Raw genomic sequence first — 122,112 nt, 5'->3', positions numbered from 1 at the left:
GAGCAATGGAGGGTGAGAGATATGGGGGGGGCACCGCTCTGGGGGTATCAAGTGGGTAGGAATGTCCCCCTGAGAACTGCCCGCAACTGGTATGGGATAAGGGTGGCTACTTTCTGCCCCCCAGGACCCGTCGGGGGCAGATCAGGGGCGTGGCCAGGGCTCACTGTAGTGTGGCTATCTCTGCCCCGCCCCCAGGGTTCCCCTTGTGGTCTCTTGTTTAAAGCTGACCCCCCCCCCCCCCCTCCGGGGCACCGAAGAAGGGATAGAAAGAGGAGACCCTGCGGTGCCAGGATGGGAACCTGCCTGGCTCCCACCCGCCGGGCAAGCCGGACTCTGACTGTTAACACTCAGCCTCGTGGGACCCGGGGGCTCTGCGTGGTCCTCGAAACCTCGGCTTCCCTGAACCCCTCACGTCGCTTTGGGCTCAGGGGTCAGCCCTGCCTGCCTCCCAAGGGGTCATTTTCACCAGCAGCCAGACGCGCTCCGTCCATGGGGCCCGGAGGGAGGCCCGGAGGTGGAGGGGAGATGGCAGGAGGCAGCCGCAGGAAAGCGAGGGGCAGGGCGCCTGCCCTGGGGGGCGATCAGCTGGAGAAGGTACAGCTGACTTTTCCCCGGCTGGCTTGGCTGACGAGGTCAAGGCCCAGGGCTCTGTGCGTCTGTCCCACCTGGGCTTTCCCACTCCCGTCGGCCCGGTGGGGGGGTGCGGGCGCCGGATCCCGCCTCGGCGAAGGGGGCCGCTGAGTTCCCCCTGCAGACCAGGGGAGTGAGGTGTGATCCCTGCTGGGCTATAGACAGGAACCCAGCCTCTCCTGGCCCGGGATGTGACCGAGGGAAGGCCTGCAGCCCCAGAGGTCACTCACACACAGCTCATCACTGTCTCTTGGCACGCACGAAGGCTGGGCTGACCCAAACGTCCCCCCAGCCGTCCGGCCTTTAGAGCCTGGAGACTTCTTGGGGCGTCAGAGAGGAGACAGGACGTGTTCGACCCCAGAATTGTCTGTAAGGGTCTGCTCTGGCCCCCGCAGAGTAGAGCCCACGCGGCAGGAACCCACCTCCTGCCGCCCCGTAAGTACAGGCCTTTGCCGCGGGAGCTTGGCAGGCTGCAGTCGTGTGTGTGTACACACACACACACACACACAGCCCCCAGTGCAGGGGTAACACAAAGCAGTGGTTACATTCCCTAGCGAGATCCCTCGGACCTGGCCCCTCCGGCGGCCCCCATCCTCCCAATCCTGGTCTCTCGGGCTTTTCACTTGGGGTTTTTTGCTGATTTCTCTCTCCCCTCCCACCCCCCGTTCAAGCCAGAGGACTCCCTTCCCCCGGCATCTTCCCCATAGGCTGCGAGCGCGTCTCTTGCTGAAGCTATGTAGCTACTTGGTGGCCTGGTCTATCAGGTGTTGGGGTTTGGGGGGGTTTGTTTGGTTTTTTTTAAATCCCTGTCCTTGTGTAGCCAGCTCTGTGGAACAATAAAGCACAGTGAAAACCAGCCTACAACCCGCCAGCCCTCCTTCGTGTCGTGTCAATTTCAATGCCGGGGCTTTCACAGGCGCCTGCTTCGATCATGCGAATGGGAGGGAGCGGCACGTAAAGTTTCAAGGCGGGACAGTGGCAGAACGAGGGTTAAAACAGCCGCTGGAGATGTGGGTTCACGACCCTGCTCTCCCCACAAACTCCCGTATGCCAGGCTGCCCCCTGCCTCGGGTTCCCCAGCAGTACAGTGGAGATACAAACCTTCCCCGGCCTCAGCAGGAAGTTGGCAGGATAAGTACATTGAGGATGGGGAGTTACGCAGATACTGTGTGATGGGGATACCTAAGCTCTGCTTTGGCCACAGGCTTCTTGTGTGACCTTGGACAAGTCCTGGCAGCCCGCGGGGCCTTGGTGTCTGCATCTGTAAAATGGGCATAATGATCCTGCCTTTGTCTATAAGGATTGTGAGTTCTTTGGGACAAGGGCTTGTTTCTTACTGTGCCTCTGAAGTACCCAGGACAACAGCGGCCCTGATCTCGGTCACATTCTGGGCAGCACCCGGCACGACGGGGCCCTGATCTCCATCGGGGTCTGTGCAGCGCCCGGCGCGACGGGACCCTGATCTCGGTCGGGGTCTGGGCAGCGCCTGGCACAATAAGGCCCTGATCTTGGTTGGCACCTCGTTACCATGATATAAATAATAATTAAAAGTATCCCAGGGGGACATTAAGAAAATCAGAGCCCCACGGAGCTGCTTAATTAACTGATTGAGCAAGTGACCTAATGCACGCTGTACACTGGAATCTCTGGCTTCACCACTTCCTCCAGCTGGCTATGGTATGGCAAAGTAACCAACAGCACACCAGGAAGGAGGTGGAGCCTAAAATGATGTCTAATTTACATAATTTATGCATGCAAATGAGAGAAATTAGAGGTGAAATTTGCATGATTTCTCCTCACCTGCACAGCCCTCTCCTCCATACTCCTCCATCCTGGCTATTTTTCATAGCTCCCCCTTTCCACTACTGAGACCCACCAGACAAGGATAGACATTTACTACCCCCTCAAAATAATAATCTCTGCTTTTATTCCCATACGTTATCATATCAAAATGTAGCCATCAAGATTTACTGGGGCAGTGAGGAGCCTGGAAACTTACAAGCACATGTATATTTCAGTGGGGGCGGAGACAAGGGACTTCAAATTTCGAAGGGGTCCCTGGGATCCGCCACTGATGCAGCCCGTCCCAAAGAGATCGGAGTGAATAACCGATTTTTCAGTTTGCCGACAATTCCAAATCAATGGTAAAAAAAAATCATTTTGGGTTAAAAACAAACAATTTTTTTCAAAACTTTGGGCAAATTCAAAAGCTGAAAAATGTCATTTCGGGATGAAGGAAACGTTTCAATTTGGAACTTTTTTTAATGTTTTGGATTTCCGTTCCTTTTATGTTCAAAACAAGGCTGAGAGGAAAAAAATTGTTCTGACTAAAAAACTGAGAGGTTTTGTGTCAAAATGACACATTTCAAATTTTTTTCAGCTTTTTTACATTTCTTTTTAGGGTTTTTTCCCAACCAAAACAGCTTGGCAAAAAAATGTTCTGGAGTTACTGAAGCTGCATTTTTCGCCGGAAATACGTTTTTGGTTGAAATTTTTTTACCCACCACTAGTTTCAAGACAAGGCGAGGTTCTCCGCTGGGCACAGAACTGCTGAGGCATGGGAATCACACCCAGAGATCTTTATGTCTCCCCTGGCTGGATACACAACAGATAGACCTCGACCGATCTTCTCTGATACGGTGGCACTCGGTTGCTGGGCTACACGTGAAAGTTATTCCAGATGCAGAGATGGTGTGAATTTAAAGTGGATTGACTATTCCCGATTATTTCCATCCACACTCTTCATCCAGAGTAAGAATACCTTGTTCCAGTTTAGTTTAATCCACTTCCAAAGTGGATCAAGCTAATTCAGAGCAAGGTGCTTTGCGATGGAGGGGAAGACCTGGAGAGTCAGGAATGAGGAAAAGAGAGTTGAGTGGCCAGATGGGCTGTCAATCGCCCAGAGAGACTAGGGCGGGGCTGTCTTCCCTGCAAAGGATTCTGGGTAGGGAATCCCTCTATAAAACTCCCTGGCTTCTGGCTGGGAGTCAGAGCTGCAGGAAGAAAGGTATCTGGGAGGGACCTCTGGCTGATATGGAAGCTCTGTTGTTTTTTTTAAATAAATCTTAGTATTATTTTTTTAAAAGCCCTGTGTCTTGCTACTTCACCGGACAGCCTTCCTCCTGCCCTCTGTCTCCCCTCCCCCTTCAGAGTCTGCAATGAAACTTTCCACACGCGGTGTTTGCCCTTTCAGATCCCGCTCTGTGGGTTGCGGAGGCTGAGAGCATCCCGTGGCAAAGGGACAGGCCAGGAAACCCACGGGGGGTTGGAAAACGGAGGCAGCCAGTCCCCTGCCTTAATTCAGTGCTGAGACTCCTTTCAAGGAAGGAGAATCTAATAAGCGGGGACTCAATCTTCCCCCCCACACACACACCCACCCCTAGGCCCCAGCATGCAGTACAACCTAGCACCACAAGTCCTTTGGCTGGGACGTGAGTGCGATTTATTCTCCACAGCTCCCATGTTGTCTGCATTTCTGCCATCACCCCCCGGGAGGCAGGAGTGGCTCGGCCACCCCTTTGAGTTTTTGGAACATGCAGCCCCCTTGCTGGTGGATTTGGAACAGTCCAGGGGGAGTCAGTCCTTATCTGTGATGCGGTGCATTATGAGGGTATGGTTTACTGAGTGCTGGAGGCGAAGAGCCTGGGCTATACAGACCCGTAGTGTCTGGTCTGGTCGGGTCCAAGCAGGGAGGTGCAGTACTGCACTATACGGACCGGTGACCTGAGCTGGATTGGGCCTAGGGCTCTGGTTTGATCCAGACAGGGAGGTAAGAGACTGCACTATATGGAACACTGCGCTGATCCAAGCAGGGAGGTGCAGTACTGGACTATATGGACCAGTGAGCTGAGCTGGTCCATGCAGGAAGGGAGGTGCAATACTGGACTATATGGACCTCTGATCTGATCTGGCCCAAGCAGGGAGGTTCACTGCTGCACTTATAGGGACCGGTGATCTGAGCTGGTCCATACAGAAAGGGAGGTGCAATACTGGACTGTATGGACTGGTGGTCTGGTCTGGTCCAAGCAGGGAGGTGCAGTTCTGCACTATATGGACTGATGGGCTGGTCCATACTGCAAGAGATGAGGATGCCACAGTATAAGGCCCAGTGCTCTGATCTCCCAGGGCGAGCCAGGGGAAGGCTCCAGCTGCTGGCTGTTTGGGAATTTTCCCCGCTGGGATAGGTACAACGTCGCTTCTGCTCTCTTTGGACACCCAGCGCTTCCCTGCTCCCTCGGAGAGGCCAGCCGAGTGCAGCACCCCCGTCAGTGCTGGGAGAGCATGGCTGGCAGGACGGCGAAGGTGAAGAAGCTGCTCTCGGCTGGTGCCGACTTGGGCGTCTCGAGGGAATTGGCCAGCCAAGGGGCTCTCGGGTCGGTGTCGTGGGTGCTCTCCTGGGCCGTGTGCATGGGTGGCGCCCGCTGGTGCAGGGAATACTCAGCCACAAGCACCCTGGCCCGTGCCGCCTGCTCATGGCTCTCCAACAGCGTCTCAATGTGGTTCAGGAGGGCGGAGAAGAACTCCGGGACACCTTCGTAACCTGCGGAGGCCACCGAAGAGTCATCCAGGCTGTACCAGGGCATCCCAGAGCCCCTTACAAACACTGCATGTTAAACAGCTGCCCCGCCCCGCCCCAGAGGTGGCTGCATCTTGGTGCTGGGTGAGGGATCCCTGTATAAACAGCTGCCCCGCCCCAACCTAGAGGTGGCTGCACTTCAATGCTGAGTAAGAGATCTCGGCAGCAAGAGCAGCCGCGCCCTGCCCGTTTCTGCTCCCTGCAGCGCAGCGCCCCCTAGTGCTACACCAGGGCATAGGGGCCAGCACTGACTGTGAGGGGAAAAGCGCCCCCTGCTGAGCCCCCGTTCCCCCCGCCAGGCTCTCACCTGGGAAGGCGTTGACGTCTATGGCCACACACCGCCCCGTCTGTTTCTCCACAATCAGATCCACCCCAAACAGAGAGAGCCCCAGGGCGGAGCGCAGGCCCCGCACGGCTCGGCAGACGACGCCGTCGGAGGGCGGGGGGGGCTCCAGCGTAGCCTCATCCAGCTGGCAAAAGAGCAGAGAGCACCATGGGCTTGGGGGGGGGTCGCTGGGAGGGACGCCCGGCGGGGTGTCTCCGGGAATGAAGCCGAGGGAGTAAGGCTAATAGCTCTGGGAGATGGACAAACCCCCTCCGCTAGGACAGAACTCGGGGGGGGGGGGGGGAAAGCAGCCTCTATTGAGCGCCCTGCAGCACAGCGCCCCCTAGCGCCACACTGGGGCATGGGGGACAGCGCCCCCTAGAGAGCCCCTCCCCCCACTCCCTGAGGGACAGCGCCTCCTAGCGCCGCTCTGGGGCATGGGGGACAGCGCCCCCCCAGTGAGCCCCTCCCCCCACTCCCTGAGGCACAGTGCCCCCTAGCGCCACACTGGGGCATGGGGGACAGTGCCCCCTAGTGAGCCCCTCCCCCCACTCCCTGAGGGACAGCGCCCCCTAGCGCCACACTAGGGCATGGGGGACAGCGCCTCCCAGTGAGCCCCTCACCCCACTCCCTGAGGAACAGCGCCCCCTAGCGCCACACTAGGGCATGGGGGACAGCGCCCCCCCAGTGAGCCCCTCCCCCCACTCCCTGAAGCACAGCGCCCCCTCCGCTCAGAGCCGCTCCTCTCTGACTCTGGCACCGCGCCCCATCCTGCGGCCTCCCCGTGCCCGTGCTCACCTCGGTCAGGCGGGAGCAGGACTCCGGCTTGGAGACGCTGTGGCTGTTGAAGAAGATGCTTTTCCTGGCTGTAAGGAACAGAGCGAGGTCACAAGCCCAGCTCACCTGGGCTCAGGCAGCGTGCGCCCGGGAGATTCTCCGGCACGGGGCTCCAGAGAGACTCTGGGCTCAGTGGTCACCAGCTCAGAGCCATGCAGTCTGCCCCCGCTGGGGATCTGGCCCCCATTGACCCCAGTGGGGCAATGGATGGTTGACCCCGGCTGGGGATCTGGCCCTTTCTATGAGGGACGAGGGCACGTGAACGCTTTTTCACCCCAGGTTGCCCGGCTTGACTCCAACTCAGTACAGAGCAAACCTGATGGTCATCCGTGCAATGAGCTTGCTGGGCCTCCGCCCTGTTTCTCCAGTAGGGCAGGAATCCGTGGCACCGAACCGCCCTCCAAGGACTGGCGCTAACTGCTCCCCCGGCCCGCCCCGGGCAGCCTCAGCAGGGAGACCGAGGGCTGGAGGGACCACAGAGTCTCAGTTCCAGCCCCCACAGGAGGAGATGGCCCAGGTGCCACCTCTCCCCCATCCACACACACACCTGATTCCCCCCGCGGGAAGTTCTTCAGGGATGGCCGGCGCACCACAAAGTGGGAGGAGCCTACCACGAAGACCTTGAAGAGGACGGCGTCGTGGTTGACGAAGCTCTGTAGCAAGCAGGGGGCGCTCACCTCCCCCAGCCCCTCCTCGTTGAAGATCAGCGCCATCTATGGGGGGGGCGGGGAGAGCGGAGAAGAGCAGGGTAATGGACGGAGGGGCCTCCATAGGGTGGGGACGGGTCTATAGGGGCCCTCTCTCGAGGGATGGGGAAAGGGGAGGGGCTTCCTTAGCCCCACCCCCTGCTGGCATCCCGCTAGCCCTGGTTGCCATGGCAACTTGCCAGCAGCCAATTGCAGCTGGAGCCAGAGGTGTGGCCTGTGAGTGGGGCGCAGCTCCCAGCATGCAATGCTCTCTGTTGGGCCTACTCGTTGCATGTGGGGAGTTCCATGCAATGCCCTATACTGAGCCACTGCCCGGCCCCACAGCATGCTGGGAGGCATGGTCTCGTCCAGACACACCTCGGTGGCTGCATAACGAAGACTAGGAGGGTCAGAGAATGGGTGGCAGGGAGGGAAGGGCTCAGAAATACAGTCCTGGTGCCTCATGGGAATTGTAGTTCAGGTGCCTTATACCTCAATAGGTGGGGCTTCCTAGCTGGACTACATCTCCCATGATGAACCAAGCTTTCCCCTCCTGAGCCACAGCGGTGCATCATGGGAGATGCAGTCCGCCTGGGCAGCTAGTCTGTAGGACAGAGCGGAGGCATAAAGCAGCTGAACTACAGCTCCCATGATGCACTGTGGGGGCTGAGGAAGAGGAGAATACCTTGGTGCATCATGGGAGATTGAATTCAGTGCCTAGAGCATGAAGAAATAAAGGTCCCAGACTACAACTCCCACAAAGTACCCCAGCAACATTTCCAAATAGAAATTTTGGGTGTTTGGCCAAATTTGGGGTGGGGGGGTTTCTGTGTTCTTTTTTTTCTGAGGAAAAGTCGGATTTTGCCGGTGGGCAGCAGACGCTTTCTGTGTAGTCGAAAATCTGATTTTTCCATCAAAAACTATTTAAATGCAAAAACTTCCCAGTGGCCCCACTGCTGACCCACCCTGATCTCTGGCATTGCCTCTTGGTGTGTTGAGAGGGCACTTGCCCCTCCTTTCTGACCCACCCACCCCAAAGTCTCCTAGTGCTTTTATACCCCCCCCCCAATGGGTCAGCAGAGGGATTTGAACCCACAACCTCTCACGCAGCCACCCAGGCCTCCGTGGCTTGAGCTAAAAGAATAATTCAGTTAGCGAGCCACGGTAGTAGGCTGTTATCCTCCACAAGGGCTAGCCGCTGGAGGAGGAGCTGTGGCCGACCCGTTACGAGCAGGTTCTGGGACATGATGCTACTGACCTCGTGGGAGCTGGGTCCGTGAGCCACCCGGGTTTTGCAAACTGAAGGAGGAAGAGGAGGAGTCGGTGGAGAGTGAGATGACTTAGCCCCACCCCCTTGTTCCACCCTGGACTCTGACTCATCCAACAAGAGACAATGATAGGGTTACCATATCTATGAAATAAAAAAGAGGACCCTCCACGGGCCCTGGCCCCGCCCATTTCCCCACCCCCAGCCCCGCCCCAACTCCGCCCCTTCCCCGCCCTATCTCCGCCCCCTCCTCCCTCCCACTCCCAGCCACGGGGAAAGGGCTGCCCGAGCGCTACCGGCTTCACGGTTTGCCGGGCAGCCCCCAGACCCTGCGCCCCCGGCCGGCGCTTGCCCAGCGCAGCTGGAGCCCGGGAGGGGAAGTGCCCGGCCGGCGGCGCAGGGTCTGGAGGCTGCCCGGCAAACCGTGAAGCCGGTAGCGCTTGGGCTTCGGGCAGCCCCCTTGCCTCCGGATCCTGCGCCCCCGGCCGGGCACTTCCCCTCCCGGGCTCCGGCGGCGCAGGGTCCGGAGGCATGGGGGCTGCCTGAAGCCCATAGCGCTCGGGCAGCTCGGCTCTTAAACAGAGCCGAAGAGTCAGGGGAGGAGCAGAGCCGCCATTTTCCCGGACATGTTCGGCTTTTTGGCAATTCCCCCCGGACGGGGGTTTGAGTGCCGAAAAGCCGGACATGTCCGGGAAAAAGAGGACGTATGGTAACCCTAGCCAATGGGGCTCCTGGACCTGGAACTTTCTACCCCAAATCCCTCCCCTCCGAGCTGTTGGGGGTGTGACCAAAGCCAGGCCCCCCCCAGCACGTCCCCCAATCAGAGGCTGGGGGGCTGCAGCAGCTCCCACCTCCTCCCCCAGGGGGCTGTGCCCTGCCCATGCCCCCTCCAGCCCTGCCCCATCTCCGCTCTGGCTCAGAATCCTGCTGTGCCAGTGCACCTGCCCTGTAGCCCCCTTTGCCCCACAGTCAATAAGGCCCCGAGTCGGCAGTTTATTTGGCCAGCGTTCCCTTCGGTGGGAATGTAAGAACCAGCCCCACCCAGGCGCCCAGCAGGATTCGAACCCGGGTCCCCCTTGAGCACGAGCCGCTACTACTTGCGCCAAAGGAGCAACTCCACAGGCCAGCAGCAGCAGCAGGCTGTTATCCCCCCCCACTGCAGCCCACGCTTTGCCCACGGCTCAGCATTGCAGGGCGAGCCGGGGAGCACCGAGGCCTGGAAACTCATTGCACTGGTGGGATTGCAAGACCAGCATGGCGGGATGCACAGGTGTCAGGGCAGGTGGGGGGAGGGGAGGTATTTTGATTGGCTTCAGGTGCTCTGGTTCATCATCAGCACCTATCGCCATGAGGCTGGTTCTCCTCCCCCCCCCCAGGTATAAAGGCCCCACGGATTAAGGAGGTGCTGGGCTCACTCACTTAAGGGGAAGGTGAGGCCCTGCTCCCGGATCCGCGCCGCCGCCTCGCTCCCGGTCCCGCTGTTCAGCTCCACGTAGGGCGGGGAGAAGATGCAGCTGTCTGCAGAGCGGGGTGGGCAGAAATAAGGGGGGAGCAGGTGGTTTGCATAGGTGTGAGCTGTCCCCCCTCCCCGCCCCGCTGTGAGGCTCCACCACCCATCCCTCGCCCATGGGCACGGCGCTGCCTCTGCCCCCACGCCCGGCCCCCAACACACACAGACCCAGACACATGCCCCACCCCACTCAGCTCCTGCCTTCCTTGCTTTCTTAGCTGTTCACAGAACTGGGTCTCTCTCCCCCCCATGTTGGGATTGAACCCCTAACTCCCACACATGGCTGCTGCCTGAGCCAAAAGCCAAGCTCTTAGCCACGCCTGTAGCAGGAACTCTATGGGGCCCAGCCCCCATTAGCGGGCCGTGAGTCACCGCATTCACACTGGCCACCTCCTCTCTAACCTTGCCCTGCAGGGAATACGGTTCAGAGCAGAGAATGCTGGATTCTGAAGGCCTACGCTAATGCTTTGATCACCGGGCCAGCCTTCCTCTCTGGTCCGACAGCGTCCCCCTCTGGTGTGGGATTCAAATGAGGGGACTGCTTCAGTCAGTTCTGGGGGAAGATCGCAACTGGATACTGGCCACCCAGGCTTTACCAGGACACCCCAGAATCGCACACCTTGATCCTGAAGTTCCTGGAGGAGGCGACAGGATTCGAAGCGGTCCAGGAGCAGCCTTACAGCTGGAAATGGGTCAAGGAGGATGATGCTGGAATAGGTTTCCACATAGGTCTGAAGAACCAAAGCACTTGTGTAATTAGTCCTGGGGGCGGGGGAGGTTTAAAGCCGCAAAGCCAATTAGTGGGTTTGTGTTGATCACCTCGCTGCAAACGATGCACCTGAGGTGCTGTCTAGACTCAGATGCATCCGAGTGCTTCGTTACGCATTCTGGGTAGTGGAATCCAAAAGTCACTTCCTGTACTAAGGAGCACTATAACCAGAGCTACCACTAGTGGGAGACAAAGACACCACGTGCACCTAAGCAGGGGACACGCGAGTATCTGTCAAGAGGTTAGTTCCCCTCCATATTTGGCACTGCTGCTGGAACCCTGTGTCCAGTCCTGGTGTCCACAATTCAAAAAGGCCGTTGATAAATTGGAGAAGGGTCAGAGAAGAGCTGGGGGAATAAGGACTGTCTTATAGGGAGAGTCTCAAAGAGCTCCATCTATTTCGCTTAGCAAAGAGAAGATGGCTTGATCCCACTCTATAAGGACCTACGTGGGGAACAGAAATTTGATCACGGGCTTTCCAGTCTAGCAGAGGAAGATCTAACAAAATCCAATGGCTGGAAGTTGAAGCTGGAAAAATTCAAACTGGAAATAAGCCGTCCATTTTTAACAGGGTAATTAGCCATTGGAAGAACTTACCAGTGGTTGTGGTGGATTCTCCCCGGCTGGCCATTTGCTGAATCAAGAGGGGATTTTTTTCTTTTCTTTAAAGATCTGCTCCCGTTCAAGCAGGAATTATTGCAGGGAAGGTGGGGATGGCCTTGGCGATCCTAGTGGAATCTACTAACCTGCCCCCAGTCCTTACCTGGAAGTCGCGGATGAGCTGGTGAGACTGGCTGTCGTAGCCGGACTCGAGGATCAGGTCGGAGAGTTTGTGGATGATGACGTCAAAGGGGCCCTGCTCACAGAGGGGTTTGGCCAAGTCAATCTGGGACGGGAGGAGAAGCGGAGATTAAAAACCCTTCTTTGCTGGGAGCCGGAGCTAGGCCGGGAACCCGTCCCACGAGAATATTCAAGATCTCCCAACATTTCCCAGCCCTTATCAGGACGAATCCAAGACCTTAGGAACTGTTTGGCCAAAAAAAAAACCCAGAGGAAGAGCGCGCCAGGGGGTCACCACGCTTACCCGGGCTGGGAGACACCCAGGGGTCCACCCCTGCTCTGGAAAAGACACTTAGGATAAGAAGTGGTGAGATTTCATTCCAAAGGTTGTATTTCCCCCTTCTGTTCTTTCATTATAACCAGCTGTCAGTTATCTTGCGGAGTCCACCTTCTCCAGTGAGACACCGAGGGGCCTTATTTTAGATTTTAACTCCTTTATAAAGGCCAAGCAAAGTGGCCTACGAGAGCTCGAAAAGACTTGCTTTAAGCCATCACTTTTACTATTCGAACCTTGTCCCTGGTGGGCCACCATAGTCAAAGAGAAGTAGCCCCGCTCCTCAAATTGCCCAGAAGACAAGCGCACCCTTGGAAGGGTGACGAATGTGTTAGGTACTAAAGGATTAATAAATGGTTGGTTGGTTACGAATAAGCAGGTGTCCTGATCTGAGAAACGCTGTTCAAGTTAAAAGCTGATCTGAAAAGAAAAGTGTTAAACAAGTAAGCTAACAGTCCCTGGACTCAACAACAAGGGGGTAGCTGTTCGATCCAATTATATATCAGCAAACCTGCTTCGGTAGATTTCAGCTTTAAGAGCTAACTGACGCTCAGGCAAATTCACGTGTGCATAATTTGGTCTTCCCCATCCTAGTGGAGGATTCTGATCTTGAGGCTATTAGCTCTTCTCGGGGGTGGGGGTGGGGGATTTCTCAATCTTTCCTGTCCCCGACTCCAGCAGGCCGAGCAGCCCCTGTGACGGCTGGAAGGTGAAGCTAGATGAATTCAGATGGGATCGAAAGCGAGCGTTTTTAACGGGGAGGGTCGCGAATCTTTGGAACGATTGGCTGGGTGTCCTGGAAGGTTCTCGGTCGCTGGCAATTTGTAAATCAAGCTGGGACGGGCTTTTTTTTTTAAAGATCTGCTGAAATTCAAACGGGGATTAGTGCGTGTGTGATGCAGGTCAGAAGAATGACAGCGGTGCCTTCAGGCCCGCGAATGCCAGGTGCAAGCCCCTATTTGCCACGCTAGTGACATTCTTGCTGACTCTTGTTTTGAGGGAAATTCCAGGCCTGAGGCCCCCTTCCCCAGGAGACGTTTCGGTTTGGACAACTCAGCATTTTTTGGCGAGAAAACTGCCACTGAAAACTTCCCGCCCCGCTCTTCCGACAACGGCCTTTGACTTTCCACCCCGCTGTGCCTTACGCCTTTGGTCCCACCACCCACGGCACCGCTAGGAACCCGGTTGTCTCCAGTGAACACAGACATTCTAGTACCTGCTGAGCCGCTGCAAATAGCGGGCAAAGCAAGCAGTGCGTCCCTCCCCAGAAGTGGATGCAGTTTAGTGGGGGGAAGTGATCTCTTTATAATCAGCTGCCTTGCCCTGCCCCAGAGGTGGATGCCTTCAGTGGCGGGGCGGGGGTGGGGGATCCTAAATTGATCTGATCCTTCACGCTATCTGAACGCTGTGATGATTCATCACCCGAGGGAGAGAGGGGAATGACCACACTCCAGCGAACAAAGCATCAGTCTCTTTCACACCCACCTGGGTTAACGCCTTATTGGCTCCGCGCCATATTGGTCATCCTCAGCCGGTGCCACCCAGAAACGGCTCTAGCTTTATCTCTGTGGACTTTGCCAGCCGCTGTCAGTTTAAACCAGTTCTTATTGACAGACGGGGCCGATCCCAGCGCAGGCAAACAAAGACAGGCACTTAAACCCTCAGCCCCTCTGCAGAGGGAGGCGATGGGTTCTGGCACGCGCCATCTTGGGTGCCCATCACCCTGGTATCCAGGCGGCTGGGTCATTGACCTATGCTCCCGCCCCGCTTGATTTTTATCCCCGGTCCTCCAGCCAGCTCCGCGTTGCTCTGAGCAGGGCCAAGAAGACCCAGGGTGGGGAGGTCAGTGCTGACCCCAATGCGGCACTAGGGGGCGCTGTAGGGAGCAGAGCTCGGTAGGGGGCGCACTCCCCTCTGAGTCCCAGCGTGGTGCATGAAGACCACAGTAATTCCCCTATAGATATCCATACCCCTAGCACAGCGGTTCCCAGACTTTTGAGGGTCACGCCCCCCCCTTACCCCATCTGCACACACACCCACTGCAGCCAGGGCCAGGAGCGGGGCTGTAGCTTGGGGGGGGAGGGATGCGGACAGGGATTAAGGGGGCCAAGCTGGGGGCTGGCGCAGGGCCGGGAGCAGAGCCATGCTGAGGCTGGGTTGGGAGCCAGGGCTGGGGGCAGGACCAGAGCAGAGCTGGGGGCAGGGAGGGGCAGGGAGGGGCTGGGTGGTGCCCCCTCCTGGGTCAGCCCCATCCTGCCCTGTGGCACCACCCTCTCCCCGGCACTGGGAACAGCACTGACTCATCCGCGAGTCACCCACGCCCCTCCCTATAACATCACGGTGTGCCAAAGTCTCCCAGTCAACCAGGCCAGACCCTGCTTAGCCTGCTGGCACGTGGCCAAAAGTTCCCAGTAGCAAACCTCAGGGGTGGCAGCTTCCCATATAAGACCCGCTCCTCCAGCATCCCCTGCCCCCCCCCTACCCCGCACACCTCTGCTCCCAGGCGACCCACGGCTCGGACTCACCTCTATGACTTCATAGCCTCGTTTCCTGGGCAAACAAAATAAAGAAAAACGGAGTCAGGGGTTTGCACCAGAGCATCCTGCTGAGAGAGGCAGTGTGGCCCAGTGGTTAGCCTACAGAACTGGGGTCTAGGGGTCACGGGATCAACCCCCCTCCCTTTGCCACAGACTCCCTGTGCAGACTTGAGCCAATCACTTCTAATCGCTCCCTGCCTCAGTTTCCCCACCTGTGAAACGGGGATAATAATCCTGTCCTTGCCTACTTAGATCTAGAGGTGAATGTGACATTCTTTTATCCTAAGGGGTGTCGTACTGAAAGGTCCTAATGCCTTTGATCCAAAGCCAACCACAGGCCTCGCTGGGCTGAGCTCCTTGCTTCAGGTTCAATGGGAGGAGCAATGAAGCCGTTCTCTGGGCTCAAGAAGGCTGCAGACACCGGGGGCTTACCGCCCAAAGCATGGCAGGTCAGAGCTAAGCCACGCCCAGTGTGGTGTTTTCCCTGGGCTGCAGGCTGTGGGATATCTGCCAATGGAGGCCGCAGAGGGACGCTGTTTCTTGCGCACAGGACCTGCTGGAGAGGCAGACGTGGGCATTTCGGTGCAAGGAAGCTGCCGTGCTCACGAGACCAGGACTGTGCGTACGTTTCTTGTGAATAAACAGGACTGCGCCAAAGAACACACCTGCTTTGTAGCATCAATTTCTCCTCCTAACGGAAGCAACTTTGCAAAGGCTGGGAACACTGGCAAAACCGCGTAACTTTAAACTGGCGCGAACCCCTGTGTTGAGACCTATTTTTGTTTAAACCCGTCTTCTTTCACGTCAGCTTAAATCGGAACAGGTGGAAGCTAAACCGAACCTATGCGGCTCTTAAACAGAAACCGGGGCTTTCGCACTGGGGTTTGGGCTGCTTTCCTTGGAGAAGCTTGGAAGCCGATTTAAGGTAACCCTTTCCCATGAGGACAAGGCCCACACGCTCTGGGGCAAGGTTTTGGTGGGCGTCTGCAAGGAATTTGGAATAAAACTGTCCTCATTCGAGTTGGTTGGGCTATCAAACTAGGAAACTTCTATGCTGACATCAATGGCCAAACAGACTTGCATGCAATTGACAAAAGGTGTGAGTTACAACTGATTTTGTTATTTCAGTGCAAGTTTGCATGTACTATGTGTCTGTGCAGCGCCTGGCGCATCGGGACCCTGATCTCGGTCGGAGTCTGGGCAGCGCCCGGCACGGGGGGGGGGGGGCCCTGATCTCAGTCGGGGTCTGGGCAGTGCCCTGATGTCTTCTGTGGCATCTAGGCAGTGTCTTGCTACAAATAATAAAGAAGGACTTTCATTCCTTCTCTGTGCAAACGTCACAAGTCGATGCCCGAGAACCTGCTGAGACAGTGAGGGAGAACAGGGGAGGAAGAAAGGAGAGGCGGGAAAGCCAGAGATAAGGGAAGTGGAGAGATAAGATAAGGAGCAAGGGAGGGAGAAAGCAGATCTATTATGCATCCGAAGAAGTGGGTTGTAGCCCACGAAAGCTTATGCTCTAATAAATTTGTTAGTCTCTAAGGTGCCACAAGTACTCCTGTTATTTTTGCGGATACAGACTAACACGGCTGCTACTCTGAAACAGATCTATTATGTGGGCCTTTAGTGTGCCAACCCTGAGAGGCTTTAACCAATACACACAAGGGGGGGTGCCCCTTAGGGTGAATGATCCTGTGATTCATGCTGTGAGCATGGGATCACGCATGTCGCTCCGTGCCTCGGTTTCCCCATCTGTAAAATGGGGTTGATAATCCTCCCTTTGCCTATTTAGATAGTGAGTGCTTTGGGGCGGGGATTATGTCTCACTTTGTGGCTGGGCAGTGCCCGGCGTGATGGGACTCTGATCTAGGCTGGGATCTGGGCAGCGCCCGGCGCGACGGGACCCTGATCTCGGTCGGGGTCTGGGCAGCGCCCAGCGCGACGGGGCCCTGATCTCGGCCGGGGTCTGGGCAGCACCTGGCACGACGGGGCCCTGATCTCGGTCGGGGTCTGGGCAGCGCCCAGCGCGACGGGGCCCTGATCTCGGCCGGGGTCTGGGCAGCGCCCAGCGCGACGGGGCCCTGATCTCGGCCGGGGTCTAGGCAGCACCTGGCACGACGGGGCCCTGATCTCGGCCGGGGTCTGGGCAGCGCCCAGCGCGACGGGGCCCTGATCTCGGCCGGGGTCTAGGCAGCACCTGGCACGACGGGGCCCTGATCTCGGCCGGGGTCTGGGCAGCACCTGGCACGACGGGGCCCTGATCTCAGTCAGGGTCTGGGCAGCACCTGGCACGACGGGGCCCTGATCTCGGCCGGGGTCTGGGCAGCACCTGGCATGACAGGGCCCTGTTCTCGGTTGGCGTCTGTGCAGCGCCCGGCACAATCTCATTTGGTGCCTCTAGACTTTGCTGCAAGTCACAGAATGAATAAGGCTCCTGAAGTGCTTTACAAACCATGGTCCTGATCCGATGTCCATGGAAAGGGATCCCAGCGGCTCTGGATCAGACCCACCCACCCCGACATCAGCTGAGGGCAGCTCGTTTCCCCTAACCAAGGCTGTCGGGGGGGGGGGGGGGGGGGAAACCTGGCTCTTTAAGAGGGCGTGGCTCCAGGTAGCCTGCCTCCCAGGTGAAGGGAATGAGCCCAGGAGTGGAGGGGAAGGTGTTGCATAAGGTGGGAGGGGACCTGCTGGGGGAATATAAGGGCAGCCTCCTGGGTGGGGGTTGAGGTTTTTAGATCTCAGGGGCAGGGCTCGGAGTCTGGGGATGCTAGCTCGTGGTGGATGGACAGAGAGAGTTGTGTTGTTTTGAGCTGTCTGTTAATACATCACAGTAGCTGGGAAAACAGCCCCTTCCCCCGGGGAATCTGATTAACTAGGGAAGGAAGGGTAATGGAGGCCTTAGTTGGGTCCCGAGGCCAGACCACAGCCTGCCCCTTTGAGCCCCCCCCACACAAAACATTTGTCACAGCTGGCCAGAAAGTCCCTTTGCTTCTTAGGGTATAGGAACCAGAGGCAGCGTGGCCTAGTGGATGGAGTACTAGACTGGGCGACAGGAACCCTGGGTATGCCTGGCTCTGTGACTGGGGGCAAGTCCCTTCCTGCCCCTTCCTGTGCCTTAGTTTCCCCCAGCTGCAAAATGAGGATGATGATACTAACTTCCTTGGTAATTTGCCTTGAGATGGCAGGGGTGGCTGGGACTCGGAGCAGAATGCGCTGGCCAGTTCCAGATTTCTGCCTCAGTACCGCAAAGGACCGTCTGATGTTGCAAAAACACAAGCCCTGAGCTGGCCTGAACCAACAGGAAGCAGCTCAACCCCGCGGAGCCAGGCGGTGTTAGGTGAGAGCCTCTGGGCCCAGAGCCCGTGTCCTCTGTTGTGCAAAACAGACCTGGGGCTAATTTAATTCTGGCAGCTGGAATGGGGGCAGGAGGTGAAAACACAAAGAAAAGTCAGAGTGAAATTCACCCCGGTGCTGGGAGCCTAAATCCATCCCAGGACTCCTGGGTTCTTTCCCCAGCTCTGCGTGGGAAGTGAGATCTATGTAGGGCAGGCTGGATTAAAGCAGGGAGCTGGGAGGCGTCGTGCAGTTTTATGAGGCGCGTGTTATCAAATGGCCAGGACTCCTGGGTTCTTTCCCCAGCTGCCAGTAGGGAGTGTGATCTATGGGTTAGAGCAGGGGGCTGGCAGTCAGGACTCCTGGGTTCTATTCCCAGCTCTGGGAGGGGAGGGGAGTCTAGTGGTAAGAGCAGAGAGAGGCTGGTAGTCAGGACTCCTGGGTTCTCTCTCCAGTTTAGGAGGGGGACTGTGGTCTAGTGGCTAGAATCAAGATTCCTGGGTCTTATCCCCAGCTCTGCTACTGACTCGCTGTGTCCTCTAGGGGGGCAAAGGGGCCCTTGCTGCTCCGTGCCTCAGTTTCCCCATCTGTAAAATGGGGATAACGATACTGACCCAGCTCAGAGACCCTCGGATGAAAGGCGCTACGTAAGCACCAAGTATTGTATGTGATCTTAGCGACTGAGCTTCCGTCTGCTCTGTGTTGCTATTACAGATCCCTGTGGGGCGTAGTTATTGACTAGAGATTTACCCTTGGCCCCTCAGCCAACATGTCCAATCTTCTCCCCCCAGCTAATACAGTAATTAATGCTTAGCTCTTAGGGGTCAAGGAGGATGTGGGCGCTAGTTCCCCTATAAAGGTCCGGGGATTGTTACACTCAGCCATGTGCGGTGCTCCCCTCCAGAGGTGGCTGCATTTCGGTGGTGCCATGCGTATGCTGCTTGGGGGCTCATTTGGGACAAAATGCAACCGGGGGGTGAGGTTAAAATCTATGGAGCGGGTACAGACCCTGTAACTAGCATGGCTTGGGGAGGCAGCGGCTGTGGTACTAACCTCAGATGTGGGAAACTTGGTTTCAAGTCCCCTGCTTGGCCCACATCCTCAAATGCATGGAGACTGTGTGGGTAGGACTGGAAGGGAGGAATATCAGTACCTTTGAGGATCTGGGCCTTAGCCGTTCTGTGCCTCAGTTTCCCCAGCGGTACAGTGGGGATAACAGTCCTGCCTCCCAGGGATAAATACATGAAAGAGGGTGTGGCGCTCAGACCCCGCAGTGATGGGGGCGGTCAGTTCACCCCACAGCTAGAGGAAAGCTTGAGATGCAGAGCGAGAGGTTCAGAAGCAGAAAGCCAGTCAGATCGGTAGCTGGTGCAGCAATTTTCACCAGTCCCTCGTGCACGCCCTGGGCTACCCGCCCCTCTTTTTGCCCTGTTCCCAAGGATCTCCCAAGGCGCTGAGCACCAGAGACTCTGTCCCTTACCTGCAGAGATCCTCAAAGCCCTGGAAATTCAGTTTCTTTTTCTTCTTGTCGTTCAGGCAGTAGCCGATGCGTTTCCCTTTCCTCCAGCTTGGCATCTTTTTGCATCCGTCTCTTTATTGAAAAAATAAATAAACCAAGCCCCACACCTCTCGGTGTGGAAATCTCCCGCTGGGTGAAATGTGAAAATATTGTCTCCGCTGCCTCCGGGCCTCTGCCCTCTTCGATCCGAAAGCGCCGGCCCCTCCCCGAGTGGCAAAGTCCTTTGCGAGCAGGAACTGGGCAGGGTGCACGCAAGGTGGCAAATTCTATCTTCCTCCGATCAGCTGATGTGCCGTAAATATCGATCCGTGTTGCTTAATAACTCACGGCCGGGAGCCTGTTACCTGAGCCTGGGCTGGGGCTGATTGTCAGCCGTGATAAACGCCGCGAAACGCACGCGGAGCACCAGACCTCTGGCCTGTGATGCCGTCGGGTTGGTTACACCCCGTCCAATTTAGTGCCTTGCAAATGCTGAAGCAGAGATTTCTGCTGAACCTCCCCCAGAAAGCATCCCTCAGACTTGGGCCATCAACCACCTGATCCCTGGTACCTGCAGAAAATAGGGGTCTCCCCCTTTCTGTGCGTCAGCCGGGCCGGTGCTCAGATCGTATTACACCAGCAGCCTGGGAAGAAGCCTAGTGATTGATTCCCCTCCACACACAGGTGGAAATTGGAGCAAAAGGATATGCGTGGGAGCGCCAATCTCTTCTGCATTTAGATGCAGGAAGATCAAAGGCTGCTTAGATTGGTGCAGGGGAAAATCTCACAGCCCACCTCACCTCCCCAGGGGCTGAATGTGTGAAAATCTCTCCCCTCCCATGGCTGTCTGCTGCTCCATGTCAGAATCAGACTGGTTCACAACCCCGCTGTCTGGCTTGCCGGGGTCTCCAGGGATAACGTCCTGCCTGAGGTTCTAGTCCTGGTTCTGCTAGTGGCTAGTTGGGTGACCTTGGCCAAGGCATGTTCCTGCTTTGTGCCTCAGTTTCCCCCTCTAAAAGCGGGAGGGGCTTTGGGATCTACTGATGGAAACAGAGGTTGGACAATTATAATCAATCTCATTACTTTCCCTGCCCTCCCAGGTCTCTCTCCCCCCGCCCCCCAATTCTGTGATGCCTGAATTTGACAAGAGCCCTCCCACACTCCACCCACACCTTCCCAGTGGGGTTGGGGGTATGACCCGCAGTGCCTTCTTCTCTTGGCCGGGGCTGGCTGTCCAGTAGAGATCCCCCCTCAGCCTGCAAATTGGCAGGCCTGCCCCTAAGCTCAAGATGCGGTTGCACCTGGCTAACGTTGATCGTCGTCTGGCTGAGTATCACAGGTCCCTCTGCAGGAAGAGAGGCCTTCGCCTTGGATTTGCCATTATTAAATTTGTAAAATCCCCCCCACACCCCAGGGTTAGAACTCATCCTCCCGCTCCAAGACCCCAAGCAGCTGTGGCTTGAGCTGAAAGGGAGATCTCCCCATTAGCTCTCTAAGGGGCTATGACACATGGAGGTGCAGTTCTGCGCTCAGCCAGCAGAGGGCAGAGGTGCATGCCCCCGTCCATTGCCCCGCCTGGCTCCTTGCAGCCAGGGATCACTTTATCAACATCCTGCTGTGTCTTTAAAGCTGCCAGGGGCTCCCTTTGCGCCGCACAGAACAGCTCCGGCCCCCCTCTCTGCCCCGTTATCTCGCCGCGCCCTCTGCATCTCCAGCCCGATATTTCCCCGCGTCTGTGCGGCCGGTCCGGATGCGGACACGCAGCCTCAGGTCTAATGCTGAGTTGAGGTTTTGGGGACCTGTGACAGCCTAGGCCTGTCTCGGGGAGATCTCCCTGTCTTAGGTTTCTGTATCGTTGCGGGGCCAGGGAATTGTGGGTAATGCCATGGGAGAAGGTGACAGCCCGCTAAGGACTATGGGGAGGGGGGAAATCAGGCAGATTCACTCCAGAGAGAGACTCCCCACTGGGGAGGCTGGCCTAGACTGGTTCAAACTGGGTTCCCCAGAGAGCAGCAGACAAAGAAAGGATTCTTGGCTAAATTGCCTGGGTTTAAACTGGCCTGGGATCTTCTTTCTGATCCTGCAACGCACCGGATATAGGTGCAGTTTGCCCAGAAATGTGACAGATGCCAGGGCAGGAAGGTGACCCCCCCACCCCCCGCTGCTTCCCTGCCACCCCAAACTGAACCCACTGGGATGCTTTCATCCCAGTGAACCCCCAACCTGACTGTCCTGCACCCCCCAACTCCAGTGATCAACCCCCCCCTATTTTCCCAGCACCCCCTCTGCAGGATACAGATCTGCCCAATTAACGCAGCCTTTCCCGGCAGGTACTTTCCACGGGTGAACTGAAAGTGAAAGGGAAAGAGGCGAGTGGCCGTGTCTCTGCAGAGGGCCCTGTCTGCCTGTCTCCCTCCCACGGCCCCCGGACGGACGGCGAAATGTCGCGTGGGTCCAGCGCCGGCTTCGATCGCCACATCACCATCTTCTCCCCCGAGGGGCGTCTCTACCAAGTGGGTCAGTCTGTGGGGCGCCGTCCGGGGGTGGGGGGTTTGCACGTTTTTCATCCCTCGGGACTGAGGCCAGAGCGGGATTGGCGCCCTTGCTCCCAAGCTTGGGGCCTGAAATAATCAATTGGGGGGGGGGGGGGGGTTTGCTGCTGGAGATCAGGACTCCTGGGTTCTGTCTCCGGCTCTGGGAGGGGAGCGGGGTCTAGTGGTTAGAGCAGGGGGGCTGGGAGCCAGGACTCCTGGGTTCTCTCCCTGGCTCTGGGAGGCCACGAAGTCCAGCAGCTAGAGGACACGGTTGGTGTCAGAAATCATGGGTTCTGGTCCTGGTTCTGAGAGGCAGCAGGGTCTAGTGTAGGGGTGGGCAAACTGCGGCCCGTCAGCCGTTTTAAGCCGGCCCTCGAGCTCCCACTGGGGAGTGGGGTCTGGGGCTTGCCCCGCTCTGGAACTCCAGCCAGGGAGCAGGATCAGGGGCTGCTCCACGCGGCTCCCGGAAGCGGCGGTATGGCCCCCCTCCGGCTCCTACGCGCTCCAATGGGAGCTGCAGGGGGGGCGCGCCTGTGGACAGAGCAGTGCGCCACCCAGAGCCTGCACCCCTGAGCCTCTCCCCACACCCCTGCCCCAGCCCTGATCTCCCTCCTGCCCACCAAACCCCTCAGTCCCAGCCCAGAGCCCTCATCCCCCCCCCCCGCACCCTACTTCCCCGCCCAGAGCCCCCTCCTACATCCCAAACTCCTCATCCCCAGTCCCACCCCAGAGCCCTCATCCCCCCCCCGCACCCTACTTCCCCTCCCAGAGCCCCCTCCTACATCCCAAACTCCTCATCCCCAGTCCCACCCCAGAGCCCTCATCTCCCCCCCCCGCACCCTACTTCCCCGCCCAGAGCCCCCTCCCGCACCCCAACCCCAATTCTGTGAGCATTCATGGCCCGCCATACAAATCCTATTCCCAGATGTGGCCCTCAGGCTAAAAAGTTTGCCCACCCCTGGCCTAGTGGTTAGAGCTGGGGAATTAGGAGTCAGGACGCCTGGGTTCGATGCCTGGGTCTGGGAGGGGAGTGGATCTAGAGTGGGTTAGGACAGGGGCGGGACTGGGAATCAGGACACCTGGGTCCTATTCCCAACAGCATACTGATTTGCAGCATGGCCTCAGGCAAGTCCCTCCCCTCCGCTGCGTGCCTCAGTTTCCCCATTCATAAGAGGCGGCCGCCCTGCAGCAGCATGTAGGTTTTTGTCTATGAAGCCCCGATGGAAAGCCCTTGAGCAGTGCCACACCCCCCCCCCCACACACACACCTCCCTCTCTCTTCTTGCATTTACCGATTGCTGTCTCTGGTTGCAGAATACGCCTTCAAAGCCATCAGCCAGGGGGGGCTGACCACCGTGGCCGTGAGGGGGGAGGACTCTGTGGCCGTGGTCACCCAGAAAAAAGTGCCGGTAGGAGCCCAGTGTGTGGGGGAGAGGCCGGAGATCGGGGGTGGGGCCCTGCCTTAACGAGCCCTGCCTTGGCTCTTTGCTGGCATAGATCACGGCCCCGATCCTTGTGCCAGCTGAACCCGCCGTCTGGGGCGCCTTGGGGGAGAAAGGACACGGGCGCCGGAGCTGGAGTTGGGCCAGGACCCCAAGGCTAATGCCTGGGCTCTCGCGCATCATGTGCCACAACCAGCTGGGGTGGTGCTGTGAGCGCTGTGCGGGGAGAGTGCCCCCTACTGAGCCCCCTGCCCCGTTCCCTGGAGCACAGCGCCCCCTAGTGCCACACTGGGGTCAGCACAGACTGTGTGGGGAGAGCGCCCCCTACTGAGCCCCCCGCCCTGCTCCCTGCAGCACAGCGCCCCCTAGTGCTACACTGGGGTCAGCACAGACACTGTGGGGAGAGCGCCCCCTACTGAGCCCCCCGCCCTGCTCCCTGCAGCACAGCGCCCCCTAGTGCCACACTGGGGTCAGCACTGACTGTGTGGGGAGAGCGCCCCCTGCTGAGCCTCCTGCCCTGTTCCCTGCAGCACAGCGCCCCCTAGTGCCACACTGGGGTCAGCACAGACACTGTGGGGAGAGCACCCCCCTACTGAGCCCCTCCCACCCCGTTCCTTGCAGCACAGCGCCCCCTAGGCCACACTGGGGCATTGGGGCCAGCACTGACTGCCCCTCCCCCCACTCCCTGCCTGAGGTTCCCCACCCTGCTCGGCGCATAAAACCGAGGGATGAGCAGGTCCAGCCGTAGGGTGCAGGGGCGATTTCCACCTGGGCCCCGTGGCAACCCCCCTCCAGCCTGACCCCTGAAGGCAGGACCCATCGGGGCGGCACGTGACAGGCCGGGGCGTCCCGCACTGCAGAGGGAAGGGAAATCACCTGGCGTTGGTGCCTTCACTCCCACCCCTAGGATAAGCTCCTGGATCCCGGCACCGTCACCAACCTGTATCGCTTGACGGAGACCATCGGCTGCGCCATGACCGGCATGAGCGGTGAGCGGGGGGCGGGCTCCGGTTCCCTCCCGGGGGATGAATCCTGACCTGGCGTTAGCAATTCCTGGTGACGCCCGCTCTGTGCCCGTCCAGGTGGGGAACGAGTCTGGGCCAGCTCCAGGAACAGGGCCTGGGCCCTACTCCTCCACCTTCTCGCTCTGGAGTTCGCTGGTTCAATCCCCGCCACCCCCATCCCCCGTGTGGCGGCCGGAAAGCAGATCCAGATCTGACCCTGAGACGCTTACGCTGGCTGCCTCAAAGTCCTGATCTAGAGCGCAAGGTGCGGGGGGTCATCTAGTCAGGCTGCCCGGCAAGTTTTTCTCCTCTAGAAACACACTAGCCTGGATGCACTGAGATCGCAAATGCCCGGTATTACGGCAGCGCCTAGGGGCCACGAGCTGAGATCAGGGCCCCTGTAGCACTGGGCACTGTCCAGACCCTGCCCCCAACCGAGATCAGGGCCCCATTTGCTGGGCACTGCCCAGACCACCCCACACACACGACTGAGATCAGGGCCCCTGTTATGCCAGGCGCTGCCCAGACAAGAGCAACTTACAGTCCCTGCCCCAAAGAGTTCACTCTCTAAATAGACACAGGCAGGGTGATTATCCCTATTTTACAGATGGGAAAACTGAGGCCTAGAGAGAGGGAGTGACTCACCCCAGGTGTCTGTGGCAGCCGGCAAGGGGTCAGAACCCTGGTCCTCCGGCTCCGCAGCGGCCAGGCTCCGTCCCCTATAAGAGGATGACTCTTGGGTGTAGCAGTGTTAGGACTTTTATCCTGTTTGTGAGATATTCGGCCAGTAGAGAGCAACGGAGTCATTGAACGATACAGCTCTGATTCCCTCTAGTGGTGGGGACAGACACATGCACACACAGAGCAGGGCTCAGCCCCTCCAGCAGGGGGTGGCAGGGACGCACGCACGCACACACACACAGCAGAAGGGAGGGGTGTGGTGCTTGTGCCTCGTTTGACGGGGGCTCCTTTCCCCGCCCAGCCGACGGCCGGTCCCAGGTGCAGCGCGCCCGGCACGAGGCAGCCGAATGGAAGTACAAGAAGGGCTACGAGATCCCGGTGGCGACGCTGTGCCGGCGCATGGCTGACATCTCCCAGGTCTACACGCAGAACGCCGAGATGAGACCCCTGGGCTGCTGTGAGTGACGAGGGGCAGGGGAGAGCCACCCCACCCCATGGACCCACCCAGAGTCACCCCTCTCCTTTACCCAACCTCTGTCCCTCCCCCACTTAGCCCCACTCACTCAATGACCACCCCCATCCCCATCCCCTACCCTACCCACAGCCTGCCCCATAACTCAGCCCTCCCTTAATCACTAACCCCCACACGGCAGCCCCAGCAAACCCTCCAACTTCTTCCCATTCTCCAAACGCCCCCTCCCCCAGGACCCAGGTGGTCCCATATGAGCTCCCCCCGCCCCGACTTTATTTCTTTATGGCCACTTCACACTCTGGCTCCAAACTCCCGCCGGTTCGGACTGATAGAGACACAGAATCCCGCCCCTTCCCATGACCCCTCCCTTCCCGGTTCTGTCGGCAGGTATGATCCTGATCGGGATCGACCACGAACTGGGGCCCCAGCTGTTCAAATGCGACCCGGCAGGCTACTACTGCGGCTATAAAGGGACCACTGCTGGGGTGAAGCAGACCGAGGCTAACAGCTTCCTGGAGAAGACCTTGAAGAAGAAACAGGGCTCGCCTGTGGATCCTGTCGAGGTCAGTGTGCGTGTGTGTCCCTGTGTCTCCATGCGTAACACTGTGCGTGTGTGTGTGACCACACAACTGTGCATCACTGTACATGACTGGGTGAACGTATCCCCTTCCTGGAGCAACATGAGCCCTATCAATCGATCAATCAGCCTGGTGCTAGAGTGGATGCACATGTATACGCAGTCCTCCGCCAACAATCCCACAATGCAACACTCCCTTCAGTGGTGACCTGTCTGGTGAAAGTTTTGAATTCTGCTGTCCAGGAGTCACACGTCCCATTTAAAAAACTAGCACAGGTCGTAGAGCGGAAAAATCAGGACCTATGTTATCTGTCTCGGTAATATCTTGGAGCAGGGAGTTCCGCAGGTTAACCACATGCAAAGTAGAAAAAGTCTGTTTCCTTTTCTTCCTCTGCTGACAGCTGGCGATTACTTGCTTATCGACGGTCCTCTCCACGGACTTCAAGGCCAGCGAGATCGAAGTGGGGATAGTGACATCAGAGAGTCCCCGATTCCGGTAAGACCTCTTGGCCTGCAAGTTCCTCCCCCCCATTTCCAGAACAGGTCGCAAATTAACAGCACCCTGTCTTGGTGGCTTGCAGGACACTGAGCGAGGATGAGATCGAGCACCACCTGGTCGCCATCGCAGAAAGGGATTGACCTCAATGACCACTGAGTCCTTCAGGACAAGAAACCGCTTCTGAAAGGGACTCCTCGAAAGCCTGGATCTTAGTTATCACATTAACATGTGGATTCCCCCAGAGCAATCCACTGACAACAGGGCTAATGTCACGATAGCTTGCAGTGCTTTTTAAAATGTTTAATTAAGAACCCTCCTAGTCCAGTTCCTTCCTGACCTGTATGACCGCTGATGGCCTGAAGCATGAGATTTCTCTGTGTATCTCTGTCAGGCCTTGTCTTCGTTATGGAAAAAGGTGCATTTAGACCGAGCACATGCTTAATCTTTATGGGATATGTGTAAAATTAAGCCAGGGCATAAGTCTTCGCAGCAGCGGCAAGCCCTGTAAAACCAGCGACTGTGTCCAGTTCTGGTGCCCACAACTCAAGGAGGATGTTGATAAATTGGAGAGGGGTCTGAGAAGAGCCACACACATGATTAAAGGATTAGACAACCTGCCTTGACGTGAGAGACTCAGATCAATCTCTTTAGCTTAACAAAGAGAAGGTGAAGGGGTAACTGGATCCCAGGCTGTCAGTACGGATGTGGGGGGCAAATATTGAATAACGGGCTCTTCAATCTAGCAGAAAAAGGTCTAACATGATCCAATGGCTGGAAGTTGAAGCTGAACAAATTCAGTCTGGAAATTAGGTGTCAATTTTTCACAGAGAGGCTAGCGAACTATTGGAACAATCTACCAAGGGCTGTCCACCGCTGGCAATTTTTAAATCAAGATTGGCTGGTGTCTGCTCTAGGAATTATTTGGGGGAAGTTCTCTGGCCTGTGGTCTATGCAGCTCAGACTAGATGATCACCATCTCCTCTCCCCTTCCCCTTAGTGAAACAGCGCTCAGAACGTTAATGCTCATGATCAGGTCTCTAAATGGTCCGCCATGGCCTTTTCCATCATCCGATTGGAGGCGAAATTTAACCAGTACAGCTGTGTGCCTGGACAAGCCTGTAAAGCCGTGCTTTGTTTTTAGGGGACTGGTAACGGTGGGAAAATTAAGCCCATGTAGAGTGGAGTGTAAGATCGGATCAGTCACTGGAATGTCTAAGGCCTTGTCTAGGCACCAGACACTACACCAGTCTAGGTAGTGAATGCAGTTGAACAGGGGAATATCTTTATTGCGGTATAATTGCATCCGTACCGGGGTTCTACCAATAGACTACAGTGCCGTTATAAGAGCGCTATAGCCGAACTAAATTGATTTTTTTTTAAATCACATCCCTAAACAAAATACTTATACCAGGACAAAATCTTCTCCTCCCTGAGCCATGCATGTGGATGATCATTAACTAGTTTTGTAAGGCCCAGATCCTCCAAGGTGTTTCGGCACCTAACTGGTTAAAAAGCGCACACCTCTGCTGGAAAGATGTGATTCCCTCAATTGAAACGTGCCGGCACTTCTTGTGGTTTTCATTTCCACCGCCTCCTCTCTGCGTGGGCTGCTGGACCGGGTTGGTGCGGGTCTTTCAGACGGCAACAGGGAAAGACGCGAGTGTGTTTCTAAAGAAAAGGGGTACGAGTTGTGAAAACCACACACAAGCGGCAGGGGACGATTCAGGGCAGCTGTGGAACCCAGACACGCTGTTACGCGCACCTTGCAATGGACTAGATTGGTAACTGGTGTTTGAAACGGACTATATTTGAAGTTGATTGTGTCCCTTTCAAAGGTCTGCACCGCCCACGTGAGACCGATTTTTATCTTTTTCAGCTAAAGCTCTGGCTCTTGTTGACTTTTTTCCGACAGCAAAGTTCCAGAGGGTTGCGAGAAAGGACTCCCAGCACCCGTTCAACGACTGTTTTAATAAGCAAAGGGAGAACTTGAATCTGTTAAACGTGGAGTTGTATTAACTGCCCCATGGCTTCATGAATGCAGTTAGTTGCTCAGTGGTGCCTCCGAAAACCAGGAAGGGGCGAGTTAAGGTACGACACCCCTGCAAACACACAAGTGATTTTCTCAGGTATGTCAGCTGGGTTCAAGTCAACTTTTACCGGGGATAACTTTCTAAATATTGAATGCAATACAAGCCAGCAGAAAGCCTGTGGCCCCTCTCCCTGAGGTGTGAACGGCTCCCTATTCATTTCAGTGGCCTTTACAAACATGCTACCTCCAGCACATGGGCTATCTAGTCATTTCACCCTGACTCCCAGCACGGCAGCATCCGGGCCCCTTCTGTGTACACTCATAAATCAGGCACAGAAGCTCTGACACGTTTCCCTTTTCAGGGGAAAACTCTCCTGGCGGTAGGGGGGCAGTTTTTAAAGATTTTTGTCTTTTGGGGGGGGGAGAAGCCATACCCCACTTGTTCTCCTTGGAGGGAGGACAAGCCGTAATGGGCTTAATCTGCAGCAAGGGAGATTTAGGTGAGATATTAGGACAAACTTTCTGACTCTCAGGGCAGTGAAGCTCCGGAACAGGCGTCCCAGGGAGGTTGTGGGATCCCCGTCCCTGGAGGTTTTTAAGGACAGGTTGGACTTGGTCCTGCCTCAGAGCGGGGGGCTGGACTAGACGACCTCCCGCGGTCCCTTCCAGCCCGACACGTCTATGATTCGGAGTGCTTGGAAAACACAGTGCTCCGTAAGAGCTAATGTCACCCTAGGCAGAGCCAACATAAAGCCTAGACGTCAGATTCCTTCAAAACCCCTGGAATGTCTTAGGAGGGGAAAACTGGCTGGCGTAACTAGCTCAGTATCTCAGCCCCTGTTGGATAATCTATTCTGGAATAAGTGGCTCTATTCCAGGCTAAAGAACAGGAGTACGTGTGGCACCTTAGAGACTAACAAATTTATTTGAGCATGAGCTTTCGTGGGCTACAGCCCACTTCATCAGATGTATTTTCCACTCCATGCATCTGATGAAGTGGGCTTTAGCCCACAAAAGCTTATGCTCAAATAAATGTGTTAGTCTCTAAGGTGCCACAAGGACTCCTCGTTCTTTTTGCGGATACAGACTAACACGGCTGCTACTCTGAAACCGATTCCAGGATCATTATTCCACACGCAAAGTCAAATGATACCAGAATAGCTTAGGCGGCAATAGCTCTGCTGGTCAATGCCAAGTGTGGTCTACACGTCCAATGGGTCACATGCAGGGGTGTGAAAAATGGAGTGCCTGGCCTAGACACAGCTAGGTCGCTGGAAGAATTCGTCTGTTGACCCAGCGACCACCACCCAGATTAACTACAGCAGCAGAAAAACTGCTTCTGGCTACGCATAAAACATCTCAGCTGGAGCGCCCATAGGGTAGACAGGGCCAAAGTAGGCACAATGCTTCTTTACCGCTACCAGCAAAAGTCCTGGAGACAGATCGGGAGTCTCTCTTCTCCCAACACAAGAACAAAGGAAGCATTCGAGGAAACTGAAAAGGTGGCAAATTCAGAATTCTGGAGAGGGAAGCACGCACTGCGTGGGGGGCAGGATGCGGGGCTAGATCAGGGAGGCAGCATGGCCTAGTGGGTAGAGCGCTGGGCTGGTCCTCAGGAGTTCCAGGCCCAGCTCTGCCACTGGCCTGGTGCATGACCTTGGGCAAGACGCTTCCCCTTTCTGTGCCTCAGTTTTCCTGTCTGTAAAATGGGGATAAAATGCTGCTTACCTCCTTTGTACAGCACTTTGAGCTCTATGGATGGGAAGTGCTATGTGAGAACCTGGTATTATTAGAGATGGACTATGGCTGTGATGCAGCGAGTCCAATCCTCTGCCCAAACGCCCTGCCCTCCACACAAATACCAGACACGCTGTATAGGTCAAGCACTAGCTTTAATCTCATCCCCCATCACTGGTCAAGAACATACACGATACAGAGAGTGGGGAGAAAGAACACACAGACACAGAACCGTATAAAGTTAGACGACAGCTCATACAAAACTCACAACACACACTGGACGAGAGTTATGTGGTATCTGTGTCTCTAGACACAGAGCCAGCTGGGGAAATGAACAGACAATGCTTACATAGAAAAAGCCATTTCCCTTCTGCTGGGAGAAGAATGCAGCAGTTTCTTCAGCCAGCCTCTTCAGCACGGTGTTGGAGAACAATCAGCCAGGGACCAGGTTGCTTTCGGGAGTTAAACTGGGAGGAGCCTCAGGTCACTTTGGGGGGGGGGGGGGGTTACTGATAGCAAGACAGTACAACCGCTAGTGTGGACAGTTAGACTGGTCTAGAGGTGCCTTATATTGGTACAGCCCATTCCCTTTCCCAGTGTCCGTATAACTGCAGGCCCACAGATGGGACTGTACAACTTTAACTAGACAGACACAAAGAGGCAGTGTGGCCTAGTGCATAGAGCCCTGGACCAGGGACTTGCTGAACCTGGGTTCTACTCCCAGTTTGGCCACTGGCCTGCTGGGTGACCTTGGGCAGCTCATTGTGCCTCCATTTCCCCATCTGTAAAATGGGGACAATGAGCCTGATCTGCTTTGTCATCTCCTGCTGCACAGAGCCAGGGGTTGTTGAAGGGCTACAACAGGTGTGTTAGACAAGCCCTTTAGTAATAAGTACAGAGGCCGAGAGGGCTCAATCCTGGTCCACTTGAGGGCTGGGAAAAGTAATATTGACTCTAACACAGTCAGGTCCCTCAGTCCTTCGCACTGGGGCAAGTGAACTAAAAATCCAACCCCACTTCCCAGGAAGACTACTGATTCCGCCCCCCCCCCCCGACACATCCAGAACCTCATTAGCCAGCCCCCACCTCCTGGTACTGAGATCACATTGATGTCAGCTAAGGTGGTCGGCCCTTGAGAATTAACCCCCGTCCCCTAAAAAGCAGAGAGCCCCAATCTTCCCTTACGTTTTGGCCTGTGTTTTCGTTTACAAGAAGCGTGAGAATGTAAAGGAGGAAACGGCAGCCTCATCAAACGAGGAGGATTTTGTTTAGAAGTCGATCTTTTCTCCCCGCACCCTTCTAAAGCTCAAATGGAACGGGGGGGGGGGGGGGGGAGGAGGAGAGGGAGAGTAGTAGGTCTTACTGAAAAGCCATCTGTACCTAATGCAGCAAGTTTCTAAATCAAGTCTCAGGTCTGCTTACGACAGTTCTTCCAAAATTCCCCCCCTGGCAAAGGGAAGCAATTTCAGACAGCGCAGCACCCAGCGGTCCCGTCTCCGTTGAGGGTCCATGGTGTTAGATGCAAAGATCAGAGCTAGTCGGGAATCTGACAAACCGTTCCCCCCGGAGGGGAAAAAACCACGTCAATCTGTCAAAGCCAAGGCTACTTGTGAACAGGGCCGCTTTGTCTGACTTGCTCAGTTCAAAACACTGGGAGGGCGGTGGGGGGTTTAAAACCGGTGAAACGTCCTGTTTTAACAAGGAAAGTTTCCAGTTTTGGAGTCAAAACAACTTTTGGTTTTGAAATGAATAAATTCAGACTTGCAAAACGATCAAAATCGAACGCCTCAACTGAAATGATTTTCAGCCCTTCCGCTCGGGAAAGGCGGAGATGGGCGTTTTCCGCCCAATTTTGGGGCAGGCACATTTTTGGATCTCCAAAACCGTTATGGGATGGGAAATCCGCTTCCCGCGCAGCTCTAGAAGAGACCCCATTGACACCCAGCGTCAAGTATGGCACGAACGAGGCTTTACAGCCAGTCAACGGGCACAGAGGAAGAAAACAGACTCCTCGGGGAAAGGAATGAAGATGGTCCCACCTTGCAGTACTGGCGGAGGTGCTTAGACGAAACCAAGATTGGCCAGGTACCAGAGAGGCACGGTTCCTACAGACAAGGCACAGACGCAGTCCCTCCTTCTCCACGCCTGACCCAAATCAGACAGCTCCAAACCCACCTTAGCTCTTTCCAACCTCACGCCCCCACCTTTGAGATCTAAAAAGGTCTCATTCTTTGCCCTCTCTTCCCCACTCTGCTCATAACAGACCTCACCAGCCTCATCTGCTCCTCCTGTGAATTTCTCCCCCGCCCTGCCTGTTTCAATCCTCCTACCCTGCGTCGGAGCTATTGCCCTGTCTGGCCGTTGGATCCTAAATGCTAGCAGAGGCCCAGATTTTCAAGAGCACTCACCCGCCCTCGTCCTTACAGCCGGGGGAGGAGACCAGGGCTGCACGGCGCTCGTGAAAATCCATCCGCCTCAGTTAGGAAGCAGCTAAAAAGAATCCGGCCCCAAGTACTAAATCCAACTGGAGTAAGGCGGTGCTCCCTGCTTCTCAAGATAAAAGCAAACAGGCCCAAGGTGTCTGAAAGGCAGCTAAAAGCCAGCCAGGCACGCACCACGTTTTGTGCGGCTCCCCACTGACCCGAATTGCTTGGTTATGCAACCAGCATCCGTGGACTCCAGCAAGACCCCTTGCACGGGTAGGGATGACGCTCCCACTTCAAAAGCAAATGACCGGAGGCTCGACAGGGCAAAGGATACAGCGAGCAGAGAAATCCTGCCGACAATCCATCCCAGCTGCGACTGCAAAGAGCAGCAGGTGCCGAAATACCATTTTTAAACATTTTAACGTAATCAAAATAACTCGATATAAACTGACTAAACTAAGAAACACAGAGGAAAACGAACAAGTGAGAGGGGAAATAAACGGATTAGATCAAAGCTCTGGTGAATTTTGGCGACTGGTTCCAAGTAACAGCCAGAGACTGCAGCTTTTGGATAAATAGTTGGAACTAGCTGGGAACGGAGAGATTGCGCCACTGCCAAATTTATTCCCACAGCGGCAGGGCAGGACGCGAGTCTTTTATGGAGATGGGGAACGGCTCACGCTGCAGGCGATGCCGTCCCAGCCCCATCAGTTCTTATAGTGTCCACTGTTGATGACGATGTCGTCGTATTCCTCCTGAAAAACGGGAGAACTTCGTTGATGACTTTAGCGGTATGGCGGGATCGAAGGGGGCGTGGGCGTGTTTAGAGACTGTTACGCATCAGGTGGGCAGGGCCAGATTAAAACAACCACGCACACAAAATCTGCTGGATCCTGAGGCCAGAAGGAACGACTGATCGAGTCTGACTTCCTGTAAAACGCAGGCCTCGGAGCCGCCCTGAATTAATTGCGGTTTGAACTACAGCAGATTTTTTTTGGGGGGGGGGGGGGGGAAGACACCCACCAATTTTGATTTAAACATGGTCAGTGATGGAGAATCCATCACAGCTCTAGGAAAATTAAGGACTAATTACTCTGTTAAGGGCAAATTTTTATCTCCTGAATCTCGACAAGTCAATGCTTCAATTTCCAACTGGTAGGAGACTGAAGAGCCATCTACTGTCAAATTTCTCATACCCACGTAGCAGGGCTTGATTGGTGCTAGGACCGAGTCCTGGCACCTTTAGGCTTGGCAATTCACAGCACTGGCATCTCGGGACTTGCCAGGTCAGTCATGAATGTTAAAAAAAAATTGCTCGCGCCCCGGCACCTCTTTTACTACCAATGAAGCACTGCGAGGTAGGTACTTACCAACTGATCCCATCACCCCTTAACCTGGTCTGCGTTAATCCAAATAGACCAGAGACTCGAGGAACTCAATCCCTTTGAAAAGAGACTCCCTTGCTGGTGAAAGACCCCTTTGGTCTGCACTGCTGCCAATCACAATGCCAGCTTCCCCACCCATTGTGTTTTAGAGGGACCCACTCTAAGGGGGGGTTCAGTCTCTGTGGGTCCTGTTTGATCTTCAGTGTCCACTAGGCTTACCCAGGAGGGGGCTAGTTAGTGGCAGAGCAGACTAGGAACCAGGCTGAGGGGTGCTACATAGCTAGAGAATGGGAATGGCTTTCCAGCACTGCTGTCTAGCCTCGCTCCTAGAGGGGGAGGGGCTGCTCTAGGACAGAGCAAGGGGGGACGCTTGGCCTGGCTTCGCCCAGGTGCCAGCGGCGCTCCAACCTCCTGCGGTGTTAATTCAGTACCCCCACCCCACTCACGTCGCTGCTGTCAGCCAGGCTCTCCTCCGAGTCCCAGTCGGGCTCCTCCGAGCCAAACTCCCGGAGCAGCTGCAAGATCTTTTGGCTGGGCCTGTGCACGGCGCTATAGATGGGGGTGTAACCGACATACATCCGGGCCCTCGGGTCTGCACCGGCGCGCAGCAGGCACTCCACCACTTCCGGGCTCTGCGACTCCACTGCCAAGTGGAGGGGACTCCGCCCGCAGCTCAGCTCCTGCCAGCAGTGGACAGACAAGTCAGCGAGGCTGCCACGGAGTACTCTGGGAAGGGTAAATGCCTTCGATCTCTTCCCACCCCTCCCTGGACACGATCCACACCAGCCCCAGTACTAACCGCCTTGTTGAGATCGGCTCCGGCACCCACAAGGAGCTTGACCACTTCGAGGTCCTTCCGCAGGACAGCCACGTGCAGCGGCGTGTAACCTGTGGAAACCAAGAGCAGACAATTTTGATCAAGTTGATTTCTGTCTCCCTCAGGCCACCTAGCAACCTATCGGTGGACCAGCTGGCTGCTGTCATGGCAACACGAGAGGATTGTTCGCCCTGCTACGGGGGGGGGGGGGGGGGGGACAAGACTAGAGGGATCTTTTATGGAGGAGTCTCATTGATTTCTTCGCACCAGTCGTGTCCTGCAGCAGGGAGTTCCACAGGTTAACTTTGGGCTACACAGCAGACTATGTATCCACCCAGCATACTGCCTTTTGGTTTTTGTCACCCCCAAAGTGGCGGGCCACACTCTCAGTTAAGCCACTTCTGCACTCGGGGCAAACGGGCATCGAAGCCACTTTGGTGGTGGCCAAATTCTGGTGTTCTCTGGCCCTTGGGTATGTTAGAGAAGCCTCTAACTCATGTTCGGCCCTCCACAAGCTCGGGGGAAGCAGAGAATAGCTGGAGCGCTGCATGCTCTGGCCATGGGAGCTGGGCTGGTGCCAGGCTGTGGTGCCAGCTCCTTATTGGCTGGGGAAGGGGAAGGGAAGGAGGGTGAGAATGCTCCGGACAAAGGTCCCACGTGTAACGGGCCCAGTGTATTTGCCAGGCGGGTGACGAGAGGCTCCATACCATCATAATTGGTGCAGTCCAACTGAGCGCAGGCGTCATTCCCCTCGCCGGGCCTGTGCCCGCTCAGCGCTGCCAGGAGCCACTGTGCGCAGTCCCGCCAGCCCTCCCGGCATGCCAGGTGCAGCGCTGTGTGGCCAGCTTTCTCCTGCACGCAGAGCCCCGCCCCGGCTGCCATCAGCTTGCGGACAAAGTTGGAGGCGCCGAGGATGACTGCAATATGCAGTGCCGTCTGGAGAAGGGCAACGAGAGAGAGGGGGGTGAGAAAGCTTAGGGTAGGTCTCCCCTAAAAGGGGCCTGGTCGATCCTCATCAACAGCACTAGAGCGCACTTCTTTCAGTGGGTTTCACCCCAAATTCTCCCAAACAGCTTTGCACCCTATACCCCAGGAACAGTGCTGTGGTAGGAGGGCAGCAGCCAATTGCACAAGAGGGTCAGGAAATTTAGCCAAGGACGCCAGGGTAAATCCACTGTTCTCACAAAAGCCGCCTGTAATACTCGGGCGCAGGGCGGACAAGGTCACATCCTCCCTGTGCACGAGGAGCTGCGTGGAAGTCAGTTTATCAGCCTGGGATGAGCGAAGACCCCAGGATGAGTGAAGATCAGCTTACGTCCTGAAACGAAGCCTTCCCTGACCCTGTCACTGCTGTCAAGCCCCCACGCTTGCTCCCCATCCCTCTGCCACAAAAGGGGCGGACGTGTTTTGATGCCAGCCCTGGTTCTTGATCACTTATTTTGCAGTAGCATCTCCATCTGGTTGGGACTCCATCGTGCCAGATGTGGTACAAACACAAAGCTAGGGACAGTCCCAGCCCCAAAGAGATAGTTGTGCTCTGTAACTCTCTTCCCTTCTCCCACAAGTCATTTATGATGCTGAGGGGCTTTTAACATGGGGTTGTGTTTCATTTTCCAACCAGCACCCCAAGCATTTCATAAAGGAGGTGGCATCATGTAGGGACCAGACTGGGAGCCAGTACTCCCGAGTTCTGCCCCCAGGCTTGCTGTGCAATCTTCAGGCAAGCCAATTTGCCCCCTCGTGCCTCAGTTTCCCCACTGTAAAACAGAGGATGATACAGACAGGAAATGCTCCAGTCTCGGCCCAACCTGGCCCAGGTCGTTCTGCAGATCCAAGTATTCCGTCCCAGCCGTGTACTGCAGGATAGAATCCAGAAAGGCCTCATGCTCATGAATCACAGCCAAGTGGAGGGCTCTGGGGAGAGAAAAACAGATACCAGTCCAAGCAAAATGAAAAAGCGGTACCGCGCAACTGGCTGAAAATACCGCCCCTGAAAGGGAAGTGATTAGCAAGCAGAAGACTCGATCTAGTCAGCAAAGAGCGCACAAGTACCAAGGAGCTGGAGAGGTAGCAGGGAGGCCATAGGGCAAAGCTTGTATGTGTTTGGGCAACGGAAAAGGCTCCCAACGGTGACGGATTTGCAGACGATGCCTAAAGCGTCCCAGGACCGAGAGACCAGGGATTGAGGGCCACTATCAATGGAGACAGCACAGAACTAGCAGCAGGGGGCCTGCAGTTTAGGGGTCTGTCTGCTGTGTGTCCGAAGTCCAAAACTAGAGCAGGGGGGTGGCTGTGGGTCAGGACTGAGGAGCACCCGGGGGGAAAGCCCATGACTCAGAATCCCCACCCCCCACCCCATGCTGCACTTTCTCGGCCAAAATGCTAGTTGAGATCCAAGAGCAGGGCTGCATCCCTGTCGTGCTGAGGTGCGTTGCTAAGAGCACAGAGCAGTGGGGCCCTGTCCCCGCGTTGGCTTCCACATAACTTAGCCCCCACGACTGGGACCCGAGGCAGGGTTTTGGAGACGGGGCTGGGGACAAAGAGACCCTAAGAAGGGACGTTACCAAGAGAAAAACGAGGAGCCCTCCTCGCTGTTTGTGCGGATACAGACTAACACGGCTACCACTCCGAAACCCATCACCGAGAGCGGGTTCCCTCCATCCCATAAGGGAGCCGCACCGAGGGGGTGAGACCCGGGCCAGCACCGAAGCCGCAGGGAGACACCGGGGTGCCTGAACCCCCCTCTCCCAAGGCAGGGACAAAGCAGGCGCCCGCATACTTACGTATCCCCGTCCTCGGTCACGAAGCCCAGGACGTGGTGCAGCCAGGCCTCGGGGGCCACCGCGGGCGTCTCCCCAGCCCGGGGCGCGGGGTCCCCGAGCCGCACGGCCTCCACGCCCTGGGTGATCGCCCCCACCGCCTGCCCCACGGCCGCCCCCCAGCCGGCTTCGTCCTCGCCCAGGGCAGAGTCCAGGCGCTCGGAGCCCGACCCGCAGGAGTCGGGGGTCTTGGGGCCACTGGGGTCAGAGGTCACAGGGCGACCCCCGGGGCAGGGGTCAGAGGTCACGGTGACGGCAGTAGGGGGGTGCGGGGGCTTCTCCTGGGGGGCCCCCAGGCCATCCTGGATCTGGCTGAGCTGCCCCTCGCTCAGGGAGCCCAGGCCGCTGTCGCACCAGTCCTCGCCCGCCTCCGGCCGCTTGGCCTCCCCCGGCCCCGGCCCCGGGCCCGGCCCCGGCGCGGCCCGCTGCTGCGGCTCCGCCATTGCTGTGGGACCCACCCTAACCCTGCGGCTCGCGGGGCGCCGCTGCCATGCCCGGGCCGGCGCCGCTGGCTCAGGCTGCGCCCAGGGAGGGGATTTCGGGGCCCGGGGAATTCCCCAGCGCCCCAGCCAATCCGCGGCGGGCTCCTGGGGGCCGCGGGGCACGCTGGGAGTTGTAGTGCTGGCGCTGGGCGCGGGGCACGCTGGGAGTTGTGGTGCTGGGCGCGGGGCACGCTGGGAACTGTCAGTCAGGGGCGGGCGCGGGGCACGCTGGGAACGGTCGGGCAGGGCCGGGCGCGGGGCACGCTGGGAGTTGTGGTGCTGGGCGCGGGGCACGCTGGGAACTGTCAGTCAGGGGCGGGCGCGGGGCACGCTGGGAGTTGTAGTGCTGGCGCTGGGCGCGGGGCACGCTGGGAGTTGTGGTGCTGGGCGCGGGGCACGCTGGGAACTGTCAGTCAGGGGCGGGCGCGGGGCACGCTGGGATTTGTGGTGCTGGGCGCGGGGCATGCTGGGAGTTGTGGAGCTGGGCGCGGGGCACGCTGGGAATAGGGGCGGGGCGCGCGGCACGCTGGGAGTTGTAGTTCTGCCGCGGGGGGGCGGACCCGGTCCCGGGCCGCAGTCGGGCCTGGCGGAGCCGAGCGGGGCAGGCACCGGGGCAGCCCCGCGCCGGGATCTATGGCCGAGCGGGACGGTAGATAGCGGGGACCCCCCCAGCTATGGCGGCTCACCCTGCCCCGCCCCCCCGCGTCATCGGGGTCCCCCCCTTCCCGGGGTTCCTCCCCCCGAGCCCCTCCCAAGTCATGGGCCTCCCCTGCGCCCCCCGGGGTCCCCCCTTCCGCCTGGGGCTCCTCCCCTTGTGCCCCGAGTCCCCACTGTCCCCCCTTCCCGGGGACTCCTTCCTCCCGCCCCCCCCCCCCCGGGTCACAGGCACCCCGCTTCCCCTCCTGTCCCCCCTTTCCCTGGTGGGCGCCTGTTTCCCTGCACCCTGAATCACTGGGGACCTCCCTTTCCTGGGGGGCTCCTTCCCCCTGCCCCCCCAAGTCACTAGCGTCCCCCCCACACCCCTGAGCCAGCGGGGTCCCCTTTCCTCCCAGGCCCTTTCTGATAGTAACTTGGATTTTTTTCCTTTCCGTGTCACAGCGGCGGGTGCCGGAGAAATTGAGGCAGAGAGGGGCTCAGACTCGCCTGTGAGTATTTGGGGGAGGGGTGTGGAAGAAGTCAGGGTTCCCTTTTGTGGTGAGGCCCAGTGAGCTTGGTGGGGAGGGTGCCTGTACTTGGTCTGAGCTAACCCATTGCAACCAAGGGACAAGGGGAAACCCCATCCCGTCCTAGCTAACCCTGTCCCTCCTCGTCCCCTGCCGTCTGTCCCCAGGGCTCAGCCCCGTGCGGCTTTCGAATCCCACAGCAGTGACACTGGACTGCGGTGAGAGTCTGACCCAACAGTTGTGCAAATTGTCCCTTCTGTGTCTGGCGTGAAAATCCTTAGAGGGACGGAGTTTGGTCCTGATCTTCAAACCCTTCTCTGGTGATAAACCACCAAAGCACGCTCCCTCGTGGAGCCGGGAATAGAACACAGGAGTCCTGCCCCCCCATCTCCCTGCTCTAAAACCGACTCGACCCCACTCCCCTTCCAGAGCTGGATAGAACCCAGGAGTCCTGATCCCCCCAAGCCCCCACTCCAGTCATTTAGACCCCACTTTCCTCCCGCAGCTGGGGCTAGAACCCAGGAGTCCTGACTCTCCTTGGTTCCAATTCCCCAGCCGATTCTACCCCAGACTGAGATGCTTCTAGCAGTAGCCACTAAACGTAGAAGACAGTTCTGTGTTCACGTTGCCTTACTTCACCGACTGATCTTTCTATATTTTGTTCTTCAGGACTCCGATTCTGACTCCGAAAACGGTGGCGCCTCTGGAGAGTCTGAAAGTAGGTGGCTTGTGCATTATTGTAGGGGTGGGATGGGGAGCGTGGGGAGGCCAAGCTGCGTGGACCTCCTTTGTGATACAGAGGGGATGGACTGTGCATAGCCAGCTAGCGAGAGCCTGTGAGAGCCAGCTGGGTCTATTAATTTATGGCTATTCCTTCCTCTCGGGAGGCTCTAAAGCATCGGGTGAATCTGCAGTTAGACCAGCTTTTTCTGTCCGGGCTTCGAGGCAAAAATTGGTCTGTGGCCGGAATCGGGATTGAATAATCTTTGTTGATTGTGCTTGTCGGGCTCCTGAACGCCTCCTGGTTTCTAACATATTTGTCCTCATAACACCCTGGGAGGCAGGGCAGCACCATTATTCCCAGTGTACGGATGGGGAAACCGAGGCATGGAGCCTGCCAGTCCGGCGACACCACCTCCACAAAAGACGTTAACTGAACTGACAGGCGCGCTCTTCTGCTGGCTTCGCTGTGTCGCCACTGGGGGTTCTGCTGGCACAGCTGTGTCGCCTAGTGGGCGTGAACACTCCTAGCCCACAGAGCTGCCTGGGGAGAACTTTGCAGCGTACGCCAGGCCCGAGTGACTTGTCCAGTGTCCCACAAGGAGTCAGTTGCAGAGCTGTGATTTGAACCCTAACCACTGGGCCCTCCTTCCCCTCTTACATAGCATCTTCAGGGCACTTTCCAAACATTAACTAATTTTCACAATCATCCCCCTCTTTGAGATTGGGAAATGGGAAGAAATGGGTGGAAACTGAGGGGGAAACTGAGGCATAGGGAGGGGCACTGCCTTGCCCAAGACAGCTCAGTAAGTCCGTGGAGGAGCTGGGATTAGAACCCAGGTATCCTGGCTCCCAGCCCCTCCTGCACTAACCACTACCTCCACTTCCTTCCCACAGCTGGGGATAGAACCCAGGAGTCCTGGCCCCCGGCTCCCCTGCTGTAACCACTAGCCCCCCACTCCCTTTCCAGAGCTGGGAACAGAATCCAGGAGTCCTGGCTCCTAGGGGACCCCAGCGGCTAACGTTGTTTGTTCTCTCCCTTTCAGTGGATTTCCTGCGACACCTCCTGTCCCGGACGCTGGGCCTGGGCAGCGAGAAGCCAGAGAAGGTGCTGGATGAGCTGACGTTGGACGGAGTGAGCCGCTTCATGCAGAGCGAGAAGTGTAAGCTGACTCTCCCTTCTTGGCCAGGGAGCCAACCCTCATTCTGATCCCCCAAACGGGAAGGGGAAGGTGCTGGGGGTAACCATGCCTGGGAGAGACCGGGGGCCAGAGGGGCTGCCGAGAGGGAGGCATAGAGCCGACTGTGAATGTGACAGGGACTCCATGCTGGTGTAATTTACAAGCCGGGGGACAAGTCTGACTTGCAAAGTCATCCGTGCTTCGGTGCTCCTGTGCTGCTGGGAGAGATCCAGCCTCCGTGGGCCTGATTCGCAGTTACTCCTTCTCGGCACTTGGGACAGGGTTGGTGGAGGTGTCTTTAAACCTCCCTTGTGCCGCTCGTATTCTGGGCCTGGCATAACTTAGAGCTGCCTCAGGGCTGCTCTGCTGGGTCTCTGCTTCCCATGGCCCCTATGAAGCAGAGAATTGCCATACTGCAGTGAGCTCTGGTCCCCCATGCTGGAAGCGGGGGCCTTTATGCCAGCTGGGGAGGCCCCTAGGGATGCTCTTAGAGGGCTGTTCCTCCCCGGAGCGGCACAGAGGGGCCTGCGCGTAACTGCAGATCAGGACCTGGTCCAGCAGAGGTCAGGAGTGCAGTTTTGATCTAGATCTTAGACCTGAGAGTCTAGAGGTTTGCAAATTGGGCCAGGTGGCTGCCGTGAAGTCTACCAACGCCACCCGCCCTCCCCTGGAAGCGCTGAGAGCTTGGGGCTGTTTCCCGAGTAGCTTTCTAGAGTCAGGTTTGACGCCTCCCTCTGTTACCTTGCAGGCAGGAACGTCGTCTGCATAGTGGGCGCTGGGATCTCGACCTGTGAGTACAGCAGCGGGCGCGGCGGTTAGATCGTTCACTTTGAAAAGAAACCAGCGCGTAGCAATAAACCGAGGGGGTTCTGATACGGCTCAGTTTCCCCTAGTGTTTCTATAGCACTTTCCATCCCAAAGCTGTCTACAAGCCACTGCTGAAATGCAGCCACCTCTGGGGTGGAACGCGGCAGCTGTTTGTACAGGGATCGCTCACCCCTCCACGGAAATGCAGACGACTCTTGAGGTTGGCAGCTGTTTGTACTGGTCCCTCCTCCAGTGCCGAGACGCAGCCAGTTCTGGGGTTGTTTATGCAGGGATCACGCATCTGCCTCTGCCTCTGGTGTGGAGCGTGACAGTTGCACAGCCGTTTAGGAGAGGAAGTGAAGATGAATCCTGGATCTGATTGAAACTGCAGGAGGATGGTAGGGAGGCAGGATGGAATAGCGCTGGCTGGAATTTGACCAGAACGCTGTCTCTAATGCCAGGGTGTTATTGGGCAGAAGGGAGGGGGAAGGTGCTATGGGACCTTGAGCGACCAGGAATGTTCAGGACTTTAAGTCTTGTTTGAAAGACAGCACCTCTGGCAGCACAGCGCCCCCTGTTGGGCAGTGGCGGAGCAGTTCGTGGGGTTATATTGCACATCCAGACTTGCACAGCGGCCGCGTTTCCTAGCCAAAGCACCTGGCTCCAGCACTGAGGTATGTGGCCAGGAGCTTTATGACCTAGCACTCGCAGAAGACCTGTCCTCACCTGGAGTGGGCTCCCTGAAAAACCTGGGATGGATTCTGTGGGGAGTTGGGGGACTTTGGCTGTTCCCAAGTCCCGGTGAAGAATCCGGAATCCCTAGAACCTGATAGCTCTGCCCACGGCTGACCCCAGAAAACGAGTGTTACGAGAAAACTGCTCCCCTGCTAGGCTGAGGGACAAGGAGGTGACCAGCCCCTTGCTAGAGGGCTCCCCCAGCATTGAGGCATCCGTTCTCCAGCTCATCCCGTTGACCAACACCGCTCGGCATTTGGGTGGGTTTTCCAAGAGGCTCCCCTTGTGTCCCTTCAGCCGCGGGGATCCCGGACTTCCGGTCGCCCGGCACGGGGCTCTACGCCAATCTGCAGAGCTACAACCTGCCGTACCCTGAAGCCATCTTCGAAATCAACTACTTCAAGGTAGCACCCTGGGTTCCTCCTGCCTCGGAGATCTCCTTCCGTAGCGATCGAGCGTTGCCCGGTGGGCCACCTAAACGGTCCCTTTGATCAGTTTCACCCTCCCACGTCCTAAAGAATTCCCCTCCATCGTCAGCACTTGCAGACACGTCGTATTCTTGTCCAGCCCTGGTACCTGAGGCAGCCAGAGTCTGGTCCCCGACCGAGGATGGATTGAGGTTAAAAACACGACTGGGACTCGCAAAACTGCTCATGTTTCTAGTCTCATTAGGGGAAACTGTCCCAGTTTAACCTCCTGAAGATCTCGGGGATAGACACTGGCACCTCCAATTTCTAGCCGACCGGCCAAACTAAACCCCTGTCTCTCTGAGACACAGGCAGCCTGGTACAAGGGAGGGCCGAGCATTGGTAGCACCCCGCTATAGCCCATGGGAGCTCGGCACCGGGCTGTAACGCAGGGATGGGGGAGTCCGGAGCGCCAGAGATCGGGAGCCGTGCTTGTTTTGCACAGAGGTGGCCGTGGAGTTCAAATACCGGGGCACAGGGAGAATTGGGGGTGGCCGAAGAACTCCCCCACCCCTGCTTGAAGGCCTGATCCGGAGAAGTGTTTGCCAAACCCCAGAACTGCGGGGACTGCTCAGTGAGGAATCATGTTGGGGGACACGGGATTTGTTCTGAATCTGTCAACCAAACTTAGCCCCACCCACCCAAAACGTTTGTCTATTTCCCTCCACACAGCAACACCCAGAGCCGTTCTTTGCCCTTGCCAGGGAGCTGTATCCAGGACAGTTTAAGGTAAATCCAGCCGGAGCTATCGGACGCTCTTCGCTTTCTCTAGCATCTTAATACAGAGGCATTGTGTAGCGCTGTGACCCAGAGACTGAGCGCCAGAGCTCCCGGGTTTTTCCTTATTCCAGGAAAGGGAAGGGGTCTGGTGGCTAGAGCAGGGGTCTGGGAGCCAGGACTCCTGGGCTCTCGGATCCTGGCAGTTGGATGGCAGGGTATTTGGGAATAGATCGCAGATCAGACGAAAAGGCCCAGCCAGACAGCCCCTCGCTCCAGATCACAGCGCTAGCCCCTCCAGGCTGTGTTGGACCAGATCCATGGATCCTAGCCTGGCATAGCCTTGCCATGGTAGATCAGACAGATGGGCCCAGCTGGTCTGGTATCCCCTCCCTCTTTCCCCATTGGGTCACACCAACCGGCCAATCTGAGGCTGTCCAGCCTCCAGCCGCTGCCCCGCTGAAAGGTGTAGAACCCCCCTTGATGGCAGTCCAAAGCCAGGGGGTGAGATTTCCTCCTCCCCCGGCGAGCTGGGAATCAGCTGGTGTAAATAAAAGGCAGGGACAGCTGCTGTTGACCTACAAGGGAATCCTCAACACCGCCCCCCTGCTCCGTTCCAGCCCACCGTGTGCCACTACTTCATCCGGCTGCTGAAGGAGAAGGGTTTGCTGCTGCGCTGTTACACGCAGGTGGGTGACCCCTGGAAGGCCCAGCGAGGTCGTGGGGGGCATGGGGGTGGGCTTAATACACTTAACAAGCTGGGACTCCCAGCCCATGGGAGGGGGCACCGCCCCTCTTCATTCCAGCAACGCCCCCCCCAAGCTACTGAGGGACACCCCTCTCCATGCTCCAGGAGCCTTCCTGCTGCTCTCCAGCCCAGCTTAGCTACTTGCTGACTTCCTGCTCTCCAGCTGATCAGTCCCCGGTGAGGTTGGGCCCCGCCCCCTTTAAAGGGCCCGCCACACTGTGATTTGGGGCGGAGGGGGATCTAAGTGGGGCGTCAGCTCAGCCTGGGGGCAGTGAAACTAGGCCTGGTCAGTTTCACTCCCTGGGTCTCAGTCCCTGCCCAGCCCCGCAGCGTTACAAGGGGCAGGTGGGCGTGTCTGTCCCTTGCAGAATATTGACACGTTGGAGCGGGTGGCCGGACTGGACCAGGAAGATCTGGTGGAAGCCCACGGCACCTTCTTCACCTCTCACTGTCTCGGCTCCTCCTGCAAGAAGCAGTACACCCTGGACTGGATGAAAGGTACCTCTGCCCCCGGCTCTCCTTAGCAACCTCCATCAATGGCCACACCGTTCAGAGTCCCCATGGGGCCCCAGTCCGTCGCCGATCGAGATGGGCGTGTAATCCACGAGGCCCTGTTAATCCCCATCCGTTCCAGGAGCTCCCACCCTGCCAGTAAGAAAAGGGGCCTGGGGAGACCAATCAGCCTGAGGACGTGACAGGAGTGAAGCAAAGATTCCTGCCAGGTTCTCCCCCAGCGAATGGACGGCCTGCGGGGGGCGTGAGAGGCTGGGGGAGAGTCTGTCACACGCAGGCTTGTCCTGAGCCAGGAGCTCTGGTTAATGGTGGGGAGCAAAAACCATGGGACTCACCAGGGTGGTAGCCAATCTCTCTGCCAGACGCCTGCAGGCTCGAAAGCAAGGCGGAGCTTGGGTGTTTGAGGTTAGCGGTCTCTAGGTCTGCATAGCGCTCAAGAGGACGAGGCTGTCATTCATGTTCCCTTGGGTTTCTGCACGAAGTCGAGACCTCAGGAATTGCCCGCCTGGATCAGACCAGAGGCCTGTCTAGCTGGGTATCCCGTCTCTGACGGTGGCCCAAAGCTGCAGAGGAAGGTGCCGGATGTGGCGTGATCTGCCGTCACGTTTGCTAGTTTCCTGATCTCTTGAGTGTTAGGAATCTGCTCGAAGCTTTCAGGTCTCTTCCAAAACCCGTTAAAATCGCTAATGTTCATAACTTGCCATTGCTTCCCGTCAGAGCCGTCTGTTCCCGCCGCCTCCAAAGCTGAGCGGAGAATCCGGCCGCTGACTTTCATTCCTTTTCCCTCTTTCAGAAAAGATTTTCTCGACTGTCACCCCCAAGTGCGACAAATGTCAGAGTCTGGTGAAGCCGGGTGAGTGTCTAGTTCTCGCCCACTGGTGATTCGTTCGGGGGGGATGAGGCTAACCTGGTCTACACTAGGAACGTACATCGGTCTCGCTTCATGTCTCAGGGGGGTGAAAAATCCACCCCCCACCCCCCGAGGGACACAGTTATACCGACCTAACCCCCGGTGTAGACAGCGCTGGGATGACAGAAGAATTCTTCCGTCGATTTAGCCATCACCTCTCAGGGAGGTGGATTCCCTGTGCCAATGGGAGAACCCCTCCCATCGGCGTAGGTCGTGTCTACACTGAAATGGTGTCGCTGCGCCACTGTAACGCTTTGAGTGTAGACGTACCCTAAGAATTGGAGCACGGATCTCTCTTCATGTCTGTCTCTGTGTATGTCTCTGCTTCTGCACTGTAGTCTGGAAGAGCAGCTTAGCAGTTACTGGTAATAACAACGCTCTTCTCTTCTGATCTTCCTTCGGCTCCAGAGAGCTCGAAGGGTTTAGCAAATCTGAATTTGCGGCTCCCCTGAAAAGCAGTGAGGAGAATTCTGTCTCCACCTCTGAAAATGCAGCCATCTCTAGGGCAGAGCGCAACAACGGTTTAACAGCGGGCAGCAACGGTTGAGGACAGGAAGTGAAGGGAGAGGAAGGTGATTTCTAGGGAGGTGGAATGAAATTCTCCCGAGACTTGTATGTTTCCCGGGCTTTTTGTTCCAAAAGTGATTTACAAACATAGGTGCAGAGCATGGTTGAAATGCAGCCACCTCTGGAATGGAGGGCAGCAGCTGTTGAAAACGGCCCGCAGCACGGTGACCGCAAAGCCAGTTTTGGCTAAGGATGCTAGAGCAATCGCGTGCTCCTGGGATAAATTCCCCACGGACGGTATTTTTATTATTTGTGTAGGGGTCGCACCTGGGGTCCTCATTCGTGCCTTTGTGCTAGGCGCTGTACATGTTTGTTGCTATTAGATGTATTATGGTAGCGCCTTGGGGTCCTAGGCCGTGGACTTGTCAGGGACCAAGCCTCTATTGTGTCAGGGGCTGTACAAGCACAGAGCAAACACATGGTCCTTGCCCCAAAGAGCTATATTCACATACAGCAGACAGGAACTGGGGGCTTCTAAGGGGTGTCTGAAGTCTATGGGGCCAGATCCCCAGCTGGTGTGAGTTGATGTCGCTCCATGGGAGTCAGTGGGGCCAGATCCCCAACTGGTATAAATCAGCCAGAGCTGACCTATCCTAGCTGAGAATCCGGCCCCGGGAGGCTGCCGACCTGCCGTTGCTCCTACCCGACACCTTGGCTTCTCCTCGGCCCTCGTGCATTGAGTGTGACGGCTTCTCTTCTCCCTAGATATCGTGTTCTTTGGGGAGAGCCTGCCTCCCCGCTTCTTCACACTCATGCAGTCGGTAAGTGCCCCGGCCGGCCGTGCGCCCAGCATCGGCTCCCCAATAAACACCTGCCCACCCCCAAGTCCTGAAGCAGTGGGAATCTGTCTTTGATGCAGGCAGGATACCAGGGTAGATGGGCCGGTTGCTCTGAGCTGGGACAGCAGCAGGGAGCGTGGGGAGGGATCCTCGGTTGGTCTGATTGTGGGCGGGGCAGATATATGGGGCTGGATGGGCCCATTGGTCTAATTCGGGGGGGGGGGGGGAGGGGGCAGTCTGATTGGGGACCAGGGAGGATATACAGGGCTGGGTTGGCCCATTGGTCTGACCTGGAGGGGAATACAGGGCTGGGTAGGAATATGGGACTGGATGGACCCATTGGTCTGACGTGGGGGGGAACACAGGGCTGGGGGGGTCCACTGATCTGACGTGGGGGGAATACAGGGCCGGGGGGGTCCATAGGGCTGATCGTCAGGGCAGTGGGGGGGGAATTACCAGCCCCATGGTGGCGGCTGGCAGCACGGCGCTAACCCTCTGCCCCATACTCCCTGCAGGATTTCCAGAAGGTGGATCTGCTCATCATCATGGGCACATCGCTGCAGGTGCAGCCCTTCGCCTCCCTCGTCAGCAGGTGGGTGGTGCTCCGGGGCCGCCTGCCAGGCCCCCGGCTGTGGGTTGCCCCCTCCTGACCTCCCCTCTCCTTGTCTGACGCAGGGTGCCCACAAACACCCCGAGGCTGCTGATTAACAAGGAGAAGACGGGGCAGGTGAGGCCTTTCTCGGTGCCCTGGAGCTGCGGGGAACGAGTGCTCGAGCGGGTACCGTCTGGCAGGGACGACGCCACCCTGCCGGCCTGACGTGCTTGGCTGCATCTTGCCAGGGGAAGGGGGTGGAATTAGCACTGTTGGGGGTGGGAGGGAGGCAGTTGTGATGCCCTGCCCCTCCCCCCCCAGTTTTTCCCCCCCCCACACGCACCCCAAAATCTTGGGCGTCCACCTAGCAAGCCCCAGGAGAGGAGTGGGGGGGGCATGGTTCAGGGTTTCTCCAGGGGGCTCGTATAATCTCCCGGTGGCCCCCAGGAGCCCCCACCCCCCCTGCAGCCGCTTGGGAGCCTGTCTGTCCTCACCGGTGGTCTGTCTTGTCTGCAGAGTGATCCCTTCATGTCCCTGATGGGCCTCGGCACCGGCATGGACTTCGACTCGGAAAAGGCCTACAGGCAAGTTCCCTGGGGACAAGGGGCCAGGGCGGGTCGCACAGCCCACCCTGAGAGAGGGGTGATGGCCCATTGCGTTGCTGGGGGGCAGGCTGGGTGCGCTTGGCTCCTGGGGTGGAGGGACAAGAAACGGGCTAATGTTTAGGGCAGGGGATGGGGGGCCAGGACGCCTGGGTTTTCTTCCCAGCTCCGGGAGGGGAGTGGGGTCTGGTGGTTAGAGCAGGAGGGCTGGGAGCCAGGACTCCTGGGTTCTGTCCCCAGCTCTGGGAGGGGAGTGGGGTCTAGTGGTTAGAGCAGGAGGGCTGGGAGTCAGGGCTCCTAGGTTCTGTCCCTGGCTCGAGGTGTGTGTGTGTGTGTGTGTGTGTGTGTGTGTGCGGGGGTGGGGGGGGTGTCTAGTGTTTAGAACTGGGCATGGTGAGAGCTACACCTCTTGGCTTCCTGCCCTGCCTTTGCCACTGAGTTGCTGAGACCTTGAGCAAGTTGCCGAACCGCTACGTGCCTCAGTTTCCCCTCTGTAAAACAGGGCCAGCGATCCTTCACAAGCGGGGAGATCGCTGATGCTGAGAAAGCCCTTTCAGGTCCTTAGCTGATCGGCGCTAGAGACGGGCAGCGGGCTCTTCCGCCTCCAGGGCAGGTCATCCGAGATCTGGGGTGGGGGGGTTCTCCCCGATCACAAAGCCGTTTCATTAACACCTGCTTGTTGGCTTCTTCCCCCACGGGGCTCTCCCTCCCCGCCCCAGGGATGTGGCATGGCTCGGGGAGTGCGACGAAGGCTGCACAGTGCTGGCCGAGCTGCTGGGATGGAAGGTATGGACTCCTTTCCTGTGTATTCCTGCCTCCCCGTGTCTATGCACCATCCCAAAGTCCTATGCAAGCTCTTCTTAAGAGTCCAGGGCGTCAAGCCCAGGTGTCCTGGCTAGAATCTGAGCTCTGGTGACCCCATTCGCTTGGAGCTGCCTTTGCTCCGGGCCTGCTTAAGAAGTTGCCGCGTTGCGCCCCAGAAGATGCTGTGTTTCAGCTCTGGGTGAGCGATTCACAGACGTACAGTTGCCCTGCCCTTCCCCAGAGGTGGCTGCATTTCATAGGGGCGGTATGCTCCGCTGCCGTGCTCCGCTCCAGAGTTGACTCCACCTCCGCGTTGGATGAGGGATCCCTGTATAAACAGCTGCCCCGCCCCACCCCAAAGGCGGCTGCGTCTCAGCGTCGGGTGAGGGATCTCTGGATACACGGTACGGCAGAGCGAGCGGAGATCGTGGAGGAGGAAAGCGCCTCTCTCAAGGACAAGGTGGTACAAATGGTGCCACCAGAGATCTTTGCTTTAGCCCCCTTCCCAGGACAGCCAACTTCTCCCCCGCTCTGCCCCCTTGCACGCAAGCCCCACTGCCCTGTGTTTTTGTGCAGAACGAGCTGGAGGAGCTGGTGAAGAAGGAGCACTCTGCCATCGATGCCAAGTCGGGGCAGGCAGGCGAGGCCGGGGCAAGCCCTTCCCCTCCCCCGGCTGGGGCCACGGCAAGCCCCTCCCCTCCCCCAGCGAAGCCGGGGTCATCGCCCCAGAAGGAAAGCGACGCCGGAAGCAAAGCGGAATGATGGAGCCCGGCCGTGGCTGGCGAGGGCCGTTAATCGGAGCGGATTAGAACTCGCCACTGCCTGGACTGTCTCCCCCTACGAGGGGTGAGAGCTGTCTCTGATCTAAAGAGGGCTGGGAGCTGGGGTCACCCCAAGTTTGCAGCTCAGAGGGGAGGGGGGTCTGGGATCAGAGAGGCTGGGGAAGGGATGAGATTCAGGGGCGTTTGACTCTGGAATCGCCTATCCTGGGTGAGCAGGGGCTGCTTTGAATCGTTTCGCGCTAACCACGTGTTTCGTTATTTCCCCACCGAGCGAGAATAACTGAAATCCAGGGTTCACGGAGAGCACCGCAAGAGAGACTTGCATTTCCTTTCTAATTCGTTCCCCCAGCTGGGATCCCGTTTCCCTCCGAGACCCATCTCGCTAATGTGCCAGGCCCCAGACTTCCCGACAAGCGTCGCCAAAGCTAGTAGGTGCATTTGGGCTGCAAATCGAATACCGGCACATTACGCGATTCTCCCCCTCCCCCCCCGCACTCGGTGTTTAATTTGGGTTAGTTATTGCAATGTATTAAGTATCACTTGACTATTAAATTTTAGCATCTTGGAGGCGAGACTCGCGTTGGCTTTTGGGTCTCTCTCCCTCTGACATGAATGTATAAAGGGAAATGGAATTTTGTGCAGAGCCGTAGGTGGTATTGGCCCATATTCTGTCGGTCTGGTGTAAATCCAGAATGACTCGCTTGACTTCAAAGGATCCCTGTATAAACACCTGTCCTGCCCCAGAGGTGGCTGCATTTCAATGCTGACACCATCCCAGGATCCTTGTATAAAGAGTTTGCCACAACCTACTCTGGGGTGGTGTCATCTCAGTGCCATCCTAGAGGGAATGGGAGGGGTGGGCGGCAGTGTTAGGCAGTGGCTTATGACAGACACCCAGGTTCAATTCCTGTCTCTGCTGTGGACTTCCTGTGTGACCGTGGCCACAGGAAGTGGCCCTTAGCTGCTCCCTGCCTCAGTTTCCCCATCTGTGAAACGGGGATGGTAAAGTTGCCCTGCCTTACAGGCAGGATAAATCTGTTCAAGAGGGTGAGGCGGGTTGAGATCTGGTAAAGAAGAAACGGGCATTGTTGCTGTTACTTATAGACACGCTGGTGCGACTGGGAGCGGATTTAGCCGAGATCAGAATCCAGCCCGAGTTTCCTTCCCCTTGTGGGACTCGTCCCGCTGGCTGCAGTGCGGACAGGCTCAGGCCCCGAGTCAGAGGTTTCTTGCCGGCAGGCGAGACCATGGCCCTCTGCGCTTGGCGTGCGTCACTTCAGGAGGGCAGCTCTGTGTTTCTATCCCCATTCTGCAGATGGGGAAATTGAGGCACGCAGCGGGAGGAGTGACTGGCCCCAGGTCAAATTGAGATTCAGCGGCAGACTTAAGATGAGAACCCAGAAGTCCCAGCTCCCACACTCCCCTGCTGTAACCACTAGACCCCACTCTCCTCCCAGAGCTGGGGCAAGCGCCAGCCGCCCTGCCTCTCCTCCACCTAGGGTGCCAATGCTGGAACAGGCCGGGCGAGCTCCTGTCAGAGGCAGCAAGTCCAGGCGAGCGGCAGGATTACAAAACCCCTTCGGCTGCAAGACCGGAACAGACACAAACCAAACAGCATCCTGGCTCAGCCTGCAGGGAGGGGCCGGGGGCCCTGGCGTCCCTTCCCAGCCGCGCAGGGACGGAGCCGGCGTCGAAATGGCTCGGGTGCCCGTGGCTGAGCTGTGGAGGGAAGCAGCAGGTACGTGCTGAGCCGCAGAAGGGAAGTAGAGCTGTCGTTGGCAGATAGGGGCTAGTGATTAGAACGGGGGTGGGGGCTGGGAGGCAGGACTCCGGGGTTCTGCCCCTGGCTCAGGGGCGGGGGGGTGCGTGAATGGGGCTGTGGGTCGGAGCAGGGGGCCCGGAGCCAGGACTCCGGGGTTCTGCCCCTGGCTCTGGGAGGGTGTTGGGGGTCAGGACTGCTGGGTTCTGCCCCTGGCTTTGGGAGTGGGGATGAGGTCTCTGGGTTGGAGCAGACCTGGGGCGCTCCCAAGTCTAGCTGACCGTGGTATTAGCAGTCGGGCTTTTGTGAGTATCTGCGGGGTCAGACCGGGGCAGGGGAACTCTGCTTCCCTTCTGATCCGTCCCTTCCTGCTGCTGGGAAGGAAGAGCGCCCCCAGCCCCACTTACGGCCTCGGCCTCCCCCCACAGCCAGCCGATCTCACCCTGCGGACGGCTGCCCCTAATTCAGTCCGAATTCCCTGTCGCGGGGCAGCTGTCATTCACAGCTCTGCCTTTCCCCGGCTGTGCCCGATGCCGTGGGGCGAGCGGCTGGGCTGGGCCCTAGATCGCCCACCTTTGCCCCCTGCCTGGGTAACCGAGCGATTCCCCCTGGTGGAGGTGACGGGGAAGGACCACTCCCCTGGGATAGTCCCGGGGGCAGGGGGGGTAGAGTGTTTCCCGCTCTTCACCCACAGCCCAGCCCGCGGCCGGAGGCCGGCCCCAGCCGGTGGCGTTTTTAGCCGGGGAGGGAAAGCGGCGACGTGTTTTCCTGTCGCAGGCCGAGGGTGGGAGGAGACGGAAAGTTACCGAGATGCTGAGCGAGGGGAGAACGCGCGGGAGCACTGGGGGCTGGGGGGAGGGTTTGGATCAGATGGGCCAAAGAGCCCAGTGCGGGCAGACAGCCGGGATACCAGGCTAGATGGGCCCATGGCTCTGATGTGGGGGGAGGGGAGCGATGGAAGGTCTGGGGGAATTGCTCCAGTAGATCCTTTCCCTCCCTTCCCCCCCCAGTCCCCCGTCCCACACAGGCCCCAGCGCTCGAGTGCAAGAGCCAGCGCTCCCAGGGCCGGCCCCCACCTGAGCTTCGCTGCGTAGATCTGGGCTCAGATAAAGGAGGCGCAGGAGGAAATGCGAAACGTGCACCCTGTGCGGGCCTCGCAGGCTGGGTCCCTTCTCACAGCATCCCTGCAGGGCTGTGCACCTGTTGGGACAGCCCCGGGCTCCCTCCGCAACAGCCCTGCCGGTGCCCCTCACTCCTGATCCCCAGCCCAGCCCCGGGCTCCCTCCCAGCCCTGCCGGTGCCCCTCACTCCCGACCCGCAGCCCCCTGCTAGCCCAGCCCAGGGCCCATCCTGAGCTATGGATGCCGAAGAACCTGGCCCTTTTGCCCGTGCTGTCCCGGGGGGAGTCGCCTGAGGGCACCCCGCCCGTGTCGCTGGCGCTCCCGGGTCCCAGCAGGCGCCAGAAGCGTGACACCCAAACACGCCGGTCCCTCCCCCTCCTCTCTCGCCTTCACACCGCGCCCCGTGGCCTTTCCCCTCCGCCCGGCACGGCCCAGAGACCACGTGAAGGCTGCCGGAGGTATAATAACCACAGCCCTGGCATCGCAGCCTTCGCTCCTTTGTGATCACCTCCCCCTTGCTCTCGTCCTCGCCGGAGATCTCCCCGCCGCTGCTTCTCCCTGCCCCAGGTAAGAGCCCCCTGGCTTTGCTGCTTTCTTCCTTCGCTGGCTTTCTCCCGGCGGTGTCTGTCGGCAAAGGGCCTGGGCTGGGCCCAGGTGCCCGGGAGATCTGGGTGAAGGGGTGTGGATAGTGGAAAGTGGGCCTCATCTGCAGCCCACGGGACTCCCAGTTGCTCCACTCAGGCATCAGACAGAAGTCTAAGCATCTCCGGCTGGGTGCCCACCAGCCGGCAGGGCCCGTCATCCGTCGTACGGCCGGCCGCAGCAACACGCAGCCCAATCTGTGGGGTCAGACATCTGTCAGCTCCCTCCCTGTAGCTCAGGTTCAGAGGCAGAGTGGCCCAGGGGGCTGGGATTCAGGAGAGCTGGGTTCTGGCCTTGGCTCTGCTGCGTGACCCCTGGCAAGTCATTGCTCCATGCTCGGTTTCTCCTCCCGCCCTTTGTCTATTGAGAGTGGAAGCTCTTCGGGGCAAGGGGCTATCTCTTGCCCTATGTCTGTGCAGAAGCCAGTGCAAGGGGGCTGCGATCTTGGTCAGCATCTATGCAGCACCTGGTGCGCCGGGGCCCTGATCTCGGCCGGGGTCTGGGCAGCGCCGGGGCCCTGATCTCGGCCGGGGTCTGGGCAGCGCCGGGGCCCTGATCTCGGCCTGGGTCTGGGCAGCGCCGGGGCCCTGATCTCGGCCGGGGTCTGGGCAGCGCCGGGGCCCTGATCTCGGCCGGGGTCTGGGCAGCGCCGGGGCCCTGATCTCGGCCGGGGTCTGGGCAGCGCCGGGGCCCTGATCTCGGCCGGGGTCTGGGCAGCGCCGGGGCCCTGATCTCGGCCGGGGTCTGGGCAGCGCCGGGGCCCTGATCTCGGCCGGGGTCTGGGCAGCGCCGGGGCCCTGATCTCGGCCGGGGTCTGGGCAGCGCCGGGGCCCTGATCTCGGCCGGGGTCTGGGCAGCGCCGGGGCCCTGATCTCGGCCGGGGTCTGGGCAGCGCCGGGGCCCTGATCTCGGCCGGGGTCTGGGCAGCGCCGGGGCCCTGATCTCGGCCGGGGTCTGGGCAGCGCCGGGGCCCTGATCTCGGCCGGGGTCTGGGCCGCGCCGGGGCCCTGATCTCGGCCGGGGTCTGGGCCGCGCCGGGGCCCTGATCTCGGCCGGGGTCTGGGCAGCGCCCGGCGCGCCGGGGCCCTGATCTCGGCCGGGGTCTGGGCAGCGCCCGGCGCGCCGGGGCCCTGATCTTGGCCGGAGTCTGGGCAGTGCCCGGCCGCGCCGGGGCCCTGATCTCGGCCGGGGGCCTTTTGGTGCTACCATAATGCACCTAATAAATTACAAACCAGTTTGTGAGCCTGATCTCACTTACGCCCCCAGAGTCTCTCTGGGCTCACGTTCATGGGGGAGGCGATGCTGGAACACACCCAGATGCCAGGGAGAGCAGAGGAACTGAAATAGGGGTTGCCATTACCCAGTGACGAAGCCTGGGGATGATTCCGCCTCCCCCAATGACACGCTGGGCGGATTGAAACCAGCGCTGGGTTGGTTTTGAAGCCCGGTGGCCCCCTTTGGGAATATGGGCTTGCAGGTGGGGGGGGCGGGTTGGGGGGTTAAGGCTCCCTCGGGCTTGGCCGGGGAGCGAGCGCCCCAGAACTGGGCCCACGGAGGGGTCGGGAGGGGGCTGTTAACCCTTTACAAGCACACTCTAGAGACTGATGTGCCAAGGGGGACGCCAGGGAGTTTCAGGGGAACAGGCGGCTCTCAGGGGCCATGGAACCAGGACTCAGTTGCGGTCCTGTCCAGGGCAAGGCTGAGGGATGTTGGCTCTGTTGGTCGCTGGAGCGGGAGCTCCCCCCGACACAAAGGACTCCAGTCTCCAGAGACGTCCATCCCCTATTTGATGTATGTGCCTGTAGCACTTAGAGGCCCCCGCTGGAAGCGGGGACCCCCATTGCACCCCAGGAAGAGCTAGGCCCTGCCTGGAGGCGCTCCCAGGCTGAATAGCCAATGCCTAGGACCGGAAAGTGTCAGGCCGGGTCCGATCCTACGAGGCTGTTATCCCGCCCGTGGGCAGTGGTAGCGCCACGCGGAATCTCGGTCCTCCGGAAACAGGAGGTGTGTGTTGAGGAGAACTGACCCCCAGTGACATACCCCAACACAGCTCGCGGGCCAGCTTTGTCTCTCTTGTTAACCAGGGGACAGGCCCCTGCTGGGACCTCTGTGCTGCACAGAGAGACACCTAGCGGCTGAAGGGGGTAATGCGAGTGAGAGTAACACTGCAGCAGGCAGGGGGGCAACACCCCCCCACAATGGCCCTTTACGCCCCCCCCCCATTACAAAGTTGTCTCCTGCTTGCAGAGGGATCTGGCACCTAAATGCATCCTGGGACACGGGTTTCCGAGCAAGCTGCCTCTGCTGATGGGTTAGTTACAGCTGCTGGGCTATAAAGGATGCCTCACGTGTCTGCTGAAGATGTCGATCCTTCGGGGGCTGGGGACAGTGATAACCGGTAAGCAAACCTCTAGATGGGAGTGAGTCTGTGTAGCCAGCCAAGCTTTGGCCGGTGCATGTGTAACCACTGCCCTCTGCTGGATGGCACCAGGGCCGCTGCTGCCTGTCATATGCCCTATACTGCTCCCAGTCAATGGGGATTCTGCTTTAGCTTGAGAGTCAGGGGGTCTGAGCAAGAGGAGCTGGGTTCTAGCCCCCTTGGTGGGAGGGCTGGGGATTGGTCAGTCCCTGTGTGGGGTTGTGCTAAGCTCTGCAGCTTAGCCCAGCCCTCGCTCTGCTGTCCGGGACATCCAGCAGCAAAACTTTTCCTTCGGGGGGCCCAAGACGGGGGGGTGGATGGGGACAGTGAGGCCAGGGCCAGACGGGGTGGGTGGGGGAAACTGAGGCCCGGGGCAGTGCCACGGATACGTTCCCTTCCTGGTTTGGTGCTTCCCAGCTCGAGCTGGGAGCGGGTTTGATGGGATTTCAAGATGTGTGGGTATGCAGGGCCCGGGGGGGGCGGAGGTGTAGGCTGGGGTGCAGGGGGTGGTGTATGCATGCCCCCCCCCTGGTTTACACACTTTTCAGGGAGCCCTTTGAATGCATGATCAGGCCATTGGCTTCAGGGAAGCCCCCCATGGCGGGGCCTTCACCTCCCCCCAGTCCCTAGAGGCCTGGAAATCCGCCATGGTGGGGCGGGGGGAGGAGAGTGTGGCTGGGTGGCTTTTTCAGCCGTTACAAAGGGTGTGTGGGTGGAGGGAGCCGTCACGTGGTGGAGCCGCGTTCCTTTCGCAGTGGGGCTGGGTAGGCGTCCCTCGCAGGAGGCCGGGGAGTTGTGTGTGTGTGTCCGTCCGTCCCACGCGCAGATCGGCACCAGGAGAAGCGATTCTCTGTAGCTTCCAGCTCCGTTTGGCAACGTTTAGGGTCCAAGTTGGGGCCAGAGCAGCCCTGGGAAAGGGGGCAACACTACGGTTATGGGATGCAGAGAAATTTGGGGGCCCTGGTTCATCAGGTACGCTGGGGCCCTACCCCCCTGTTTCACCCCAGTTACAGATTGGGGGGGGGGGACTGATACTAGGGTCCCCCCCCGTCAGTCCCGATGGGGTGTGATATAAAATATTACAGTAGCACCTAGACACCGCCACTGAGACCGGGGCACCTCTAATGCCAGGCACTGCAAAGAGCCCCCCAACTAAGATTGCCCCCCCATCATGCCAGGGCGTGGCCTGATCCCCCCCCACCACTTAGGTTGGGGGGATCCTGTTATCCTGGGAGCTGCACTAACCCCCCTGACCAAGATTGGGGCCCCCCATCGTGCTGGGCACCGCACAGACCCTCCCCAACCAAGATCGGGGTCCCCCTGTCATGCCAGGTGCAGCAGCACCCCCTCCTTTCCCCCCGCCAGATATCGGGTCCCCCATTGTGCCCGGCTCTGCACATGCGCATAATAAGAGACGGTCCCTGCCCCCAATGAGTTTGCCATCTAACTAGACAAAGGAGAAGGGATGTGGCGCCTGTTTACAAGTGGGGAAACTGAGGCACGGCGCGATGCCATGCCTCACCCAGGGAGCTGGGGATTGACCCTGAGTGCCATCCAGTGCCTTAAATGCTCGACCCGCGTGTGCATGTGTATTTCCAGTGGTTGCTAAGGTCCTTAGGAACAGATACAGTGCAGAGAGGTCTTTGCCTTGGGCAGGGGGGTAGAGAACACCCCCACCTCCTGCTCTGAGGAGCTGTGGGGCTGGGCTGGGATCTCCTGCGACCAGCTAGAACCCAGGCGTCCGGGACACCCAGCCACGGCTTTTCATGCCCCGCTAAATTCAACTACACGAGCAGGAGCCGGGACAGCGCGGCCGCATTGGCCAATGGGACGCGAGCCAGAGGCGCCGCCACCCCCTCTCATTGGCTGGACGTACCCCCAAGGCGTGGCCGATGCCCACCCCCAGCTCAATGCCTCTCGTGTGTTTGCGTGCAGCCCCCAGCGCCTGCTGCAGAATGGCCAGCGCCAGGCCCCGGCGGGAGGCCAGCCCCCGCCCCCCCTGACGGTCCTGGACAGGCTCCTGCTGACCCAGGGGCTCTGGCAGTTGCTCGGCCTGGGCCCGGAGCAAGCCACGGAGCTGCTGAGGATGCAGCCGCCTGGGGTAAGTGGCTGGCCAGTGGGTGTGGGACCATGCGGGGCTATAAGGTGGTGGCTGGGTGGAGCTCTAAGGTGGGCGGGGCTTTAAGCTGGAAGGTGGGTGGGGTCAAGGTGGGCGGGGCTGTAAGGAGGTGGCTGGGCGGGGCTGTAAGGTGGGCGGGGCTGTAAGGTGGTGGCTGGGGGGCTTGGGGCTACACCATCCCCTTTTCCTCACTCCTGCCCCGTGGAGGGCTGGCACTGGGGTGGCTAATGCCCTGGGGCCGCCATTAGCACCATTCCTGGCTGGCAGGGGTAGGACTGGGAACTGCAAGCTTCGGGGACAAACCAAGGCCCTGTGGGGCGTGGAGAGAGCCAAACCGCCCCCCCCCCCAGTCTCAGCTGGGGACCCACAAACCGGCCTGCAAAGCCAGGCCCTGGTGCCCCACCCAGACCTGCCGGCCTGCTCCTTTCCAAACCCGCCAAACTCTCCCATCCCCAGACATTCCTGGTGACCGACGCGGGGAGCGGGGAGCTCAAGGCGCTGTCGGTGCAGAGCAGTGGAGAGGGGCATGGAGCCGGAGGCGTCTGCTGTTTCAAGATCCAGGAGGACGGCTCGGGTACGTCAGGGCAGCCCCCGGGAGCCACATGTCTGGGCTCATGTAGCACGTCAGCAGAGCCAGGGATAGAACCCAGGAGTCCTGACTCCCAGCCCCCCTGCTCTAACCACTAGACCCCACTCCCCTCTCGGAGCCAGGGAGAGAACCCAGGAGTCCTGGCTCCCAGCCCCCCTGCTCTAACCACTAGACCCCACTCCCCTCCCAGAGCCAGGGAGAGAACCCAGGAGTCCTGGCTCCCAGCCCCCCCGGCTCTAACCACTAGACCCCACTCCCCTCCCAGAGCCAGGGAGAGAACCCAGGAGTCCTGACTCCCAGCCCCCCTGCTCTAGCCACTAGCCCCCACTCCCCTCCCAGAGCTGCCCCCATCCCTGAAGAGCGCACCTCCCCCCATCACGCACCCACATCCCCTCAGCTAAGGTGCTTTTCACCCGACTTGGGGTGGGGGCAGGTTACTAGGTCTTTAAGAGTTGAGTGGGGTGGGGGTGGGGAGTCGAGAGTCCTGGCTCAAACCACTAGACCCCACTCCCCTCCCAGAGCTGGGGATAGAACCCAGGAGTCCAGACGTCAGTGCTTCCTGCTCTAACCACTAGTCCCCACTGCCTCGACAGCAGCTGGATGATACAACGGGCCCATAAAGTCCTGAGGTCTGTGACGTCGTTTCCTCCTGCTGTACAAGAAAAGGGAAGGGCCCCAGCTCTAGCAAAAGCCCGGAGGGGAAGGATCTGATGCCATGCTGGGGACCCCGGGGAGGGGCTGCGGACTAGACCCACCCACCCCCCAGGACGCAGCCGGCTGCTCCCGGTGGCAATGCTGCTCTGGGTTTCAGCACCAGCCTCTGCGCTTCACCCCTGCCCAGCTCATGCTTCCTTGGTGAGGTATGTGGGGCAGGAAAGGGCAGCGCCCAGCTAGGGAGGACTTCAGTCTAGTGGTTAGAGCGGGGGGCTGGAAGCCAGGACTCCTGGGTTCCATCCCGGCTCTGGGAGGGGAGTGGGGCTAGTGGTTAGAGCAGAGGGGGCTGGGAGCCAGGACTCCTGGGTTCCATCCCGGCTCTGGGAGGGGAGTGGGGCTAGTGGTTAGAGCAGGGGGGTGGGCTGGGAGCCAGGACTCCTGGGTTCCATCCCGGCTCTGGGAGGGGAGTGGGGTCTAGTGGTTAGAGCAGGGGGTGGGCTGGGAGCCAGGACTCCTAGGTTCTATCCCTGGTGCTGGGAGGGGAGTGGGGCTAGTGGTTAGAGCAGGGGGGTGGGCTGGGAGCCAGGACTCCTGGGTTCCATCCCGGCTCTGGGAGGGGAGTGGGGGCTAGTGGTTAGAGCAGGGGGGTGGGCTGGGAGCCAGGACTCCTAGGTTCTGTCCCTGGTGCTGGGAGGGGAGTGGGGGCTAGTGGTTAGAGCAGGGGGGTGGGCTGGGAGGCAGGACTCCTGGGTTCTGTCCCTGGTGCTGGGAGGGGAGTGGGGGCTAGTGGTTAGAGCAGGGGGGTGGGCTGGGAGGCAGAACTCCTGGTTCTTTTTTCCTAATTCACTCTGTAACCTTGAGCAATTCTGTTCCCCTCTCTGTGCCTCAGTTTCCCCCCTTTACGACATCTTAGTGGGGAGGTTAAATCCTCCCCCTTTTTAGGCTAGATGGGGTAAACTGAGGCACGGGAAGATGACCGCTCTTGGCCCAAGGTCATACAGAGGGCGGGAGCAGGGAAAGGGATTGAATCCAGGACTCCTGGGTTCCCATTCCCAGTCAGCAACTCCTTTCCTTCTTCCTGGCAAAGGAGCCGAGGCTGGATGGAACCCAGGTGTCCGAGCTCCCTGTCCGGTGCTCCTGCCAGGTCTATGTCAAAGGTGCATCTGGCTTGACAGCCCAGGGCGCTTGCAGGTTGTGGACATCTCACGGCTGGGGGTGTTGGAAGGGTGGGGGACTGTGAATCTGCTGGGGAGAGGAGGCAGCTGCCGGAGGTGGAGAAGGCGCAGTGCGGGGAGCTTGGTGCAAACTGAGGCACAGAGCGATGGCTGATCTGGGCCCAAGGTCAAGCAGGTGGATAAAAAAATCCCCCCGCCCGGACTCCTGGGTTCTATCCCCAGCCAGAACCTCCGTCAGCCCCTGGGTTAGTGATGTGAAGGCCCCAGCCGGGCCCACGCTCCCACCCTGCGCTGGCATCAGGGCGGCCTCTCGTAGCTTCCTCCTCGCTTCTAGGAAGAGTCGGGGCAGCTTATCTCTGCCGATCTCAGCAGACGTGTTCTGTGCCCGGGGCGGGGGCAGGTGGGGTTGCTCGGGGCAGTCCTGAAGGGAACAGACTGGGGTACGGCCACGCTGGAGCCAGCCAGGGCCTCGGGCTTGCCCCTGAGGGGTCGGTGTGGACCAGGACTGGGAGCATCAGGAAACAGCCCAGGCTTGTACCTGATTTAAATGAGTGCCGGACAATGACAGATAGTGGTTAGAGCCGGGGGGGGGAGGGGGCTGGGAGTCAGGACTCCTGGGTTCTCTCCCCAGCTCTGGGAGGGGAGTGAGGTCTGGTGCAGAGGTTCTCAAACTGTGGTCCATGGCTAGTTCCCTCTAAGGGCCGGACTGGGCCCCTATTCCCTGGGCGGCCGCACACGAGAGAATGACGGGCCACCCAGCAGACGCCTGTGTAAGGTGAGGTGGTGGCCTTGGGGGGAGTAGGGGGTAGGTGGGAGGGGGCAGTGGGGTGAGAAGAGGGGGTGGGGGGAATTTGGGACGTGTACGGCTGCGGCGGGCAGAGAAAGAGGCGACTTTCCCCAGCTCCAGGGCTGTGGCTGCCGGGGAGAGACCCCCCTCCTTCCCAGCTGGGGGGCTGCCGCGGCTCTGCCATGGACCCTCCGCGTCACCCTGCTCTAACCACTAGAACCTACTCCCCTCTGATTCACCGTCGGGCACAGGGGATCAGGGAGGGTTTTTGGCAGTCTGGTGCTATGGGGAGCACAAACTGGGGAGCGAGTCAGGCACTGGAGGCCTTGTCACTCAGATCCCCCCCCCACACACTCACACTTTGGAACCGACCTGACCTGTGACGTGCCCCACCCCAGAACAAGCCGCTTCTTAAGAGCTCAAGAGACTCTCCCGACTGGGGAAAACTTCCAGCTGGCTTCTGCTGTCGGGCGAGCCCCCTGGAGCCCCCCCCCCCAGCACCTGGGGGCCTGCTCTGTGTCTCAGACTCCATCTCTCTCTCTTCCAGCTGTTTGCCTGGAAGGGTCCCAACTGCGTTTCCTGGGCCTACTGGAACTGGTTGCCTTCCTCTCCGTGAGCAGGTGAGCGGGGCTGGGGGGAACGGGAGGGGACAGGTGACACTTCCCCTGAGTCTCTGCTCTCCTGTCCCCAGGGCTGGGCCTTTGCCCTTTATCAGTTAGGGGCTGGGAGCCAGGACTCCTGGGTTCTACCCCAGCTCTGGGAGGGGAGTTGGGTCTAGTGGTTAGAGCCAGGACTCCTGACTCCCCACCCCCACCCCACTCAACTCTTAAAGACCCAGTAACTTGCCCCCACCCCATTTCTGGTGAAAAGCACCCTAGCCGAGGGGATGTGGGTGCGTGATGGCGGAGGTGCGCCCTTCAGGGGTGGGGGCATCCCCGACGTCTAGCCCAGCGTTCGGGGAAGTGGAATTCATGGGCGCTGGCCTGGGTTTGAGGAAGCTGCGGGGGTGGGGGCAGGGTGGCCACGGTGACTTCCTCCTGCAGCTGCCCAGTGTGGGGCATGCCCCTCCCCCGCGGCACCCCTGCTTCTTCCATTCCAGGCATCCGGGGGGGCTGGTTGGCGCCAGGAGGGCAGGGCCCTGGCCGGGGCGGGCGTCCGGGGGGGGGGCTGGTTGGCGCCAGGAGGGCAGGGCCCTGGCCGGGGCGGGCGTCCGGGGGGGGGGCTGGTTGGCGCCAGGAGGGCAGGGCCCTGGCCGGGGCGGGCGTCCGGGGGGGGGCTGGTTGGCGCCAGGAGGGCAGGGCCCTGGCCGGTGCAGGCGTCCGGGGGGGGCTGGTTGGCGCCAGGAGGGCAGGGCCCTGGCCGGTGTGGGCGTCCAGGGGGGGCTGGATGGTGCCAGGAGGGCAGGGCCCTGGCTGGTGTGGGCATCGGGAGGGTCCTTGGTGCACTCCCCCGTCTCCCTGCAGCCCCCCGCTAACTGGCTCCTGGTCTCTCTTGCTTACAGGGACGTGCTGCCCCTCCCGCTGCGGCTCCCAGCTACCTTGCAACGCCTCGGCAGGGCCGAGCTGGACGCCTGTGCGGCCCTGGGCATGAGTGAGTGCCCGCCCGAGGGCGATTTCACCCGCAGCCAGGGCCTCCGCGAGGAAGCCAGACACCTTCACTCGGGGGAGGGGGGAATGGGGTCAGGTCGGCTCAGTGTCCAACCTCTGTATGGAGCCGGGTGAGAGAACCCAGGAATCCTGCCTCCCAGCCCCCCTGCTCTAACCACTAGACCCCACTCCCCTCCCCTCCCCGAGCTGGGGACAGAACCCAGGAGTCCTGGCTCCCAGCCCTCCCTGCTCTCACCACTAGACCCCACTCCCCTCCCCGAGCTGGGGACAGAACCCAGGAGTCCTGGCTCCCAGCCCCCCCCTGCTCTCACCACTAGATCCCACTCCCCTCCCAGAGCTGGGGAGAGAACCCAAGAGTCCTGGCTCCCAGCCCCCCCTGCTCTCACCACTAGATCCCACTCCCCTCCCAGAGCTGGGATAGAACCCAGGAGTCCTGGCTTCCTCCCCACCTCACCCCACTTTAACTAGTAAGCGCCAGAGCATGACAGTTGGGCAGGAAAGGTACCTGTGTCCTACCCTCAGCACACAGAGCGGACCCCCCCCCCCCCTCAGCTGGGTTCCGTCTGCCCAGGGGCTCACATCTGTCTCCTGCTGCCCGGTGTCCCTGGCAGGGTTCTGGAGTCCTCCCTTTAAGCCGTCGGCCTCAGGCGAGGAGGAGGAAGAGAACATGGGGTCCAGCCCTGAGCCCCCCAGCTCCCCGGAGAGGAGTGGCCCGGCCTGCTGCATCCGGGTGACGTCGGAGGACGGGGCACTCTGCATCATCAACCCGCTCTTCCTGTCGGAGCACAGCAGCGAGGGCTGGCTCCCCGCCGGGGTGCCGTCCCCGTTCCACCCGCCCGAGAGAGGGGGCACCATCCGGCTGAGGAACGGGCAGGGGCCCGGTCTGTTGGACAAGCCGCTGGCGCCCGCCGCCACCGAGACGGACCAGCTGGGAGCCCCGGAGCCCGGGAAAGAGGGGGAGCAGGGCAAAGGTCAGCACCAGCGGCCTACCGGTTTGGGGGTGGAGCTGTTGGGATCGGGCTTGGGGGGCGGGCGGGTGCTGGGACGCAGTGGGGTTGTGGCATCTGGGTAACACGCCCACCCTGGCTGACCCTTAGTGCCTGGGCCGCTCCCTTTCCCCTCTCCCACAGGGGTCGTCCCCCCCCTATTGCAGGCTCCTGGGGGGTGGAATTGCCCTGCACTCAGGATCGGGGGTAGGGAGGGGGGGTAAATTCCTCACCCCAGAACCCCTAGACTAGAAGGAGTTGCTCCCTTTTGCGGCGAGCCTTGTAGTAGGTTGTTATTCTGGGACTCCCGTCCTCTATGGGGCGTTGCCCTGGGGGAAGGAGACCCCAGCCCCTCAGCGCCCCCGCTCTCCCCAGCAGGTGATGATGCCCCCCCGGCCTCCGTGAAACGGAAGCTGCTGGTGCGCCGGCCGGCCTGGAACATGTCCGAGGACTCGTCGTCCCCGCCGCCGGCCGAGCGGCAGGAGGGCCCGGCCTCCCCGCACCGGGTCTCTTGGATCGAGGGGGCCTCGGACGCCCCCTGGGCGCTGAAGAAGTCCCACTCGGAGTCCTCGCTGCTGGGCCCCCGGGACAGCCTGCTCCTGCCGCCCATCCCGGAGCTGGACTCGCTGTCGGTCAGCAGTGTGGAAGAGGAGGCCGACGCCCACCCGGCCACGCCCCGCAAGAAGCACCAATCGGCGGCGCTGCCGGGCCGGGTCCTGCACCGGCTGTCGGCCGTGGGCAGCGCCCTGACCAGCTTCCTCTCGGCCGAGCGCCGGCTGGCCAAGCGGGTCCAGGAGCTGACGCAGGAGCCGGCCTCCTACGTGGGGGGCCTGGTGCAGAACTTCGTGGGGCACGTGCTGCGGGGCGGGGCGGCCCGGCACCCCACCAGCACCGACCTGCTGCAGGAGATCCGCCAGATGATCAGCAGCCTCAAGGGTTACCTGTGTGAGAGCTCGGAGCTGCAGGACGCCTGGGAGTACGGGGACCTCGAGGAGATGGACCTGGGTACGGGGCGGGGGGCCGTCCGCTGGGTATGGGGGTTGCTGGATGCGGGGGTCAAAGGGGTGGGGGGCATCAGCTGGGAACTGGGCATCGGGCTCAAGGGGGGAGGATGCTCTGTGAGCTGGGGAGGGGAGGCATCTGGGAGCTGGGTTTTGGGTTCAAGTTGCAGGGGGCAGTGGCTGGGAGCTGGGTATGGGGGGCAGGAGGATGTTGGGCTGGAAGCTGGGTACGGGGGGGTGGGAGGATGGGGATTGTCTGGGAGCTGGGTGGGGGGGTGGGAGGATGGGGGCGGGTTGGGTACGGGGAGGCGGGCGGATGGGGATTGGCTGGGGATGGGGGACGGAGGATGGGGATTGGCTGGGAGCTGGGTACGGGGGATTGGCTGGGAGCTGGGTTCGGGGGGACGGTAGGATGGGGATTGGCTGAGAGCTGGGTTCGGGGGGACGGTAGGATGGGGATTGGCTGAGAGCTGGGTACGGGGGGGCCGTAGGATGGGGATTGGCTGGGAGCTGGGTACGGGGGGGGCATAGGATGGGGGAGCTGGGATCTGGGTACGGGGTGAGCGATGCAGAAGAAGGGGGACATTCCCCTCCCCCATGGGAGGAATTCTCAAGGCGGGGTGGGGGCGGGGGGCTGGCTCAGTGGATCCCACCTTGAGGTCACTGCTTTGGATCTAACCTGCACCAGCAGCCCCCACCCAGTCATTTCCCACCTCTCCCCCCCCCCCCCCCCGGGCCCCTTGCATGGAACAAGCTTGCTGGGTCTCAGCCCGCTTCCCGGCTGCACAATTTCTCAGCAGAGTGCCCAAGGCCTGACAGGCCACAGACAGATTTTATCTCTTTCCCCCCCCCCCCCGGCATTGCTGGGGTTGGGGTGAGAAGTGCTGCGGGGGGGGGGGGGGGGAAGGTTGCCCAGACTGCATCCGATCTTGGTTGGCTCTGGCAATTGGTGGGGGGAAGGGCCCCTGAATAGATTCCCCCCCCCAAGATGGAGCCTGTCATGGGTAAGCTAGTAGCGCCGCCCCCCCCCGCCCCGGGGTTATAAATAGCCCCTCCAGGAAGAGAAGCGCTGTCTATAAATGCAGCCGGAAAGGCCACTGTGGTCAAACCGCCCCCAGCCCGCTGCAGCATCCGCTCCTGCTCCGGGGTGTCAGTGAGCGCCTGGGCAGGAAGCCGAAGGCTGGGGCGGGGACGGGGGACTGGGGGGGCCGGAAGGGAGGAGAGCTCTTAAAGGGGAACCGGGCCTGGCCCCTTGGTGCTGTGGGGGGGCCCAGAGGCTCCCCCCACTCCTGGGGGAGGACAGCTTGGTGCCAGGGCCGGGGAGCCAGGCAGCTCGGGCAGAGCAGCGGGAAACGGGTCCCAGCTCCACAAGACGGGGCGGCATTCGGTGTTAGCGATGCTTTAACGGAGAGAACAAAGTGCTCTGGGGTTGGGGTGTGTGGTGTCGCACTCCCCTCCCCCTCCCCGAGCTGGGGAGAGAACCCAGGAGTCCTGGCTCCCAGCCCCCTCTGCTCTAGCCACTAGCCCCACTCCCCTCCCAGAGCTGGGGAGAGAACCCAGGAGTCCTGGCTTCCAGCCCCCCCCCCCGCTCTAACCACTAGACCCCACTCCCCTCCCAGAGCTGGGGAGAGAACCCAGGAGTCCTGGCTCCCGGCCCCCTCTGCTCTAGCCACTAGCCCCACTCCCCTCCCAGAGCTGGGGAGAGAACCCAGGAGTCCTGGCTTCCAACCCCCCCCCCGCTCTAACCACTAGACCCCACTCCCCTCCCAGAGCTGGGGAGAGAACCCAGGAGTCCTGGCTCCCAGCCCCCTCTGCTCTAGCCACTAGCCCCACTCCCCTCCCAGAGCTGGGGAGAGAACCCAGGAGTCCTGGCTTCCAGCCCCCCCCCCCCCGCTCTAACCACTAGACCCCACTCCCCTCCCAGAGCTGGGGAGAGAACCCAGGAGTCCTGGCTCCCGGCCCCCTCTGCTCTAGCCACTAGCCCCACTCCCCTCCCAGAGCTGGGGAGAGAACCCAGGAGTCCTGGCTTCCAACCCCCCCCCCCCCCGCTCTAACCACTAGACCCCACTCCCCTCCCAGAGCTGGGGAGAGAACCCAGGAGTCCTGGCTTCCAGCCCCCCCCCCCGCTCTAACCACTAGACCCCACTCCCCTCCAAGAGCTGGGGAGAGAACCCAGGAGTCCTGGCTTCCAGCCCCCCCCCCCCCCGCTCTAACCACTAGACCCACTCCCCTTGTCACTTTTGCAGCTGCCTCTGCCCTCCTGGGCCCGAGCCCCCATGTAGCTGGCCCAATGGAGACGAGGTTCCTAATCCGGAGCCCCCAAGCTCTTGCCCTGTGCTGGACACCCCCTGCCTGACCCCCCGCCCCCCTCTCTCCATCCCCCCCACAGGCTCCGTGGTGGAGGCGGCCCTGTACAAGTGCGTCCTGAAGCCGCTGCGGGACTGCGTCTACGGGCAGCTCCTGGACTTCCACAGCCGGGACGGGAGCCTGCAAAAGCTGCGCGATCACCAGCTGACCATGAGTCACCAGAGCCTGGCGGAGCTGGGGGTGACGGCCAGCGTCCCCGACGCCCCGGCCCTCGAGCGCATCCAGGCCAAACTGCTCCAGATGCACCAGGCCTACTCGCCCAAGAAGAAGGAGGCCCAGCTGCTCAAGGCCTGCAAGCTGATCTACGAGGCCATGAACCACGGCACGGGCGGCAAGGGTAGGGGCGGCTGCCCAGGGCTGCCAGGGAAACCTGCCCTCAGCTCCGGGGGAATCCCCGCTACCACATGGGAACCCACTTCGCCACCCCCAAAGATGGCATCCTACCCCCTCCCTGAGACAGCCGTGTCTGCCCCTGCCCCTGTGCATTGTTTCTGAGCTGCCATCTCCGCCCCCAGCCTTGATGGGCCTCTGTTTCAGGGCGCGGGGGGATTGTGTGGGATACTGTGGACATCCTGTAACTTGGGGTATGGGGACTGGCCCCTGCAGGGGGGATGGGATCGCCCCCCCCCCCCGGGGTATTGGGACTGGCCCCTGCGGGGGGGATGGGATCGCCCCCCCCCCCCCACGGGGTATTGGGACTGGCCCCTGCGGGGGGGATGGGATCGGCCCCCCCCAGGGTATTGGGACTGGCCCCTGCGGGGGGGATGGGATCACCCCCACCCCAGGGTATTGGGACTGGCCCCTGCGGGGGGGACGGAATCGGTCCCCCCCACCCCAGGGTATTGGGACTGGCCCCTACGGGGGGGGTGGGATCGAGCCCCCCCAGGGTATTGGGACTGGCCCCTACGGGGGGGGGGGGGATCGAGCCCCCCCAGGGTATTGGGACTGGCCCCTACGGGGGGGGGGGGGGATCGAGCCCCCCCAGGGTATTGGGACTGGCCCCACGGGGGGGTGGGATCGAGCCCCCTCCAGGGTATTGGGACTGGCCCCACGGGGGGGTGGGATCGAGCCCCCCCCCCGGGTATTGGGACTGGCCCCACGGGGGGGTGGGATCGAGCCCCCTCCAGGGTATTGGGACTGGCCCCTACGGGGGGGGGGGGATCGAGCCCCCTCCAGGGTATTGGGACTGGCCCCACGGGGGGGTGGGATCGAGCCCCCTCCAGGGTATTGGGACTGGCCCCACGGGGGGCGTTCTCACCACGTGTCTCTCTCTGCTCAGAGGTCTACGGGGCGGACGACTTCCTGCCGGTGCTGACCTACGTCCTGGTGAAGTGCGACATCGTCTCGGTGCAGCTGGACGTGGAGTACATGATGGAGCTGCTGGACCCCAGCCAGCTACAGGGAGAAGGTCAGAGCCCTGGCCCCGTCCTTCCCCAGCTGGGCTGGGGACCTGCAGGCTGCCCTTGGACGCCCCCGCTAGGGGTGAGCCTGCAGCCGGGCTGGCCGACCCGGTGGCTCATGGGGTTGGGAGCCAGGCGCTGAGGTCGAACCGTGCCCTGGTCAGCAGTGCGTGGGCAGCCCCCCAGTGGCTCCTTGGCTGAGCTGAGTTTGTGGGGTCTCGCTGGGCTTGGCGGGGAAGCTGGCGCTACCCGGCTGCCTTGCAGCTCAGGACAGCGAGTGAGAAGCAAACCGGCCATGGAGACTGTAGAGGGGGTCTCCCCTCGCCGGCAGTAGTAGTAGGCCTTTTATCCTCTCTGTCCGCCAGCCCCTAGCGGCGACGGGCATGCCCACGGGCCCCCGACGTCTGAGCCACGCATTCCTCCCCCTCTCCTGCAGGCGGCTACTACCTCACCACCTGGTTCGGGGCTCTTTACCACATCAGCAACTTCCAGTCAGCCATGGTAACCCGGCAGATCAGCATCGAAGCGCAGGACTCCATCCACCGGTGGCAGCGCCGGCGCACCATCCACCACAACCAACACAGCCGGCGCCGCTCCCAGGTAGGGTCAGCTGCTCCGGGGAGGTCACCGTTCTAAGGGGGGCTCGGGGGGCGCCTGGGTTCTCTACCTGCCTCTGGCAGGGGTGGCTAGTGGTTAGAGCGGGGGGGGCTGGGCGGCAGGACTCCAGGGTCCTATGCCCAGCTCTGCAAAGAGAGTGGGGTCTACTGGTTAGAGCGGGGGAAGGATGGGAGTCAGGACTCCTGGGTTCTATCGCTGGGTCTAGGAGGGTAGCATGGTCTACTGGTTACAACAGGGGGTACAGGGAGCCTGGGTTCTTTGGCCCTGACTTGCTGGGTGATCTTTGGGGTCAGTCCCTTCGCCTCTCTGTGACTCAGTTTCCCCATCTGTGGAAAAATGGGGTCATCGGTTTATTCTGAGCAAGGACACGCAACCGTGAACGAAAGCATGAATTCACGGTCGCCTTGGGAACGTGTCAAATGCGTAGCTAGTAGGGAAGAAGACAGGAGGAGAGTGAGCCGTGCGCAGCAGGTGCGTGAACTGGCAATCTGGGATCCCAATGAACCAATCCCAAAGTGCTTAATGCTACGGAGAAGTGGGTTCTCATTGTGTTTCAGAACATGTATATAAGCGAGCGAATAACTTTGTACTCCGGATGGGCGGTGCCCCCTACCTCTGGGGCTGATCAGCGCCACGTAGTTCTGCTGCTTGCCCATAAACCGGAGTGACAGGTTCAGAGTCGAGCGTTCTACAGACCTATATTTTGGGGAAGCCCCTGGGGCTGGACGGACTAACGGGCTTCTGGGTGTTGCAATGAGCAGTCGCGCCTGTCTATGCGGCATTCCTCTTCCCCCTCCGCACGGAGATGGAATTGCTCAGCTGTGCGTGTGTCATAGACCCAACACGAAAGGCTAAGGGAGATTCTCCTTCATCGCCAGTGCTTTGGGAACAGAGGGGTCTGAGTTTTAGCCTCTCCCGCCATCCTGTTTATATGAGCAACCCAGCGAGAGGCGGGCTCGAAGAGTTGAATTTGAGTGTAGCTACCAGCCATGTGTCTGGCCTTGTTTATATACACACAGCTCCGCCCAGGAGTCAGGGTCGTAGAGCCCCGCCTTCTTAAAGGCACAGCACCCTTATTCAGAGAGAGAATGGTGATGACAAAAAGCCAAGTAACAAAGCTTCACTCTATGTAAAGTTATCAAGTTTGTAAACGTTAATGAGTTAGTCACGGCTGCCTCGGATGGTTGACTGTCTTTCTCTTGATCCACCTGTGGTTGGTTATTAGGTGTATTACGGTAGCATCTAGAGGCCTCAGTTGAGATGGGGCCGCTGTCGTGCCGGGCGCTGCACAGTCCGAGGCAGCTCCTGCTCCAAAGAGCTTACACTCTAAATAGACAAAAGAACATAAGAACGGCCCTACTGGGTCAGACCAAGGGTCCATCTAGCTCGGTATCCTGTCTACCGACAGTGGCCAGGTGTCCCAGAGGGAATGAACAGAACAGGGAATCATCAAGTGATCCATCCCCTGTCACTCAGTCCCAGATTCTGGCAAACAGAGGCTAGGGACACCATCCCTGCCCATCCTGGCTAATAGCCACTGATGGACCTGTCCTCTATGAATTTAGTTCTTTTTTGAACCCTGTTATGGTCTTGGCCTTCACAACATCCTCTGGCAAGAAGTTCCACTGGTTGACTGTGTGTTGTGTGAAGAAATACTTCCTTTTATTTGTTTTAAACCTGGTGCCTATTAATTTCATTTGGTGACCCCTAGTTCTTGTGTTATGAGTAGTAAACAACACTTCCTTATCTACTTTCTCTACACCAGTCATGATTTTATAGACCTCAATCATATCTCCCCTTAGCCGTCTCTTTTTCCAAGCTGAAAAGTCCCAGTCTTATTAATCTCTCCTCATACGGAAGCCGTTCCATACCCCTAATCATTTTTGTTGCCCTTTTCTGAACCTTTTCCAATTCCAATATATCCTTTTGAGATGGGACGACCACATATGCACGCAGTATTCAAGATGTGGGCATACCATGGATTTATATAGAGGCAACATGATATTTTCTGTCCTATCATCTATCCCTTTCTTAATTATTCCCAGCATTGTTCGCTTTTTTGACTGCCGCTGCACATTGAGTGGATGTTTTCAGAGAACTATCCACAGTGACTCCAAGATCTCTCTCTTGCACGGTAACAGCTAATATAGACCCCATCATTTTATATGTATAGTTAGGAATATGTGTTCCAATGTGCATTACTTTGCATTTATCAACATTGAATTTCATCTGCCATTTTGTTGCCCAGTCACCCAGTTTTTGTAGCTCTTCGCAGTCTGTCTGGGACTTAACTATTGAGTAGTTTTGTATCGTCTGCAAATTTTGCCACCTCGCTGTTTACCCCTTTTTCCAGATCATTTATGCATATGTTGAATAGGACTGGGCCCAGAACAGGCCCCTGGAGGACACCACTATTTACCTCTCTCCATTCTGAAAACTGACCATTTATTCCTATCCTTTGTTTCCTATCTTTTAACCAGTTACTGATCCATGAGAGAACCTTCCCTCTTATCCCATGACATCTTACTTTGCTAAGAGCCTTTGGTGAGGGACCTTGTCAAAGGCTTTCTGAAAATCTAAGTACACTATGTCCACTGGATCCCCTTGGTCCACATGCTTGTTGACTCCCAAAGAATTCTAGTAGATTGGTGACGCATGATTTCCTTTTACTAAAACCATGTCGACTCTTCCTCAACAAATTATCTTCATCTATATGTCTGACAATATTGTTCTTTATTATAGTTTCAACTAGTTTGCCCGATACAGAAGTCAGGCTTACAGGCCTGTAATTGCTGGGGTCTCCTCTGGGGCCCTTTTAAAAAATTGGCGTCACATTAGCTATCCTCCAGTCATCTGGTGCAGAAGCTGATTTATATAATAGGTTACAGACTACAGTTAGTAGTTCTGCAATTTCACATTTGAGTTCCTTCAGAACTCTTGGGTGATACCATCTAGTGCTGTAAAAAGCAACAGCGGGTCCTGTGGCACCTTTAAGACTAACAGAAGTATTGGGAGCATAAGCTTTCGTGGGTAAGAACCTCACTTCTGCAAGCATCTGAAGAAGTGAGGTTCTTACCCACGAAAGCTTATGCTCCCAATACTTCTGTTAGTCTTAAAGGTGCCACAGGACCCTCTGTTGCTTTTTACAGATTCAGACTAACACGGCTACCCCTCTGATACCATCTAGTGCTGGTGACTTATTGCTGTTTAATTTCTCAATTTGTTCCAAAATTTCCTCTAATGATACCTCAATCTGGGACAGTTCCTCAGATCTGGTTTGGGAATCTCAGGTTTGGGAATCTCCCTCACATCCTCAGCCGTGAAGACCGATGCAAAGAATTCATTTAGTTTCTCTGCAATGGCCTTATCCTCCTTGAGTGCTCCTTTAGCACCTCCCACCTAGACAAAGGGTGGGAGGGGAAACTGAGGCACAACAGGGACAGGACTTGTTCAAGATCACTCAGCAGGAATAGAGCCCAGATCTTGCAAGTCCCAGTCCAGTGCCCTACCCACTCTCTCTGTAATCTGATCTGTCTATGGTATGTACAGGGTGCCCATCACCATAGCCTCTGGTCTGCTTGATTTATCTTTTTCCCCCTCTCCTTCTCTCAGGACATCTTCTACGTCTCCTTCCAAGAGCCCTTCGCGAACCAGAAGGCCATCCCCGTCCCCACCCACATGACAGCGGCCTCAGTGTGCGTGATCTGCAGCAAGAAATATGGCGTCTCCAACCCGGAGGCCTATGGTCTCTTCCTGGTGACGGACAGCACCTCCCGCCTCCTGGCGGGGGACAGCCGCCCCCAGCAGATCCGCTCGGCGTCCCTCAAATCCCACTGCAGCTCCAGCTGCTTCGTTTACAAGCTGAAGGGAGAGGAGCCGGAAGCCCCATTGGAGGGCGACGGCCCAACTCCTGCTCAGGAACCCATATAAGGCCGGTAGAGAGACGGTGCAATCAGAGGCTGCCTGGATGGGAGCGTCCAGTCCGTGCATCCAAAGTCCAGCGACCTCAGGACTGAGGCCGGACTCTCCTCAGAGCCTCCCAGGTCCTAATATCTTGGGACGCCTGGGGAAAAAACAAACTCAAACTTCCCAAGGGTCGGAGCACACAGGCGCTGGAGCAGCCAGCGGAAAGCGTAGAAGCCCTATTGACTTATAACTGGAGGGGACAATCCTACCGTGGCTGGGGCGTCCCCATCTTTGCAGGGCACAGCTCAGGGGCGTAGGTGTCCCAAGCCGGGATGGCCTTTCCTTCCCTTGGAACTCTCCGAGCCTTGGGGCCGTGTTGGTCATTTTGGCTCCCAGCTGCAGCCTGGGGCCGGGGCGTGGATGGCTCGGGACGCTGCGGGCCGGAGCGCAGGAACCGTTCGGCTCTAGCCGGCTGCCTGAGCGGGGGTGGGGTGGACCTGTGCCCTACAGGTTTGGGAGGCTGCAGCCCAGTGGGAAAGGGTCAGAAGAGCTGCCGCTCTGCGGGCAAACTCAGCCGGGAGGCAGGGGAAAAACAAATCCAATATCCTCTCCGGGGCAGGGCTGGCATATATCGCCCAAAGGGCATGGCGGGGGGGGAGAGGCAGCTTGCCCTGAATCACCTTCCATCCCAAGGGCTGCACCAGACTCCCCCCACACCCCCCCATATCCAGATGAATGTAACTAACCAGCCCGTTAGTTCCCCTCACAATCTGAGGCTGTTCCAATAACGTGCGGTGAGCTTTACCACTTCTCTCTAGGACCAGGAACCCAGCTCGTGGGAATCCCTGTTTAAAGGGGAAGTGACCTTAAACTCCTGAACCTTCTGCCTAATCAGGGGCTATATATTTATATGACCTTCCCCCCTGTAAAGGGAGGGCTATAAAAAGGACTTTGGCCCGCTTGGTTACTCTTTCTTTAAATAAAAAAAGAGAACCTCTGAAAACGCAAGGCCTGGCGGAGCGTGGGTGGGAGGGTTTGTGGTTGCTATTCGGTGTATTACGGTACATATGCAGGGTGAGGGACAGCCCTGGCCACCGAGAGCTTAGGCCCAGCCCCTGGCAATGCAAATTAAGCATCCAAGTTCTTTTTGAGGAGCTGGGCCTAAATGGACAAAGGAGGGGAGGGGGAACTGAGGCACAAAATGGGGGTGTGACCAGCCAGGAATAGAACCCAGGTGTCCTGCCTCAATGAGTTTTTCTGAGCAGCTGCCTCTGGGGCGGAGTGCAGCACTCACACCACTTCCTATAACAGTTTATGGCAGCGGGCCGTTGCCTGCAGCTTGGCTGAGAGGGGGTCACAGTCAGCTGTCAGGGATATGTTTTTGCACTGGGGCATTTCAGCAGGTCTCAGTGCAGTAGCCTGTTGTCTTGCAACCTCCCGCCTGCTCACCTTCCTAGGTGCTCTCCCAAGCTGGGCTGCTTCTGTGCGGGGGGAGGCTCCCCTGCAGTGCTGCTGGCCCCAGTGCAATGCTAGGGAGCAAAGTGGGGTGCCCCGGTAGGGGGCGCTCTCCCTTCAGTCCCTGTGGCCCTCGATGCAGTGTCGGGGGGGCCTGGTGCGGGGAGAGGGGGGAGGCGCTCACTTGCAGTCCTGCTGGCCCCGGTGCTCCGGGACAAAGCCATCCATCTGTCGAGGGAGATGTACGAATGGGGTCCTGGGGTCCTTCGATCCCCATGCCCGTCCCCCAAGAGTTGGGGGGCTAGCCTCAGTGTCCAGCCCAATTCTCATGCGGGTGATTCCATTTTGCATCCTTAAATGTCTCCTGCACTTTCAGCCGGTTACAGCCTTCTCCTTCCCTTCCTGTCCTAACTTGGCATGCAGCGTTGTGCAGCTGCACACATGGCTGCTGCTCCTCACCCCAGAGGTGGCTGCATCTCAGTGCTGTCGGCGCGCTCCCTGCATGAACAGCTGCTATGCCCCACCCCTGAGGTGGCTGCACCCCACCTCAGCACTGGGTGAAGGCTCCTTGTATAAACAGCTGCCACGTGCTACCCCAGAGGTGGCTGCATCTCAGTGCTGGGTGCAGGATACTATGCTGTATAAACTGCCCCCCATGGCTCCACCCCAGAGGCGGCTGCATCTGAGTGCAACATGCCCAATGATCCATCCCTTGAGTATCCCAATGGTGTTTCACAGCCAAGGTTTGCCCTGCTGCTGCCTGAGGTGTCCCTGTTCTGTGGCTAAACAGCCGCTGACCGTCCCCAGGACTCTCAGTCCAGCGCCTCTCCCCAGCCCCTAAACCCCACTTCACAAATCAAACAAGCAACACGCAGTTGATTTTGTGCCTCTTTGGTAGAGGAGGACGCAGTGCAGATGTCTGGCCACTGGGGACTGTCAGTCACACACAAGCTGATGGGGGCAAGGGGGTCTGTGACCCCCTGAAGAAATAACCTCAGTCAACTTGAGTTGAGCAAAGCTTGGAGGGTGGGGGCTGTAACTCTGGGGTCTAAGCAGTTCCCTCCCCTCCCCACAGCCCGGTGAACCCCAGCCGGGTTTGTGGCTGTAGCATTGAACAGCAGCTGGGCGGGTCATCCCAGCAGGTGAGGTTACTGGGCCGGAGATTGTCTAAGAAGCTGGTTTATATGGTGTGGGAGCTGACTCTCAGTCCCCCCCCCCCCGCCTGCTCTAACCACTGGACCCCACCAGAAGCGGGAATAGAACCCAGGAGTCCTGACTCTCAAGTTCCCCCCCATCCCTGCTCTAACCACTAGACACCACTCTCCTCCCACAGGGCATGAATAGTGGGGAGCTCCTGGACTCTAGCTTAATGCCCCCCCACACCTCTTAAAATGGACAGCTAGCCCTGGGCTGGGCCCCTCTGGCTCCTAACAGCCAGTGGAAGTGATCCAAGGTTGGGCACCTCGATTGCTTTAAGGATCTGGGCCCGGGTCTGCTCTTCACTGCCTGTCTGTCAGGGTGCGAGACCTGAGACATGGGGGCAGGGTGGGGCCTCTGGTTTGCTGGGTGCCACCGGCAACTCCTGGGTTCCAGGCCCAGCTCGGGGAGGGGTATCGGGGGGGGGGGGAAAGGGGGAAAGTGTTTGTGTTTTAACTGTCTTCCAATGACAGGAAGTTTTGTTTAAAACCAGGTGCAAAACCGAGGTGTAGGATAAGAAACCCTTTAAAATCTATTGGGGGTTATCTATTTATGACTTAGAATTTCTGTCTACACATCTAACATAAGAACATAAGAAAGGCCGTACTGGGTCAGACCAAAGGTCCATCTAGCCCAGTATCTGTCTACCGACAGTGGCCAATGCCAGGTGTCCCAGAGGGAGTGAACCTAACAGGCAATGATCAAGTGATCTCTCTCCTGCCATCCATCTCCATCCTCTGACGAACAGAGGCTAGGGACACCATTCTTACCCATTCTGGCTAATAGCCATTTATGGACTTAGCCACCATGAATTTATCCAGTCCCCTTTTAAACATTATTATAGTCCTAGCCTTCACAACCTCCTCAGGTAAGGAGTTCCACAAGTTGACTGTGCGCTGCGTGAAGAAGAACTTCCTTTTATTTGTTTTAAACCTGCTGCCTATTAATTTCATTTGGTGACCCCTAGTTCTTGTATTATGGGAATAAGTAAATAACTTTTCCTTATCCACTTTCTCAACATCACTCATGATTTTATATACCTCTATCATGTCCCCCCTTAGTCTTCTCTTTTCCAAACTGAAGAGTCCTAGCCTCTTTAATCTTTCCTCATATCGGACCCTCTCTAAACCCTTAATCATTTTAGTTGCTCTTTTCTGAACCTTTTCTAGTGCTAGAATATCTTTTTTGAGGTGAGGAGACCACATCTGTACACAGTATTCGAGATGTGGGCGAACCATGGATTTATATAAGGGCAATAATATATTCTCTATCTATCTATCTATCTATCCCCATCCACCCCCTCTATCTATCTATCTATCTATCTATCTATCTATCTATCTATCCCCCCCCACACCCCTTTATCTATCCCTATATCCACCCATCTGCAGTGGCTACAGGAGAACAGCTACGGCCCGGGGAGCTGTAGTATAACCCTGCCTACGTTACAGACAGTTTGTCCATGGCTGTCGCTCATCCACCTACCTCAGAGGCAGGAGCTTGGTGGATGGAAGAATTTTTCGGTTGACCTGACCGCATCTACAACGGCGAGGAGATCGACCAAACTCAGGGCCGGCTTTAGGCCGATTCCCCGGAATCGGGCCCCGCGCCTTAGGCGCTTTTTTAATTTTTTTTTTTTTTACTCACCCGGCGGCGGTCCGCTGCGGGGGTCTTCGGCGGCATTCTGGTGGCGGGGGTCCTTCGGTGCTGCAGAAGACCCGGAGCGGACCCCCCGCCGCCGAAGTGCCGCCGAAGCCCCGGACCGCCGCCGGGTATTCGAATCGGGCCCTGCAGTTCATAAAGCCGGCCCTGACCGAACAAACTACAAAGTTTTTCATCTCCCTGAGGTTTGGACCTAGGCCGATCTCATTTTTAGGTGTAGCCGAGGCCTAACCCAGACAACGCGAACAGCCGGCGTTAGACTGGTTCCTCCAAGAGCTGTGGAAAGCCTGCAGAGTCCTGGGTTGCCCCAGGAGAAGCCCTCTTGGGGCTGGGCTAGCGGGCTGGGCTGGGCTAGTTTCGCCATCCTCCAGTCCCTGATCAGTCCTATGTATGTGTATCACAGCTGCACTTAGGAGTCCGAGTCATGGTTGTCTGAGCATTGGCCTGCTAAACCCAGGGTTGTGAGTTCAATCCTTGAGGGGGCCATTTAGGGAACTGGGGTAAAAATTTGGGGATTGGCCCTGCTTTGAGCAGGGGGTTGGACTAGATGACCTCCTGAAGTCCTTTCCAATCCTGATAGTCTATGACTCTAAGCAGCCCCCTGCCTCAGGGCTACCGAGAGCAGGTTTGGGCCCCGGTGAAAAAAAATTTTGGGCCCCCCAGCAAGGGCAGCCCGGCTAAACAGGGCTGACGAAGCCGGGCCCCGGGCCCCCTTCCGGACCGCCGGCCCCCGGTAATTTGTACCGGCTTCCCCCCCGTCGGCCCTGCCCTGCCCTGCCCTGCCTGTCTAACCTAGAGCCTGGTCCACACTTCAAAATGACACCGACCTCGCTACGGCGCTCAGGGCTGAGGAAAACACTGTCCCCTGAGCGCTGGGGAGTGGGTTAGACGTGACCACAAGGGCCACCTAACCTTGCCCGCCGTGGCTGGCTAATCTCCTGGGACCCACCCCGCCGGGTGCCGCCCGGTCTCGCTGGCACGGCTGTGAGGGGCATTAAACTCCCCAGGCCTTAGGGAGAGGGGATCAGGCGCTGCGGGAGCCTCGCAGGGGGGGCGGAGGTAAGTTCCCTCCCCAGGTGGGTGGAGGAGGTGGGCGTGGCTTATGCAAAAGGGGGCGTGGCTCCTCCGCCCCCAGCTGTTGTTGCCCGATGACTCCACGTGGCTGGCGGAGCGGCTTGACATGCGGGGCGGGGGGGATCGGATTCGCTCCGGCTTTATAAACCGGGAGCCCGGCGCTGGGGCGCTGCCTCTGGGATTTGCCTTGCCCCGAGCCATGTCCTGCCTCCGCTGGGGGCTGCTGCTGCTCCTGGGCGGCCCCGCGCTGGCGGCCCCTTTGCGATGGGACAGATCCCCGGTAAGGCGATCCAGGGATCGGGGGGGAGAGGGCATGGGATGAGGGGCTGGCTCTGGGGGGAGAGGAGTGTGGGAAGGATCATGGGGTGGGGAGAGAGTAGGGCGTTGGCAGGAGGGAGCATGGTGGGGGTAGGGGGCTAGCCATGGGGGGAGTGTAGATGTTGTGGGGCTAGAGGTAGGGGACTGGCTTCGGGGCAGGGAATAGGGGAGGGCTATAGGGAGCGGGCTGGGGCTAGCCACGGGAGAGCATGGTTGTGGAGCTAGAGGTGGGTTCTGGCTATGGGGCAGGGGAGGGCTATAGGGAGCGGGCTGGGGTAGCCACAGGGGAGCATGGTTGTGGGGCTAGAGGTGGGTTCTGGCTATGGGGCAGGGGAGGGCTATAGGGAGCGGGCTGGGACTAGCCACAGGGGCACATGGTTGTGGAGCTAGAGGTGGGTTCTGGCTATGGGGCAGGGGAGGGCTATAGGGAGCGGGCTGGGGCTAGCCACAGGGGCACATGGTTGTGGAGCTAGAGGTGGGTTCTGGCTATGGGGCAGGGGAGGGCTATAGGGAGCGGGCTGGGGCTAGCCACAGGGGCACATGGTTGTGGGGCTAGAGGTGGGTTCTGGCTATGGGGCAGGGGAGGGCTATAGGGAGCGGGGTGAGGGGCTGGGCATAGCTGTGGGGGCCTGTGCTTTAAGTACTAGCGTTTAGTCTCCGGGAGCCGCCTTGCTGGCTGCTATGAAGGGGAGGGGTCTGCTGGGGGCTCCCCTCCAGGCTCCCTGGGGAGGGTTATCTGTGGGGTGGGGGGTCAGCCCCGGCTGGCAAGGCCTGTGGCGGAAACTCCCTTTGCCTCGTGGGTTGGCGCAGTGAGAGGGTCGGGCCGGGGCCGTGTCCCACGCGTGGGGCTGAGCAGACGGAAAAGGATCGAAGCTGCAAGCGAATGGGACTGGACGGGGGTCAGCCTGGACAGGGCGTTGAGATGCCCGGAGGCCTGGGCCGGGCTTGCTCCTGGGGGTGCTGAAAGCACCTGTGACCCCCCCCCCCCGATGATGGAAGCCCGCAGGTGGTGGGTAGCTGCCCGGAGACGTGTGGCACTTCCACCTCTGTGGGGCGGGGGCGGCCTCTTCCTGGGGGGCTTTAAAGGAAAAAAATCTGATCATCTCATTCAATAGTCCAGCTCCCTGCCCCCGAACATCACCCCGATTGCCTGCAAAAGCAACCCCAGCGGATCTCTTAGGTGTCCCCCCCCCACCCCCAATTCAGCTCCTCCTACAGGTCCCTGGGTTTTGCAAGGTTAGAACTGCCAAGGAGTGGTTTTCCCTTGTGGGGCGCTGGGCGAGCTCTGTGTTTGCAGCTCGTGGGGTGCAGAGGGTTCTGTGGAAACACTGTCTCCTGTGTTTGTAATTTTCACTCCATGCATCTGAAGAAGTGGGGGGGGGGTTACCCAGGAAAGCTCATGCCCAAATAAATCGGTTAGTCTTTAAGATGCCACTGGACTCCTCCTTGTTTTTGTGAATACAGACTAACACGGCTACCCCCTGATACTTAATAAGGGAGTTAGAGCAGGAATGGGGGAGCCAGGACTCCCGGTTCTCTGCCAGCTCTGTGACATAGGGCAAGTAGCTTCGGCTCTCTGTGCCTCAGTTTCCCTTTCTACAAAATGAGGTGTGTGTTTTTTTTGTTTTGTTTTTTAACCTACCCCCTGGGAAGAGAATGGGTGCAAGCAGATGATTTAGTTGGGAATTGGTCCTGCTTTGAGCAGGGGGTTGGACTAGATGACCTCCTGAGGTCCCTTCCAACCCTGATAGTCTATGATAAGCCTGAGTGCTCCTCAAAGGGCTTTGAGATCCTCGCGGGGAAGGGGCTGGCTGTTGGCACTTGCGATCGCAGAGCCGTGACCCAGGAGCTCCTGCCACATGCCGCGGGCTGGAAGGAGAAGCTAGGAAACTCCCCGGCACAGAGCAAGCGACCGCCCTTGGGAACAAAACTCCCCGACCGTTCCCATTGGGAGACCCCTTATCTAGCTGCCTGCGCCGCCCCGGGGAGCTGATTTGACAAGCCTGGGCTCTTGAGCACGCTGCTGTTCAAACCAGAGCAAAACTCCCAGCCAGTGGGGTGAACCCTGGTGGGATTCAGTGCTGTTAAATCCGCGGTTTGAAGGATCTAGTAACTCGCCCCCTCCCATGAGCAAACGGGGTTCAAGATCTGGGTTCAAGTCTTGGTTCCACCGTCGGCTCTCTGAGTCATTTCGTCTTTGTGCCTCGATGTCCCCACCTGTCAAAAGAGGGCTGCCCTTGCTGTTTCGCTGGAAAGACCTTCAGGGCAAGGACAGTCTTGCTACGTGTCTGTGCAGCGCCGGTGGGGGGAGGAAGGCTGATTTCGGTCGGGGTCTGCGCAGCACCCGGCGTGACAGAGCGGGGGCGGGGTGATCTGTAGGTGCTGCTGGAGTGTGAATAATTGAGATTGGATCTGTGGAAATGGGGGTGCAGGAAGGGCAGGGCCTTCCAACTCTTCCACTGCAGCTCGAGTGGGAGAAGGGGCCCTGTATTAAAAAAAAAATAAAAAAATCTCTTGCTTTGCCTGTGGGATCTGAGAGTTAAGCTGGGTCTGTTCTGGGCGGCTCCCGGAGCTCTAGTGACCAATTCTCTTGCTGTGAGTCCGACTAGAATCCAGCTCCTCTTAGAGCCCTCTTTGGCTTTGCTGGGCTCCGATTCTGGCCCAAGCCGTGCCCGGGAGCCCCCGTTGTGCAGGGTGCTGCGCGAACTCCTAGTCAGCGTCCCTGCCCCAAGGCGCTCACGGCCCAGCTAGACAAGATGAAGAGTAGGATGGGGAAACTGAGGCACGGAGCTGGTAAGTGATTGGACCGCGGTCACCCGGCAGTCAGCTGCAGAGCTGAAACGGAGAACCCAGGCTTCCGGGGTGTGTGTGTGAGTGTGTGTGAGTGTGTGTGTGTGAGAGAGAGAGATTTGGAGCAGCGTTTCCCTCTAGCAGCTAGTCTACAGTGGCTAAAAGTCTACTACTGCGCCTGGCTAGGGGAGCCTCTCTTCAAGCAGCACCAGCTCGGTTCTCTACCACGTGAGCTGAAGATCCTGGGTTCAAATCCTGCTCTCCCCCCATGGTAGATGACCGTGTGGCAGGTTAACATCAAGCCGTTGTTCTATTCCACGGCAGCTGTTGGTGGGGGGCGGAATTGCTCTCTTGGGATGATCCTTGAGAACTGGGGCATTGTGGCTAAATCTGGGAAGCCCTTGGGGGGTGGGTGGGAGCCGGGTCTCCTAAAACCTTTCCTGGGGTGAGTATGGGAGGGAGCCACTACCTTGATCTCAGCTGCATTGACGGGGGGGCAGAACTATAGACTCAGCTCACCACCCCCTCGGTTCCATGTCACCTTCCTATTCTGGGGGTGTATCGAATTTTGCAGTGCTGTCCGCGTGAGGGGTGTATGAACTCTGGCGCGGGGGGGACAGCCCGGTGGGACCAGCTACGATGAGAGGAGTCTGAGTTTTTGCTTTGTGTCTGTCCACCAACGTACGCTACAGGGTGACTCTCGAGGCTGGGTGCCGGCCCAGACCGGGGATCGGATAGGGGAGGACTGCAGAGCGGAAAGCGAGGCTCAGAATGAAAGCCTGTTCCAGCCCCAGCACAGGTGGGGTTGGGGGTGTAGAAAAGACCCCGCATAGTGGGTTACAACTGCATGGCTCTGGTGAGCATCTAGCAAAACCCAGAGCTCCTAGCATCTAGGTTGGCAAAAGCCGAACTGGCCGGTAAGCGAGGGCGGCGGGTGGAATGAATTGGCGGGGTCTCAGATGAACGCCCAGTTGGGCATATCAACAAGGCAGGCGCCCAGTCCAATGAGAGTGGGGCGGTTTAACGAGGAAACCACCGTTTATAAGCAACCAGCATGCAAAATAACCGTGGGGGGGGGGGTTGTAACAGGGTGGAGGTTCCCCCAGAACTGTAGTGGGGTTATTGGACAGGAAGGTACACTGCGGCGCTAAGCTTCAGGGGGGTTGCTTAGCACAGATCTGCCTGTGGAGCAAGCTACTGGCGGGGGTGTCCAGCGTCTGTATTTAGTGCCTGACCCAGCCTGTCTGGGTGCTGATGCACCTTCTAATTTTAATCACAGCTTCCCCGGCCCCATGCTGCCGTCATCCCTTCTTGGGCCTTGTATATGTCGGCCTTAGTCAGCTGGGGGCCCGGCCAGCACGCCCCCTGGACAGTGATCAATACGGGCTGGGTTCGGTTTCCTAAATTCGAATTATATAAATTCGGATTAATCCCGTAGTGTAGACATACCCCTTGACTCCCTGATGCAACAGGTGGCCCGGCTTTACCCATGCTGCCCGGGGCAGGCCGGAGAGCTCCCTGCCAGTTGCATGCAAGGCTGGTGGAAGGGGCTGGACGCAGACCTGACTCCCAAGAGATTGGCTTAGCCCCCCGGCCCTTTCTGCATCTCTCCGCTTGTGGAGTTGCGTGCACGAGTGCCAGCCGCCTTTTGCACCTCTAAGTCCAGCGGGGGCAAACATTATCCGGTGCTGCTGCAACACACCAAAAGCTCGTGTTGTCTGGCCAGATCCCGTGCTGTAGCTGCGGGGTTGTGAGGAGGGGCTGGGCGGGGCTGACTGGAAACTCTTCATCAGCATCCTTGTAGAAGAAAATGCCACTTTCATGGAAATTGACGTCTGATCCTGTCAGTTTCATCTTTTTTGTTTGTTTTTTTTGGGCGGGGGGGGCACAAAAGGAGCGTTTCAAGAATCTCAGAACATCCTGTTTTGACAATTTTGAGACGGAACATTTTTATTTTTTGCCCTTTCAAAACAAAATTCATTTTTTTAAATACATTTTGAAAAGATGGTTTAAAGGTCAAAATTGGAACAAAACACTTTGACCCAAAACAACTTGTATTGTTTGGTTCAGGTTTTTTGTTGGTTTCAGAGGAACTTTTTTTCTTCTTTGTCTGGGAACAGAACGATTTGAAATCCCAACATTTCAAATTTCTACACAGCTGTTACTGAGGTCCCACCTGGCTACCACTGAACCTTCCAAGCTATGGGGGCGGGGGGATGTCACAGCTAAACCCATGTCAGGCTGCTGTAGGTAGCTACATTCATAGGACTGGAAGGGACCTCGAGAGGTATCTAGTCCAGTCCCCTGCACTCATGGCAGGACCAAGCACCATCTAGACCATCCCTGACAGGTGTTTGTCCAACCTGCTCTTAAAAATCCCCAATGATGGAGATTCCACACCCTCCCTAGGCAACTTATTCCAGTGTTTAACCACCCTGACAGTTAGGAAGTTTTTCCTAATGTCCAACCTAAACCTCCCTTGCTGCAATTTAAGCCCATTGCTTCTTGTCCTATCCTCAGAGGTTAAGGAGAATAATTTCCACCCAGGGGCAGCTCCGGGCACCAGTTCAGCAAGCGTGTGCCTGGGGCGGCAAGCCGTGGGGGGCGGCCTGCCTGCGGGAGGTCCGCGGCTTCGGCGGTAATTCAGCGGTGGGTACGCCGAAGGTGCGGAACCGACAGATCACCCGCAGAAACGAATCCGCATGCCGCCTAGCCCAAAAAACGGGTTCCTAAAATTAGATCTGGCTGGGGAATGTTTCGATGAAAAATTTGGGCCAAAAGTCCCCCCCAAGCCGCTTTATTGAGAGCAGGACTGTCAGACGTGTCCCGGTTTGTGTCTTCGTGCCCAACAACTTTGTGGGTTGAAATTTAACTTTGGTTGACGTGAAAAGGGCCAAAATCAAAATATTTCAGGAGTTCGAGAAACGTTTCGATTGACCTCCACTCTGACTCGAATGGGATCTTTTTGTTCGTCGGTCACAATTTTGTTTTGTTTTGTGTGTGAATTGGATTCCCCACCTCACCCCCAAAACCTCCAATTGTCATAGGATTTCCTTCCCTTCCCTTCCCAGCTCTACCTCAATCCGTGTGCCTAGGTCGATATTAAGGCTCCTACAGAACAAGTTTGACCATCAAGCTGTTTTTCTCCTCCTAACACTTTACCGAGGCCTCTGTTTCTCGGCTCCTCTTCCTGAAAATCTCTCCTGCTACATCGGCGCTTCTCCATGTGGGGGGATCGGAAAGGGGGTGAGGGGGGGAAACTGAGGCTGCTTCCCACGCTGGGTCCCCACAGCACAGAACTCCAGGTGTCCCGCTCTCTGGCTCGCCTGCATGCTCGGTTCCTCCTCCACCCGTCTCCATAGCAGGAGCCCGAGCCAGGTGTGCTGCCTGGGGCCTTGTCTCCGCTTGATGGGAACTTGAATTGGGATCAAGTCCCCTCCAGCGCTGTCCTCACATCTCCGGTTTGCTTTGGCAGCAGGGAGCTGTTTGTCTTGGGGTTGCCTGGGGCTGTGGGTTCCTGGGAGGAGGGTTCTTGGAGTAGGTCTGGCCTGGGGATTTGCTGCACACGAGAACCATGTGGGGGTGGGGGAGATAGTCTACCAGCATACTCAGAGGGGCCGTTTATATGGCCGCTAGAGGGATTGGAGCGGGGGAGCACGCAAGGCAGGCATGGTGCTAGGTGCTGTACGGACACATGTGTAGCGGGACAGTCCCTGGCCCAAAAAACGTATGGTCTTGGTTAATGACCAAATGCAGTTGAGGGGATTGGGGGTAGAACCAAGATAACCATCTTCCTGGCTTCTTAATCGGATATTCCCCACCCCCGAGGTCTGATCCTTCGCTTTTATCTGGCATTTTCGTCCATTGATCTCGAGGCGTTTTACAAAGGCAGGCAGATAGCATTCTCCCCCTTTATAGAGTGGGGAAACTGAGGCATGGAGCCGGACAGGGATTCACCCGTGGTTCCCCCAGCCGCAGAGCCAGGACTAGAACCCAGGTCTGCTGAGTCCCAGCTCTTGCCACTAGGCGGCCCTGCCTGAAGGGAGGGGAGAGGAGAGTGGTGTGTGCTGAGGGGGGAGGTGGCGGTGCTATTGGAGCGGTGCATTATGGGGCGGGGGGTAACTCCACCTCCACCTCTCCAAGGTCTCCTCCTGCCCCCTCTTCTTGCGCATCTCGGGGGGGCTCTAAGGTACCAGGCCCTGAAAGCTTCCAGCTGAGTTCAGGGTAGCATCCGCTCTGCCCTCCACCACGGCTCCGTTTGGCCCCCGCTCCCCCAAGGTAGCAGCAATGCAGCAGAGGTGACACAGCACAGATTTGCTCCCCCCCATGCCAATGTGATGCAGATCCAGCTGTCTCTGTAGGGCAGGGCAGGCAGAGCTTGGGGGGGGGGGGGGGTGGAATCAGGAAATTAGCAGGGATTTTCCCCCATCCCACTCCCCGCCCCCCCCCCCGGCCTGTTTCCAGGCAGAATCCTGCGCAGTACAGGCGGTGGGAACCCACCCAGGCACTGCCGCCCAGGGGCAATGAACGCGCTGTCCCAGGACCCGGGCCAAGGAGCAAGAGTAGCATGTGAAGGGGAAACGCCAGACAGACATCTCGCCGCCCCTGAGCGCTCTCTCCTCAGGTGTGGGAGGGCCATTAATTGATTTAAGAGGCAGCTTGTGCCAGGGAAATCAGGGTGGGGGGGAAGACAGGCCTGGTCCTTTCATTCCCCTCCCCCCATCCTTCCCAAATTGGGAGGGGTCAGGCTGAGGACCTGGTAAGGGGGAATCTCTCTGGCCAGAGTCCCATTTCGCTGGAGCAGAGAGGACACCCTCCACCCCCAACCTCTTGCTCTGATCTTGGTGAACCTAGTGCTGGTGAAAGAGAACTTTGAGCAGCCGGTTTCTGGCCCTCGCGGCACCAGAGAAGCTTCCAAATGTCTCCCAGGGGTGCAGCCCCGTCTGCCTGAGTCTGCAGGCAGCCCCAGTGCCTCCACGGCCCCCTCAGCGCATCTGCTGGTCAACGCCAGCCGGCCCAGTTCTTTGGCAGCATCCCTGGGCCTGGGAAGAATCGGAGCCGGTGCTTGCTGCGTGAGGGAACAGGCTCTGAGGCGCAGTGGGGTACATGGGACTGGGGGCTAGAAATGCAAGCTGGGGGAGGGGTAGCCTAGCAGGAAGAGACCCCTCCTCTTCCGCCTGTCACATTTCACAGGGTTTTGGAGTACCCCAATGGAACTCTGCTCAAGGCGGGGGCACGTGGATTGGTAACTAGGTGAAAGCACAGGTAGCTATTTGGGCCCCCCCTGCTAGGCCAGGCCTGGGATCCCCCCTCAAACTCCGTAGCATCCCCTTCCCTGTCCCTGTTGCATTGGGGAGGGGAGGGCTGGAGATTCGACTCTCAATCACCTGGTTATTAATAATCTATCCTCCCCTTCGTTGCTTAAAAGCCTCTTTTGGGCAGAAATCCTGAGGGGGGGGCACAGAGGGAAGGGGTCTGTGATCTCATCTTCAAGACTGAGTCAATTTCAGCTCCATGGATTATTTCCCCCCCCCCCTTTTCCCTTCTCAGACTAAGGGCCCCCTTCATCAGCCTGGCCCAGTCGCTCTCGGCCAGGCCTCCATGCCGGCCTTATACAGCGAAGGCTCTTGTTGTCTGAAGGGGGGGGAAGGAAGCGGGGGAGGGGGCGCGTGTGGCAGGTACACAATGGCCCTTTGACTCGGTGGCAGGGGCTGAGCCGGGAGCGCATCTCTGTGCCACCAAAGGCCCTAACAAATTACCCCCGGCTGACAGCTGCAGGGGCCCGTCTGTGTGCGTTGGCAGGCGCCGGCGGCCGGGAGAATCAGCGGGAGTCTTGGGGGCGGGGGGGACGGGCACGGCCCTGAGATGGACGGGGCTGGCTTGCCAGGGCCCTGAGCTTGCGGCGGGTGTCTGCCAGGAGCTGGCCAGACGCACACGCCTTACAACGGGAGGGGACACGCTCCCTGGGGGCGTCCGTCCGCCCCGCTCCAGGGATGGAGTGGAGGTGGGAAGAGGAATCTAACCAAAGATTGGTGTTTCAAGGCATTGCTCTCTAGGGCCGGTCTCCGCGGTCCCCCGGGAGTTGGACTGGCTCGTCAGGGCGGCCGTGCTGTCTCCTGGCCATGGCTGCGAGGTGTTGATGCAACTGAGGCTGGGGGGGGACGGGGGGACGGGGTGCGGTCTCTGGCTCCGGCTGCCAGAATTAACCTCCAGGTGAGAACCGTCCTGAGCGACCCTTGATGAAAAGACAATAACTCAGCGGAGCAGGTTTCCCAGCTAAACGGTAACGAAGCCCAACGGCCCATTATTAATAAACTGCTCGGAGCCTGACTTATTTGTGGGGGTTACGATCGGGGCTGGAGCCCTTGTCTGAGAGCGGGGGGGGGCTCCCCTATTGCATCAGGGGGCTGCCCCAACTGCTCACAGTCTAACTAGATGAAGTCAGGATCATTATCCCCATATTACATCTGGGGAAACTGAGGCACGTAGATGGGCCTGGAATCTGGTGCTCTTGGATCCCAGCCCAGAGACTTCACCCCTGGGCCACAGAGGAAGCCGCGAAGCCTCGTATCGGGCGCTTTGACTCCAGTTCTTCCACTAAACGTGCCCGTCTTGAGGCCAGCTCCACAAACCACACAGTGGGCAGCCAGTCCCCCAGCTGGCGGGCGAGGCGAGCGCTCCAGGGCTTGCCCGTTCGTTCATGCGTTTCCTCCCCCCACTCTGAGGAAGAGCTGTGATCTCCCGTGCCTGGGCCGTCGGGTTGGGTGCAGAGGGGTGCCTGGTGCAGGTGACTAGGTAAGGAAAGACGAGGGGGTGGAAGGAACGCCCCCCCCCCCAGGCTGGGATATACAGCATCCCCCCTGCAGCTCTCCTGTCCCCAGGCCTGGCTGGGGCAGGGGGGGTCAGGCCTGGCTGGGTCAGGGGGGCAGGGAGCCGCAGGCTGGTGCGGAGTAAATAAACCCTGGGGGCTCAGCTCCCGCGTGGCCTTTGTAACCGCAGAGCAGCGGCCGGGAAAAGCGAGTGTCGGCTCGGGTCCCGAGCCATGACGGGAGCCATCGGGCCAGCTCTCTCGCCTCGGCTCCCACGCAGGGAGCCCGTGACGCTCTGAGGAGCAGCGTGCAGGGCTGTATTCCCGTCTGTGTGCATGTGGGCCGGCTTCGCCCAATGCAGCTGCCTCTGGGGTGGGGCAGCTGTTTGTACGGGGGTCCCTCAGCCAGTGCTGAGATGCAGCTGCCTCTGGGGTGGAGCGGCTGTTCCTGCAGCAACCCCCCCCCACACACACACACACTACGAGAAGGGAGTGTCGGGTAGTGTGACTCAGGACTCCTGGGTTCCCTGGTGAGTGGCAGAGCCAGGAGCTCTCCTTCCCTTCCCCTGCTGTAGAAGACCTCTGATACCTTCCCCCCACAAAGCACCGACACTGCATGCCTGGAGGAAGTCACGAGCCACTCTTCTGGTGGGAGTGGGGGTGGATGGACTGAGCTGATGTCTTCACCCCCCCCCCCCACTCCCTCTGCTGCTTGCTTGTGAAGGGGGAGGCAGGGCCCGGCAACCTTGGGGCTCACTTCCAGTTTCTTTCTTCTGTTCCTAAATCTCATGCTTCAGGGCTTCCGCTGGCCAGGGTCAGGAAGGGATGTCCCCCCCCCCCACCCCCATGTGTTCTGGGAAGGTTTTGTTGTTGTTTTTTAAATCTCCTTCCTCTGAACCAGCAGGGATGGTCCCGGTTGGGGAAGGGGCACTAGACGGGGTGAGCCGGGGCTCTGAGGTGGCCCCGATTGGTCCGTCTCTCGCAGGCGCTTGCCTGGCTGGTTCTGGCTCATGTGCTCAGGGTCTAACTGATCGCCAGAGGAAGAAATTTCCCCCCTCCCCAGCTCAGATCAGCGGGGACCCTGATGGGATTTCGCCTTCCTCTGCAGCAGGGAGTGCGGGTCACTTGCTGGGATGACCTGGGGTTGGTCTAACTTCCCTGCCATTGGCGGGGCCGGGGAGGGTCTCGGGCGCTGGCGCCCCTCAATCCCTCCTGTTCTCTGCCTGGGGCCAATGGCAGTCGTGTCTGCTATGGGCTGGGATGCTTTGGTCTCAGTGGGGTAGCTGGCTTCGGCCTGTGGGGGCTGGTGGCCTGGGATACACAGCTCGGACCCGCTGCCTGAAGAGTGGGGGGCCTGCCTGCGAGCCGCAGTATAGTGGGGGGTAGGGAGCGTCCCTCATTAATGACACGCCCTCCCCCCCAGTGACTTTAATACCCCGCTGGCTAGGTATGTGTGTCATGTCCCCTCTAGTGGCTGGAGCCAGCAGCAGAACTCCAGGCGGAAGGGTGACATCTCCGACCCGCCGTGGCATATTTGGGGGGGACGCAAAGGGGACGTGAATTCTCGGAGAGGGCTGGTGGCAGGGCGCTGAGCTGGGTCCAGGAGGCCTGGTCCACGAATAGTGTCTGTGCGTGGTTTGCGGGGTGGCACTCTATAGCCGGGTTCTTCTAGCATGCCCATCACCATGGTCTCTGAGCTGCTACCAGCCTCACGTCCACCAGCAGCCGGCGGTGACTAGCGTCTGCCGGGTGAGCGCCGGAGGGGAGCGGAGACTCAGCCAGGGATGGACTCGCAGCTGGGGGAGGGGAGGCGGCTCGGGGGGCTAGTCCGTGCCAGCTGTCCCAGCTCCTAGCGGGGTGGGGGACCCGTCTCGGGGAGAGGCGGGAGGAGTGATGTCACGTCTGTGTGGCTAAGAGACGCCTTTGATGGAAAGAGACGGCGGGTGTATTTATTGGGGGGGGGCTCTCGGTTGGTGTCCTGTTTGCAGCGGGCTGGGGGGGGGCCGTGTGTGTCTAGGGCTCTTCTCCGCGTGAGGGTTTGGGAGCTTCGGCCAGTTCGCGCCCACCCGCCCCCGCTGGGTTATGTCACCGTCCCATCCTCCTGTCAACAGCTTTGCCCTTCGGCGCCCGCCACCCGCTTCGCATGCCAAGGCCCGCGGCCCCGCAGGGTCCCGGCCCCTTGGCGCCAGGGGGAGGACCTGGGTGGGGATGGTGGCCCAGGAGCGGGGAGGCTGCTCCCGGGGAGCAGGGGTGGCACCCGGAGCATGCCAGGGCCTGGGGACAATGCCGGGTGTTGCAGGGGGCTGGGAACTGGGCTCAGAGCCACCTCCGCCTGGGCCGCTGAGAAGCCTGGAAGCGCAGACCTCTGTATTTCCAAGTGGCCCCATTGCCCGCTCCCCCCACCCCAAACCCCCCTCGAGTGCCTCTTCTCTGCCTCTGGCAAAGGGCAGCAGCAGGGCTTGGGTCGGGGCGCAGCAAAGCCAGGGCTGGAACGGCAGGGGGCTGCGGGTCAGGACTGAGGGGCACCAGCTGGGGGAGAGGGGGAGCTGGGGGGGTTGAATGGCAGGGGGCTGTGTGTGCCGTGGCTGGGGCGCCCGCCTGCGATCCCACCCCTGCTCTGCCACAGGCTCCCTGTGTGAGCTTGGGCAGGTCTCTTAGCCACTCCTTGCCTCAGTTTCCCCCTCTCTACAATGGGGACAACAGCCATGGGAGGGGCTCAGATACTTCAATAATGGGGGCCGGACATGTACCTCAGAGCTTCTTGGGTGACCCCCCCAAGAAGGGGGGGTCTGTTGGGTGCCCAGGACTGGGATAGCAGGGAGCTGTGGGTTGGGTCGAGGGGTATCTGTGGGGCACCCAGGGCTGGGTTAGCAGGGGGCTGTGGGTCGGGTTGAGGGGTATCCATGGGCACCCAGGGCTGGGATAGCAGGGGGATGTGGGTCGGGTTGAGGGGGGGGGTCTGTTGGGTGCCCAGGACTGGGATAGCAGGGAGCTATGGGTCGGGTTGAGGGGCATCCGAGGGGCACCCAGGGCTGGGATAGCAGGGGGCTATGGGTCGGGTTGAGGGGTATCCGAGGGGCACCCAGGGCGGGGATAGCAGGGGGCTATGGGTCGGGTTGAAGGGCATCTGTTGGGCGCCCAGGGCTGGGATAGCGGGGGGCTGTGGGTCGGATTGAGGGGCATCCATTGGGTGCCCAGGGCGGGGATAGCAGGGGGCTGTGGGTTGGGTTGAGGGGTATCCGAGGGGCACCCAGGGCGGGGATAGCAGGGGGCTGTGGGTTGGGTCGAGGGGTATCTGTGGGGCACCCAGGGCTGGGATAGCAGGGGGCTGTGGGTCGGGTTGAGGGGTATCCGAGGGGCACCCAGGGCTGGGATAGCAGGGGGCTGTGGGTCGGGTTGAGGGGTATCCGAGGGGCACCCAGGGCTGGGATAGCAGGGGGCTGTGGGTCGGGTTGAGGGGTATCCGAGGGGCACCCAGGGCTGGGATAGCAGGGGGCTGTGGGTCGGGTGAGGGGCATCAGAAAAGCTGGGGGGCAGGACTGGGATAGCCAGGGGTGTCATGCATTCCCCCTTACACATGAGCCCTTTACTGTCACCACACACCTCAGCCCCCGTAACCACCCACCTGGAGCGCTCCCGGCGGGGCGGCCGACCCCAGCTGAGCCAAGCCTGGGAAGGGAGCCGCGTTCTGCCCCGGGGGCACGGGTGGGCCGGGCACCAGACAGACGCTCTCCCGGTTTACAAGCACAAGCAACAACCTGCCCATTAATCTGTCCGAGGACCTGAAAAGTTGCCCGCCTCCTCCCCCCTCCAGCCTGGCACTGGAGGTGTGGCAGGGCTCCCCTGAGTCCAAGCCGTCACTGCCAATCCCCCCCTCGCTGGCACGGTGCCCCCGGCGTGTGGGCACCAAAGAGGAGATTCTTGTTTGGGGCAAGGCCTTGGGTTGATTGCCTGCCTCTCTCTCACTCCAGCCTAGCTACCAAGTTACCCGTGCCTGGCCACCGGAGACTGGCAGAGGGGCCCGGGCCCCTCTGGGCTGGTGTGCCAATGCCCACTCCCTGGGTCGCTGCTTCCCACTGGCGTGGGAGGAGTGGCGCCCGCTCCCCTTGGCCAAGGCGAACTGCTGGCTTGAGAACCTGGCCCCAGGAGGGATGGGATCAGACCTGGGAAGTGGCTCTTTAACTCGGAGGGGGATTCCCCCCGGCCCCCCAGCTGGGGGGGGGGCGGAGGGGAGCCAGGACACCTGGGTCCTATTCTTGGCTCCCCCATGTGACCTCTTGCAAGAGCTTCCTTTCCCTTGCACTTCAAGATTCCACCCCCCAATAAAATAGGGGGCAAGTCCCTCCTTTCCCCCCACCCCTCGCCAAGCGTGGCTTAACTGACCTCCGTTCATTGAGGGCCTTTGTCGGAAAGGAGCTGGAGGAACCCAGGCGTCCGGGCAGGTCCAAAGGGGGAGAGAATGGCGTGTGCCCGCCGGGCACCTAAAGGGTTACGCCGGCTGCTTTAAGTGGCTGGCTTGTCCTGCTCCCTGACAGCCTGCGGTCTGGGCGCTCGCTCTGGAAAAAACGCCGGCATCAAGCAAATGAAGTCTGAAAACTTAGTGGCTTTTAATGCCCCCCCCCCCCTTTGCCTGGCGTTTATTTACTGTGCAATTAGTTAAACCAACTCCTGTCCCCCAGCCAAGTCTCGCAGGGAGCCGGGGAGGAGGGGTGAATTTCAGCCTGGATCTCTGGAGAACCCCAGGGCGGGGCTCCCCCATTTCCTGTCCATGGGGCACCTCCTGTGTGGATAGTCTAGCAAACACCTTGGCCTCCCGTCACCACCTGCCTGGGTCCACGCTATAGGGCTACAGGCCTCAGCCGGCTCCTGTATTAAGCGGCGACGTGCTCTCTCCGTGGTGGCCTAGTGGTTCGCACGCTGGACTGGGATGCTGGAGACGCTGCTTCTGTTACCGGCCCTGCCAGCTGGAAAGCGTCGTGCAAATCATCCCCCCCCCCGTGCCTCAGTTTCCCCCTCTGTAAAATGGGGTGACTGATACTGACCAAGCGCTGGGAGAGCTACTGATGAACTGAGAGGCCTTATTCATCCATAGGGCTAGGTTCCTGCTCATGTACCCCTTCCCCCCCCTGCAGGGGGCACTCTCTAGCCAGCCTGAATTCAGGGGGGGCGGCTATGGGCTGAGACAAGGGGGCCATGCAGGGTGGATTTTGGGGGTGCAAGGAAGCCGTGCAGGGTGAATCTGGGGGGACAAGGGGGCCATGCAGGGTGGATCTGGGGGGACAAGGGGTTCGGTGCAGGGTGGATCTGGTGGGGGGCAGACGTCTCACATCTCTCTCCGCCCCTCCTCTCCTTGCAGTTCATCATCTCGGAGAGCGAGCGGGGGCCGCCATGCCCGGCCGAATGCCCCCGCGAGCGCCACCGGCCCGTCTGCGCCTCCGACGGCAAACTCTACAAATCCCAGTGTGTCTTCCAGCGCGCCCGGTGCCAGGACCCCCTCCTCCAGGCACTGCCCCGCTTCCGCTGTGGGGGCGCCCACCACGACCCCACCAGTAGGTAGAGTCCTGGCCGGGGGGAGAGTTAAGTTGCCCTCGGAGAGGTTCCCGCTCCCCATCTGACAGTCCGCCTGGGTGGGGTGGGGAATTCCCTGGCTTGGGAACTGGGTGAGGCCAAGGCTGTGGGCATGGGTCCCTTGCCCCCAGCCCCTGGGCGGACCTGTGGGATCCAGCAGCCCCCCCGTGGCCCCCTCTGACCCTCGCCTTTCCCCCTGCAGGCCTGAACCTCACCCGGTGCCAAGAGGATCGCGCAGCCGCCCTGGCCCGGCGCCAGGCGGACTCCATCTACGTCCCTGAGTGCAATGAGGACGGCTCCTTCTTGCAGGTAACGGCGGGGTGTGGGGGGGCATGCTTCTCCCCCCCCACCTCCTCTGGGGGAGAACCGCAGGGTCCATCTGCGCCCCAGAGCCTTCATGGAGAACCCCCCTCCTCCCAGCCCTCGTCGGCTGCAAGGGGTGGACATGCTACGCTCTGACTGTCACCACCCCTGCCCAGAGGGGACCCCCCGCTGTTCACCCCAGATCTCCAGCCCCCCCCCCGGCTTGTATCAACATGGGTGGGGTCTGGGCATGGGGGGGTCCCTGCCACGCAGCGCCCTCTAGTGGGGGGGCTGGCATGAATGCCGTCCCATAGAGCCCCTGTGCAGAAACTGGGCAACCAACCTGCAGGGCCATGGGCATGGGGTGCGGCCTCCCTTCAGGGGACCCCGGGGGAGGGGGGCGGATCCTGGAAATGGGGTGTGCTCAATGGGGCCAGGGCTCCGCGAGGGGATTGTCCCGCCCCCCCCCCGAGAATTTTGGAGAGACTCGCCCCGTCCCGGCCCCGAAAGTCCAAACCTCCCCCCTGCAAATCCCCAAGCTCCCGTTCGGGGTCACCTGCCTTGTGCGTCCCTCCCCGCCCAGGTGCAGTGCCACAGGCAGACGGGTTACTGCTGGTGCGCCACCACCGAGGGCAAACCCGTCAGCGGGACGTCCGTGCTCAACCAGACGCCCAACTGCACAGGTACCTGGCCGCCCCCCCCGGCTGAGGCCGATTAAGCTTTCGTGGCCAGAGTAAGTGGGGGGCCCCTCCCCGCCCCTTCTGCCTGCGGTCCCGCCCATGACCCCACCCCATTTTGCCCCTCCCTCCACGGCCCCACCCCTGTTCCACTCACGGCCATGCCCCCCCACACACACACACACACTGTGGCCCTGCAACCCGTTTGCCCCTTTCTGCCCCCCCAGGACCGGAGAAGCTCTGTCCCCCCTGCCACGGCCCCCGGGTCACCGTGGGGAGTGAGAGCTCCAGTCCCGGGGCTGCGGTGGGGGTTCGGGTGCTGGGCCTTCCCCCGGCACTTCTGCTGGGGACCAGGGTTGGGGGTCTGGGGTTTCCCCCCCGCCCTGCGGCGGGGGCTCTGGGCTTCCGCCGCCCCGTGGCAGATTTTTTCCAGGGGCCCCCCAACTGGACAGGGTCCCTGGGCTAATCCACCACTGCCCCCAGGTTGTGCTCCAGGTCCCCCCCTCCCTCCCTCGACGGTGCACCCCCCCCCATACACACATACACCCCGCCTCCTGCTGTGTGCTGGGCCCAGCACGTCTGAGCCCCTGAGCCCCACACATCTGGGACGGGCCCTGCATCCTCCTGAGCCCCCAACTGTGTCTGGGCCTGGTCTGGGCACGCAGGGGTTGTATGCCTAGGGCGGGGAGGAGGGGAAAGTGCCCCCTGTAGGGCAGCATCCTGCCATGGGGCGAGGGGTCTGGTCTGAGCCCCCCCCCCAGGAGTTCATATTTAAGGACCTGGGAAGTCTCATATGGAGGAAGAGGTCAGAGATAGGCAGGGTTGGGCTGGGAGCCAGGACACCTGGGTTCTGTGCCCAGCTCTGGGAGCGAAGTGGGGTCTAGTGGTTAGAGCAGGGGGGGCTGGGAGGCCGGACACCTGGGTTCGGGGCCCAGCTCGGGGAGGGAGTGGGGCCTAGAGGTTAGAGGAGGGTGGCTGGGCGTCAGGAGCCTGGGCGATGGGGACGAATTGTCTCTCGCGCCTCCCCAGGTTCCTATGTGGTGCGACCGTCCTGGCAGGACCCTAACTCATCACGGAGAGGTAACCCCCCACCCAGCCCTCATCCCAGCTCCCCCCCACCCCGCGAATGCTGGATCTACCCCCTTGCCCCACTGCGGTGCCATGACTCCTGCCCGTCCCTCCACAGCCCTGCTCCATCCTCTGCCATGTCCATTTGCATAGCCTGGCACCCCGGCAGGGCAGCGAGGGGGCGTCCCCAACTGGCGGTCGCTGCCCCCCACAGAATTCCCCAGCCAGCTGAACAGCGAATGGGGAGCAGTGAATGGGCACCCTCTAGAGGGAGACCCGGGTACTGCAGCCTGCTTCCTAATGGGTCTTTGGGGGTCCCTGTCCCAGACTCTAGCCCTGTAACCTGAGACTGGCCAGCTGCCTACCAGCTCCTTAGACCTGGGAGCCAGGATGCCTGGGTTCTAGTCCCGTTTCTGGGAGGGGAGCGAGGACTAGTGGCTGAAGCGGGAGGGGCTGAGCACCAGGACACCTGGGTTCTATTCCCCGGCCTCAGACGAGTCACTGCCCGTGCCTCAGTTTCCCTCTCTTTGCTGGCGGGGGTGGGGGCAGGTGGTAACTACCAGTAGCACAAGGCTGAACAAACATCAGGAAAGCGCCCCGAAGGGCAGGGGCTGAGGCGGTGTGTGCCCAGTGCCCTGGCGGCCAAAATAATGGGGGGGAGCCCTTACCCCCCCCCCCCCACCTCGCTTGTCCCCAGCAGGGCTGCTGGCGCTGGGGTCTGTGCTGTGAACTCCACTCTTTGGGCGGAATAGATGGCACTAAGACCTCTGTAATAGTGGCCTTCGAACTGTTTTCCTCCCTGAACGCAGAAGGCGGGAGACCCAGGCCCACCCCGGCAAGCCCCCCGCCCCACAAGCAGGAAGGTAAGCGACCCCCCCCACCCCCGACTCCCATTCATCGGGGGGGAGGGGGGCGTGCCCGGCTGACGGCCCGCACGTCTGCCACTTTGCACTCGTGCCAGGGAGGGAGGGGGAGCTTTCACCGCTCCCAGGGGTGCCATCTGAACCCCCACTTGCCTGGGGCATTCCTGGGTCCCCTTTGCTCCCCTGGGCACGGCTGCTGCCCTGCTGTTAACCCCGCGTGGACAGGGGGCTGATCTCCTGCCCCCTTTATCCCACAGTTGGCCCAGCCACCCCTCCCTCGTGCCATTCCTACCTGCGGGGGGTGGTTCCCCCCAAATATAAGGGGCTCTGCCCCCTGGGCCCCACCCGGTGCCTATGAAGGGGAGAGCCCCGTACTGCTCAGAGGAATCAGAGGTCTGTGCCCCCTTGGCATCTCTGCCCACGCAGGCTGGGAGGAAACGGGGGGGGGGGTGCCTGCTGCCTCCTGGTGGAGGAGCTGGGTCGTGCGTGGCGGAGGGGTGGGAATGTTGGGAGGCGGACCCTGGGGGGTTTCCTTCCCCCCCCCGCCTCCCCCAAATCTCTCTCCGCCGCTTTCAGAGGGGACCTCGCTGCCATTCCTCATACCCATCATCCTCCCCGACTTCAAGCCCAACCGCACGGTGAAGCGGATTCAAGGTAACTCGGGGGGGACGGGACAAAGAGGGGGCTAGAGAACCCGGGGTTCAGTGCCCAGCTTTGCCCCCCAGCTCTCCGGCTGCCGCCTGGGCCGAATAGTTTGGGGTCTCGTTCGCAGGCCCTTCCCTGATCCCCGGCTCTGTCCTGGGGTGCAGAGAATCGGGGGTGGGGGGTCCCCTGTTTTCAGCGAGGGATGGTTTTCCTTTGGGACTCTCTAGACTGGAGACTTTGTTTCATACGGCGCCGGGTGCCGTGGGGCCCTGGGCCGGGCCTGGCACCGGTGCCATGCAAGTAAGAGCCCCAGAAAACTGGCTCTGGGATCCACTGTAAGAAACATTGATGCCACCGAAACCAAATGGGATGGGGGGACAATGACTGGGATTTCGACAGGGGCGTCGACCCCAAAATGGGGTGGGGAAGGGAAAGGGAGTGAGAAGGTTGGTCTAGTTACACTACGGTGTGGGCTGGGATCCAGGATGCCTGGGTTCCACTCCCAGCTGGTGGAGTGGGGGGGCAGGAGGGTCTGGGTGCCCGGACACCTGGGTTCTGATCCCAGCTGCTGGATTGGGGAGCACGAGGGGACTGGGTGCCCGGATGCCTGGGTTCTGATCCCAGCTGGTGGATTGGGGGGCACGAGGGGACTGAGTGCCCGGATGCCTGGGTTCTGATCCCAGCTGGTGGAAGGGGGTCATGTGGGGACTGGGTGCCAGGAGGGTTAAAAGGTAAAAAGCCCCCCCATAACCCCCCCTGCCCCCCGCATCCCGCAGAGTTCCCTCCGTCCTGCGAGCAGGAGCGGCTGGAGGCCCTCGAGGAAATTCAGCGGCACCAGCAGGAGGGGACCTTCGTCCCTGAGTGCGAGGGAGACAGCACCTACAAACCCGTCCAGTGCCACCAGGCCACGGGCTACTGCTGGTGCGTGCAGGCCAACACCGGCCGGCCCGTCCCTGGCACCTCCACCAGGTCAGTGTCCAGCGCCCGAGACCGCGTGGCTGTAGGTTGGCATAAGCCTTGATCGTCTCCTGCCACCTGGGAGTGGAAGGGGTTAAAAGCTGGGGGCGGGGCTAGAGCTAGGGAAAAAACATCCATTTTGGGGACCCATTGAAAATTTATGAAAAGGGGGGGGGGGAATTCATTTTTATTTGAATTTTCCATGGGAAATGTTGGGGGGGCTTTTGGTTGGACTACATCTCCCATGATGCACCAGGGCGAGGGAGTCCCATGATGCAACTGCCTCTCCAAGAAGGGGGGGGGCGTGGTATGTCATCGGAGGCGTAGTCCAGTCCCGGAGCCTAGCTCATAGAGTAGGGTTGCCATATTTAAACAGTGAAACAAGAGGACTCTCCACGGGGCCCCGCCCCCGCCCCAACTCCACCCCTTCCCCGCCCCCATTCCAACCCCTTCCCCAAAGTCCCCGCCCCAACTCTGCCCCCTCCCCTGAGCACCCCGCATTCCTCCTCCTCCCTCCCGCCCCCGGATTCCGGCTGCTGCTGCGCTGGGGAAGTTGCTTCGGCCCCCGCCACGGTGGAGAGCGACGGGAGCCGGGAAAGTTGGAGCCCGGGGAGGAGGCGGCTGCGCGCTCGGATGCCGCCACCGCCTCCGTGCCCCGGCAGATCGGGGGAGTTGTTAGTTTTGGCTTTGCTGCAGCCACTCACACTCGGGGTCCCCTTACCATGCCTCCCTATTTTCCCGGACATGTTGAGCTTTTTGGAAATTCCTCCCGGATGGGGATTTGAGGACCAAAAAGCCGGCCATGTCCGGGAAAATCCGGACGTATGGTAACCCTACCATAGAGGAGAATGGGATCCTGAGGCACCCAAACTACAGCTCCCAAGATGCACCACAGCCTCCCCTCTTGAAGATGCAATTACTGCCAGGGAGTTTCTGGCCCTAGTGCAGCATGGGAGATGTATTCCAGTCAGGGAGCCTAGCCCATAGAGGAACAGGGAAGCATGAAACACCTGAACTACAGCTCCCATGAGGCACCGTGGTAGCCTCTCTGGATTGAAATATTGAGGCCTTCCGCTTTGTGGATGAAAAATTCAATTTTTCAGCTGGAAACAGACACACTTTTTGGGGGGCGGGGGGAATTCTGTTTTTCAAAGGAAAATGTTTGCTGGAGTCAGGACTCCGATGGCTGGAGTCAACTCTAGGATTACAGTCTCCAGCCGGAGTCACCCCAGGTGACTGCTGGTGCGTGGCGCTGGGCAGACCTCGCGCATCCACATGGGTGCTGGCAAGGGGTCCCAAGGAACGAAGGCCGAGTGGAGGACACAGAGTCCTTGAGTTGTTGAGCATCGGTCTAGTGACCCCAGAAACGTGTGCAGAGAACTTGGGGAGTGGATTTAATGTGTGAATTACTGAATCGCTCAGTAGCCCACACCCGGTTTATGGCTAATGCTAATGCTAGTTTATGTGGTCATAAGGGAGGACTAGTGGCCAGATGGGGCTGGGAGCCAGGACTCCTGGGTTCAGGGCCGGCTTTAGGCCGATTCAGCCGATTCGGCTGAATTGGGCCCCGCGCTAAGAGGGCCCCGCGCCGCAGCTCTCCACCCCGCCCCCAGCTCACTTCCCCCTCCTGCCCTCCCCTGAACGCTCCGCCCCCTGCTCCGGCCCGGCCCGGCCTGGCCCGGCCCCCGCGGCGCAGCTCCGGCCCGGCCCCCGTGGCGTAGCTCCGGCCCGGCCCGGCCCGGCCCCCGCGGCACGGCTCCGGCATGGCCCGGCGCAGCCCCCGCGGCGTGGCGCAGCTCCGGGCCGGACCCAAGCCCGATAACCCCGGCCGGAGCGCGGCTCGATTCCTGGGGGCGGGGCTTGCAGCAAGCCCCGCCCCCAGGAATCGGGCCCCGCTCTTGCTAAAGCCGGCCCTGCCTGGGTTCTGGCCCTGGCTCTAGGAGGGGAGTGGGATCTAGTGGTTAAAGCGGGGGGGGGGGGGGGGAGGGGCGCTGGGCTGGGAGTTGGGACTCTAATTCTATTCCAGGCTGGTTGGGGGGAGGGATAGCTCAGTGGTTTGAGCGTTGGCCTGCTAAACCAGGGTTGTGAGTTCAATCCTTGAGGGGGCTATTTAGGGATCTGGGGCAAAAATTGGGGATTGGTCCTGCTTTGAGTAGGGGGTTGGACAATGATATGTGGCCTGGGCCAAATCCTTCCTCCTGCCCAGCCCCTCTGTGCCTCAGTTTTCCCTCCTGAAAATGGGGTTGCCTATGGGGTATGTGTGGAGGGGGGTTGGAAGCATCAAAAGTCCTGCAAAGAGCACCCCCCATTCCTCTGCCCTAGTGCTGGGAGCTGCCAGTGCCATGCGCCAACCGGGAAAGTCCAGGCGTTGACCCATCTCTCTTCCACCCAGGAACTTCCCGCCAGACTGCGAGTCTGATGCCGCGGCCAAGAGCGCGGAGATGGGTTCTCTCTTCCGGGACAGGGCGCTGCCAGGTGGGGAGGGGGCATGGGGTACAACCAATGGCCTTGGCACCCTAACTTCCATGGGTAGCCTGGGGGGGCTCGGGTTCTCCGGCCATGTGGCACTCGGCTACTCCCAGTGTCCTGCCAATGAGCGGCCCCCACGCAGCGGGGAGTCTGGTCCTCTTGGCCCCTCTGCTGAGGGAGCCGGACAAAGCTGGCGCGGTGCCCACGGTTTGGTGAGGAACAGGGCTGAGCCTGTTGCTGGCCGGGCAGTGCTCCCTGGGTGGAGGTGGGGGGGAGAGCTCACAGCCTCCCCTGATGATGGAGTTGGCGCCCTCTAGAGGGGAAAGGCCCTATTCCCTGACCCAGCCAGTCCCCTGCCATGGGGCCAGACAAGAGCCAGCACCCCCTATAGGGGAAAGGCCCTATGCCCCATTCCCCGCCAGCTAGTCCCCTGCCATGGGGCCAGACAAGAGCCAGCACCCCCTACAGGGGAAAGGCCCTGTGCCCCATTCCTTGAGCCAGCAAGCCAGCTCCCTATGCTCCCCTCCTGGCGACAGGGGCTTGTAACTATGGGAGCAGCAGGGTGTGTCCCCCTTTGCTCTGAGTTCCACGCTGACATTGGCTGGGGGGACCGTGGCCACCCCCGGGCCGAAGGACGCTGAATCCGGCTGGCTGCCACCTCCCCCTGAGCATCGTGCCGCTGTCTCTCTCGCCCGCCTGGCGTGGGTGACCGAGAGAGGCCAGTAGTGGGGATGAGTCACAGGTGGGCAGCTCCCCAGAGCCCCACATAACCCCCCTGCCCCCGCCCCTCTCGTCCAGGCTGCCCGGGTCCCAAGAAGGCGGAGTTCCTGTCCAATCTAATGAAGGCCTTGACGTCCGACATGATCCAGTCCCGGCTGATGCCCATCACGCATAGGAGGTGAGCCGGGGGCCCGGTGAATTCTGAAGGGCAAGCCGAGGGCTTCTCTAACCAAGAAGAAGCAGGGTGGGGCCGGCGCTAATGACGCAGAGCAAAGGTTTATCGCCTTCTTAGTCCTGTGACCAGCCGGGACGCCACAGGGCCCCGGGCAATCTGTGCCTAGTTTTACAGGGGGACCATGGTGGTGCGGCTAGTCAGTCAGCCCAGAGCCGTGGGGCTGGCCGTGACCAATGGGGCTGCCTGGAAGGTGGATGGGCTCCTATTCCTGGCTCGTCTGATGAGTCCAGACTCGCCCCCGCCCTCCTTTACTTCCCCCAAGAGGTGGGGGGTGGGGGGACAGTGGCTAGGATGCTGCTTCCCGGTCTCAGGGGACCTGCATTCAAGTCCTAGCTCTGCCACTGACTTGCTGGGTGAGCAAGTTACTGAGTCGTTATGTGCCTCAGTTTCCCCACCTGTACAATGGAGATAATGGCTCAGCTCTGCCCCACAGGGGGGTTGGGAGAAGCCTAAAAGGCCTCAGACCCCTCCGCCATGAGCCAGCCAGCGTGTGCCCCCCGCCCCCAATACAACTGGGTTAAAAAAAGAACTATATGAGGTCCTGCAGGACAGATAGGTCCGTCGGTGGCTATTAGCCAAGCTGGTCAGGGACGTAACGCCGGGCTCGGGGTGACCCTCAACCCCCGGCTGCTGGAAGCCAGGCGTGGCTCTGCCCCCAATCGCCCTGTGCTGAGTTACGTGGACTGTTGATTCTCATGGGCCGGTCGCTCCCAGGGGGAGGAAGCGCTTTGGGGCACTTCCCGGCTGGCGTCCCAAAGTCCCCACAGGGCGGTCGGGTGCAGCAGGAGTCCACGTTGCCCTGTCGCGGCCACGACAACCTCACGGCTCCCGGTGGGGGGGGGGGGGGGGAAGTTGCGCGCTGAGACTGGGCCTTCCAGCCCCGACAGGTGACGGTGTCTCTGCCCCCCGCAGGCTGTCGGATCGCACGCCGGGCCCCAGCCTGGAGGAGCGGGCGGCGCGCTGGCATTTCGTGCGCCTGGACAAGGACTTCAGCGACGGGCTGAGCGAGCGGGAGCTGCGGCCCCTCAAGCTCTACGTGAAGCAGCACACGCGGCCCAAGCGCTGCGCCCGCAAGTTCCTGGAGTACTGCGACCTGGACGCCAACCGGCTCGTCTCCCTGCCGGAGCTCAGGGGCTGCCTCGGGCTCAGCTAGCACTGGGTGTGCATGAGCCCCCCGCTCCGGGGGGTTGGCAGCTGGCTTTAGAGCCCCTGGGTTGTGAGTTCAAATCCAGCCCGGGGAGGAGGGCTGGGGAGGTTGGCTGGGGTGAAACCCAGTTCCCGGTACTCTCAGGCGGGCAGGCTGGGGGCATGTGCCCAGCTGGAAGGAGGGGGGACTGTGTGGCAGCCAAACTGCTTGCTCTAGGCCAATCTGGAACTCAGGCAGCCCCACTCCCCTCCTGTATCTGGGGGGCCCGGATTCGCCAGGGGGCAGCAAGCTATCACAGAAAGCAAGGGAGGGGAGAGCCCAGTTCTCTTGCCCGGGGCAGGGGAAAAAAATCCCCTTCCCAGGCCTTAGTTTGTCTTAGAAAAGGGGCTTTCAAGTGTCGCCCCCTGCAGCTACGAGTTAATTTACCCAGCACACCTGAGCAGGGACTCAGGGCAGAGCCTCAATCTTGTCTCCGGCGGTCATTGGCTAGGGGATGCTTCCGAGGGACAGCTGGGCAAATCCTGAGCTTGTCGTCTCTCCATGGCAGAGATGGCCTTTCCCAGCTGGCCGCCCTATGTTAGACAGAGCCAAGGTGGGAGGAGATAATGTCTCCTCTTGGCCCAAGCTCTGTTGCTGAGAGAGGAGATGGTCCGATAAAAGGTATCACCTCCCACTCCTTGTGTCTCGAAGATCCTGGCACCCACCCGGCTACACCACCACGGATGGGTAGGGGGCAGGCCGGGGCTGGGAGGGCAGAGGCTGCAGGTTGCTCATTTCAAGGCCAGAAGGAACCATTGTGTTCATCTCGTCTGACCCCCTGGATAGCCCAGGCCAGAGACCTACCCCCGAAACGATCCCTAGAGCAGAAAACATCCTGGCTTGGTTAAAAAATTCTCCAGGATGGAGACTCCTCCACGACCCCAGGGTAAGTCGTTCCACTCGTTAAAAAGGTTTCCCTTATTTCAGTCTGAACTGGCCCAGTTTCAGCTTCCAGCCATGGGATCGTGTTAGACCTTGGTATTAAAGAGCCCGGTATTAAATATTTGCCCCCGCCCCCGTAGGCACTGATCGCCTGGGATCAAGTCACCGCTTTGCCTTCTCTTTGCTGAGATTCATAGACTGAGCTCCTTGAGTCTCTCACTCTACGGCAGGTTTTCCAGCCCTCGATCAATCCCGTGGCTCTTCTCCGAGCCCTCTGCAACTGATCAACCTTGAAGGTCACCGGCAGGGCTGTGTACAAAGCCGCCTTTCAAAGCTCTGGCTTTGGTGGGTCGGAGGAAGTGTGATCTGCCGGTTAGAACAGGGGGGCTGAGAGCCAGGACTCCTGGGTTCTATCCCCAGCTCCAGGAGGGGAGTGGGGTCTAGCAATTGAAGGTGGAGGGCTGAGAGCCAGGACTCCTGGGTTCTATCCCCAGCTCCAGGAGGGGAGTGGGGTCTAGCAATTGAAGGTGGAGGGCTGAGAGCCAGGACTCCTGGGTTCTATCCCCAGCTCCAGGGGGGGAGTGGGGTCTAGCAATTGAAGGTGGAGGGCTGAGAGCCAGGACTCCTGGGTTCTATCCCCAGCTCCAGGGGGGGAGTGGGGTCTAGCAATTGAAGGTGGAGGGCTGAGAGCCAGGACTCCTAGGTTCTATTCCTTGGGTCAGTCTCCAAACCTCAGTTCCACTCCTGCCCCTTTGCTGTGCCAACTCTGGGGCAGGGACCCTCTCTCGCTGTGCGCCCAGCACCCCGGGGCCCCAGGCTGCTACCGTAATCCACGCGGCAAACACTTGCATCTAATTGGCGTTTCTCTTTCCCCAGGCGTCTCCTTGAAGAGGGGCGCGCCCTGCTTCGCCCTTCTCACCCCCAGGAGGCGCTGCCTCGCCCAGCACTGCATTCCCACCTCTGATGGCAGACGATTTGCACTGTGAACTGTAGAATGTGGATTTTATTTTTAACTCCCTGGCACTGAAGAAAGTCGGACAGAAAGAAGGCAGGCGGTCGATCTAAGGGATGTGGACGTGTCGGGCCATTGATTTGCACCTGGGGGACTCCGCTGCTGTTCAGTCCTGGTTTTCCTCTCTTCTGTAGATAAGAGAATCCTGCAAAATGCAAAGTGCCTTTAGGGGTTCTTATTTTATTTAACCCCACCTAATCTTTGCTTATTTTTACTATCGGAGGGGGGGTTTAAAATTGGCTCCGACTACTTTATAATCCCTCCACTTCCTTATAAAGCAGAAACTGGTCAGGAAAAACAACAACCCAACAAGCCTGTAATCTGCGTCCTGAACCAATAAATTATAGAAGGATCGTGGTGATGCCTCGGTTTTTCGCCCACAAAATAGCTACCGACTGCTTTCTTTTCTACCTGGAGATCGCAACGCGTTCTTAAAAGGTTCCCGTCCCTTTTAAAAGTGTCATTCTCTGGCCAGCGGGGTCTAGTGGTCAGAGCAGGGCCGCTGGCCGGGGGAACTCCTGGGGTCTCTTCCCAGCTTTGGGAATGGGGATAGAGACACAGGGATGTGGTTCGCCCCGAGCCAGCCAGCAGGCCAGAGACGGCCTCTCCTGAGTCTGTCCGCTGGGTCCCCCCGCAGCTATGATGCGGTTGCTGCCCTCGGTGTTTTGTTCTGCTTGGCCCAAGGGAAGATCCAAGCGCCCTGTGTCCATGCCAGCCGGGCTCCCCTTCTCTCTCGCTCACAAGCTGGAGCTTAAATCATGACCTGTTAGGTTCACTCCCTCTGGGGCACCTGGCATTGGCCACGGTCGGAAGACAGGATACTGGGCTGGATGGACCTTTGGTCTGACCCAGTATGGCCGTTCTTATGGGGACCAGCCTCAGTCCCTACTGACGGGGAAACTAAGGCAAGAGGAGGAGAAGCCACTTGCCTAAAATCCAGGGGCAAGTCGGGGGCAGCTATGAGCCTAGAACCCAGGAGTCCTGACTCCCAGCCCTCCCCCCTCTGACCACTAGACCCCACTCTCCTCCCAGAGCCAGGGATGGAACCCAGGAGTCCTGACTCCCAGCCCTCCCCCCTCTGACCACTAGACCCCACTCTCCTCCCAGAGCCAGGGATGGAACCCAGGAGTCCTGCTTGTGTAATTATAGGAGGGAGGGTGTTTTTCCGAGGGGCTGAAGCCCCCTCATACCTGGCTCCTAAAGCTCCGGTGCTGAAGGGAGCCATCCCCTACGGCCATGACGGGTTCTCAATCTGCCCTTCCCAGGTGGTGATATGGGGTGGGGGCTTCCTCTGTGTGGGGCGTGGCGCTGTGGAGCCAGATGGGCACCGATCCTGCGGGCAGGTGTTGTAGCCTCTGAAACCGACGAACGTCCCTTGTCTCTGGAATTCCTCGCCCGGTGCGCTAGATTGGTGGCAGAGCGGGGATCCCGGCCAACTGATCTCTTGTGTAAAAGAGACGTGTCGGGCTGGAAGGAACCTCGCGAGGTCTCCGAGCCCAGCCCCCTGCGCCGAGGCAGGACCACGTAACCCTACCCCAGCCCTGACCCGGGTTTGTCCAGCCTGTTCTTAGCAACCTCCGATGACGGGGGTCCCAAGCACGGAGCGGAGCTCTGCTAAGCCAGCAGCTGTAGGAGCCCAGTGTGATGTCTTCAGAGGGCAGCCAGCCCGACAGAGGCCTTGTGATGGCTAAGTACAGCTCTGCGGGGCCCTTGGCCCCTGCCCTGCTGCACCTCTTATGACGTTCAGAGTCCCACGCTGCCGCCTTGTTCCTAGCAGCCCTCTGCCTCCTAAGCCACCTGCCCGCTCGGGGGCTCCGTTGCTTTCAGCACAGGGGATGCGTGCGGGCGTCCTGCCCCTCTCCTCCTTCCTGCCCTCCCACTCCAGGCTGCAGGGGAGGGGGGAGGGGGGGCAGAGATGCTGGGGTTCCTGAATCCCCACACCTAGAGCCCACGTTTCTCAGGCAGAGCGGGGCGGGGGGGGGGATGGCTGAGGGGGCTGCGGGCACCTGCTCTGGGCTGAGACATGGGCTGCTCTGGTCCCTGAGCGACCCCCACTGCCAGCTCTCTGCTCCCAGGTCAGTGGGGGGCAGGGGCTGTGGCCAGCGCTGTGCGGGGGGGTCAGACTGGATGGTCCCTTATGGCCTTAAACTCTCCAAGTCCTGGATTGCGGCCTCTCCTGCTATTCCAGGTCTGCATCCACCCCCCCCCCCCACAAGCTCTGCCGGTGCCCCTCACTCCCGACCCGCAGCCCCCTGCTAGCCCAGCCCCGGGCTCCCCCCGCCACAGCTCTGCCGGTGCCCCTCACTCCCGCCCCGCAGCCTCTGCTAGCCCAGCCCCGGGCTCCCCCCGCCACAGCTCTGCCGGTGCCCCTCACTCCCGCCCCGCAGCCCCCTGTTAGCCCAGCCCCGGGCTCCCCCCACCACAGCTCTGCCGGTGCCCCTCACTCCCGCCCCGCAGCCCCCTGCTAGCCCAGCCCCGGGCTCCCCCCGCCACAGCTCTGCCGGTGCCCCTCACTCCCGCCCCGCAGCCCCCTGTTAGCCCAGCCCCGGGCTCCCCCCGCCACAGCTCTGCCGGTGCCCCTCACTCCCGCCCCGCAGCCCCCTGCTAGCCCAGCCCCGGGCTCCCCCCGCCACAGCTCTGCCGGTGCCCCTCACTCCCGCCCCGCAGCCCCCTGCTAGCCCAGCCCCGGGCTCCCCCCGCCACAGCTCTGCCGGTGCCCCTCACTCCCGCCCCGCAGCCCCCTGCTAGCCCAGCCCCGGGCTCCCCCTGCCCCAGCTCTGCCAGTGCCCCTCACTCCCGACCCGCAGCCCCCTGCTAGCCCAGCCCCGGGCTCCCCCTGCCCCAGCTCTGCCAGTGCCCCTCACTCCCTACCCGCAGCCCCCTGCTAGCCCTGCCCCCCGGGCCACCTTGCCCTCTATTCTCTGTGTTTGCCAAACAACTCCGGGGCCTGCCTGCTGGTCTTGAATTGCCATTTACAGCCTGTTTAGACCTCTCATTCCCAGGAGAAGGGCGCCCTCTGCTGTCTGACTGCGGTATTAACTGAGCCCGCAGCTCCTAATCAAAGCGGGGAAGTTTTATGATAGCAGCTGCAAAAATCTGATTTTGGCCTTATCACACACACACACACACACACACACACACCGGGCGCTCCCAGGCCCATGGCCTCAAATAAAACACCTGCTCTGCCACTTTCAACAGCATAGAGCTGCACCTGCTTATGCACACCTCTGACTAAAGCTGGGGATAGAACCCAGGAGTCCTGGCTCCCAGCCTCCCCTGCTCTAACCACTAGACCCCACTCCCCTCCCAGAGCTGGGGATAAAACCCAGGAGTCCTGGCTCCCAGCCCCCCTGCTCTAACCACTAAACCCTCCTCTCTCACTTGCTCCAAAGCAGCTCTCACTGCTGGCGCTTCCTGGCAGCATTTCCACAAAGGATTCCTTGGTGGGGCGGTGGGATTTTGTGTGTTGCAAGTCGCCTCATTAACCTTATCGCTGCGGCCTGCCGGTGTCCAGCTGGGTAGTGTCTAAAGGGCAGCTGCTTAATCTGGGGCGAAGTTGGGACATGCTGGTAGGCAGAGGGGCTGGAAAGTGAGGGCTGCCCATTACGGACCCAGCATCAATGACACAAGGAGGGGCATTTGCCCAGCACCCCCAGCTGGGCCCCAGGCCTCGGCAGCCCTGCCACGTTCTCCTCCTAAAGGGGGACGTTGGCCAGGCTGACCTCCTAATGGCCAGCAGCTGGCACCAGGCTGTGGCTGGGGGAGTGCCTGGTCATAGAACAAAAGGAAAACCAGTTCCCAGCACTTTTTCCCACCACAGGGTTTACCCCACTAGGCTGAGTTCGGGGGTGGTAGGGGGAGATCTCAGCACAGCCATGGGGCGGGGGGACAGGCTGCAGATTGGAGGGGCAGGGGGTTGTGTCTCCCTCTCGGGCCTAAACACGGGCCTAGCGCTAAAGGGGATCGCCCTCAGCTATAAGCAATGTAGGGGTCTAGGACACACAGCAGAGCAGTTCTGCTCCCATCCACTAGAGGGCAGTTTTATAGAGCAATCCACCCACCCACCCCCGCTGCACAATCACTGATTTCAGGGCTTGGCAGGTTGGTCTCCTGAGGGAGGAGAGAAAAGTGCCGCGCAGTCTGGGTATATTCTTAATGCAGTTTGTTCGTTGACACCGTATGCACCAGTCCAGGAGCAGAGGCGGTCGCAAACGGCATGCGCCCAGTCCCCTCCGGCAGGGATCGGAGTGCGACATCTGTGCACCATTCCCAGGGGGGCAACTTTGCACCAAAAATAAAGAGAGGAAGGCAGAACGGAAAGGCTCCTGCTGCTTGCAACAGCTCCCCCCACAAACAGGCGGCACCGGCTAAATTCACCCCGGCCGCAGTGTTTGTTCAGAGATGAAACATCTGCCCATCTGCTAAGTAAAGATTTGCTCAGCGTGTGTGTGACAGTGCTGCCTGGCGACGCCTGCCACAGCCAGAGAGACAGGTGGGGAAGGTAAAACGTTATACACACATGTGTGTGGCAGGGTTGTGTTGGTGTATGAGCATGTGTGAGAGAGAGATGCATGGCGGGCGTGTGGGTATGTGTGTTATGCACAGCTGGTGCACGTGTGTGTGTTGCATGTGTGTGCGTGTGTCGTGCATGGTAAGACTGTGTGTGTTTGTGAGGTATGTGTATGTTTGAGACAGAGATGCCTGGCGGCAGGGTGATGCATGCTGGGACTTGGAGTGTGCGTGTGAGGTTGGAGGCCTCGCACAATGGCTATCCCACGTCCCCAAGGCTCTCCTAGCGAAGGGGCTGAGCTGTTTCCTTCACACGATCACCAGTGGGGCTTGTGTTATACAAAAATATTATTTGTTGTTCCCACTTGGAGAGAAACATTCCAGTTTGGCCCGTTTCTGTCTTTTATTTTGTAAAGTTTCCTCAGGAAAAGGAGTGGGGTGTAGTGGTTAGAGCAGGAGGGCTGGGAGCCAGGACTCCTGGGTTCTATCCCCAGCTCTGGGAGGGGAGTGGGGTGTAGTGGTTAGAGCAGGGGGGGCTGGGAGCCAGGACTCCTGGGTTCTATCCCCAGCTCTGGGAGGGGAGTGGGGTGTAGTGGTTAGAGCAGGAGGACTGGGAGCCAGGACTCCTGGGTTCTATCCCCAGCTCTGGGAGGGGAGTGGGGTGTAGTGGTTAGAGCAGGGGGGGCTGGGAGCCAGGACTCCTGGGTTCTATCCCCAGCTCTGGGAGGGGAGTGGGGTGTAGTGGTTAGAGCAGGAGGACTGGGAGCCAGGACTCCTCGGTTCTATCCCCAGCTCTGGGAGGGGAGTGGGGTCTAGTGGTTAGAGCAGGAGGACTGGGAGCCAGGACTCCTGGGTTCTATCCCCAGCTCTGGGAGGGGAGTGGGGTGTAGTGGTTAGAGCAGGAGGGCTGGGAGCCAGGACTCCTGGGTTCTATCCCCAGCTCTGGGAGGGGAGTGGGGTCTAGTGGTTAGAGCAGGAGGACTGGGAGCCAGGACTCCTGGGTTCTATCCCCAGCTCTGGGAGGGGAGTGGGGTCTAGTGGTTAGAGCAGGAGGGCTGGGAGCCAGGACTCCTCGGTTCTATCCCCAGCTCTGGGAGGGGAGTGGGGTGTAGTGGTTAGAGCAGGAGGACTGGGAGCCAGGACTCCTCGGTTCTATCCCCAGCTCTGGGAGGGGAGTGGGGTCTAGTGGTTAGAGCAGGAGGACTGGGAGCCAGGACTCCTGGGTTCTATCCCCAACTCTGGGAGGGGAGTGGGGTGTAGTGGTTAGAGCAGGAGGACTGGGCGCCAGGACTCCTGGGTTCTATCCCCAGCTCTGGGAGGGGAGTGGGGTCTAGTGGTTAGAGCGGGGGGGCTGGGCGCCAGGACTCCTGGATTCTATCCCCAGCTCTGGGAGGGGAGTGGGGTGTAGTGGTTAGAGCAGGGGGGCTGGGAGCCAGGACTCCTCGGTTCTATCCCCAGCTCTGGGAGGGGAGTGGGGTGTAGTGGTTAGAGCAGGAGGGCTGGGAGCCAGGACTCCTGGGTTCTATCCCCAGCTCTGGGAGGGGAGTGGGGTGTAGTGGTTAGAGCAGGAGGGCTGGGAGCCAGGACTCCTGGGTTCTATCCCTGGCCCAGGAGGTGGGGGATTGTTAGTTTGGGGGAACTAGCAGAGAGCAGGAACCTGACCTGACATACGTTGGCCTGGCTGGGTCAACCCAGGGGGTCGCAGCACCCTTACCAACGCTGCTCCTTTTACACTGAGCTGCAGACCCACGTACAAAGGGAGGGATTGATCCCACCTCCCCTAGCGGGGTTATCTCAGGATTCCCCCAGCCTGCCGCTCCCCATTCCCGCTGCCCTCGCCCGCAAATCCCAGGCGGTTTGTGCCTCGTCAATTACCAGAACAAGATCTAAGCTGCTGGGATTTCATAAACCGAACAAATCTTGTATTTATTATTGTCATTTAGTAGGTGCATTACGGCAGTGCCTAAGAGCCCTGCTCATGGCCCAGGCCCCCACTGTGCCAGGTACGGTACGTTTTTATTGCTATTAGGGGTAATACGGTAGCACCCAGGTGGCCCAGTCATGGGTCAGGCCCGCACTGTGCCCGCCACTGTACAAACACAGAACAGAGTTGGCTCCCGCCCCAAAGCACTTCCAATCGAAGGTCTTGTCTACACTAGAAAGTCATGACACAACCCCCCTGAGTGTGGACAGATTTTTAAAGGTGTGTGGGTATTTAATTCTCATTCATTGCAAGCCAGCGTTATACACGCGCTCTGATGACCTATCTGTTCCCGCGTGAGACGTACCAGGCAGCTTGGCCCAGATCCTCAAAGGTATGTCGTGGGAGTGACATCATACAACTCAGCACAGAGGTGGGTTAACTTGCAGGCCCTGAACGGTGGGAGTGCCGGATCTCTGGGAAGAGAGACCAGCCAGCTGGATGCCTTCCTCGAATCCAGCTGCCAACCTCTGGCTGACCAATCTGAAGTGGCAGGAAATAAAAAACAAGTCCGGCTTGTTCTGGGCCCAGGGACGGGCGCTGACAGGAGGAGGCCTCCAAATGGAACAGTGAATAAGTCAATTACATACGGAATTCACGGGGCAACGGACAAGCAGACTCTATCACAGATGCATAGGTTCCAAGGCCGGAAGGGCCCACTGTGATCACCTAGTCTGGCCGCCTGTACAGTCCCAGCCAGAGACCTGCCTCCGAATAATTCCTAGAGCAGATCGGTTAGAAAAACATCCCGGCTTAATTGAAAAACGGCCAACGAGGGAAAATCCACCATGCCCCCTGGTCAATTGTTCCAATGGTCAATTACTCTCACCGCTAAAAAGATGCGTATGCTTTCGTTCCATTCTGAATTTGTCTGGCTTCAACTCCCAGCCATTGCATAAAAGGATGATAAGGCTGGTTCTGTCTATCCCCATATGTACATCTGGAGCTAATCTAATCTATCTATCTATCCCCATACACCCCCTCTATCTAATCAATCTATCTAACCCCATAAACCCCCTCTATCTATCTATCCCCATACACCCCCTCTATCTAATCAATCTATCTATCCCCATACACCCCCTCTATCTAATCAATCTATCTAACCGCATAAACCCTCTCTATCTATCTATCTATCCCCATCCACCCCATCTATCTATCTATCTATCTATCTATCTATCTAATCAATCTATCTAACCCCATAAACCCCCTCTATCTAATCAATCTATCTAACCCCATAAACCCTCTCTCTCTCTCTATCTATCTATCCCCATCCACCCCATCTATCTATCTATCTAACCCCATACACCCCATCATCCATCTATCTATCTATCTCATGGGTTCTCAAACTGCGGGTCAGGACCTCTCAGGGGGTTGCGAGGTTATTACATGGGGGGGGGGGGTGTCACAAGCTGTCAGCCTCCACCCCAAACCCCGCTTTGCCTCCAGCATTTATAATGGTGTTAAATATATAAAAATGTGTTTTGAATTGATAAGGGGGGTGGCACTCAGAGGCTTGCTGTGTGAAAGGGCCCCCCCAGTACAAAGTTTGAGAACCACTGGTCTATCTCATCCTGGCACCCAGGTGCAGTAAGTACCGAGTGCATTGTCTTATCTCCTGACTTTTTGTTTTAAAACAATCTTCAGCTCATTTGGCTGGTATTGGACCTTCCCCCCCCCCCCCCCTTCCTCCGGATGCGAAATGAAGTGACATCAGCAAGATCGTCTCGGTTTTTGTCTGGGGTGTGGAAGGAAATATGTGCAAACGCAAGACCAGCACCTGCTTCTTCTACTTCCCTTTTCTCCTCCCCACCCTCTGCCCTTCCCCCCTCCCCCCTCCCCAAACAGCCCTTTGCTTACTGCAGCCTGATGGCTTGGAGAATTTGCTCGTGTGTGTGTGTGTGTGTGTGTGTGTGTGTGTGTGTGTGTGTGTGTGTGTGTGTGTGAGAGAGAGAGAGAGAGAGAGAGAGAGAAACTGAGAGGCGGGCATGTGGAGGGGTATCATCCTGCTCCCATACCCCTGCCCCCACCTTGAGAATCTGAGTTTCTCTTCAGAGTTGTCTTGTTACTTTTGTTAGTATTATCATAGAACCCAGAGACAGGCCCAACTGAGATCAGAGCCCAATTGTGCCAGGCGCTGCACAGACCCCGACCGAGATCAGGGCCCCGTTGTGCCGGATGCTGCACAGACTCATCTTGAGAAACCATCTTTGCCCCAGACATTTTACAGCCTTGAGAAATGAGGTAAAGGAAGAATCACTATCCTCATTTTACAAGTGAGGAAACTGAGGCATGGGGCAATACAGTGCACCGCCCACGTGCTCGTGTCATGCACGAGTAACTCGACCAAGAGTGCGCAACTCATTCAAGAGCTCGTCCCGCTGCCAGCGTAGCACTATTCCAAATGCTAGTGTCACACACGACGCACCCTGTCCCTCGGGTATCACTCATCCAAGGGCTGGGGTCACACATCCGTCACAGGGTAGCTGGCTTGTCGCTGACTCACCCCCTCACCCAACCTCTGGTGTATGACGAGTCTCAATGTTCGTGTCACACACTTGAGCTGTAAGTGGCTGGAGCCTGAGTGTAACTCATCCTTGTGCACGCCATGCGTGCACGGTGCATGTCACACTCAATTTTCATTCATCCAAAGCCCCAGCTCCTCATGGGTCCTTTCTTTCTTTCTGTCGTTCTTTTTAATCAAGGGAAATGTAGCTTAAAGGACAATGCAACACACACACGCAAGGGGTGCTAGCCCGGAGGGGTGGGGGCTGAGCAGGGATGGTTTGGGCTGGTCAGTAAGATGGCTGGTATTGGGGGTAACACAAAATCAGGGCCCCTTGAGCTGCTCAGAGTTCTAAGCAATTGCTTCAGCGGCTTCTGCTCACCGCTACACACACACACCACATCACATGTGCGTGAACACAGCAGCCTTACACACACACGTGTGTATACACCCAGCTGCCTTACACACACACACACACACACACACATATTCACCCAGCAGCTCTACACACACACACACACATGTATTCACCCTGCAGCCCTACACACACACGCGTGTGTGTGTGTGTGTGCATTAACACAGCAGCCCTACACACACAGACACACACGCGTATTCATCCAGCAGCCTTACCCTGACACACACACACATGTATTCACCCAGCAGCCTTACCCTGACACACACGTGTGCATTAACACAGCAGCCCTACACACCACACACACACACACACACACACACACACACGGTGTGTATTCACCTAGCAGCCCAGCAAACTCCTGATGCTCCCAGTTCTCTACAGGGAAACTGACCACACAAACGCCCGCCCCCCCCCCCTTCCTTAACCACCCTCGGCTGGGTGGAGGCAGCGGGGGGGGGGGGAAGCAGGAAAAAAAAAAGGCCGGGTCCCTTTAAGAGCCCCGGAGCATGCGCACGGCTGTCAAAAGGGAGGGGCGGACCCCCCTCCTCCAGTCCGCGCCCTTTCCATTGCGGGACGCCCAGGCGGGCAGAGCGCGGCGCCGGTTGGAGACAGGCGAGCCGGAGCCGGGACCGGGACGGGCCACACGCCGGCCGGTGGATCTTGCAGCCGGGCTTCCCCGCAGCGCCCCCGCCGCCCCCCGGATCCGCTGCGCCTCGGGGCCGGGGCGATGCCGAGCAGCCCGCGGGCGGCCGCGGCCGGGCAGCCCCGTGGAACGTCGAGACGCTGAAAATTGTTACATCGCGTTCGGAAGTTGGAATCCGGGGCGCGGCGGAGCCCGCCGCTGCCGCTGCCCTCTGCCCCGCTCGGGTGAGTGGGGCCAGGAACGGGCGTGGGGCTTGGAGCCGGGGTACCCCCAAACACCCTTCCGCTTCGCATGCGGGGTGGGTTGATTTCCCCCCCCACACACACACTGCAATGCGCGGGGGGGGGGCATGCATTGATCGCTAGTTAAATTCTAAATACCAGTTCTGAAGGAGGGGAGAAAACGATACAATTAAAGGTCCCCCCCCTGCTTGCTTTGAAAATACCCCCCCCTTCCATTAAGGGGGGGAGTAAACTTATGTAGGGCGCATGTGGGGGGGGATTTGAATTCAGGTCTGATGGGGGAAGGCTTGAAACTTCTCATGGGTGGACTTGCGGGGTTGAATTCAAGTTTGGAAGGGGAGGGGGCTATGATCCGATTAAAGGGGTGTCCTGTCTCTTCTCTTCCCCCCCCCTCCCCCTTTTCCCCCTCCTTGGTTTGAACTATTTTCCCTGTGCATCATGGCGGAGGAGGGGTGTGAGTGCCCAAGGGTTGAAACTTCTTGGGTGGATCTGGGGGTTTGAATTAAAACGGCCAGGAACAAGCTCTAGAAACTACTCGCTGTCCGGAAGCAGCAACAGCGCGCACACACACCCAAAAAAAATAAATCCATCTTGCTTGGGGTGGGTGGGGGCTGGAAGAAAGGGGAAGTGGTAGATTGATTTTCTTTTCTTTGCAGTCCTGACTTGGGTGTCGGTAGCAACCAGCTGCTCTGTTGACTGGGGAGGGGATCCATTTCTTTCCTTTCCCAAGCAAACTGGGGGTTGGTTCTGAGTCTCTTTCTGCCTCCTGGGTTTAAAATGTGGGCAGGGAGAGAGACTCCTGCGAGAATCAGGGGTTTGTCTGAGTGTGCCGGGCAGTAAAACACCTGTCCCCAGTTCTCTCCAGTGTCTTACTGGAGGTTAAAAACATTAAATGCAATCTTCCTCCAACTCCCAGCCCAGCTGTTCCGCTTAATGGGGACAGAAGCTTCTGGGGTGGGGGGGGGGGAAGCCACATGTGCAGAACTGGGCAGCTGGCCTGGCCCCTGCCTTTTGAGTCACTTTGCAGGGTGGAAGAGCTTGATTGAGTCAGGGAACCTATAAAAGTTGGGTTGGGTCTAGCTGCCGGGTGGGGATTCCCTCTGGCTCCTCGTGGGGGCCATTTTGGAGCTCGGAAAGCAGTTCCTTTCCGCTGTCACACGCTGGGGGTGGGACAGTTTTTGGAGAGTTGGACCCTGATGTAGCAATTTCTGAGGCTCAAAGGTCTTTTGCTGGTGCAGCAAGATCAGCTCGCGGGGAGTGTGGGGTTTGAAGGACGACTTTAGAGCAGCAAAAGCCCTAGTGTAGACACAGTTATGCTGCCCCCAAAAAACCCCAACAACCTGCAGTTGGTATGACCTATTTTGTTCCGGGGATTGGCATGAGTTCTACGTGCTGGTATGATAATATATAGCTCTTATCAATCTAGAGCTTTTCGTCAGTCGATCTCAAAACCTTTTCTGAAGGAGGACAGGATCATTATCCCTGTGTCTGGCTGGGGAAACTGAGGCACAGAGGGGTGGCAGCTCAGCAGGCCAGTGGCAGAGCCAGAAATACTGGGGAGGGGGGGAAGGAGCAGCTGAAGCTCAAGGACTGAGTTGGCACAAGAACAAATGGGAATAAACTGGCTGGGAGGAAATCAGAATGTTTTTACCAATCGGGGGGGGGGGCTTTGGAAGAGCCCCCCAGCGGGGGCTGTGAGGGCAAGCAACCAAACTGGCTTTCATAGAATCATAGAATATCAGGGTTGGAAGGGACCTCAGGAGGTATCTAGTCCAACCCCCTGCTCAAAGCAGGACCAATCCCTAAATGGCCCCCTCAAGGATTGAACTCTCAGCCCTGGGTTTAGCAGGCCAATGCGCAAACCACTGAGCTATCCCTCTGGAGTCTGAGCCGTTTATGGGTGGGATTCTGTGACTCGGACGGGAAAGGGACTCAGTGCAGAGTAGCGGCTTAGCGGGGGGCGCCTAAAACTGTTTCTGATTGCCTTGAACCGAAATCAGGCCCTCGAGGGACAGGGTCCCGCTAAACCAAAACAAGATGCTCTTAAAGTGTCGTGAGAGTCGTCCACATGGGGCGGGGGGTGTGTGTGTCTACACTGGTCCCATTAAACCGGTTTAACGAAAAGGGTGCAGGCTGGTGTGGCATCAAGAAGCCAGTTCCCACTGTGGAATTTTGAGATGCTGAAATTGCTACAGTATGTTCTGACGCTCTGGAGGCAATCGGGCTCCGAGTTTGTTGCCTGCCTCCCCTTGGTTCCTTTTTGGCAAAAGGAGGCTTCCTCCTCCCATAGCTTGGGAAGGACAGACTGACGAGGAGGAGAACTGTTCAGGATGGGACTAAGGGGGACAGACGCCAGTCCGTGGAGCCACTGTGCCCTGGGGGCGAGGCAGACCAGCCCAGATGATGGGTATTTTCCATCTCCCAGCTCCTGGAAACTTCCCCTCGAGTTTGACCTTCAAGGCAGCTCTGGGCTTGTTCTCTAAGAATGTCTAATCAGATGCTGGCTTAGCAGGATCCCAAGGGGGGATGGGGGCTCTGCTCCCCAGGCTAGCCAGGGACTTGGTGGAGAAATTGGCCCTTTCCCAGCCCCTTCCCCTAGGGTAGCAATAAACAGCTGGCGTCAGAAGCTGCGTTGAAGTGCCCCAATGCCCTTCCTGTACTTTTGGGGTAATCCTGGCTTCTTTGCCGCAAGTAGGTGACCAGATGTCCTGATTTTATAGGGACAGTCCCGATTTTTGGGTCTTTTTCTTATATAGGCTCTTATTACCCTTCACCCCCTGTCCAGATTTTTCACACTTGCTGTCTGGTCACCCTAGCAGCAAGGCCGCCACTGATTTCAGTGTGAGTTAAGTGTTTAAATACCTCTTGAGGATCCGGGCCAGGGACCCCAGTAATGGCGTGACATTTCCCTACGCTTTTGCATTTGGTGAAACTAGCTACAGTTCTGCTTCTGTCCTCAGAGGTGTGGGATCCCTTCCTGGTTTGCTGTTAATATCTGGCCTCTTACGAGGAGTGGTGGTTAGGATGGCTCAGGGCTCCTAGTAGGGGAGGGATCGGGAGTCAGGACTCCTGGCTTTTATTCCCAGCTTTGGGAGGGGAGTGGGGGGTAGAAGTTGGAACAGGGAACTGGGAGGTGGGACTGTGGAAACGAGACATTGATTGTATGACCTGCTGTCCCCTCTGCCTCTGGTTTTTCCCACCTGTGAAATGGGGGAGTTGTTAAAGAGCTTTGAGATCCTCTGTGATCAAGGTGGGTGAAGCGTTGCTGCATTGTACGCAGCCTGAATGCTTTGGAGGGCCTCGGTTTCCGTGTCAGATTTGTTGTTAACACTCGCACCTAGGCACTGACATGCTTGGCCTGCTTCTTCCTTTGCCCCAAGGAGCTTCCCATTTAAGAAGACAAAGGGTGGGGAGACAGTGTTTTCCCCCCATTTTACAGATGGGCAAGACCGAGGCCTCGAGAGCTCAAGTGGGAATTGTTGGCAGGGCTGGGGTATGAGCCCCGATCTCCTGGATCCCGGCCCGCCCACCCTCTGAGTACTTGTGCCTTGCAGTTACCTGCCTCGGGGTGGGGTGGAGTGCAGGAAGCGGAGTTGAGGCTAGCCAGATCACAGGCCCCTGCGTTGCACTTGACTTCATCTCGCTGTGTTCCTTCTCCTCCAGCCTTGTATGGACTGTACTGCTCGCCCGCAGCCATGGGGAAAATGCTGTCCAAGATCTTCGGCAATAAGGAGATGCGGATTCTGATGCTAGGACTGGACGCGGCCGGGAAGACTACCATTCTTTACAAGCTGAAGCTGGGCCAGTCGGTCACCACCATCCCCACCGTGGGCTTCAATGTGGAGACTGTGACCTACAAGAACGTCAAGTTCAATGTCTGGGACGTGGGGGGCCAGGACAAGATCCGCCCCCTGTGGAGACACTACTACACGGGTACCCAGGGGCTCATCTTCGTGGTGGACTGCGCCGATCGCGACCGGATCGACGAAGGCCGACAGGAGCTGCACCGCATCATTAACGACCGGGAGATGCGAGACGCCATCATCCTCATCTTCGCCAACAAGCAGGACCTACCCGACGCCATGAAGCCCCACGAAATCCAGGAGAAACTGGGACTGACGCGCATTAGGGACAGGAATTGGTATGTCCAGCCCTCGTGCGCGACGTCCGGGGAAGGACTCTGCGAAGGTCTGATGTGGCTGACATCCAATTACAAATCCTAATCCCGGCTTTTTATACCCACGCACGAGTCTCTAACCAGTGAAACCTTATTCAACCCCCCACCACCCTATAGCCCCATCCTCCCCCACTCATCTATTTGTCTCTCTCTCACTCTCTCAAAATTGCCGGTGGGGTGGGACTGGATCCCTGCTATGGTACCTTGGCACCCACCCCCTAAAATGGGGGGCCTAGGGTGTCATGAATGCTTTTTTTTGGGGGGGTGGCTCTTTAGATCTGAATGCAGGCCACTTAGCCTTTTTTTCCTCTCGTTTGATTGTAAATCCTGCAGAGTTTATTATTTAATTAACTTGGGAAGCAGGGGATGGGTGTAGACTCTCTCCTCCTCCCTCCCCCACCCCCAGCTGTGTTCACAGGGGCAGATCATCTGGTGCTACTGGTGTGCCCTCGACAGCAGCCCTTCTCACCTGTGGTTCATGGAATCCATCTCTTTCCTTATGTCCTGGCGGTTTGCAGAACCAACCGGGGGGCGGGGTGGGTGTTGGAGATCTCTTATGCTAGGCACTTAAGATTTTTGCATTGGGGTGGCAGGTTTATGGGGGTTCCCCATCCAGCTTCCCAATAACCCACGATTCTAAGAGTGTCCTTGTCTGTTGGGAGTGACAGCTGCATGCCCCAATCAAACTAAAACTCAGTTGATCCTTATTTATCCCCCTACCCCGCCATTCTTCTCTGCCACTGACCCAGCCCAGGTGAGGCGTAAGGGCTGTCCCCTGTGTGGGAGGGGGCTGGGCCGTGCACACCTTGGTGACTAGTTTAGCCTGACGGGAGGGGAGCTGGCGTCCTGGGGAGACGCAGACACGCCCACATGTCTCCTCCCAAACCAGTTTCCCCAGCACGTGGGCGGGGAGAATCAAAGAGCCCATTCATCAGTTAGAGGAGTGGCTCTCCCCCGAATCCTGGGACTACCTGTCCTTGCCGGCTGATGGTCCTGTTTGTGGGGAAGGCGGCCATGCGCCTGGTGCAAAGCCAGGGGCCGTCGGTCTCCTGGGATGTCAGTGGGCCTTGGTGGGAGCCCTGTCCTTCCAGGGGGGGAAATCCACTCAGAGATTGCAGGACCTGGTGCAAAGCGGCCGTGCCAAGCTGGAGCTGTTCCCCCTCCCTCTTAACCCTCTCACACGCACAGCACTTCTCCCTTGGGGAGTCCCCTGCCCCCTCCGATTTCAGGCGGCTCACCTCCAGCCCAGCCCCTGATTCGTGGGCCCTTTCCTTGCTGTTTGGGGAGGTGGGCGGGGCGAAGCTGCCACCTTGAGAAACCTGCTAGACGAGGGCGTGGATTAAACTCCCTTTTTCCTTCCCTGCGTGGGTGCTGCTCCAACCAAACCCAGCGCTGGAATGAGTTTGTGTGGCCTCTGCCTGCCCCACCCGAGGCCTGTTCTCACCCCCCCCTTTCCCCTTGCCACACACATCCACTGAGATGCGCCCTCCCACCCTGCCAGGACCCCGCTGCCGTGGCTTTGAGCAGGGACTGGTCTGGGAAGGAGTCTCCCTAGAGCCATGTCCCCGCATCCCCTCCTTATCTCTGAGTGCTGTGGGCAACCCTTGAGGGAAATCACACACCACCATCCCTGCAGCTGGGCTCCCAACCTACTCCGTGGGTGTGCCCCTCCTGGGAAAGAATGAATCATAACTAGGAAAAGGGGCGGTGCCCTCCCCCCCTCGGGTGTCTGTGACTAATTACTAAGGAGTCCACGCCAGCCGGGCCCTTTTTGTTGCAAGCCGGCTCCTGGCAGCCCCGGTGCCACCCGGCCGTGGCGTGGTCCCCGCCTTCACTGAGACATGGCCTTGTAAACTTTGTCCCTGCCTCTCGCTTGAAACCGGCTCGGCCTCTTGGAGCGGGGCACAGGACGTGCGCTGACTCCCTCCCCTTGGGGCAAGGGGAGACTAGCCACTGTCTTGATGCTGTGTTTGTCCTTAAGCTGTCCAGCATTCCCTTTCTTGGGTGGGGAGGGGTGCTAGCCGTGTGGACTAGCACTTAAAGGGGCAGGTGTGCCAATTTCCTTCCTTCTCCCCCCCCCCCCCCCCCCCCAATCTCTGACGCACATTTTGGCTGACAAGAAGCCCTGTGATGCAATAGAAGCGATGTACTTGGCGGGGCTAGTTCCACTGGAGGGCTAGAGGCGAGTGTGCGGTGGGCAGATTTGGGAGCAGCTTTCCTTGAGCATTCCAGCTTAGTACATGTATCTTCCTTTTGCTCCCCCCCCTTCCAAAATCCCCCTTTGCCACCGGCACCAGTCTGCTCCTGCTCCCTGCTGAAATGAAGCCGGGTGAGGGCTGCGTGCGTGACTGACGAGACTCCGTGGCTCTCGTTTATTGTTTACTGCGGGACGGCTGTGATTCTTTGGGCAGGCTCGTCTTCCTGCAGAAATGGCCTCGTTTTCCCCCCTGCCCCTCCCCTCCTGCATCTCGTACAGGGTGAGCAGGCAAAAGCACTTAAAAGTCTGGGCGTGCGCCTGGCACGAGCAACTTCTACCG

The 122,112-nt window shown here is 59.2% G+C and overlaps 7 protein-coding genes across 7 annotated transcripts; 5 read left to right on the top strand and 2 right to left on the bottom strand.

The window, feature by feature from the left end:
* Positions 1-4,895: 4,895 nt before the first annotated feature.
* LOC135893004 (inositol-tetrakisphosphate 1-kinase-like) lies at positions 4,896-19,156 on the bottom strand. The gene is made up of 10 exons (XM_065420789.1): positions 19,062-19,156; positions 14,240-14,264; positions 11,364-11,486; positions 10,451-10,562; positions 9,741-9,839; positions 8,313-8,353; positions 6,916-7,081; positions 6,330-6,397; positions 5,514-5,676; positions 4,896-5,170 (listed from the first exon to the last, which is right to left on the bottom strand). The coding sequence occupies exons 1-10, from the start codon at positions 19,154-19,156 to the stop codon at positions 4,896-4,898; spliced, it is 1,167 nt and encodes a 388-aa protein (XP_065276861.1).
* A 2,289-nt stretch (positions 19,157-21,445) lies between these two features.
* Positions 21,446-26,596, top strand: LOC135893007 (proteasome subunit alpha type-6-like). Its single transcript, XM_065420792.1, has 7 exons — positions 21,446-21,596; positions 22,927-23,021; positions 23,962-24,043; positions 25,041-25,196; positions 25,599-25,774; positions 26,190-26,284; positions 26,370-26,596. The coding sequence occupies exons 1-7, from the start codon at positions 21,521-21,523 to the stop codon at positions 26,425-26,427; spliced, it is 738 nt and encodes a 245-aa protein (XP_065276864.1). The 5' UTR covers positions 21,446-21,520; the 3' UTR covers positions 26,428-26,596.
* Positions 26,597-32,400: 5,804 nt separating this feature from the next.
* NFKBIB (NFKB inhibitor beta) lies at positions 32,401-37,943 on the bottom strand. Its single transcript, XM_065420787.1, has 6 exons — positions 37,465-37,943; positions 36,490-36,595; positions 35,389-35,617; positions 34,664-34,752; positions 34,311-34,544; positions 32,401-33,234 (listed from the first exon to the last, which is right to left on the bottom strand). The coding sequence occupies exons 1-6, from the start codon at positions 37,941-37,943 to the stop codon at positions 33,187-33,189; spliced, it is 1,185 nt and encodes a 394-aa protein (XP_065276859.1). The 3' UTR covers positions 32,401-33,186.
* A 672-nt stretch (positions 37,944-38,615) lies between these two features.
* On the top strand, positions 38,616-50,641 carry SIRT2 (sirtuin 2). The gene is made up of 16 exons (XM_065420786.1): positions 38,616-38,631; positions 39,081-39,127; positions 39,815-39,863; positions 40,912-41,028; positions 41,795-41,836; positions 42,886-42,992; positions 43,728-43,784; positions 44,393-44,461; positions 44,889-45,018; positions 45,827-45,886; positions 47,216-47,271; positions 47,805-47,881; positions 47,965-48,016; positions 48,398-48,465; positions 49,203-49,269; positions 49,864-50,641. Exons 1-16 carry the CDS (start codon positions 38,616-38,618, stop codon positions 50,047-50,049), a joined length of 1,200 nt encoding a protein of 399 aa, XP_065276858.1. The 3' UTR covers positions 50,050-50,641.
* A 5,289-nt stretch (positions 50,642-55,930) lies between these two features.
* Positions 55,931-73,243, top strand: RINL (Ras and Rab interactor like). Its single transcript, XM_065420782.1, has 11 exons — positions 55,931-55,989; positions 57,946-58,111; positions 58,586-58,703; positions 61,882-61,954; positions 62,836-62,924; positions 63,553-63,912; positions 64,306-64,932; positions 67,318-67,632; positions 68,575-68,703; positions 69,132-69,295; positions 72,926-73,243. The coding sequence occupies exons 1-11, from the start codon at positions 55,931-55,933 to the stop codon at positions 73,241-73,243; spliced, it is 2,418 nt and encodes an 805-aa protein (XP_065276854.1).
* Positions 73,244-78,710: 5,467 nt separating this feature from the next.
* LOC135893291 (SPARC-related modular calcium-binding protein 1-like) lies at positions 78,711-103,178 on the top strand. Its single transcript, XM_065421089.1, has 11 exons — positions 78,711-78,884; positions 93,877-94,069; positions 94,291-94,397; positions 94,975-95,074; positions 96,098-96,148; positions 96,946-96,999; positions 97,576-97,653; positions 98,421-98,613; positions 100,994-101,076; positions 101,869-101,968; positions 102,938-103,178. The coding sequence occupies exons 1-11, from the start codon at positions 78,711-78,713 to the stop codon at positions 103,176-103,178; spliced, it is 1,374 nt and encodes a 457-aa protein (XP_065277161.1).
* Positions 103,179-115,320: 12,142 nt separating this feature from the next.
* Positions 115,321-119,631, top strand: LOC135893039 (ADP-ribosylation factor 6-like). Its single transcript, XM_065420831.1, has 2 exons — positions 115,321-115,380; positions 119,062-119,631. The coding sequence occupies exon 2, from the start codon at positions 119,094-119,096 to the stop codon at positions 119,619-119,621; it is 528 nt and encodes a 175-aa protein (XP_065276903.1). The 5' UTR covers positions 115,321-115,380; positions 119,062-119,093; the 3' UTR covers positions 119,622-119,631.
* The last annotated feature ends 2,481 nt before the right edge of the window (positions 119,632-122,112 follow it).

This window comes from Emys orbicularis, chromosome 21, assembly GCF_028017835.1.
Source record: "Emys orbicularis isolate rEmyOrb1 chromosome 21, rEmyOrb1.hap1, whole genome shotgun sequence".
Lineage (NCBI taxonomy): Eukaryota > Metazoa > Chordata > Testudines > Emydidae > Emys > Emys orbicularis.
Note: the sequence above shows the minus strand (reverse complement) of the source record. Positions and strands in the feature narration are given on the sequence as shown.

Bases quoted from the DNA above. Each gene is read 5' to 3' on its own strand.
- RINL (XM_065420782.1), top strand. From the start codon at position 55,931: ATGCCTCACGTGTCTGCTGAAGATGTCGATCCTTCGGGGGCTGGGGAC. The intron at 58,112-58,585 runs GTAAGTGGCTGG...TCCCATCCCCAG, and splicing joins TGAGGATGCAGCCGCCTGGG to ACATTCCTGGTGACCGACGC. The intron at 63,913-64,305 runs GTCAGCACCAGC...TCTCCCCAGCAG, and splicing joins AGAGGGGGAGCAGGGCAAAG to GTGATGATGCCCCCCCGGCC.
- SIRT2 (XM_065420786.1), top strand. The intron at 45,887-47,215 runs GTGAGTGTCTAG...TCTTCTCCCTAG, and splicing joins TCAGAGTCTGGTGAAGCCGG to ATATCGTGTTCTTTGGGGAG. The intron at 49,270-49,863 runs GTATGGACTCCT...GTTTTTGTGCAG, and splicing joins CCGAGCTGCTGGGATGGAAG to AACGAGCTGGAGGAGCTGGT.
- LOC135893007 (XM_065420792.1), top strand. From the start codon at position 21,521: ATGTCGCGTGGGTCCAGCGCCGGCTTCGATCGCCACATCACCATCTTC. The intron at 21,597-22,926 runs GTCAGTCTGTGG...CTCTGGTTGCAG, and splicing joins GGGGCGTCTCTACCAAGTGG to AATACGCCTTCAAAGCCATC. The intron at 24,044-25,040 runs GTGAGCGGGGGG...TTCCCCGCCCAG, and splicing joins CGCCATGACCGGCATGAGCG to CCGACGGCCGGTCCCAGGTG.
- LOC135893004 (XM_065420789.1), bottom strand. From the start codon at position 19,156: ATGCCAAGCTGGAGGAAAGGGAAACGCATCGGCTACTGCCTGAACGAC. The intron at 9,840-10,450 runs GTGTGCGATTCT...CCCGCTCTGCAG, and splicing joins CCAGGAACTTCAGGATCAAG to ACAGCTGCATCTTCTCCCCG. The intron at 5,677-6,329 runs GTGAGCACGGGC...CTCTTTTGCCAG, and splicing joins CCTGCTCCCGCCTGACCGAG to CTGGATGAGGCTACGCTGGA.
- NFKBIB (XM_065420787.1), bottom strand. From the start codon at position 37,943: ATGGCGGAGCCGCAGCAGCGGGCCGCGCCGGGGCCGGGCCCGGGGCCG. The intron at 36,596-37,464 runs GTAAGTATGCGG...TTCTCTCCCCAG, and splicing joins GTGACCGAGGACGGGGATAC to AGCCCTCCACTTGGCTGTGA. The intron at 34,545-34,663 runs GTTAGTACTGGG...CACTGCTGGCAG, and splicing joins GAGCCGATCTCAACAAGGCG to GAGCTGAGCTGCGGGCGGAG.
- LOC135893291 (XM_065421089.1), top strand. From the start codon at position 78,711: ATGCGGGGCGGGGGGGATCGGATTCGCTCCGGCTTTATAAACCGGGAG. The intron at 95,075-96,097 runs GTACCTGGCCGC...GCGCCTCCCCAG, and splicing joins CCAGACGCCCAACTGCACAG to GTTCCTATGTGGTGCGACCG. The intron at 97,654-98,420 runs GTAACTCGGGGG...CGCATCCCGCAG, and splicing joins CACGGTGAAGCGGATTCAAG to AGTTCCCTCCGTCCTGCGAG.
- LOC135893039 (XM_065420831.1), top strand. From the start codon at position 119,094: ATGGGGAAAATGCTGTCCAAGATCTTCGGCAATAAGGAGATGCGGATT.